General features: G+C 38.0%; 1 protein-coding gene across 1 annotated transcript; it reads right to left on the reverse strand.

The window, feature by feature from the left end:
• Nucleotides 1-8,929: 8,929 nt before the first annotated feature.
• fancc (FA complementation group C) lies at nucleotides 8,930-78,289 on the reverse strand. Its single transcript, XM_012971558.3, has 14 exons — nucleotides 78,046-78,289; nucleotides 72,917-73,001; nucleotides 69,941-70,035; nucleotides 43,177-43,290; nucleotides 41,110-41,168; nucleotides 40,695-40,859; nucleotides 39,757-39,913; nucleotides 23,985-24,037; nucleotides 21,448-21,547; nucleotides 20,745-20,820; nucleotides 18,989-19,064; nucleotides 16,043-16,214; nucleotides 11,231-11,434; nucleotides 8,930-9,619 (listed from the first exon to the last, which is right to left on the reverse strand). The coding sequence occupies exons 1-14, from the start codon at nucleotides 78,202-78,204 to the stop codon at nucleotides 9,488-9,490; spliced, it is 1,647 nt and encodes a 548-aa protein (XP_012827012.1). The 5' UTR covers nucleotides 78,205-78,289; the 3' UTR covers nucleotides 8,930-9,487.
• Between the last annotated feature and the right edge of the window lie 47,045 nt (nucleotides 78,290-125,334).

The raw sequence follows: 125,334 nt of genomic DNA on the forward strand, positions 1-125,334 counted from the left end.
TGTGGGATGAAGCAGTGACAAACCAATGCAAAACTAAGTACTCAATCATCAATATTGCGATTTTTCCAGATTCAAGGTTTTCATGGTTTTGGTCTCCAGTGCTCAAAGGAGACATTACTAAAACAGACAAAGCTAAGAAAAGACTAACGTATGTAATAAAGTGTTTGGGTGGTCTTAATTATGACCTTAGTTATGTAGTTATAACGAAAAACTGGACAATTGTTTCAACATTTTTATGAGCATATAGGCCTCTTGTTGGGGTATTCATAGATTAATTATAGGGGCCCCCTCCAAAATGGTCTCTGCACTTGGTAAGACCGGCCCTGTATGTTCTGTACCAAGTACTAAACTAAGTACTAGGGAGTTTATTACTCATTCATCAATATTTTTCCATGATTCAAGGTTTTCATGCCAAAAAAGTGATGCCAATTATATTCGAATCTGAGTCCAATGTTCAAGATTTCCTTAAATAAAAAAAATCCCAAAAATTGAATTTGCCATCTAAAAGCTGTAGCTTGTGTAGAATTCACAGAAATAATATTGAATTTAATAATATTTATTTTTTACAGAACCACTAGAAATGACTAGCAGTAGACTAGTAGCAAGTGATTTTAGTTTGATTGAGTTCTTACTGTATAAAGCAGGATATTATACTCATCAGTCTGATCATTTTAATCAGAGTGTTTTACTTTTATGATCAACAAAACAGTTACAAAGAATTTACTGTTTATTTGCAAAGTGAGAATTCTAAATAAGCAATGGCTATTTAACATTTTGTTAAATGTATCACAAATCCCAAAGGAAGATATCATTTACAGGAAAGCCTTTAGCCATTGAACAAGGAACTGGCAAACTGATATCTAAAATGTACATGCCAAACCCAAAAATTCAACAGGAATTGATATGAAATATTAGAGGGCAAAAGGGGAACAAAAGTTCTACAAATATGAATAGACATAGGTGATAAACTAATTCTGAGTGAAGTCCTAGACATGGAGCAATGGGTGTGTCTATATGGTGGATATGGCCCTGGTAATTCTTTCCCCTTGAGCAACACTGGTATATATAGACTATGTAATGTGGTTTCCCCGCACTCTTTGCTGCTTCCTCTGGCTCCCCCATGCGTCCTCCGGCTCCCCCATGCGTCCTGCGGCTTCCTCCGCTCACTCCTCCTGCTCCCTCCCTGCATCCTCCCATTCCCCCGGCTCCTCCCTGCGTTCTCCCGCTCCCTGCTGCATCCTCCCATTTCCCCGGCTCCTCCCTGCGTTCTCCCGCTCCCTGCTGCATCCTCCCATTCCCCCGGCTCCTCCCTGCGTTCTCCCGCTCCCTGCTGCATCCTCCCATTCCCCCGGCTCCTCCCTGCGTTCTCCCGCTCCCTGCTGCATCCTCATGTCAAATCATAGTGGGGGCCGGGTATCCGGCCCGCGGGCCATAGTTTGAGGGTGCCTGGTTTAGGTCGTCTTATTTATAACCTTAGTTATGTAGTTATAGGAAAAGGTCGAACAATTTTTTTCTAAATTTTTGAGCATATGAGCCTTTTATTGGGTTATTCATTGATTAATCATAGGGGCCCCACCAAAATGGTCTCTGCACTTGGTAAGACCGTTCCTGTATGTTTATGTTCTGTACCAAATAGATGTGGACAGTTTCCTCCAAGTGGGAAGCATCCCCTACATGGGTACTTTTATAGCCAAGCAAAGGCACTGCAGTGTCTAAAAAAATCAGGGAAATACATTATAAACTGGTGAGACCACAATAAAAACTGTATAAAATATGGTAAAACGTGGGTATAAGAAAACTACTGGATTTATCAGGTTATGACTAACAGCAAAGTAAACTGTTTCTGATATAAAATTACATAGTACAACTACATTAAGATAAGATTTTTGCGTTGAATTTGAAATGAGTACTGTTACACCCTTCAGCGACGTACAGGCTATTTATACTTTCCGGAAAGAGAACTTTAATCAATGAGTGTAACTTTCCAGGACTCTGTCGTGAAGCCTGTATAAATCATACTGGATATGGGAAACACCAGAGTGAGCAAATACCCTGTCAACCCCCCTCTCCTTGTGTAGAAACAATACATCTGCTCTATTTTAGTCCTGCACCTAACATAACAAAAACACATATTTATCACGGCAACGCTTGGTCGCCATGGGTGAAAAAAGATTGCTGATCTGTATCTGACAGGCAGAGGTTTTCCCACAGGAATGCTCTGGACTTGTACCCAGTACTTCATTGATGGAGACATTATGGGACCCAATTAAATCAGCAGCTAGCATTCTAAATCAAAACACATCTTTCTACATTGCCAACTGGTAGATTTCCATTAATAGGGGAGTGTGTACTTTTTAAGCATTTCATAGCCAAATAAAATGATTTAAAGGTGTTGTTCACTTTTATTACAATGTAGAGAGTAATATAATGAGACAATTTGCAATTGGTCTTCATTTTTTATTTCTAGTTTTTTTTAATTATATCAGTTTTTGTTCAGCAGCTCTCCCCTGGACTTGAATAGAAGAAAGCACTAAAATAACAAAGTAACAATAACAATTAAACTGTCGTTTTTTGGCTGTGGGGGTCAGTGACCCCTGTTTGAAAGCTGCAAAGAGTTAGAAGAAGTAGGCAAACAATTCAAAAAGTATAAATAAGACCAATTGAAAAGTTGCTTAGAAAGTTGCTTAGAATTTGCCATTTTATAACATACTAGAAGTTAACTTAAAGGTGAAGCACCCCTTTATTTCCAATACTATTTGGATCCCTCAGTAATGGAGAAAATGCTAGACCTCCCAATAAAGCACCATTTTAATTTACTGACACAAAGCCACAATGCATAGGTAAATCAAACAAATCCACCTATTTTACCAATTAGTGTAACCCGGTGATCCCCAACCAATGGCTTGTGAGTAACATGTTGCTTACCAACCCCTTTTTAAAATCTTTGGCTTGGAGACAAGGTTTGGAAGCACAGAGACACAGTTTTAGTCCAAGCAGAGCCTCCTGCAGGCTAACAAGCCACACTAGGCTACAAAATAACCAATCACAGCCCTTATTTGGCATCTCCAAAGACCTTTTTCATGCTTGTCTGGTTCAACAACACTTTTTAAACCTGAGTGTGGTTCATGAGTAACAAAATGTTGAGGATCCTTTGTTAAGACTGCCTTGTTAACCCTTAGTTCATTTAACATAGGAAGAAAAAAATGTTGCTAGGCTCCGCCTAGTTTGTGTATACAATGCAACCAAACAAAAAGCTTCAAGGTTTCCCTCAAGTGTATCCTCATCCAATGGACTCTTAAATCACTACCAGGAAATGGGTTGATATGTTACCATCTACAGACTGTTCTCTAATATCTTTAATAAAATGGACCAAGCAAGATGTTTATGATCATACAATTGCTATCCACCGTACCACTTCTAGGTAAAACCCCATATGGTGACCTCAGCCTATGAAAAATGATACTATATGCTTTTTACTTTGACGTGGTATGGTGGCTTGGTAATTTCATGATCATACACTTGTAATAGAATGAATTACTTAGAAAACATGGGGAGAGGAATAGTGCATTGATCAATACTCTCTTTTTTTGTATGTTTGAAGCAAATGTGCCAGGTCAGTTGCACACATTATAGTTACATTATACTTTAACAATTATTTATAAAGCACTGTACAATAGGTTTTAGGAATTAGCTTCTGACCCTTCTGTATTACCCTTCAGATCTCAGGTAATCTTCTGTTTTTTATAATTTTTTCATTAAAGGGGCTTAGACCAAAAATAAATAAGAATGTCATTTAGGAAAGTTGCATTTGTAAAGGTGGTTGTGGGTTGGCATTAAAAATGTTCAGTTTGGAAATGACAAAGACTTAAGTCTTTAAATCTTATTACTTCCTCATACACGCCAAGACTTGCGCCATGCTGCTCCTCCATCTACGCATGGATGCCAGGCCATCCTGTGAACCTTCTGGGTTGTAGGTAATTTGGTCTGTTTGAAATCGAATCTGTTCACCCACCTTGTTGGCAGGTACATGGCGCATTGTTAGTGGAGGAAGTAAAAAGAAGCTGTAGTTCCTCTTCAGTTCCTGCAGTTCCAATTATTTTGGTTGCTGGCCTGAACACATGGAACAGCAGAAGATGGCCATGCCCAAGTATGACTACTTTATAGTATATCTTTGGTTATATATATTGGTTAGATACTGTTCAGGAAATTTAGAAAAGGGTTTAAAAAAAGAGTTGATTGTTCTTAAGCATAGGCCATTTTTGGAAGCTTTGAGCAACAAGTTTTTAAAAAGACCAAACATGTGACACCAAAATCAGGCAGTAGTTGCCTGAAAATTTCAGTGCTCTAGTTAATAACCCCAAGCTGGAAAATCCATGCAATAACTTCTTATTAGCAGAAAGCAAAAGCAAGAGAGGTTAGGACCCATTAGCAACACAATGGGGTCAATAGCAGGATCTATATGCCTTAATTTCTTGGGTTTTTTTTTCTTGAGCATCCAGCAGTATCCCAGCAAATACAGCTGAATCCTCCTTAAAAGACAAAGCTGGAATTATTTAGATAGCAGGGGATACTCCAACCAACTTTAGTTTATATATAATAAATACATGTAGGCACTTCCATTATTTGCACACCCCCTTCCCTTAAAATATACACTTGAATCAGTAGAATAATTCCGTTTTTCCCCTAATAATAATGCTCTGCTTTCAGTAAATGCAAGTTGGGTGCACAAAGCCTTGACTCAAGCATCAGCAGTAAATGTTTTATGTGCCTTCTGAGAAGTGATGATGTGAAAGACTTTTGTTGACTAAATTGCTCATTATTCACAGAGAACAGGGGTTGACAGATTTTTTAATTTACATCTTAGCTTGGCTCTTTTATTTATTTCTCCCAGGTTGTGAAACTATGCAATTTTAACCAAAGCAAGAGATTTATTGGAGGAAAAGCTAATGTAACATGTCATTTGACCTCCACTGAGGCAGTGCAATGCAATACGGTGTAACTCCCAGTGTCACCAACCCACCATGGCTATTTGATATCGCTGGTTGGGACAAACGTTTATTAACAATTTACTGAAAGACAAGGTAAATGAGCACGTATATATAGCAGAGATAAAGTTCTATTTTTTAAATTTTAATTAAAAATATTAAATTCATTCTTTAGGCTATGCAGAAGTCACAGCTATAAAATATTGGTCTATTCAAGCAACTATTAATCAGTAGAAAAAATTCTATTAGTGTACTAGTAAACCCTACACAATGTAACCATTTAATTGTGGCTTTGACCATTTGTTTAGATAACTAAGTAAACACCCTTTGAATTATGCTCAAAGACAGAGCTTTTTTAGTTTCAGCTTTCCTTTGAGGTCCAATATTTGGTCACGGAACCTCTAATATAGTCAGGGTGCCGTGACCAAACTCTATTAAATAGAGATATAAACACAGGAAAATATTATTGCATCAGAAATTAAGTCACAGTCACATTAGCTAATCCTTAGGCTTGGCTTGCAGGTATATCTAGGAGCAAACACGTATTCTCCACAAATCCATCAGCCATGCAAATTGGGAACCCCTGCCCTAGGTCATGGAGGAGATCTACACAAGCAGAGTCATTCTCAGGGTGGGACATGGATAGCTATCTAACCAAAAAGTCTAAAATTAGAGATTTACTCCATACAAATATATTTTGCCAGGTTTATGTTGTTATAAAGGGATGTTTTCCAAGGTTCACTATGGTTTCTTAAGTCCATAGATGCATGCATGCTTTAAAAATAAGTCTGCAGCGGCGCTGTAATTAGTCTAGACTGGATTTCATACCTGTTGTCCATATTGGTTCCTAGTTGTTATTTGATGAGCAGTCTACTTCATCCAATTATGTCAGACCTGTCCAAAAGGCTTTTTTAAGTGCATAATCTTTAGCATACAAAGCATTATTATTCTTTATTAATATAGCTCCAACATTTTCCACAGCTTGTAATTTTAAATGGAAGCTTAATAAAAGCTTGGAACTGTTTTAGGTCTTATTACTGGATGCTTCTGTAAAGTTTCAGGTCATTACACTTTAGATGATATGTCCTTCTTTGGAAAATAACATTCTAGCACTATTCCACCCAGAAAGGTTATATAAAGTCATTATTCTGCTGAAAGTAAAATTGTTGGGAAGTAACAGAGGCACACATTATGTGTTTGGGCGGAGAGGCAAGAGTAAATGTAATTTTGAAAATTCTAAATAAACATTTGAACAGATTAAATGTGATTAGGGAGTTTACGTTAACATTTTTAGGCACTATTTGGAGCTGTATAGTAAAACCACATGTGCAATAACCCTTTTTATATACACGAAAATTGGCAATAGCAGTGAATGAGCATAACCTTGTCTTTTTCTATAGAAGAACCAGCACAAAAAATATTACACACTTTGCAATCCATGCCAAAGCTGCACCCATTATATATATACTCCACCCTACAGGAAGTTTCATTATCAGATTATTGATACAATAGTAGTGTGGTATTTCTGTGTAATGTTGTCAGTTCTATTATGATAGTGTCCTGATATTAACCTATTCGTATAAGTGATTCATTCATTTCTAAAAATTATGCCAAGGCACAGATTTACTATAAATAAAACTGGGAAACAGTTATCGATTCCAAACTGCATTGTATATCATCATAACAAGTTTCAGAGAGTCGTGTGACACAAATTACATCACAAAGCATCGTTTATGAGGATACTCTTTACAGGATACTGATGGCGTATTTCATTGTGCATTATATAAATAAAGCATATATGTATATATTATTTCATACGGAGATGCTTAAATGGTATATTATTTGGGAGTGATCATTCCTAGCAGAAATAGTTTTGCATCAGTAATATCCATTCACTTTTAGAATAGAATATATGTATACAATACAATATATATATATATATATATATATATATAATACAACAGCCATTTCTAACAGAGCGTACTGCATGTAACTGGGAGATAATTGTGCTTCTGCTTAACTATGCTAGGGTCTAAAATACCAAGGCCAATGTGTAATGTAATGTAATATAATAATAGCAGGGATCTGCATGTAATTGTCTCTTGACAACTAATCTATTTTTCTTTGTCTCCTATAATTTATGTGTTTTATTTGGGGCAATCTAACTTGTCAAACATCATTATTTTTGCTAAATGTTGTTAGCACTATTTCTGGCTCTTTTTTTGTCCAGATATTACAAGTGTCCTTCTGATAATGAATTTGTTTGTTGTCTGGGATTTAGGGTCCCTTTCTGTCATACAGTATGGTGTTATTCCCTTGGGTATCTAAATAGAGAGATTTTTTTATGTCACAAAACTGGCCAGTCTTGTATAAGTTTTAATCTTTGTAATAATATATTTAATATTCAAATAAGAAGTTACATATTTAGTATTCAGAAGAATACAAAAACTATAGGTAGGAGGCAATAACAAACACAAATTAGGCTTTGGCAGTATACAACTGCAAGCCAAATAAATAAATGGTGAAAGGTGGTATAGTTAAAAAAGATTTAAATAAATATAATCTGCAATGTCTTTATGTGCATTTTCAAAGAAGATAAACTCTGCACTAAGATACATGTGTATTATGACTTCATACTTAAATAATTAAATAATAAAAGATACGGAAACACGCATGCAGTCAGCATGTATACAAATTGCAAACATTTTTTAGAAGAGTCTATAGTGGAAATAAGCACTGAAGCAAGTGTTTACTCTTTTCTTGCAACAGGAAAGTTGCATTCCTTGGACGGGATAGAACATTCCTCACTATGTTCCCACTGGATGGAACAATCAGTTTTGAAACACGCAGACAGCATCCTCTTTTAGATTTCATAGGAATGCTGAAAAGCATACACAGACTATTTCCCCTTCTGCTCCAGTCTGCCAAATATATCAATAGCTAGGTGGCAAGTAAAGTTTTCTTACTAGGGAAAAACAGGTAAACGCTGCACTCCCTTCTATTTGAACCATCTGAAACATTTGAATAATAAACTGATTCTGATCCTTGTATGCCAAAAATATCAGTTTGATAACAGAAGCATGATGGCGCAGTGGTTAGCATTGCTGTGCAGCACTGGAGTCCTGGCTTTATTATTCCAACCAAGGATACTGGTAGGAAGTGTGTCCTATGTCTGTGTGGATTTCTTGCTGTTACTCTCTCAGTATGTTCCAGAGTTTGTAGAACTGAGGGATAAACACATGCAACTGAAAAGGCAGAAAATACATTGTAGTTATTACAAGTGTTGACCAATATAAAATACTGAAATTTCAGCAAGATCTTCATGTATAATCAGAACAGCAGTCAAATGTGGTTCTGTATGCTCACTCTCATGATTCCTTATTCTGCACTGCCTTTACCTAGTCAGCATGCTTTCTTATCTGTAATACTGCTTTGGAGTAATTATTTACTAACATGGCAGAATCTGTGGAAAATTCATTTTAAGTTTCATACTATACTAAACTATTTTTTATTTAGTACATCTTCAAAGTTACAACAGCTAGTAGCTACCATTTCTCATTTGTTATTTGCTATCTATCATATGCTTTAACAGGTGTCATAGAACAATGAAATAATAAGTGATCAACAAACGACTGCACAAATAAGAGACTAGTGGAATGGTGCTTATTAAATGCTTATTATGGAGTTATTAAATGGACACGTAGTACTATAATTTAAACACTAGACTGCCCTATAATGGTCTCAAAACAAAACACATCTTAACTAACAAGTAGAGCTAAGTGAACACCAATTTTCTGTTTTACAAGGATACAGATGAACAAAGGTATGAAACATTATTGGCTAATCTCTATAGAAACTGTGATTAAAGGAAATACTTGCAAGGTGAAAGCATTTTGCATTTATGTAGCTGTATGAAAAAAGAAAAAAAAAAATAGGGAAAACTATTTAATAATAATATAAGAATTTATTTGTCACTGCTGTGAGCTTTCTGAAAATGCTTGTCGTTGTGCTGTCAGGACTTGGCTGTGTGGGTGAAGCATTTCTTGAGGAACAGTGTGGCAAACAATGCATGCCTCCAATTTGTACAAACGTGAGAAAGAATTTGTTTCCCATATGGTGTGCCTGATCCTTCACATTCATTTTGTGTTCTCCAGCCTGGCGGATCCTAATGCAAGTGATTCAGTGATTGCTTCTGCTTGCCTTTCGCTCCTTCGGTGCCCACTTCACAAGCAGTGGAAGCTACTGAGCATTCCAAATCACTCATTAATAATGCTCTGGCCAATGTCACCAACAATTTCCTGACATCTGTATTCTAAATAAGCTAATCCCTTGAGTGACTGTTGTGAATAAATAGCTTCATTTTCGTGCAGGGGGGAAACAGTGTTCGCTCATGGATAATGCTCGTTGCCAAGATATACCGATCCTGCTCTGGACAGCAGCACAAACTATAAACTGTACATATTGTTGTAGAAACACACTTGGTCCTTGTTTTCCTGTTTCAATTAAAAGTCATGAAGCAGCTCGTGCACTATCGTGATTAACTTTGGAGTTTTCATTCCAGGAATACTAAGTCTCCATACAGTTCTAGCCAGTATGTCAGAAACTTCCCTGGCAGCTTCCTGAGTCTGAGTCATCTGAGAGAAAGGAAACAAGTAACATTATCCTCAAATGCCTTTTCATATTTCACAAACAAATATGCTCCATTAGATCCAAACAAACAAATATTTTTAATATTTTCCTCTCACGCTGGGAAATTTAGTTCCTCAGCTTTTGATCACACTGTTGCTTCTGATTATTTGCCTTTATTCGCAGTTAAACGAAAAAGCTTCCAAAGAAGATTAAAAAAATATATATGTACATCCAACATTTGTATTGTTATAGAAATATGCATAATATATTAAGCCAGTAATTAACCATATCAGTACTAACTGTTAGGAAGCAGTATTGATTCCTTGCTTAGCGATGTGCAGAGCTTTGAGTAACATGTTTATTGTTATAAGTCATGTTGTTTCAAATAGATGGAAAATTGGGGAAGTCTATGAAAGAAGAGAATAGCTGAAATGTTAGAGAAGATTGCCACAATTATGTGATTAAGTGCTATATGTCTGGTGTTTACCGATTATGAGTACCTATTTCCATCCATGTTTTTTTCTTAGAGGGTGTGATTAATGACACTAGAGGTGCCTCTGAAAAATGAAATTATAACATTTGAAATTAAGTCCACTGCTGCTAGTTATGTTCTTAGAAATAAATTATTCTCCACATTCTACCCAAATGTGGGTAGCCTTCCCCAGCAAAAAAATGTACCAATTTCACAGATGACAAATCAAGGCTGCAAATACCTGTTTTTGTGTTGGAGGATATCAGCTGACCATTTACTTTGTTTGAGGATAGAACAAGTGAATCAAGGGAAACAGCCTGGGTATGACCAGCTGAAAGAGCTAGAGCTTAAGACTAAGGGCATATTAATGCAACCTTGGATAATATCTGCCTGCATGTTCTCTCCATGTAGACACACAAAGTGGAAATTGGCATGAAAATGCATAGTTTCCTGTTTTCTTAATGATATCCACTTTGTGTGTCTGCACAAAGGCCGGCACCCACCGTGCCATTCAGTGCAGACACATGAGGGAGCAGAGGGTAGCACATCGGCTTCTATCCACCTGCAGAGAAAGCCCAAGCAGAGAGAAGTTGAGGATTTACCGCGTGTTAACTAAGAAGAGGAATACTGAAAATTATGTTGAGGGTTCTGAACCAGCCTATAACAACCACAGCGCTTTAGAAATGACGATCTGTGCCTATGAATATTCCCCCAATAGCTCCCCATCTTCTTTTCTGCTGATTCACTGCACATGCTCTGTGCTGCTGTTGGTTACTGACCTCGAGGACCAGCTCAAAATATACTGTATTTATAGAATATAACATATCGCAATACAAGGCTGATTAGTCTTATTCAATGGCAGGTTAGAAACCAGGGCAATTTGTATCAGAATTAGTGTATGACAGTTGTGGTTGTTACACAGAGAGGACAATAAAAACATGGCTTTGGGCACACAAAAACATATTACATTGTTTTAAAGACAATAACAATTAGTAATTGCTGTGCATTACAAGTGAAACAGAAACGGATACCTATTTATCCATTTTCATCTTTAACCATTCAAAAATTCTATATGCTGCACATAATAGCAGGTGTTGCATTCCTTATACAAAGTATTGGTATAAATATTTAATATAACACTTACATGAGCTATAAACTCTTTGGCAGTGACATGCCAGTCTGGAGAGAATAGAAGGAAGAAGATAAAGAGATGCCTATAAAGCTGCAATGTACAGGGATGACAAGCAGATCTTTTTTCTTCTTCCAGTAGGGTTTGTAATTTTGATGCACAGACCGAAGCACTGCTGCGAAGCGGTAACAAGCGTTCATAAACACTTCTTGAAGCAGCCTGAAACATAAGCAGTAGTGATAATAATTGGGAATGATGTAATTCTGATTCGTTTGGACAGCCTGCAATGAAAAAATTATTTTAAGAGCTACATCTGAAGTACATGTTAGAAAGTCAGTAGGCCATTCATTTTGGAAAGGGGGGACAAGTTTTGGGCATTGGTGCACTCGATTAGAAAGAGGCAACAATGAAATACCCTGTCTATAATTGAGCTGTTAGGGCATTTAGCCAAACTGTGACCTTTGGGAGTGAAATAAAATGGAGTAAGTCCCAATAAGCTCTTGTTATTTAGTAAGAGAACAAAAGTCGACAGCAAAATGTGAATGTCTCCTACATTACTGCCATGAACAGGTTCTGGGCAGCACACAAACACACTTTTCTTTGATTATGTGCTAAGGCTTGCAAACTGTCTTGCTATTATTACAGGATAAGAACATGCAACTGAAATACAAAATTCACAATATTATTATTTCCAAAACTGTGTGCTGCTAATCTTGCCTGGTGATCTGATAAGGTTACAATTCAGGGTGTTAATCTCTTTACCATTCCTGTGACTCTCAAGGGAACAAAACAGATGTAAAAACAGGAATAGATGAATATTTTGAGCATGCAAACTCCTGGTATTCCATAAGCAGGGACTTTAGTGGACACAGATAATGGGAAAATGAACAAGGAGGTACTATAAGCATGCATCTGGTATAGAAATACATAATTACTGAATACACTGGTTTGAGTCTAGAATACCCTCTAATAATAGAATAATGCAAATGTGAAATACCCACAATAATGAATGAAAACAAGAAGTGCATTAATTATAATATAGTAAATGCATAAATACAGGAACTAGTACAGGTATGGGATTCCTTATCTGGAAACCCATTATACAGAAAGTTCTGTATTCTCCATTAAGACTCCATTATAAGCAAATAATTCCAATTTTTAAAAATGATTTCCTTTTTCTCTGTTATAATAAAAAAGTACCTTGTACTTGTTCCCAAGTAAGATATAATTAATCCTTATTGGAGGCAAAACAATCCTATTGGGTTTATTCAATATTTAAATGATTTTTAGCAGACTTAAGTTATGGAGATCCAAATCATAGAAAGATCCCTTATCCAGAAAACCCCAGGTCCCGTGCATTCTGGATAACAGGTCCCATACCTGTACTGGGTAATGTAAACTCTTCCAAACAAATATTTCAAAAACTAATAGGAAAGGGCACAATTGTAAATTATTAATTTGCCTTTGACAAAACCACTTGTACAACTCATCTCAGGGAAATTGTTGAGACCGATTGGGTTTAATTGTTTTTAAATCCTTTTTATATTCCAAGATAACCACAGGACAGTAGGCATATGTATGTTCTGGCCACACTTTAGCAAATTAATTTGTTCTAAATTCTTTCTATCTTCGTCCTTCATCAGTTATAGGGGAGGTAAAAATTGAGCTCCTGCCTTTCTCTACTTACACATAGCACATGAGCCTTTATATATATATATATATACTGTATATATATTGGGAATTTACTGGAACCACAAGGAGATGATCTATTTCTCACTGCGATTATAGCTATTTATGCACAACTGCAGTGGAGGTTTAAAGGGGTAGTTCCCCTTTAAGTTAAGTTTTAGTATGTTATACAATGGCCAGTTCTAAGCAACTTTTCAATTGGTCTTCATTACTTATTTTTTATAGCCTTTTTCTGACTCTTCCCAGCTTTCAAATGGGAGTCACTGAACCCAGCAGCCAAAAATTATTGCTCTGTGAGGCTCCAGTTTTATTGTTACTTTGTATAGCTATTTTTTCTATTCAGCCCCTCTCCTATTCATAAACCAGTCTCTCATTTAAACCACATCCTGGTTACTAAGGTAACGTTGACCCTAGCAACCAGATAGCTGCTGAAACTCCAAACTGAAGAGCTGCTGAATAAAAAGTGAAATAATTCAAAAACACTACAAATAAAAAAAGGAAGACCTATATATTATACTCTATATCAGTGCTGTCCAACACTGTGTGGCCCCCCACCTGTCTGGCTGCTTTGATGGCTTACTCTTGTGTAAGCTTTAAATGGTATCAGTACTGTGATTAACTGGCCCCCTGCATGGTTCTCACCTCAGATTCAGGCTGTAATCAGGCTGTATTGTTTAAATATGTAATCCCCTGTGTTGTTCACAGTTGCTCAGGCTGTAATCACCCATATTGTTCCCCTGTTCACACCTCAGGAGCAGTAGAAACCCACAAATAATCCCTGCACACTACAAAAAGAACATATACTGAGGTGGTACTGCAATTAAAAAGTTTTTTAATATATAGTTATTGTGCAGACTGTAGGAGCAGTGCCAGCATTGTGTCACTGTAGGCTGCCTGTGTGTGCCATACACACAGGCATCATAGGGCAAGCAGAGTATGGCACACACAGGCAGGGTAGGGAAGGCAGAGTATGGCACACACAGGCAGGGTAGGGAAGGCAGAGTATGGCACACACAGGCCAAGTATGGCACAAACCAGCCAAGAATGGCAAACACAGTGAAAGTATGGCACATGCAGGCAGGGTAGGGAAGGCAGAATATGGCACACACAGGCAGGGTAGGGCAGGTAGAGTATGGCACACACAGGCCAAGTATGGCACAAACCAGCCAAGTATGGCACACAGGCAGGGTAGGGAAGGCAGAGTATGGCACAGACAGGCAGGGTAGGGCAGGTAGAGTATGGCACACACAGGCAGGGTAGGGCAGGTAGAGTATGGCACACACAGGCCAAGTATGGCACAAACCAGCCAAGTATGGCACACAGGCAGGGTAGGGAAGGCAGAGTATGGCACACACAGGCAGGGTAGGGAAGGCAGAGTATGGCACACACAGGCAGAGTATGGCACACACAGGCAGGGTAGGGAAGGCAGAGTATGACACACACAGGCAGGGTAGGGAAGGCAGAGTATGGCACACACAGGCAGGGTAGGGCAGGCAGAGTATGGCAAGTTTTTGCTGTACTACAACCATTAATATGGGTATGGTCATGTGATAACATGGGTGTGGTTTCAAGTGGGTGCGGTTTCAAAAAGGGGAGTAGTCAAAACTGGCTTCCATTATCGGCCCTCCACCACGTAGGTCGGAAAAATTCCGGCCCTCGGTACCACAGAAGTTGGACAGCACTGCTCTATATTATACTAAAAGTTAACTCAAAGGTGAAAACCCCTTTAATAAGTTTCACAAACAAAGTAAACCAATCTTTCTCACAGGGTTTTTACAGGATTTTTAATCAGCAGTTCATTTTGATCAGTCTGCTACACTGATCAAAATGAAACCAATGATCTGATCAGTTGATGTGGTCAAGAACATGTATAAGGAAATCTGCCACATGGTTTGTGTGTGTGTGTCTATCCTTTTTAACTAGTTACACAATGGCCCTCATCTGCTTTTACTTTCTTGCAGAAAATATATTTAGCAACTTACAGATATCCCAAATCTCGCCCACACTTCCAAAAGTAAAAATGGTCAGCATTTCATGAGAAAAGAAGAGCCATCTGCCCTAACACCAGTAATCCCCAACCAACTTGTTGCTCCCAGGGCCTCAAACTAGGTGTCTATATTTAAATTTCTGGCTCGGAGACAAGTTTTAGAAGCACAGAGACAGTTTTACTCCAAGCAGAGCCTCCTGCTGACTAGCAGGATCTGGCTCACAAGTTAAACAGGTTGGGGTGCCCTGCCTGACTTCTGACATTCTATATTTATTTATTTATATATATATATTTAGTTAATGATAGGAATTTTTTTAGGAAAATATATATTACCATTTTTACAACTTATTCTATAAGGTATTTCTATTCTTAAAATAGAAATGAAAGGGACATATTCATAGTTTATCCTGCAAACATGCACAATTTCTTGCTGCTGAGCAAACAATATTGGCCATGCTGAAAGTAAGCAAGTGTATTGTATTACACTGTAAACTGCTTACTTGCAACTGGATAATGTTACAAAGGGTATGTCTTGGGAAAGACTGGTAAGGGAAAAGCTGTTTTTCTGTTCAGATATGTCACATAGTGCAGTGGGGTTGGTGGCCACCATTGTCTGGGCTTTGTCACATCCAGCGGGCAGACTCCCAGCCACCAGGCCACCAACCCTACTGGGACAGCCAACGTGGAAGCATCTAATTCACTTGTTGAGGGGGGAAAGGTCACCCTTTGCAGGGGCCACTTTTTATAAAGGGCTGCGAGTGTAAGGGGGAGCTTAGTACTATCTGTCTACATGTAAGTCAGATGAATACTGGAGGGCCTGAATGAAATGATGATGATAAGACATAAAAGATAAGTATAAAAGAGACTGAAAGGGAAGGCTAATAATTTGAAAACCTTAAAGAATAAGGTTTACTTAGGATATATCCATCTATAACATCCTAAATGTTTTCTTTTATCACATAAATGTGAACATCACCTATAAAATCTTTTCGGCGGCTGCAAAAAAAAATGCACCAAGTATATAATTTTTTTTATATATTAATATATGTGCTATATCTGTGCAAAAAAGCTCATTACAATCCTTGCATTTCACAGACAATGCTAATGCCTGCACAGAGTTCCCAGCTCACACTGCACTTAACACAACGCACCATTGTTCTATTTGTTTCTTCATTCTCATTCCATGGATTATAGTAAAATGCCAAAAGCCATAGCAGGTCATCTGCACTTTCACTTTCTGACGTCATCAGCAATTCTGCTGCTATATCCACCCAGTCTCCAAAATGAATTAGTAAAAACCACTCAAAGACACTTCCGCGGGATCTGTAAGAAAATGAGATGAGTCACAGTAAGGGGGTGGGGGAACAAATTAGATCAATTATTTTTTCATTTATTGTTACTCTTCAGGAAGTGTATGACAAAATGTATAGAAATATGCTATAGCGTGTTTCAACTTTGTTTGGTACTGTCATATTCTCGGTGCTAGGGAGAATGGTACATGCAGCATTCTAAAATACCTTCATAGGGTTAAATGTGCAAAGCAAGACAGAAATGGTCATTACATTGACTTATATAGTACCAGAATCTTCACCTATTATTCTAGACAGAACTTGCTAATAATTTTTATTACATTACTCAAAAACTATTTTCACATTCCGATTTTTAAGAGCTTGTTCCTTACCTAGTTGCCTCAGCATGTACTGACTGGTGTTAAAACTCCTGATGCACAGCAGTAAATTCTTACCAACCAGAAGATATCTTGACAACAGCATTAATCATATAATGCTATTATATGGTAATATTGAATCCTCTGTTAAGTATTAAAGCTTAGCTTTATATGTTCTTTCAGATGGAGTGTGCAGATGAGGAGTGTGCCACAACAACTTTTGCTCTTGCAAGCAAGGACTTGCTTTATACTGTAACCATTGTTTGTTGACATATTGTAAAACCCCTATTATATTTTATAGATTTATTGTAAAGTGCTGTATAACCTGCTGCTGTGGTAGAAAGAGATGATGATGATGATGATATACAAATAATTCAGCAACAGATGGTTAGACATTTAGCAGCCATATCAACTAATGTGCTTGCCTCAAGTAGGAAAGTTACAGCTAAAACAAACATGCTACCATATTGGCATCTCACAGCAGCAATAAAATGGCAAGAAATGAGCCAATAACCTATCAAAGAGGATGACATAAACATCAGTCTATGTAATAGGGCACTGATTCTGAAAGAGAGGAATAGTGACAGTGTGTGAAAATGTGCTGCTTTGACTTTCTCTGGAAAAGAAAGATATTTAGAAGATCTTTATCCAAGCTGTATGGAAAGAACTTAAATGAATGTTGAGCCAAAGGTGGCCAGAAATAGAAACAAACATGAAAGCAAACAGTAAAATCCTTATCAAAACAGCACCATTCGGTGATGTCCTACACAACACTGTACCAAGGGGTTCTCAAGGGGTTTGAACATTTTACTTGAATCCAAAAAACCTAAGAAGGTGGCATTCATTCTTACATTTTTCATATTTATTTTTCAGTGCCTACACTGAAGGAACTCTAATTATTATTGTTTTAATTATTATTATGGAGGGGGTACAGCTGCACAAACACACATGTATTCAAATTTTTTGGGCTGCTTGTCTTTTCAATGAACCCCAAATGTTCTGGGTTCATACAAAGACAACTGGCTGCCTGTCTTGAGTTATTTTTAATCATTGTTTACTTATAAATGTACTTACAACAATGTACTTGTACAATACATTCCTTTAAGTTTGGGTTTTATTTTAACTGAATAAGTTGGTATGTAAGGCATTTCTGAATGTAAGCACATATTACAAGTATACAGTTGACAAATACAGGTCTTTTACTCTTGACTACACTACTGTGGTCTGAAAAGCCATTTAGAAACAAAAAAAAACGTATGCTGTTTGCGTAAGTATTCAATCCCTGCACTTTAATATTTTATAGAGCGACCACCATAGTAGGTGCATTTGTGCCAAAAATATCGCTTTGAACCTTAGCCAAAAAGCTCTATCTTGGATTCATCTGACCACAGAATCATTTCCCACATCACAACTGGATCACTTTCATGCTTTTTAGCAAACTCCAGATATGCATTCACATGGTTCTTGTTGACTAATGGCTTCATTTGTGCCATCCTCCCATATAACCAAGGTTAATTAAAAAACCAAAAACACAAAATAAAGTTTTACAGTTTCAGTGCTTTGATATAAAAATACCACACATTTCAGCACAGCATTTATTTATTCAGTGAAATGAGAGAACTGGTCAAGGGCCTGAATACTTTTGCATAGCACTGTGTGTGTATCAGTTGATGTCATTTTTTAGTTGGGAGAATTCATTTTCTACCATGCAAGGAAGAGCTTATTTTTGACTATTAAATACATTTTACCTAAAAATTCTGCTTTATACACAATATAGATGTGATGAAACAAACCTACACACTTAGATATGTTCAGATACAGACAACACAGGTGCTACTATATGGTACTATATAAAGCTCAGCAAGTGCAGTGTTTTTCTTGCACCTAATCATTAAAATTTATGACATAAAACAACATAGTCTGTAAAACCGCAGTACTGCTTTGCCTGCAAATCTGTCAGAAGGTATTTCTCATGCCAATGCTGGAATCTACATTTCTTGAGGAATACGTAGGTGTTACACCAGCCTAGTTATGCTCAATTATCAGTTCTCGCCTTTAAACACAGTTAACAACAGTTCTCTTTGATGTAAAGAGTGCTTACACATAAATATTTTATAAAGCAGAAATAAAATAAAGCTGAGTCACATCATGCTTTACATAATGATAATATATATGAGTCCCTCTGTCATATTTTTGAAATGAAGACAAGGAACACACCTATGAAATTGTGCTTATTAGAATAGCGATAGATTTTGATAACAAACTATAAAATCACATTTCATACATGTAAACTTTTTATTTCAAAACTAGAGCTGCAATGTAACATAACTACAATCATGAGAGTCATGAGAGGTCATATTACTGTTGTTAAAAAAAGCCTATCTCAACAAAGAAGCCCAACTCCCTAGATATGAATAAGAAAAGAACAAACCTTGTCTCTTTGGCCACAGGGCTTAGCATTCTAATAATACTCTGCAGGTGTGCAAGGCAGACGTCTGGAGGCAGCCCTATGAAATACAAGTGAAGGTCAGCAAAAATAACTCTCAGGAAGTGAAGTGATGTTTCAGCTAACTAAGTAATATTATTTAAAGAGAACATACTTACGGCTATGAACCTCACGCTATTATTTACTGACACATAAAATATATCTAAGGCAGGGTTTTACAGGTTTGAGTCCTACATAGTAAGGTATGATGTAGCAACCCTGCACAAACTACAGATATCCCTTCTTCAACCAGTTACACGCTATTATAAGATAATTCTGTGTGCAGGCTCCTATACCCCAAAGCCCATTCTTGGAAAGCAACACTGGGTTTGCAATTTGAAAAGATCGATCTGACCTTGAACTTCCTCTAAAATATAACACTGAAAAATGTTTTCTCCTACTAAACACACTTCCCCTCTTAGAAAACAGGTTAATTTCTTTGTAAATTTGCAGAAAGTATGGGTCTAAATTTATTCTTGGGTCAGACTGGGATGAGAGGTTCCTTTCACAGAAGTGCCAACCAGGAGTAATTAAATAGCTAGTTGGGTAAATGACAAGGACACTTCACAGGCCACCAAGAATCGGATTTTAAGGGCCCATGTCCCGCCCATAGATGTTGTCTATGCTGAGGTTGGTTATTAGATGTGTGATTTTGTTTTTATGGCTGAATTAAGGTAATGTTTTAGCTAACGCCCTCCAATGAGTTTAAGAATTGGGGAATTGGCCTAAACTGGTCTACTTGTTGGGAGTAACTCCTGGAGGGCTGATGTCTTTGGCAGTAGTGATTAATTACTACTACTTTCTATTCTTTGCATTTATTAGTGTCTAATTAGTGTCTAGACTTGCAGGGCTAAAGATTCAGTGTTAAAATTAAGTACCAACTTCATGGTCTTGAGCCACCTTGCCAGAATATTGAGTGTTCAGTGACAGGCCCCATAATCTACTGAGTAGATAAGTCAATCAATATAAATAGAATATAATATTAACAAAGTATAACCAATACTGAAATTTAAACAACCCTGTGGCCACTAAGCAGTACTAAGGGCACTAAGTGGCATCTTGTATAAATGGTTAGTGTGTGAGAGATTGTGTGCACTGGTCACTGGTCATTTTCTTTGAGAAAGTAACAAGTAACTATTAACCACACAAGAATCCCACATGCTAAGGAAAGGCTTGACAGACAATGAATGCCCCTGCAGTAACAAACTCAATTTGCACTAGTTAACTGCAACAACTGATAGCATTTTCATTTCCTATCTGCTTACATGTGCAACCTAGTTACTCATTTACTGAAGCTATATTTCTTCTCTTTTGGAAACTCCCAAGCATAGTGAGAGAAATGTTAAGAGAAAGATTTATTTTTTGTTGCCTGACCTCAGAATTCTGTAACTTGCTGAAATGAGAGGTAACGACATTCAGCTGCAGAGTGATGTAAAATCACCCGATATCCTTGAGAATCAGAGAATTGCATGCATTTCTTGTTAACATGACAATAAAGCACATGAGAGATGAGAAACTGGTTCTGTGGTGGGAAACTGAATGAGGTTTCCTTTGTACTTTTGAAAATGACCTGATATACTCTTAATGGGGTATTTTGGTGCATTTCTCTATTTTGGCTGAAGAAAAAAAGAAACCAGTATAGTTAATCTAATTTAAACATATGGTTAAAGCTTTTCCTTTGTTTCAATAGCAAATATCTTACCTACTGGCCGCCTGATCAATGCCATCACTAGGGAACGGTTGCTGTGTGGAAAGTAAGCCTTCAATGGAAACCTAACCTATAGTAATAATTATATTAACAATAATAAATAAATACAAAGTATATCAATTAGGCAATATCATTTTAAAAATGATATTCATATTACAGTTATGACATATCTAAAGTACCTTGGAAGGAAAGAGGTATATTTCGATAAACTATGCAATATGCTAATGGATTCTCTGTCCTTTTTTAATTTTTAGTGGTTTTTCAGTGGACTACATATTAGAGACATTTGACTGGATTCCCAAAGAGCAGTCAGACTGGCTGGTGTGGCATAATCATGGGCATCACTGGGGCAGATGACTGTACCTAAAACTGCACATTTCAGAGTTCAGTGTCACATGTAAAGAAAACCAAAAGAAGCCCAAATAATTGTTTTTGAAAGGCTATGGAGGTTTTGATTGATATTATATAAAAGCATGTTCACTTTGCAGGTGTAAAGCTAATCAAACCCTAATTGAACAAGTAAATGCCAGTAAATATAAATCCACTTGAAGTATTTTTGAAGTGTTTTCCCTTTAGAATAATCATTTCTGCCCTGGACTAAGTGGAGTTGTCCCCATTCACAAAGCAAAAGTGGTAAATGATGAGCAAGAAAAACATGTACAACAGACAGCATGGGCACCCATAACTATAATATTACCTGTGTGTTATTCTTCTGATAAAGTTGGAGGAATACATGAGTAAATAACCGCACAACTGTGATTATTTTGATGTTCCCATCACTCTCCAGAATAGCATTCCTGGGTAAAGAGAAATATCATTTAATCGACCAGCAAGGTGAAACATTATAATTTCCCAGAGTCACTGCAATGAAGTCCCATAATTCAAAGCTTTCTGGATAGCGCACACATGCACTCTTTTGTATATATCTGAAGTCATAGGCCATGGAAGGTCTGATTATTATGATTATATTTGCACAGAAATGTGTAGAAAGAAAAGGCTATAATAATTTTTCAAAATGAATTAAAATGTGTTTTCCCATCTCAGCATTATAATCCAAAAATGACTTTAAATAATTCTACATCTTTCTATGAAGGAGTTTTAATTTTAACAGTGAGCTGGTTGACTTCCTAACTCTGCTAACTCTAGCATGAGAACTGACTGCAAAAACTGCAGGATGACAATATTCTCAGACCCTGAAACACTGCAAGACATTTCCTGACTGGTTGATTCTCACACTTTCAGCAATGATTTACCATAAAAATAAGAATATTTAGCAGACAATCCAATTAAAGATTTGTCAAAAGGTTTATGTGTATATAAAGTTTATATAACATTCAAAAAAGCTGCCTAACATGAGCTTTCATTTGCACTTTTTCCTACATCCGGACTAGGCCATCTACAAAGTAGCCACCTAGTGGAAAATAATTGGCATTGCTAGTCCTTCGTATTCCAAGTACACTAATCATAACTTTAGGAATGTACAGATTTACAAACCATAATGTATGTTACTTGCAAAAAGTTAATCATAAAGGGGAACTATAACTGTTATAGAAATTCACTTAACTGTAGTGGGTGTTTGATTAATCTGTAGCACCAGTAGTCTTTACTGTTATATCTGTATTTACAATATTGAACAATTTATTTTTGAGCTTCTAAATTTAGCATTTATTCCCTGGCTGCAGCCAATATACTCATGATGTGAGTCCCTGACAGGTTTCATCTGCTCTAATTGGTTAAGAAAACTCATGGTTAAGATGTTAGCAGTAGGTGTTAGACAGAGGAAGCACTTGATTGGCACTGGGGAATGAAGATTTGGATGCTCAGCACTGCCACATAGCAATACCGACTATTACTGCCCACCTGAACATAATGGCATTTGACTGCTCCAAGCAGTTGAAAGGTATTCTGCCAAATCGACAGAGGTATAAGCTTTGATAAATGAGGTGAAATGAAAATGCTGGGAATTCAGAAAGCCCCAGTTTGATATTTGCTAAATATGTCCCTGTATTGTTGTAAAATACACATTATGATATTGACCTGGGTCTTTGGAGTGATCGCACCCTCAGTACTTATTACCTAGGGCAGGCAAATGAGCGGGGAGCACTCCTGGGACAGGAGTAATCATAGATTTTATGAGCTGTGACACTTCAGGGATTATTGGCCTTTCCTTAAATTACATTTAAATGTATTTAAAAACAAGTGGAAAAGCAAAGCAGACAGCTGTTATGTTAAATTATTTCTTGTAATTTCTATTACATTATTTACTTTCAGCCACATTTATCAAAGTACAATTTTTGTATTAAATACGATTTTTTTGTACCGTGCTTTTTAAAGTACGAAAAATTTGTCGCGCATTTTGTCACAAAGTACGAAAAAGTCTCGCAAATGTACGAAAATATCACAGAAAATACGCGAAAGTTGTATACTTTACAAAAAATACAAAATTTTTGTATTCGGACCTGTCATACTTTGATGAATTAGCGCTTATGTATTGCTATTACATGGATTAAATGCCTCCTTTGCAGACATTTACCCGCTGTACCATACTGTATCCGTGTTTGTGTCTATTGCCTTGTAAAGCACTAAATACTCAAACCAAATTCCTAAATAAGTCATCAGCTGTTCATAAATATAAGATTTTTATGGAATTTTATTTCAATGCCTAATAAAATAAATAACTCACAGCAGAAATGAAATTGCATCAGTAGTCAGTGTAATATAAAAGTACATTTATTTCATGGTCATTTGGTTTGAATCTTAAGGTTTTTTAAGCCACCAGAATGTGTAGGCAGCCATCTCAGTGCATTGTGCCTGAGTCTGAGCTTTCAGAAGGAGCCAGCGCTACACATTAGAACTGCTTTCAGGTAACCTATTGTTTCTCCTACTTCCATGTAACTGGAGGAGTCCCAAGCCAGACCTGGATTTCTTACAATTGAGTGCTATTCTGATATATACTGGGAGCTGCTATATTGCTCCCTTCCTATTGTTCTGCTGATTGGCTGCTGGGAGAGGGGTGATATCACTCCATCTTGCAGCTCAGCAGTAAAGTGTGACTGAAGTTTATCAGAGCACAGGTCACATGGCTGCGGCACCCTGGGAAATTTTAAAATTAAATATAAAAAAATTTGTTTGTGTTTTTGAAAAATGGATTTCAATGCAGGATTCTGCTGGAGAAGCTCTAACCTGTTGATGAAAATAAATACATACATACCTAAGTATAAATAAGTATAATACCTGAAAATGTTGTCAATAATCCTGAAGATGGATGGGTACTGGGCAGCTTGAACCTACAATGAAAAACACAAACATAAGAGAATATGAGTACATATTAGAAACTAATTTGCCTAGTGTGAAAACTCCCAGCACATAAGGCTAGACTTTAGTGAGATTTCTGAGCTGTGACATTACCAAAGACAAACACAACGTCTTGCTGCTAATAACAGGATGCAGCTCACATGGCTCCCAAAGGCTATAGAACAAGACATTTAAACAAGTTTGTGCTCCTGGAGGGCTGAAGATACTCTATCCAGCCATGGCAATGAAATATGCATCAATGTCATGAATGTCAACTGGAAGAGTTTTTAGGAAGAGTTAGTGCAGTGTCCCAGCACACCTGAGGGACTGTATTGCATGCTTTTTTTTACTATTTATAAATAACGCACCTTAAAGTTCCTCTGTACCTGATATGGAAACTAAGGCAAAACTAGCTTGTAATACAGTAGAACTACAAATAACTGCCCCTGTTCTAAGAGCACATATATTGGGAGTGATGTATATTGTAGTGTCACCCACTGTGACCTACAGCACTTATATTTGCCTATTTGTGTCTGTAAGTTACCCTCCCATATAGATTGTAAGCTCTACGGGGCAGGGACCTCCATCCTCTTGAGTCTTATTGCAACTGTAACTGTATCTTGTATTTATTTGTATTTATTGTTATACTTTGTATTTATCTATTATCTTATTAACCCCCTGTTTATATTAATGTACTCTACTGTACAGCGCTGCGTACATAAGTAGCGCTTTATAAATAAAAATATACAAAAATATATGTGTAGCATGAATTAATGAATGGACTTTTAGAAAATGGTGAGCCTGCGTCCTGTGGTTAAGTAGTCCACTGGGAATAAAGCAACATGTAATAATTTATGTTAGGCAATAAACCAACCTAATGCAGTTTCAATAGGGTTTCTGCAAAGCTAGAACAAAATCGTAATTTGGAGATGCTCAATGAAAGTAGAACTACAGCTGTCTGTCCTTGGTTTCAGTGTTGATGCATAAATTAGGTATTACAAGTCCACATAAAACCTATAAGGCCCTATGCCCTTTTGCAAAGCAGTTTGACCGCCCATCTAGAGCCAACCAAAAAAATTTTACCATATAGTTGGTGAACCAAAATGAGGAAGTAATAAGTGTACATCAACTGTAGGCCCCCAGATGCAGTCATTTAGCACTGCCACACTGCCTAGTACGTGAGAAAACCTGGCCATAGGAGATGAAATATATATTTATACACACAGATCATGGGTGGCCCACTGCTACACTTGTTTCAGATGCATGGTAAGTGATATTACAAACAAGACCAGCTCTACTAAGTTTCTTTTTGGAAAAACAATTGTGTTTTAGAAAAAGAACCTTGAACACTATTGTACCTGGCCATAGGAGTTGTAATAACAGGTCATTTTGGGTCATACCCAATGTGTGGTTCCATTCATGAGCAGAAGAGCAAATTATGTATGTATATATTTATATATATATACAGATCATGGGTGGTACACCGCTAACATACTTGTTTCAGGTGCACAGTAAGTGATCCAAATATTACAAACAAGACCAGTAACACTAAGTTTGTTTGTGGAAATACAATTGTGTATTAAAAAAAAAAAAAATAATCACGAACCACTACTGATTTTGTTTTTACACAAGAAAATCAGTGTTGCTGGTCTTGTTTGTAATAAATATATGTAATTTGATAACTTGCTTTGGAACATGAGATGTATGAGCAGGGTGGAAACAAAATAAACACTAAATAAACTGCAATTCTTTCAAATGCTGCCACCTAGTGTTCAGAAAACTAAGTTTCTCAGCACATGCATATTTGATCTTTTTGGAAGAGAAAGAAATGAGCAAGCATTACGTAGGCTAACTTTACTTACTTTACACACAAAATTCAAACCCACTTAACATATTTTTGTAAACTGTTAGCAATTATTTTGCTTAGTGACAGCACTACAAAATGTATCAAAATGGCTTCCTATCAAACAAAGAATTTCTTACAAACTTCTTCTCCTAACCTTCAAAGCCCTCCATTCCTCTGCTCCTCACCACATCTCGTCCCGTATGTTCCTGGCCGACTCCTTCGTTCCTCGCAGAGCAATCGTTTGGTTGCGCCCCCCACTACTACTGCGGTTTCCCGCCTTAAACCTTTCTGCCTGGCTGCCCCCTACATTTGGAATGCCCTCCCTGATTTCCTCCGGAGAGAATCCTCCCCCAGTCTTTTTAAAACTAAGGTTAAAGACTACCTTTTGGAGCACTCGCCCAGCACCTAATCTGGGAACTGGCACTTATATTGTAGTGTCACCCACTGTGGCCTACAGCACTTATATTTGCCTATTTGTGTCTGTTAGTTACCCTCCCATATAGACTGTAAGCTCTACGGGGCAGGGACCTCCTTCCTCTTGTGTCCTCGACTCTTAACTTATTGCTGCTGTATTTATCTGTATTTATTATTATACTTTGTATTTATCTATTATCTTATTAACACCCTGTTTGTATTAATGTATTCTACTGTACAGCGCTGCGTACATAAGTAGCGCTTTATAAATAAAAATATACATACATACATACAAAGATGTAAAATTTTTTAGCAACAGAAAAACATTCCAAATATTTTCAACACTCTGCCCTGAAGCAAGATAGAAAGTTACAGATGTTTCAGTGCATATGTGTATATATCTATAAAATAAAACACCAGCCAAGGATGCCGGCACTCGTGGATGATGTCATCAGGTCATCTATGGGGGGGCACTCCAACCTTACACATAATATTGTAAATTATTATTATTATTCCGCAGCGCTGTACAATAAGTGGGTTTCATACATTGGACATACAGAGTAACATATAAAGCAATCAGTAACTGATACAAGAGGTATAGAGGGCCCTGCCCAAAAGAGCTTACAGATTACAAACTAAAAAACAAAATACTACATGTAACAAGCTAAGGAGATCAGGTATCAATCTTTCAAATGTAGACATCTTGTTCACTGGCATACGTAGCAATCACAAATAGTAAAAGTAATAGTAATGTACCAAATAGCAAAATGTCTGAAGCAGCAAGGAAACATGACAAAGGGGGCCATGGAACTGTACTGACTAGGCTGAATATAAGGAATATAATAAATTATTTTACCAGGTTACTTGGCAAATTTCCCCATCTAGATTAGATTCTCCCAACCAAGCATCTACAGTGGTGTGAAAAACTATTTGCCCCCTTCCTGATTTCTTATTCTTTTGCATGTTTGTCACACAAAATGTTTCTGATCATCAAACACATTTAACTATTAGTCAAAGATAACACAAGTAAACACAAAATGCAGTTTTTAAATGAGGGTTTTTATTATTTAGGGAGAAAAAAAATCCAAACCTACATGGCCCTGTGTGAAAAAGTAATTGCCCCCTGAACCTAATAACTGGTTGGGCCACCCTTAGCAGCAATAACTGCAATCAAGCGTTTGCGATAACTTGCAACGAGTCTTTTACAGCGCTCTGGAGGAATTTTGGCCCACTCATCTTTGCAGAATTGTTGTAATTCAGCTTTATTTGAGGGTTTTCTAGCATGAACCGCCTTTTTAAGGTCATGCCACAACATCTCAATAGGATTCAGGTCAGGACTTTGACTAGGCCACTCCAAAGTCTTCATTTTGTTTTTCTTCAGCCATTCAGAGGTGGATTTGCTGGTGTGTTTTGGGTCATTGTCCTGCTGCAGCACCCAAGATCGCTTCAGCTTGAGTTGATGAACAGATGGCCGGACATTCTCCTTCAGGATTTTTGGGTAGACAGTAGAATTCATGGTTCCATCTATCACAGCAAGCCTTCCAGGTCCTGAAGCAGCAAAACAACCCCAGACCATCACACTACCACCACCATATTTTACTGTTGGTATGATGTTCTTTTTCTGAAATGCTGTGTTACTTTTACGCCAGATGTAACAGGACACGCACCTTCCAAAAAGTTCAACTTTTGTCTCGTCGGTCCACAAGGTATTTTCCCAAAAGTCTTGGCAATCATTGAGATGTTTTTTAGCAAAATTGAGACGAGCCTTAATGTTCTTTTTGCTTAAAAGTGGTTTGCGCCTTGGAAATCTGCCATGCAGGCTGTTTTTGCCCAGTCTCTTTCTTATGGTGGAGTCGTGAACACTGACCTTAATTGAGGCAAGTGAGGCCTGCAGTTCTTTAGATGTTGTCCTGGGGTCTTTTGTGGCCTCTCGGATGAGTTGTCTCTGCGCTCTTGGGGTAATTTTGGTCGGCCGGCCACTCCTGGGAAGGTTCACCACTGTTCCATGTTTTTGCCATTTGTGGATAATGGCTCTCACTGTGGTTCGCTGGAGTCCCAAAGCTTTAGAAATGGCTTTATAACCTTTACCAGACTGATAGATCTCAATTACTTTTGTTCTCATTTGTTCCTGAATTTCTTTGGATCTTGGCATGATGTCTAGCTTTTGAGGTGCTTTTGGTCTACTTCTCTGTGTCAGGTAGCTCCTATTTAAGTGATTTCTTGATTGAAACAGGTGTGGCAGTAATCAGGCCTGGGGGTGACTACAGAAATTGATATTGAAATTGAAAATTGAAATTGATAAACCACAGTTAAGTTATTTTTTAACAAGGGGGGCAATCACTTTTTCACACAGGGCCATGTAGATTTGGAGTTTTTTTTCTCCCTTAATAACGTAAACCTTCATTTAAAAACTGCATTTTGTGTTCAATTATGTTATCTTTGACTAATAGTTAACGGTTTTTGATGAGCAGAAACATTTAAGTGTGATAAACATGCAAACGAATAAGAAATCAGGAAGGGGGCAAATAGTTTTTCACACCACTGTATTTGAAACAAGATATGGAGATCAGGAGTCAGCTCCCCCTGCAGATAAAACCTTTGGTTAAATAAGAAGTCTCCCTAGATCTCTAACTGCCTATAACCTGCCACTACAGACCCACATTTTGGGAACCAAAAATCAAGTATTGGGCTCGCCATTCTGCAACATCATTTGATCATTTATATGACCTCCTATAACTGATCAGCTTTGGGCAATGTAATACATATAACATGATGAAGAGAACAACTTGGTGTACATGATACACTTGGTTGCTATGATTGGCTATTTGGTAGCCCAAAGTGGACTGTTAGCTTGCAGGTGCTCTGATTGGAATAAAACTGTGTCTCTATGGTTACAAAACTTAAAACTTAACTTAAAAAGGGCAATTTCTGTGAGGTCATTGGGAGAAACACCAAAAAGGAAGGTGACCCTGGGAATCAGTGATATAGATAAACACCAGGAGAACTTGCTCCATTACGAGAGCTTGTGTAGAGACAAATTACATAATTGAATATCTTCAGACCATGGCAAACTCATACAACCCACAGTAATTGCAACTATGGGAATACTGGGCAATAAGTTTCAGTGCATTTACTCACTCATCTGGTAAAACATAAACAGTTAAACCACCAGACACATGCATGACATTCAAAAGGTTGGGGGTCACTTATAGAATACAATTTAATTTGAAGTTCTAGAACTTATTGAGTGTAAATTAAATGCATCCTTCAAACATAGAACAGTGAGTTACAGTAGTGATTGAAAGTTTGTGAACTACTTTTTCTATGAATGTGACCTAACACATCTGATTTTCAAACAAATCCTAAATGCAGATGAAGAAAACTTTAAATTTGGTGTGACCTCCATGTGCAGCAATAACTGCAACTAAACATTTCCAGTAAATGTTGGTCAGTCCTGCACATTTTAGCCTATTCCTCCATACAGAACAACTCCAGGTCTTGGATGTTGGTGGGTTTCCTCATATGAATCACTCACTTTAGTTCTTTCTACGATGTTTCAATTGGATTAAGGTCAGGACTATGACTTGGCCATTCTAGGATGTTTCTTTAACCATTCTTAAACTTACAGCTTGTGTTTAGGATCACTGTCTTGCTATATGACCCACTGTATATCTTTAGCAAACTGTAGATGATCAGAAATATTTTGGGGAGAGCAGTGGCTTTCTTCTTGCTACCCTGCGATACACACCATTGCTGTTTAGTGTTCTACTGATGGTGGACTCATGAACATCAACATTTGCCAATGTAAGACAGACCTTCAGTTTCTTAGAACTACCCTGGGTTCCTTTGTAACCTCTCGGACTATTAGATGGCTTGCAGTTGGAGTTATCTTTGATGGGAGATCACTTCTGTGTAGGGTAACAGTGGTTTTGAATTTCCTCCATTTGTAAACAATTTGTCTGACTGTTGATTGGTGGAGCCCAAACTCTATAGAGATAGTCGTGTAACCTTCTTCAGCTTTATGCGCATCAACAACTTTTTCTGTGGTTCTTGGATACCTCCTTTGTTTGAGTCATGATACACATCCACAAATGTGTATGTGTGATCAGACTTCCTGGATCCCATTCTTTAAATAAAACCAGGTCATCCCATTGACTGAAAACACCAAACTCTGATTTAACCTTCAAATTATATGATAATCTTAAGGATTCACTTACTTTTGTCACATGCGGATATGCTATTGGATACATTTTTTCAATAAATACATTACTAAATATAATAATTTTTGTTTTGTTTGTCTAACTAGGTTTTCTTCATATATTTTTAGGACTTGTTTGAAAATCAGATGATGTTTTAGGTCATTTAACACTATATATGATTATAAAGGGTTCATAAACTTTTGAGAATCACTGTATATGGGAGGAGCTGACAAATATAGAGTAAGCTGGGAAAAATGCTGTATTCTAACATAACCAATTTGGTATAATTGTCCTCAGCAGGCAACTTAGTAAAAATACCCTCAAAAAAGTATTACTAAATTAAGAGGTTCACTAGAATGTGGCTAATCACAGACAGACAGTAAGTAAAATGGTTGGTAATGTATTAGTAATGGTGCCTCCAATGACCTGGCCTGAATATAAATCTGTGCCACAGAAGAAGGGTGTGGATTATCTGTATAATTGAACTGTATGGGCTATAACAGCTATTAACATGAATCTTTATATGGTATGAAATGCAGACTCCAGATTACCATAAAATCCATAAGAATGTGATCTGCTAAAAGATCTGATCTTCTCAAGAACTTACCAATGATCTGGTGTTTTATTACAGAAGAAACTATTTTATGACTGAAATAAAGTAGCCTATTAGACAGGAATTCTAACATATCAACGCAATCCTGCCAGTCTATTAATCAAATGGACTATCTAGTACATTTACCCATATAAGGAAACTGACTAATGCACAACCTAGTCCAAAGGTTATTAAAAATAACTAATTTATTATGAGCCACCAAATCATGGCAAACATAAAAGGTACAGAATAGACTAATATATGTGCTAATGACATTCATGCATAAATCAATGCAAAATTGCATTAAAAAATAGCTTGCTAATGGCATGAAAAAATAAAATAACACAAAACACAATGCTTTTATGTATAACAGTTTACATAGGGGCACTATATTCTCTCTGTTTCTCTGTCTCTGTTTCTCAACATTTTGGAGATATAAGAGTCCAAGGGGGCAGCAAGCTCATTAAAAGTTGAAAAAGTAAGAAAATGCGGTTGGTTCACGAAAGGAGACTTGCAGGATCATTAAAGGGATTCTGTCATGATTTTGTATGGTGTACTTTTTATTTCTAATTTACACAGCAAATAATTCACTCTATTTAAAATTGAACCAACAAATGTATTTTTTTTAGTTGTAATATTGGTGTGTAGGTGCCATCTCAGTGCATTGTGCCTGATTCTGAGCTTTCAGAAAGAGCCAACGTTACACATTAGAACTGTTTTAAGATAACCTATTGTTTCTCCTACTCCCATGTAACTGGAGGACTTGGAACAGCTCATCCAAAAAAGAGCTCTCAAGGCTGCAAGAGGTACGGAATGACCTCAATAATATGGCAGAGCAGAAAACAGAACTCGAGCAAGTCAATAGTAAAACACTGGAACTGGTGGAACAACTGCAACAAATGGTGCATAGACAATCCCAACAGATCCAGGCACTAAAAAATATAATGGGGGATCTAGAAAACCATCAAAGATGGAATAACATTTGACTGGTTAGACGTAGAAGGAGATGGATAAAGACTCCATAGGAACCTACCACTCTACCACTTACTCACGCACCCCTGCGCAAGGTACCCCCCAGGGCTCCATATCAAAAACTCTTTAATGATAACAGTTGATACCCCCCTACACCCCACTGGGAAACCTAATGCCCTTCATTATAAGAGCACCCTATCATGGATGTGGAAATCGAGTAGAACCTCCAGAAAGCAGAACAAAAACTATATAAAAAACCCTCTGTCACAAGACTGGCCAGGGTCACCCACTATAGGAATATACTGCAAAATTTAGCACTCAACTAATATAAATTTTATAAATATGGACACAAAGGACATATACTGTTAGATGAAAAACTCAGAGATCAACAAATGACCAAAAGTATAGCAGCAATAAATAATAAACAAGGTGTTTATTGGAGTACACAGTAGTGGGCATCTCAGATGTATTCTTCCAGTACTATTAAAACCTATACAACCTAGATCCTACAAAAAGTATAACAGGACATCACCCCACACTGAATTGCCAGAGATTGGCTCCTTAAATGGATACCTGAAAAGTACTTCCTACCCTCACACTGGAGGAAGCAGAAATGGGTTTCTCAAAGGGGAACATATTCCACCATCAATGACCATGTTACTCATCACCCTCATACCTAAACTGTGAAAGGACCACATGGACTGTACAAACTATAAGTCCATTTTACTAATAAACACTGACCTGAAAATATTCAGTAAGATTCTAGCAAATAGACTCTCTGACCTAATGCCTAGTCATTAAATGAAATTCATTAAATTCCACCAGATAGGGGACAACGCCAGAAGAACAACTGATATAATTGACCTGATTAACAACAACCCTACCCCAACCTTACTCCTGAGTCTGGACACGGAGAAGGCTTTTGATCACCTTGTTTGGAATTTCATGCTTTCCATGCTAGATATCATGGGGGGGGGGGTCTCAAGGCAATCGAGGACCTTTATACCGCACCCTCAGCAGCAGTTGAAACTTAACAGCACCCTCTCTGCACTTTTTTGGGGTGACCAGTGACACCTGACAAGGATACCCTTTGTCACCTGTGCGTTGAACCACTCACCATTGCCATTCGCTCCAACCCAGACATAACCAAGGTGCAACAGGGTTACTATAAACCCTGCCTATTCTCAGACAATGTGCTGGAAAATATATACCTGGAAAGCAGGCCTCATCAAATACCTGGGAATTTATTTTTACACATCATGATACACTATACACCTCAAACTAGGCAGTTTATAAACACATTAAGGTAGATCTCAAAAAATTGAATTTGGGCACCCTATCATGTGGAAAATCAACACAGTCAAAATGAACATACTACCCCAGCTGCTGTACTAATTTAAAAAACACTACCAATTCCCATCCCCCCAAAACTGGACTAAATTAAGTTATGTATTAATGTCTGAATGTATTTTATACACAGACCCAGAATTACCAAAGATACAATGCAGAAAAAAATCACTTAAGGTGGGCTAGCAGTCCCTGACACTGCTAAATACTAACTGGCATGCCAGCTACAACAGATCCCTCACTGGAGTACTTTCAATACCATTAGCAAATGGACCCTAATAGAAGCAAACGTAGCCAAGGAAAAAGCCAAGAGACTCTGCACTCTAAACTCCATGCACCTAACCAGAATTTCATATGGGACAGACCCTGGACTTTAAACAGACATGGCGCCACCCAGAAATCTTAATATTTGGGAACTTATGGACCCTAAAATAGGCAAACTTAAAACACTGGAACAGCTGAAAACTAAAAAATGTCAAAATTCCAGTATACCAATATCTCTAGGTAAAACACTACATTACAACCCAAACTAGAGCCTGCAACAACACAGCCTTTTGTCGCCTAGGACCCGGGAAAAAAGGACTAATTTCCCAAATTTATGATATATTAATATCACTCCCCACTGAAAATTTCACAAAATTCCCATGTATGACATAGTAGGAAGGAGAGTTCCCAGCTGACCATCTTGTAAAAGATTGGAAAAAAAATATGGGATAACGCAAAGAGGTCCTTCTATTTGTGTCAGATATAAAGATTGTATTTATAATATTCTATTAAAATGGTATTACACCCTAGATTGGCTTTACAACATGCTTCCACTCATGTTAGACAGGTGCCAAATATAGTAATTTAAGTGGGCCCAGTGGCATTACATACTGTAAGGTTGATGCCACACGTGGCGTAGGGCTGATTTTTTCGGCAAGCGGAAAAACGCTTGCCGAAAATTCAGCCCTATGCCTGCTACTTGTGCCTGCACCCGAATGAATGGAATATGCTCGTGTGCAGGCACATGTAGCCGATATACGCATGAAAACGCGTGAGAATGCAAAGTCTCGCGTTTTCATGCGTATATCGGCTATATGTGCCTGCACCCGAGCGTATTCCATTCATTCGGGTGCAGGCACAAGTAGCAGGCGTAGGGCTGAATTTTCGCCAAGCGTTTTTACGCTTGCCGAAAATATCAGCCCTATGCCTCGTGTGGCATCAGCCTAAAAGACAACTGCCAGTTCTACTCAAAGGCAAGACTACATAGCTGCAAAGCAGCAATGCAAATCACTGTGGTGTCCATTATTTTCTACTTCCATGTAGATACTTCCCTTACAGACTGGTATATACCAAGTACAGTTGAACTGTATAAGAACACCAATTAATTAAATAGTGGAGTTTATCAAGAACTTCCATTTGAACACAGTTTTGTCAGCAACACTCCCTTCTTCCTTCAACAAAGTACACACAGAATCTCCACTCTTCTTTTTTAAAAACTAAAGAGTTGGGTATTTGAGTGGAAACAAAAACATGCTCTATTTTATAGCTTCCTAACTCACTACAGAATTTCTAGAACTAATTCTATTTCATTCTCAAGGGGTGGAAAAAGCAAATTAACAGCACACCATATAAAACAGAAGTAACTAGACCATCACACTGAAATTACTCCCACATACCAGGTGTAATGCAGGGAATATCAAGTTTCCTCTTCATGAATGAACAAAGTTCATCCAGTTTTTGTGTTGTGCAGTTGCTACATGTAAACTCACTAGATCTGAAAAAGATATCTAGCGGCCAGTTCTGACTTCCTCTCTAGTTGACTAATCATAGCTAAATGTACAAAGACTGATAAATATAAGATTGCTTGTTAACAGAAATGTGGGGCATAACAAAGATACACTGCAAATGGCTAAGAGCACAATTAATCATTATACACAGACACAGAGATACAAACTACCCACCTAATAGATGCTTCACGTAAAGGCTTGTTACAAAGTCATATCAATTCACTAATGCAGCATCCCAGAAAGAATGGCTTGTGAATAAACTATTCTGTCAATGCAATCACTAATTAGTTATTAAGGCAGTGTTATTACAAGCATCAGATTGATTTTCTGTCTTATGCCTAATTAATCATGTAGCTTGTAGAACTGTAATGTATCCAATTAAAGAGCTGTAACTTACTTCTGTAGTATTCTAATGTATGTTACGCAGGTAAGCTAAATTGCCAAAGAGATCTGATGTATTATTGTGTATATAGTATATAAAGGTGCAAAATCACCTATATGCCTCCAACAGCCCACCCCTAATGAATACTGCACTGCCAAACGCATCCATAACAGTATTCATAGAGGGGACTGCAGGTATTTGCATTAAAATCTAAAGCAAAAAGTGCAGAGCAAGGTGCAATATGCAATGTGTGCCTGGTTATGCACTAGGCACCCTTCCACAACTATTTATGTAACTCCTAGGAAGAAGTACCTAACCATACTAAAATGTTTTGTGTTGTGGAAAATTAAAAATTGCAGATTTCCTACAGACAGGGGGTTGGATGTAGAAGTAATTTTACCCTTTGTCCCTCTTAGTGATACAGTATGTTACAGATATTTTTTTTTAACATTTCTTGATTTTTCTGAAAATATTTTGGTACCTTACTATATTGACAAATGTATCATAGCTGATAGATGTACCAATGTGTTGCTTTAAGCAGTCAATATAATTCATTTTCAATAGGTAACAGTATTCTTTGGAGGTATTTAAGTATCTCTATCTTTTTGGCCCAAAAATGCCACCATACTGACCCCAGCTGGCCCTGCTGTTTGCAAAGGGTAAAGTGAATTCAAGAGGCCACTCGCTTAATAAAAGCTAGGATCGTATGGTCGAAAGAGGTATAGTTAGGATTGGTGTACTTAGTAAGGATCAAGTTCAAGGTACTGTGTTATTATTACAAAAAAAGGAAATCATTTTAAAAATGTGAAATATTTGATTAAAATAGAGTCTATGGGGGATGGTCCATACCAGTGCTGGCTACCACTACTCTGTTTGCAGTATACCAATTGGGGTGATTTTTTTCTGTGGAGCGTTTTCTTTTGAACTATGATTCTTTTGAACTTGATCAATAAGTGAAGAATTTACTCTTTGGCAAAAATCTTTTTGAATTCCCTGTAATTAAGTTCCTAATATAAGTTATTTGCGTGCCTTGTGCGTTACTGACTTTATCTTGTGGATTTCTATGGTCTTTTATTGTATCCTTAATAAAGGAACTGATGGTTAAGGCTTCCGGTCTAGTGTCCATTCATTGTGTCCATGTCCATGTATTGTGTCCATGTTGATGTATCCTGTTATTGTATCCAGTTTGAGGCCTTTGACAACATTTAAGGTCAGTGCATGTCTTTCAGCCAGTTATCCCATATTTTATTTCATATTTTTCCGGGCATCCCCTGACCAGGTATGTTAACTTTTGGCTGGGGAGGGTGTCAGTACCATTTTTTTCCAAAAAACCAAGGTTGGGGGTGCCGTTGCCTGGAGGGAAACTCCTTAAAGGGATACTGTCAAGATTTATATGGTATACTTATTTCTAAATTACGGTGTTTACATAGCAACTAATTCACTCTACCATTTAAAATGTTATTCTTGAACCAACAAATGTTCTTTAAGTTGTAATATTGTTGAGTAGGCAGCCATCTCAGTGCATTGTGCCCGAGTCTGAGCTTTCAGAAGAGCCAGCGCTACACATAAGAACTGCTTTCAGATAACCTATTGTTTCTCCTACTCCCGTGTAACTGAAGGAGTAGCAAGCCAGACTTGGATTTCGTACCAATGAGTGCTATTCTGATATATACTGGGAGCTGCTATCTTGCTACCTTCCCTTTGTTCTACTGATCGGCTGCTGGGAAGGGGTTATATCACTCCAACTTGCAGCTCAGCAGTAAAGTGTGTCTAAAGTTTATCAGAGCACAGGTCACATGGCTGTGGCAAAAATGAAGAATATGGCTACCCCCATGTGAAATTTCAAAATTAAATATAAAAAAATGCAGGATTCTATTAACTCTATTAACTGATGTGTTTTGAAAAAAACATGTTTTCCCCTGACAGTATCCTTTAAAGGGATATCGCTGTGTTTTTATGCATTAGCTTTTTTTTTTTTTATCTTGGCTAGCAAAAGTGTCTCAATAAATACTGTTTTGCATTCATTGTAACAATCTATTATGAAACATTGTTTTAGTCTCTTCTGTCATGGTGTTTGTGATAAATTCATTATTGAGACACCCAGGTGGTAATAAAATATAATATTGGTATGGGATCCCTTATCCAGACAGCTTTGTATTATGGGAAGGCCATCTCCCATAAAATGCTTTTTAAGCAAAAAATTCGAATTTTTCAAAATGATATCCCTTTTACAGTAATAAAATCTTAATTCTTATTGGAGGCAAAACAATCCTATTGGATGTATTTAACATTTAAATAATTTTTTTAGAAGTATGGTTATAAAAAAAATCCCAGGTCCAGAGCATTCTATATTACAGGTCTCATACCTGCAGTTGTTGTTGTTGGATCCTAATTCTAGTGTATGTCTGGGCCAGTTACATGGGGCTGAGGGCAGTTAAATCTCTTGTATTGGATGATTAATAATGAAAACACCATTCTAGTCTATTAAAGCTAAAAAATGCCTCCAGCCCAGCATGACTGACACAATTGGACAGGATACTTAAGCTATGTGAGAGTGTCAGCTGAGATGAGTAATGCTGGGCTGCGGGTACTTTTGGCCTGAAACATGTTTGTGCCCCAAAAGGATCCCTGGCAGCCAACAATTAATATGCGTTGCACCTACAATGGGATTTTTTTCTGTCTTTCTATGTGCAAAATGTACTAATCCAAGGATGGACTGTGTTTAATCTGCAGGAATGATCCTTGCAAATGGCAAATTTGGGATGGACTTCTCTTTTATTGAATACATACAGAATGCATAACAGAAAGGGCAATAAACAATAACAGAGCTGGAACAACATGAATGAGTGCAAACAACAGAATGCTTAACATAAAGTACAATAGGCAGTGACAGACCTGGAGCAACATATCCAAAAAATACCTCAGTCCCTTATATCTGTATGCATCTCACCAACAGTCATGTTACCCTGAACTATTTATGTGATGTATAAATAGAAAACAAGATCGGAACAATTGGTACTCAACTATGATTCAAATTTCCTCTAATTTAAGTGCAATGCAGCAGAGAAAGATTGGGTCATCAACACAGTTTTTTTCCAATATAATTTATATTCTGATTCCTTCCAAGGTGTGTATTAAAGGATTACTTACTGCTAGATAAAAAAAAGTAATGGGGAATGTAGTGTAAGGGTTCCTACATTTTTTATTAAGGGAACCAGATTAATGATTGGTTTAGATCTAATAATTCCCCAATTTTAATTATTATTGTCTATTGATGCAAGACATTTCAGGTTATGGGGGATTATGGAGACCCTCCCTAAACAGCATTGGGACACAATGTTGGGTCTTGCCCCATAGGTTAAGAAGCACTGTATTAGTGGAATCTGTTACAGAGATTTACATAATTGAATTTGCTTCACCTCAACAGGAATTATGAGGCACTGCCAAAACTATGTACTGCTAAGTTAAAGTGTGTCCTTAGACTAAGAAGTACAAGGAATGAAGGTGTATTGATAAAACAACCAGGAGAGCACACAATGAAAATACTGTTATCATGGTTGATTACCATTTAAGGAACAAAAGGAAAAATATTTTGAGGGAGCAAAAAGCAGCAGTTTGCAGACCTTTCTGAGATGTATGAAAAAGATGTCCAGCAACAAATAGCGAGATGTAATTTATCTGACTGCGATTGATAGATAAATAGATGTAGAAGTGATTCAATTTTATGTATATAGTTTTACTACAGCAGTGAGTGGAAAATAACAGAAGCACAGCTAAGCAAATACAATGCACATGGTTTGTAGGAGAGGAGGAGGGCAGTTCTATAATAAAATTAAAAATAAAGTGCTGTATTAATTCCCTTCAGTGTATGTAGTATAGGAGTAGTGGGTCTATAATTTGAACCTGAAGAGAAAGAGCACAAGAATAACAATTGTTTCCAAGAGAATAATAAAAAAATTACTTTTAAAGATATTAGTTTTAATTTAACTGAAAAGGATGTTCCTAAAGAATCAGGACATTACAAAACACATTTCACATTTTTCAGAGGTATAGGTTTGGTGAATTCAGAGAAAACTTGGATAATCCAACTGCTTTACGGTACTTTGTACATCTGAGACAACCATGAAACTCTCTTATTCTTTACAGGAAAAGATAAACTGCTTGGCTCTTTGAGGCTGAAGCACTTACCAAGAATGAATCATTTATAATCTGTTCCATTTCTTTCAATGATTTGCTTTGGATGGCAATTAATCTCTGAAATAGATCCAGCACAGCTTTTTCAAGGCTCTGCAAATGACGAAGCCACAAGCTAAGTACTGCTGATTCACTTAGCAATATCTTCTTCCTTTATTTATAAGAGATAAAAATATTCACATCTACATTTTACTGGCAAAAAAATATATGTGGGTGTATGTTTGTGTGAAAATGTTGCAATGTTAAATGAAAGACAGCAAATTGACCTTATTTTGATGATGTGTTGGGCCTATTGTTTTAAAATAGACAGCTCACATAATGCAATGCAATGTATAAATACACTGTACAAAACACAATGCCATCTTTAAATTAATCTAAAGTAAATTATAGAGGAGAGATCATTTATGGAGCAAGCAGAACATAGTGTGCAAAGTACAAAAACAAAGCCTGCAATCTGCCTTATATTGTGCTTTGCACACTGCGTTCTGTCTATTCTTTATTGCCTCAGATCTCCAGCTTGGGCTTCCCCCATGAAAACTGCACTGCCTGTGATAGTCAGCGCTGTATTGGTGTGGGCGGATAGGGAGACAACCCCCTCACGCCCCTAACTTGAGTGTGAATTGGATGTGCAAGTTACAGTGGCATGAGGTGTAGCCCACAAAAAGTTGCAGATACTAGATGTTTACATATTTTCTGGTGTGACATGGGTCTTAAACTGGCCAAATATAAGTAGATTCATTAGTCTGGCCTGACAGGCAAATGAGTTGATCACTGATCAGTCTCTCAAAATATGTGGTGCCTCACACTACTCAATAAAGGTTCATGCTCTTGGCACTCTGGCTCAATAACGGTCTAAATAAGCTCTGCTAGAATAATACCTAAATTGTAGTGTTGCTCTTATTAGCAAATATACTCAAAGCTACCAAGCTTACCTCAGTATTGCATCATTTACACGATCTAAAAACTCATCATCCAGAACCTCCTTTGGTTCAGAACCATGATACAAGAGGAGTGCTTCGAGCAAAGGTATTAGGTCAGGCAACGTGAGAATTGGGATGCACCTAATAGATAATGCACGTATATTATCCCCTGAAAGCCTGCGAAAAAAAAATAGTGTGTTGAAATATGTCTAAAATCATATGACTTTTTGTCAGGTGCTCTATTGTGTTTAATTTATAATATGCTATTGTGTTCTTTCGTTGCAGACACTCTCTTACGTGAAAACGTAATAAATAGTTTGCTCCAGTTTACTCCCACAGTGGGCAATAGTACATTAGCAATAAGTGCTCTGATCTATGTAACAAACAAAGCTAATACAAAAGAGGAAGAGCAGGGCAAGACACATACTTATTTTCACTGTTACTGTTCTCTGGCTTGGTGAGCTGTTTAATCCAGGATGTGATTGTCTAGAAAATAAAAATGAACACAACTTAATCTCAATAAATATTTGTGAATGCAAACTATATTCCTTTGCACTATAAACACTGAAATCACATGTATTCCTCACAATTTGAGGCATACTGGGGGCGCAGATCCACTGCTAAAGGGCTGTTCTGTTCTTGTTACAGAAGCTTGAAACATATGGTGTAAAATGTAATCAGTGAACAGTAAGGCTGTAGTATTCACTTAATTAATTCCTATTCCTTCGACCTCCTCTCTCAGGAATTTGCTTTGGCTGTTGGCTACCAGCATGCTCAGTTTACTAAACACACCCATCAGTCTAGCAGCCAGTTAAGAGATGGCATTGCTGGTTCCCAGCTGTGAGCTCAGCTTAACCATTACAGTGCTCAATCCAATCAGGACTTTTTATCAAAGTAAACTCTGCCTGTGTAAGCCTACATTCTTGGTTGCACAAATTTTACAGCGCACATGTGGTGTTTGCAGATGTAAATGTCACTTGTGAAAGCTTCTATTTGTTTTAGGAAAATGTGATGGTGCTGGTGAATGGAGGGAATATATCCAGCACAAATGATACGGTTTGGGTTGGGGAGATGTGCCCAACATATATACATGGTAGGTAAATGTGTAATCTTCCAAAAACAGATTTTACAATCTTCCAAAAACAGAGTTGGCAGAGGATATGCCATTGGTGTTTCCCGCTGATTTACACACCGATATCAGTATTTCCTCCCTCTACCTGCTGTTTAGTTTAACCTGACCCAAATGCTTGAGTGCACCAGCTCACATTACTGAAAAATGGTTTAAAGAAACCCTGGTTACAGTCAACCATTTTGCTGATATTTTGTCTTCTGCTCATTAAGAACATATAAACCCTGCGCTTATAATCATCTGCGCTTCTCTACCTGTGACTTTTGCTTGGCCTTGGCTGTTCAAGCACATGGGTTGCACATCCCTGTTTTGGGCATATTTTTACAACCTGTCACATTTTGTGTATTTCTTCATTCTAGACTGGCAAACGATCAGTGAAAGTATATACCCTGATTTTAATTAGTATCACAAGTAAGAAGATATTCAGTTGGAAAACATTTTTTATTAATACATTATGCAATATAGTAGAATTCTATTACTTTTCCCTTAAAGGAGAAGGAAAGGCTAGGCACCCCCAAGTGACTTAAATCGCTTACCTTGTACCCCGGGCTGGTGCCCCTGTTAGGAGGAAACTGCACCAGCCCGGGGTACTTTGAGCGATCGCTTCCTTCTTCCGGCAAATCCCTGGGCCGGTGAATGCGCAGTAGAGTGAAAAGCCGACTTTCTTGTTAAAGTTCAGCTTTTAACTCTACTGCGCATGTGCGTGCCTGAAACAGGAAGGAGGAAGCGCTCGCTGCTACCCCGGGGTGGTGCGGTTCTCTACTAACAGGGACACCGGCCTGGGGTACAAGGTAAGCGATTTAAGTCACTTGGGGGTGCCTTACATTTTGGCACCCCCAAGTGATTTAGCCTTTCCTTCTTCTTTAAAGCATCACCTCTAGGATATCTGTAGAATTGTTGCGACCTTACATACCAGGATCAGGATCTGATAAATCCAATCTAAAAGCAACTAAACTGCACCAACTGCTTGAATCTGCAATAACTATTACTCAAACCTTTAATAGTTTTTTTCAATTAGTGACAAACAATATTTTTGTGAAACTGCCGCAAAAATTCACTGCACCAAAAGTTTGGTAAGTGATGAAAAAGTAGTGGTTGTGTCTAAAAAGTCATGCGGTAGCCACTTTTGGTAAATTTTCCACCGTTTTACAAACATTTTTGCAAATTGTCCGGGGAAGCAAAACGGGACAGATTCGCTCATGACTAGTTTAAATGTTTTCACATTCAAATGTATCCATACTGATACATCTCTCTCAATTCAATTCAATGATAGGCTAAGCAGATTTATCATCCTTTAAATTCAGTCTTATTTATATACATATAAACATTAAACAGATGCTTTCTTCTAAAAGGAATTAATCTTACATTCTTCAAAAGCTTGCTATGATAATCAACAGTTGTGCATCCAATTTTGTTGATAGACTGATTTTCCTCATGACCAATTGCTTCAGATGAGCAAAACAGATGACAAAGGAGGTTCTGGTGAAAGAAAAGAAGACATTGCTAAGATCTATACATTAGAACAAAATGGATCATTTGCATTACATATCCATATTGATTTCTCTTCAGCAAGCACTTGAACCATTTTCCATCCTTAGTCAATATGAAATGATGTTGATAGAAAATATACAGGTATGGGACATGTTATGCAGAATGTTCTGGACCTGGGGTTTCCAGATAAGGGGTATTTCCATAATTTGCATCACCATACATTAAGAAAAAAAAATAATTTATCATTAAAAAAACCCAATACTATTGTTTTGCCACCAATAAGGATTAATGATATCTTAGCTGGGATCAAGTACAAGGTAATGTTTTATTATTACAGAGAAAAAGGAAATACATTAAAAAAATAAAATTTGAATGATTTCATTAAAATATGTCTATTGGAGACAGCCTTTCCATAATTTACTTGTATACAAAAACAAATATGAAAATACAACCCAACCCAACCCATTACAACCCAATTTTCTGTATGATGCAGCAGCGACATAACTAAAGGGTTTAATACAGAAAAATCAATTTTAAATCTAATGCAAATGATTTACATGATTGCAAACAGATTTGTTAGTGGTAGGGCAGGATTCACTTGGTCTGCAGTTATATGGTTTCTATAAGGTTTTCTCCGCTCTAGGATTTTTGCGATATTTTTGGACTATTCTTTAAATTGTAAAGCATGTAAAATAGAGTAAAGAATTAAGCTGAGAAAATAGATCTTACGTGTGCATTTGGACCCATTATAAGTGTTGTCTTTATCGCCATCTAGTGGAAGATATAGATTTTGTATTGCTTATACTAATTAATTATGGGATTTCTAGTTTTTTTTTACTATAACTATAATTTTTAATGTTATCGTGGAGACAAATATCGCTCGTTAAAGTGATATTGTCATTAATTACTAAAATTTAAATAATGAATATTGAAAGTTGATTAGAATTACATTACTTTTTGGTTTACACAATTTAAATTTTTCATACACACAGCATTTCATTCAAATCTGCAATTTCCACGTCAAATGTATGATCATGATTTAGATTCTGATAAGTCTGCTACATTTGGAAGGTCAGTGGTTGCAAACGGATATATACCGTTGATAGACTGTTCTGAATGTTAGCTAGTCATTTCAGGGTTACCTGCTCACCAGGAAGATGTACCTCTGTGTTTACAATAAATATGAACACACAGGTGTGTCTTTTATATGAATAAACCTACTACATTACAAAGGTAATATACTTATTGATCTGCATAGTGCAAAGTGCAATTGCAACCACCATGTTTTTTTTTACCTACAGTGCAACTTTTTTTTGTCATTATTCCAGCATCATTGTGGCCAGTGTGGTCAAAGTGTTAAAACGAGCGCAGTTATGCGTGCCAGAATCAGCCAGAATTGAGCTGTAAATTTTCAATTGACATTACTTCCACCTTTCACCATGGCTGGAACTAGGGGCAGGCAGAAGAGGCACCTGCCTAGGGCGCCTAAGTACCTCTGTTGCCAATCCCTAGTCTGGGATCTTTTATCCCCACAGCTGATTTCCCGGTGCTCCCCCCCCCTGCATGGCATCTGTGTGCCACCCCCTTCTACAACGTGGGGGGGGGGGGAGGGGGCCAGCCAGGTCACCACTGAAAACACATCTTTGCATGATTCTTTAGCCACACGTTCACAGGGCAGTGTGGGAACCTTGGAGCTACTACCACCACATTAGAGGGTTCCACTACATTAATAAGTGCAAAATTACAATACAAGTTGGCTTAATAGGTGCACTTGCGTATATTGTACATGACTTCAATTGGATATGTGGGTCGTAAATGACTTGTAAGTGTTAATCTTGTATGTGTTTCCTCACAGCTTAAGTGCTGGAGTGCTCTATTTGTATATTGTTTTTCAAATGCGTTATGGGAGATGTGTGAGCTTTGGCCTAGGGATCTGTGGACTTTCTGTTAGTGAGTTGGTAATCCAACAATGACTTATATATACCATACCTCTTTTTCCAGTAGGGTGCCTTTGGTGGAAGCCTAGACACTGGGGCTGCAGTGGATGTGGTAAACTAGAATCTGATACAGTACAACATGGAAAGTTACTGATTCATTTAAGGAATATTGTACATTTTTTAATTGGTGTTGTTAGTGGTGTACCCCGGGGGTCCAACCTTTGCATTATTCCTTGCAAGACACATGTGTTTTTTAGAGAGATTTTAAGATGTTCTTACATTGGAGAACTAGGTAGCTAATTTAAAAATGAGGTTCGATGTTATAAAAATATTTAGCACATATTTTAGATACACTAAATGGAAGTTTGTTGGGGCATTCCTCAATTGAGAAAGATTTAGGGATTAACTTTAGGGATGAGAACATCATTTTTCATTTTTATAGGCCTGTGGTAAGGCCTCATCTTGAGTGTTCAGTTAACTTTTGGTCCATTATCCTTAAGAGGGATAGTAATGAGCTGAAAATGCAGGGATGTGCAACAGGTTACACAAATAAGAAGAACTAAAGATGAAAGACTACCAAAGTTGGGGTTGTTTACTCTAGGAAAAAATGCACTTATGAGGGGACAAGATAATTTTTTACAATTACATTGCAGACAGATAGGGGGGGATCTTGTTCACATAGAAAAAGAAGCCACCCCTTTAGACTCATGGATGAAAATATGCTCCTTTGCTTACAGTGGATATATTTACTGCTTTAATGTGAGTTATTTGTTATGCAACCATACATTACATACATATTTGTTGATGTATATAGTAATTTTACTAATTTTATCGATAGTGCAAGTCAACTATATCAAAGATATGCCAATAAAGCCAAATGAAAAGGACATGTGGAGTAGAGCTTCATGTCTTAACTTCCTTACTGAGTGCACAAGGTAGCAGGAGTTTCCATGGTAATTATCTTGACAGCAGATTATTTTAAAGGATGAAAGACAACTAAAAATGTTCTAGTTACAGAGGCTATTCCTATCTAAACACTGTGCTTCGCCAATGTCATCATGTGATGATGGTTCTGGCCGTATGATGCTGTCGGGTGTGGGGTTATTGCGTCTGCTGGACACAATTCTGAAGATTTCTGCCTGGGTTTTCAGTATGTTTGGACCCAGACAGCCCCTAATCCAGCTTTACTAAATAACAATCGCAAAAAAGTTAATGAATTTGCAGTGAATAGTTGAAATTCTTCTGAATTTGAAATGTGCGAATTACCTTAAATTAAGCCAGATTCAATTCAATGAGAAAAAGGTTTATCAAGTGAAAACTCATGGAAGAGATCCAATTTGAGATGCAATTCACTTCAGAAAACGAATCTCTTTTTTTTACATGAAAACTCTAGTAAAGTCTCTGGGAAAAAACTGGAACTGAATTAGGAGTAAAGTTTTTTCTCCTCAAACTGAATCTGGTCAATGAATTTCATGCGATAAACCATAATATAACTTTTTCTCACTGAATTGAATCTGACCCATTATTTATAATATGTTATGTTATTCCATGGGGTAGCTGTAACTAAACTGAACTATAGAGAAAAAATAAAAAAAAGATTGAAAAGAATATGTTGCACTGGAAATAAATAGAATTTCCACATAAAATTATATCTAGGGGGGGCCTTAAATGGCATAGGACAAACTACTAGTAAGTCATAGACACAGCCCTCCTTTATATAATTAAAGCACTTGTGGCACCATTTTATGTCTATACACCGTAGTAGAAAAATAAAAATATCAGTCTGAATTTGAAAAAGAGTAAAACACTCATAATATGAAACATAAGTGATTTAAGGGAGATTCAGTGACTGATTAAGATATCAATGCATGCTTTCAGAACACAAGAGCTCCTTTAGCTGACAGAGCTTAAATTACAGATAAAACCTGTAGAGGGCAGGGTTGCTTTTCTTGAAAGCTTTCCAACAACTGCTCAAAAGTTGGCTGAGACTGTTGGGAGTCTGTTCTTTACTATAAAGCCAACTCATATTTATCAGTATTAATATATAGATTATATTTCTGATATATAAAGTTTCAATAAAGAGTCAGTCTGCAATGCAAAAAGAGAAGTGTAAACACAAAGAAGTGTCTACCACAAATACAGTGCATAAAACTGCCCATTAACTGGAATCATGACTAATAACATAGAATAAATGGAAATCACTGTAATTAAAATAAATGAATGTCTTTTTCTGGTTTCATTTTAAGGAAACCAATGTTCTGAGAGTCAAATGTTTGTGTGTGTCTTTCAAGTCTTTGGTTAACCACATTCAACTAAGGTTGCAATCGGGAGACAGCCAAAAATACTAGGAGGGGAAGAGAAAAAAAAACACCTCTAGTGTTACCATACTCCAGCTCATTTCCTTGTACCCCTGTGTTACCAGGATAGGAAAACTTATGCTATGCAGCTACTGTGGCTAAGACCACACAAAGTCTTTATGGAAAGGTTCCAAGTCCTAAAGTTCCATCTGTGAGTCATGCTCAGCATTGGTACGTAGCTTCAACTATGCAAGTACGGTATCCATCCGGGTTATAGATTTACATTTGGAAAGGCAAAAAAAAAGTTAACTGTTTAATGCTGAATTTCACTATTTCTATAACAAACAAGGAGAGCAATGTGCTCTTAGAAATTTATAATATCACTAATGGAAAATATGTACTATAGATTACAAAAATGGACTTAGGGAAGATGAAGCCGCCATCTGAGAAAGGTAATTTACATAAACCATAAACTTCCAAACTGAATGCATGCCCATTACCCAACATACAACTGAAGCCTCTGGAGGGGATGCTGCTCAAAACAGCTAGAGGACTACAAGTTGGATATAACTGATGTATATTCAGAAGAAAACTAATATCTAACTTTTATCTATGTTTTTCCCCAAAAGTATCCTCTGATCGTGGGAGATTTGGGCTAATTCCCTTTCTGCCCAACCAGAATACAGCTCTCCACAGACACAAATATACTGACATGTTCCTATCAATGACAGGAACCATAGGAGTCTTATAAACAAGAAAGCTCAATGTTGTTATTGTTTTAGTCCTCCCCACCTCAGCTTTCAACTACTCTATCTCTGAGCTTCCCTTGGGTTTTCTCTTGTGTGGTGAGTCCTACAAAAGGTCGTAACACAGAGAAAGATAACCTGCAATTTTAAATAAAATACAGCATTTCCTTGCTAGTGATAGTGAAATGTCTCCTTTTATTTAAAGGAACCTTCCAATATTCCTTTAACTGAACTAAAATAAAACTCTGGCCTCCTCTGTCTCTGACATTCATACATATTGCTAAAAGTAAAAAAAAAATTCTGCCAGAAAAAATGAAGAAGACAGATTTGTGGTTAAAAACATACATTTGAGATCAGTGCCAAGCATTAACCATACCTCCCAACATTTTAAAAATGAAAAGAGGGACATATAGATTTGGTGCGCGCAGCACTGCAAATTTTTTGACCACGCAAACTTTTGTGGCCACGCCCCAATTACCACACCCTTTTTAAAAAAAAAATACACCTTTTATATAGTTGAAATGGTGGGATCAGACACAAAATGTACTGTACCCTCGTACTGTACTACCTAAGGAAAACAATATAGTAACATATATATATATATATATAAAATACAAATATATATAGAAGGCAGTCAGTTATAAGTGAGTTATAACTATGTACCAGTTTTGCCCCCCCATACAGAGTGCCCCCATAGACAGTACCCCCCTACACAGTGCCCCCATAGTAACTGCCCTCATAGAAAGCGCCCCCAATTGACCCCATAGACAGTAGCCCCATACACAGTGCCCCCAATAGCCCCCATAGACAATGCCTCCATAGTAAGTGCCCCCTTACACAGCCGCTCCTTCTTCTTCTGCGGCTCTGCCTTATGCTGCAACGACAGGCCCTTTTATAAGGTTGTGCCCTATGCGTATGACGTCACACGTACCACGGGGTGCTACCTTATAAAAGGGCCTGTCACCGCCGCACAAGTTGCAGAGCAGGAGAAGCCAATGTCGCGGGTACAGCCGGTGCATCCTGCTGTGCTTGATAGTCCAATGAATGTCCCGGAAATGCGGGACATTCATTGAACTATCCGGGACAGCGGGATGCGCTATAAAAACTGGGACTGTCCCGTGGAAAGCGGGACAGTTGGGGGGTATGCATTAACCACAATATTTGTGACATTTTTTAATGTAAATCATACCACATATATAGAAACATTCACCTTAATATAACATTCCCTGTTTTTAAACAGGCCACTTGACGTTAAACACTGGGAAATGGTGGTCTGGAAATACAAATGTGTAAATCGGCCTGAAACAGTTTCACCAATTACTCAGAAGTTCAATATATGGCTCCTCGTCATATCAGCAGTCAATAAAGCAGCAAAAGGAAATGGAATTTAAACTTTGAAATTAAGACTATGCATTTCATTCCTGGAATATATTAGCAGCTCAGAAATTGCTCAGAATGCTGGGCTCCATAGATCTGAATTTGTGGAAATACCACTAAAGCCATGCTTGGGGAAGAGCTTTTTTGTAACAGAACTAGGGAACTAGGGAAAGATGAGTGTGTTGTGTGTTAAAAGAAGAATAGGGAAGTTTAATTTAATGCTAATAGAATGGGGTGAGATCTAGGACTATGGATCACTAAACGAATTCAATGTTGTGTCACAGAAAAAATTAATTAATACAAATAAAATATTACAAACACAACATAGATTATAAGGGGTCATGAACATCCATTTAATTAACTGACAATGTTGGTAGTGAGCCAGACATTATATACAACTGCAAGTGACAATTTATTATCCAAATACATTTCTTTGGTTCTCAATATACATCTGCAAACATAGCCCAATGCCCTTCACTGGGCTCCCAGCCAGCATTTATGAAGCAACTTTGTTGTATGTATGCCATGCTTCCTATCTTTAGTAAAGCCACATAAACGGCATTGTCAGAGTGAGTTAAGGAAATAAAATATTGTTAGGTACCCCCAGTAGCTTTCATTGCTTACCCCATACAATTTTCTGGTGCTCTGGTATGGGGCATTATAAGGCAGGGTGAGCCGCTACCATCTTTCTCTGCAGCAGGTCAGGCTTTGCAAAAAGGTAGAACTTTTTCAAACAGTACATCAACATTTAAAGGGATTCTGTCATGATTTTTTATGGTATACATTTATTTATAAATTACACTGTTTACACTACAAATAATTCAATCTAGCATTTAAATTTTATTCTTGAACCAACAAATGTATTGTTTTAGTCGTAAAATTAGTGTTTAGGCAGCCATCTTTGTGGGAGGGTAACAGTGGTGTTAAATTCCCTCCATTTGCACATGATCTGCCTGACAGTGGACTTGTGAAGCCCAAAATCTATTCAAATAGTTTTGTAACCTTTTCCAACCTGGTGGTCCTCAGAAAATCTCCTTTGTTCAAGCCTTGAGAAACTTTATTGATATCCATTGTTTATATAATTACATATTTTGCAGCTCCATAAATTATACATGATTCATATCAGTTACCTATTACATTCACACACACTGGGACCATTTTTATCAGAAGCCAATTAACCTTCTTGTATGTTTTTTGGAGTGTCGGAGTAAACCAGAGTACATGGAGGAAACCTAAGCAAGCACAGAGAGAACATACAAATTTCTTGCAGATGGCTGGAATAGAACGCAGGATCCGCACACTTCCACAAACCAGTGCTAAAAATTAGCTTAGAAATTATACTTTTCACACACGCAAACTCTGGATCATTATCCTCAATAAATAATGAAAAAATACAATGTTTTTGCATTTGTTTAATAGGGTTCTCATTAGGGTTAGCTACTTGTCACGGTTACAAAATAGATAAAATACTGATAATTGTCTCTACGTGTGTTTTAGCAATTCTCAATACTGTCTATGGCAGGGTATTTTCTAGCGTTTTGTAGCCACGGCAAGTAGCTGGCTACAAGTAGCTCCCCATTTCATAGCCCTTACATAGTTTATTATCTGAAACACTGATTAGGTGATGAGATGGTTTCAAAAAGTTCCAAGCATGACTGTAAATGTTGATTGGTTGGACATTTTATCTTGAGATTGTTCAGTCTACACAGACAAATCATATATTGTAATTCACCGTTTTAGCAAATCAGTATTTGTGACCCAATCAATTTTGTATGCACGGGCATACTTGTGAGACGTGCCCAGGTCTGGACTGAGACCCAAAATAGGCACTGGCATTTCCAGTACACAAATGCCAAAACAACCCCCACCTAATGTTGCCACCTTTTGCAGAGGCTAACTCTGTGACGTCATGTGGGCTGGACTAAGCCATTGTGGGGGTGGGGCTATGATGTGGCAATAAGCAATTTTCCGATTTCTATGTCAATCTTAAAGAGTCCTGTCCGGTTTTCCAAATTGGGGAAACCAGACAGGCGGTTTTAACCTGGACAGCCCTTCCGAAAACCAGGCTGTCCCATTAAAAACTGGACAGGTGGCAACCCTACCCTGATAAGCCCAATAAACAGTGACTGTCAATGGTATCTTTCAGCAGCCCCGCCGGCATTTGCCCAAATCCACAGTTTGCCAGTCCGGGCCTGGATGTGCTGTGTCATGGTAATTCAACATCAGCAGTCAGTTGTTATTATCCCAAATCCTCAGAAGCCAAAGATTGGAGTTATAAGGCAAAAACATCTTGCTCATAATAAAAGTACCCTTATTGGAAAATATAAGGACACTTGCAGGTGTTTTTTCCCTCTTCCTCTAAGCATCGATGTGATTTTATATGAGAATTACTGCACTGAAAGAGATTACAAAGGCACAGTGCACCCCCATTAATCTCTGAAAAAGCAATTTTGACTTCAATATCCTATGAAGCAGCTGTATCATAAAACTTATACAGTACATTTAATTAACTATGGCAAAATATAAACTTTCACCACAGACCTAATTTTGAAAATATCTACTGTAAATTCAGCTGTATGTATTAGGCAAGACATATCACAGTGAAAATTATATGAAAGATGGGGGCAACAAAAGAATATTAATATAAAATTCTAGAATTCGCTTTAGTCTTCCTTATCAAGGCTGTGCATCCACTTTAGTGATAAAATGTATAGTGGAGAGATGTCTTTTCATCATTTTGGGGGGGGCTTAGTTCTATTTTATACTTTGTATTTATACTTTGTATTTATACTATGTATTAGGATATATGAGGTGCTTTTCATATTCTCATCCTTTATTTACGCTGTTAAATCATGTGATGCACTGAAACAGAATGGCGTGTATGTGGACAAAATATGCTTTTAAGAATATACATTATTTCAATGGGCTTTAAAAGTTTGAGCTTTGCAGCAAAGGCGCACTGACATCATGCCTAAAGTCCCTAAAGCCAGAAGGAGAATGCATGGAGGCAGAATTTATGCAGCAATTTTTTTTATTATTACTGTGTATCACTACCTGTTTTAGGCTTACTGCCCTTTGTCAACTGAACACAATCACCATTAGACAACATTACAATTTAATACCTCCTCCTCAATGGTGCACACTATTGTCGAATAAGAGCCACTGCTCTGGACCATATAATAAGAAATCTTACTAATCTAACTAATACATTTCTTCTTTCAACTACCAAAATTGTGTACCATGTAAAGAGTTAAGCTCCGAAACATTTCACACAATATGCTGCCCAATTACGGTTAACCAAATATTTAGGTACTATTTTACAAAACTTAATAGACTCAGTTCTCTAGGAAAGATTAATCAATCTATTTGTAAAGAGAATAAAGAGTGCATTAGTACTGCATTTAGTTATACTAAGTACCTAACATAAGTATATAAGAGACACTTGATACTCTGTGAATGAATATGTTAAGAAAGCACCATTTTATATACTGAACTTATTGTACTAGCTTACTAGTTTCAGTATCTAGTTCAGTAGTAATGATCCAGATCTTTAAATTTGCAGGGGGGGGGGGTCACCATACTGTATTTTCTTAGGCCTGTCTACAACACTCACATGCTCAGTGTGCACTGAGCAACTGTGCTAAGCTTTATGAACAAAAACATAATCAGCCACATGTAAGTTGGTTGGTATTGGAGGTGATAACTTAAAAATGGGAAGACAAGGGCAAATTGTTCCTGCAAAAAGAATCACTATGGGTTAAAAGACTTAACAGTCTATGCTGTGAGATTCAGCATGTCGGCACTGATGTCATAGAGTAGACCTATGTCAGCGTGTCGGCACTGATGTCATAGAGTAGACCTATGTCGGCTCACTGACGTGCCAAGTACTGAACAGGTGTGTAATATAAGGCTAAGAGAGAGGGGTTTTTTTTGGAGATTTGGGAGACCAATACCAGGCCAATTGATAGGAATCTTACAAGCATATTACCTTTCATTTTCCGTTAAATTATGCTTTTCGTCTTTTCCTCTGTGCTAAATTTACAGGTCAGCACATAGAGATGCTGTTTTTTACTGGTACCAATGGTAATAATTACACTTAAATGAATTAGTATTAATAGGGAACATAACCATGTACACAACACTTATTTATCTGGAAAATAAGTAAGGCTTGATATGTTTTACTAACTGTGTCTATGTATCTGATGTTGCAAATGGGTGAGAGGTAACTATGACTTTTATTAAATATGCAGATGAATTAAATATTTTTTCATGTACTCATACTAAAATAACTTAGTAAAATATCAGCCAACTTTGTGTTTTAGAAACTGGAAAAACAGTTATTTTTCAATTTCCTCAAATAAAGTGCACAAAAACAAAAAGGCAGAATTTTCTTTAAAAAAAAATGAAACAAGAAACAGACTGTGTGGAATGCTGTTGTTCTTTAAAATCACTGTTGCATAAGAAAAAGTGCAAGGCTTTAGACTGTGACCACCCACACTATGGGAAGCAATATGATTAAAGGGAGTTCTGTGTTCCAGTATCTGCCAGCACAGTCTGCTCCATGCTGTAATTATTATATTTGCAGTCTTCTCATAATCTGTTTCATGTGTTGTGGCAAGTCCCATGAAAACCACTAGGCAAGAAAGAGGAACTATTTTTAATGTGCACAAACGGTTGGAAAACTGAAGGCTTGGAATCTTTAGCTGTAATTCATGCTAGATTCAATTCGGTTCCCAAAGTTGATCCAAAAAACTGTAATGGAAATTTACAGAGTAGAGAGTGCGAGCGAAAGAGGGAATGTAAAGCCAGAATTCTCTTCTGTAGTCGTCTTCTAATGAACTGGTCTAGTTCACTGCCCCTCCCTCGCTCCCCATCTAATAATGAGCCAAGTCATTAACTTAGGTCTTAAAAAGCCTGAAACCATGTAAGTTGTGGTTTAAGAATGCACCAGGAGAACAGTAAAAGCCCTCAAATGCGTATGTCACTTTGTTAAAAGATTACGCAAATTGTACAATATTGATTAACCCATGGATTTACAATTTCAATACTTTTTCCTGGAATGGTTTTGGGAAAAAAAAGCAGCAGTTGCTGAACTAATAAAAGAAATTAAGCATACTTGTAATGAAAAACAGCACAAAATAAAAAGGAATATAAATGTCATACAGGTAAACATTAGTGGTTCTGCATTGTTAGAAGTTGGATTCATCTCCTGCCACAAAACCAGACTGGAAAACAGGACACTGTTGCTATGACTAATTTGCCTTGAAATAGATTGCAATATAAACCAATATGAAATCCAGACACAGCATTTTAAAAGAAAAAAAAAATACAGGTATGGGAACTATTATCCACAAATGTGTTATCTTAACAGTTCTGCAACATTGAAAATGCCATTTGCCATAGAATGCTATCTAAACCAACAAGTCTTCATTTTTCCCTTATTTGTTAGCATACATTCATGTTAGTGGCAAAACAATCCTACCGATTTTTTTTTAATGTTAAAAAAGGCATGGTGCTACAAATAACATAAAGATCCCTTATTTGGACCTGTAAAATTAAAATTCTTATCTTGCACCACAGAGAGATCCGAAAATGAACTAGACAAAATGAGTGGGTCCTTTCAGCTGTACTAAATATGTGTATTTCAAGGAGATTGCTTTTAATTTGTAAGTAACCTCACCTGTGACTAGTTACATGTGCCTGCAATATAATAAGCAAACATTCAAAACCAATTTAAATTGTCTGTGTTCATCATCTGAATATAGAAAAAAGTTGAGCCTGCAAGTGATGTGGCCACCCTATCCTTTAGGTGCAAGCATGCTGAGCCTATTGACATAGAGCATTGTGGGAACCCTGAAGCTACCGCCTGGTCAGGAGGTGGCGGTAGCTCAAGTGTTCCCTGCATCAATAGGTATAGCAGCTCCTGACTCAGCATGGTGGCAGGAAAGATTGAGGGGCGCAGATCACAACTATATGGAAGTGATGATGCGCGCACCTTTAAAGGAGAAGGAAAGGTATCTGACTTCCTCTCTCAGAAAAATCCTTCTTTCTTTGGGCCAGAGTCTGTGCAGATTTCTCTTCTCTCATCTCTCCTGCTCCCCCCTCCCATAAGAATTCATAAAACTCATCCCCCCCTCCCTTAGGAATGTGTAATCTGAGCTATAACGGCTAAGATGCAAGCAGGAAGCTATGAAGACCAAGCTAAAATGGCAGCTACAATTATAAACAAACAGAGAAAGATTCTAGGGCTCTTTACTCAGGTATGGTAATGCTTTCTGCAGAATAAATATAGTGTTCTAGGTGACACTAATGTGGCAAATCTATTGACAGTAAAATGCCAAAATTACTTTCCTTTTCCTTTAAAGGAGAAAGAAAGGTAAAAACTGAGTAAGCTTTATCAGAAAGGTCTATGTTAATATGGCCATAAGCACTCACAGAAACGCTGCACTGACTTCTCTGTCAAAAGATTTACTGTGTCTGTAATTCATGTGCCAGAGAAACGCAGCTCTCTGCTCTCTGCTGCCCCCCCCCCCCCCCGCCTCAAAAATGCTAAGAACTCACTCCCCCCCCCTTAGGAATGTGGATCTGAGCCAATCAACAGGAAGCTGACTCATAGTCTTACAAACTGAGCATGTACACTTGGTCTCGGTCTTGGTGCAGGAGTGAGGCATTATGGGAACTCAGCGCTTTTTTTCTTCCTGTTTGGCTTCAGATCATCTGGAACAGGTGAAATATTGGGAGACTTATAGGCACTACTGAGAGTTGGTCCGCGAGTAGCACACGTGGATGAAGCGGTAAGTGCTCCCGTGTAGATATAACTATGTTGCGTTGTGTATTTATCTCCCTATAACACGGTAGACAGCACCCGCTTGTATCATGTTTTGAAACTTTAAAAAAAAAAAAAAAAATTTTTGAATTCTGGATGCTTATTGGATGCGAGTGCACGTGTACGTGATTCCACAGCGTGTAGTAGTTGCTATCATCGCGAGGATTTCATAGCGTTCAATAGTCGCAAAAACCGCGAGGACTCCGTAACGGTTGTTATCCGCAAAACATCGCGAGGGAGATGGATCAGCAACGTATGCGACAAGCGGAGGCTGTTTTTTCAGAGACGGCTGTCGGAGATTACATTATGGAAGATCCTGATATGGATATGACTTACCTCCTTCGTAGTATGGAGCGGAAAATGAAAAGGGAGGTACGTTTATGGTGGGATGTGTGCTCTCTGGATAATTATCTGAAATGTAATCGCATACCCCGGGGTCTTAGGATTAAGAAATTCCCCTCTTTTTCTGATGTGCCACGGGACTTTGTGAAGGCTTGGAATACAGTATTATCAGATTGCTCCGTGAAACTTATGGAGCTTATCTTGTCTTATGACAAGAAGGAATTGGAGAATGTACAAAAAGAGATTGTTGAACTACAACATACTGTCGAGTCACATAGAGGTACTGAGACTCCGGATAATACACTACTTGACAACATTACAGTACAAGTTAAACAATATGAGTTTGTGATTAAAAATGCTAAGAGGGAGAAGTTTCTAAGGGATAAGCGTGACTATGATAATGATACAGTGTATATGTGGAATTCTTTTAATCACGATTCTTCTTTCCCTCAGAGGCATACTGAGAGATTTAATAAGAGACGTAGGGTTCTGCCACGCCCTATTCTAAAATCAAGTAAGTCTGTACACTTTTCGGAGCAAGCTGGGAGAACCTTTGGTCCCCAGGAGTCGCGTTCAGGCTCTCCTTCCTCTTTTTTAATGTCCGATCCAGATTTATCGGGGAAGCGACCCGGACGATTTTCGCGAGCCCGGCATGCGTTCGGTCAAAAGAGGAAAAGCGTCGACACCCAAAAAGGAGCCCATGAGAATCTACAGCTACCGCGGCACCAGAGGCGAGGTGGACGACGCGGTTGGGCAGCAAGGACATGGAAAACGGCCAGTCAGGAACAGGAACCCGCCACGGTGGTGAAATGCATACAGGCAAATAATTTATGTGAGGGGTTATCGAGTCTGGCTTCAGGCTCGTGTGTAGATGATTTAATGGCAACTACATTGGTTTCACACCCCAATTTGACTGTTTCTACAAATGTGACTTTGGATGAAAATGGGGGGGGGTTTGTGCCTTCTAATATTTGTGAACTTAATGATGATGACCCTGTGTCGGTGAGAGGTGAGCATATGGATACGAGGTCATCCTCTAGTGTGATAAATTTGTCATCCAGGCCTCTCTCTTCACATGAATGTAAGTTATTATCTAAGGGTCTTAATTTCATTCCTGATAACAAGCTAGATGCTTTTTCCACTATATTAGATTTGAACAAGTTTGTAAGACTCCTAACTGTGAAACGCCATTTTGCTGGCCAAGCTAATGTTATGGGAGTCTGTGGGGGAACTGAAAATGCTAAGAATACTGATCCATCTCTATTTGTACCTTTATGTGATCGTATGAGTTCTGGGCAAGATCTTTCTGTTGGCATAGACGAACAGATAACTTTGGATGCTTTTCGTGATTTTTGTGCTTTGTCAGATCTACAAGATCTGGAGACTGAGGGTTTAGTATCCCTTGGCGAATATCCCTATAAGATAGTATCTGTACCAGGGATGAAAAAGAAATCAGATTTTTATCCAGTACAATCTAGAAGTCAACAAGTGATATTGTTTCAAAAGCTAGTACAGAATGATATTGAAGCCCTGATTAGTAAATCTAATAAGAAAGGGCCATCTCGGGCTAATTTGACCATAGGAGAATATAGAGCGTTACATACTTTGAGTCATGATGACACTATTATTATCAAAAAGGCAGATAAAGGTGGATCAGTAGTAGTGTTAGATGCCTCTGCTTATGTAGCGGAGGTTATGAGGCAGCTGACTGATATAGAAACGTATACTCTCTTGAAAGGAGATCCCACAGAGAAATTTAAATTGAGTTTGCTAGACCTCTTGTGGCAAGGCCAGTCTGATGGTGTGTTAACTCGGAATGAAGTCGAAATGTTGAAATGTGAGAATCCAGTTATTCCAGTTTTTCATGTTTTGCCTAAGGTTCATAAATCTCTAGATAATGTAAGAGGGCGTCCAATTGTGGCTAGCATAGGGTCTTTGAGTGAGAACCTATCCTGTTATATTGATAAGTCGTTACGTCCACTGGTAGAGTCACTCCCGTCCTATCTTAAAGATACCACGATGTGCATTAATCAAATACAAAAATTAAAATGGGAGCCTAGTTATAGGTGGTTCACTATGGATGTGGTGTCCCTTTATTCTTCTATAGATCACACTATGGGATTACAGGCTATAAGGTTTTGGCTAGATAAAGAGCGTCTTTTTTCTAAAGCACAATCTGATTTTATTTTACGATCTGTAGATTTTTTGTTGAGGTCTAACTATTTTCTTTTTGATGGTAAGTTTTACCTTCAGAGATGTGGGGCCGCGATGGGGGCCTCTTTTGCGCCCACATATGCCAACCTCTTCATGGGGTGGTTTGAATGGCTTTACATCTTTGGGGCTAAAAATCCTTTTCGTTTACATATTTTTTCTTTTTTTCGTTACATTGACGATTGCATTGGTATTTGGGTGGGAGATGAGGATTCACTTACAGATTTTGTCACATATTGTAATGAACAGGCTAGGGGTATTACTTTTACCCATGAGACTAATGACTCTTCTATTTCTTTTCTTGATGTTAAGTTTACTGTTCAGGAGGGGATGATAGGATGTGATCTTTTTAGGAAACCTATTACCCGTAACACATTATTACATTCACGTAGCGCACATCCAGCCAGCTGTCTGAGGGGAATCCCCGTGGGCCAGTTTCTCCGTCTTAGACGGATCTGTTCCACTTGGGATTCCTTCCAGCGGCAGGCGATGGCACTATGGGATCGTTTTTTGGAAAGAGGTTACTCACCAGAGGTGATTAAGGCGGCATATGAAAGGGCTGTGAGTATGGATAGGAATACCCTTCTTAGACCCAAGAGGTCAGGTTTATCAAATGTGCATGAGAAAGAGAATCTCAGAGATACGGGACAAGCTAAAATCCGTTTTTCTATGGTCTATAGTAAGGATGCTCACTTAGTACGTAAGAGTATTTGTAAATATTGGGGTGTTCTTTTACAGGACCCCATTCTAGCAAAGGTACTAGACAAAGTACCATCCTTTGTATATAGGAAAGGGAGAGATGTGGCATCCCGCCTATCTCCAAGTCTTTATACTTCTAAAAAAAGAATTACACCTTGGCTGAAATATATAGGCAACTATTGTTGTGGAAGGAAGAGATGTAAGGCATGTCAGTTTATAAATGTGTCTAAAAGTTTTACTAGTACATATACGGGCAAAGAATATCAGATTAAACAATATTTTAACTGTCTTTCAAAAGAAGTAGTTTATTTAATAACATGCTCATGTGGATCTCAATATGTAGGGAAAACCATACGTAATGTCTCTACAAGAATTTTGGAACATATATCTGCTACAGAGAGAGGAGATGTTAGGTCTGCTGTGTCGAAGCATATGATAGAGAAACATGAAGGGAGGGTGCAATTTACTTTCCAGATTATTGATAAACCTTTTTTTCAGGTCAGGAAGGGTGACTTGGAAAAAAGGTTGTTAAAGAGAGAAGCCTTTTGGATATATAATCTTCACTCCCTGGAGTCTCATAATGGTATGAATAGGGACTGGGAATTGTCCTGTTTCTATTGATACCTGGGGAATTGATAGGCGATTAACGTCTCTCTCTCATGTTTTTGGCTTGAAAAACATATAATCGTACTTTGTCAGTTATTGTGGATATATGACTTGTGTACCTCGATTGGGGGTCTTGGAGTACTTTCCTGTTATTCTAATTTTGATTTTATGTGTATTTGTGGTTTTTCTCTTTGTATATATGTCTAGGGGGGTAATGGGTTAATTACATCTGATGACTTCATGTGCTGTTTTGGGTATAAATAACCCCTCCTATACAGGGACTGTTTTAAGCTTCTGATGAAGTGACGCGAGGTCACGAAACGCGTTAAGCGTAAGTCCTGATGCTGTACATGTGCCATTTTAATATGATTGAATAAAAGACTGATTTTATATACATTTTTCACCACGTGGTGCTCCGCTTTTTCTGGATGTGATTGTGGAGTTCTGTGGCCATTGGGAGTTGGGAGTTGGTAGCACACGTGGATGAAGCGGTAAGTGCTCCCGTGTAGATATAACTATGTTACTACTGAGACAACTGAAGGTATGCCTGCAGCTTGAGATTAACTCTTTATTAGCCTTTCCTTCTCCTTTAATGAGAGTGGTTTTATGCACAGGTTACTGCAGAAAAAAGTTCAGGTTCCTCACTGCACTTGCAGTTGTAACTGAGCCCTAACAAGTCCATCTCCAGAGACTTTAAAGGAACAGTAACACCAAAAAATGAAAGTGTATAAAAGTAATAACAATATAATGTACTGTTGCCCTGCATTGCTACAACTGATGTGTTTGCCTCAGAAAGACTACTATAGTTTATATAAGTAAGCTGCTGTGTAGCCATGGGGGCAGCCATTCAAAGGAGAAAAGGCACAGGCACTTAGCAGATAACAGATAAATCCCCATTATATGGGGTTATCTACTAGTTATCTGCTATGTAACCTGTGCCTTTTCTCTTTTTTTCCAGCTTGAATGGCTGCCCCCATGGCTACACAGCAGCTTATTTATATAGTAGCTTTTCTGTAGCAAAAACACCAGTTTTTTGCAGCGCAACAGCACATTATATTTTAATTACTTTAAAACACTTTAATTTTTTGATGTTACTGTTCCTTTAATATTCCTGTCTCCATTGTCCACTATCTTATGAAGTTTTAGGCAGTAACCACTCTCCATGGACATAGGCACAAAGAGAAAAATTAATCAATATAGCACAGAAGGATGGTTTACTAGGGAAACAACCTTGATCAGATGGCAGACAGATTCAAGCTAACCTTCAGATACCGTAGGTTACTCTAGGCTACTGTAGTGTACACTTCAGTACAGTAGCCTCAATTCACACCATCCATCTCCAACTCAGTGAAAGCTTTATGGTAGGAGACCCAAGAAAACCTCACTGTTGACACAGAAACATGACAAACTGACTGGAATTTGCCAAAACATACCTAAACAAGCAAGAATCCTTCTGGGTGAATATTTAAATATTTATTATACTACAAAAAGTATCAATCAATAAGTTGTGTGACATAACAAAGCACTGTTTATAAATGATAAACATACATACATACAATATTTATATATTCTTATGTATTATATAAATAAAAACCATTTGTTACTTATAAAATGACAGCTGGTAAATATATTGCTTTAAATTGAATATAACTATATTTATAATGCATCCAAGATAAACAGTATGCAGCAGCAGCAGTAATAGTAAATTTAAATTCTTCATAAAATGACCAAGCTCTGCTAAAACAGAGTTGTTCAAGGAAAATGTCAAAGTGATCATAAAAAAGGTAATCTGCAGACCATCACTAAAATCTCCAACATCCTGTTTTTAATTGGCAATAAATGATTTGATCTAGCCTGTTTAAAGGAATAAATCCTCTGCTTATTTTCTACACTAAATGCAATAAAAGACAAACACCAAACACAATTATTAATAAAATGAAGTCATATAATATTTTGTTTTCATAGATATGTTTTTGAATAACATTGCACTTTATGGCATGCAAAATGGAGCCTACAGTGCAAAACCTGTGGCTTCTGAAGCTCTGAAAGCTCAAATTAAAAACCCCCAGGGTGATATCTCTAGCAAACCTATTGAGCGTATTCAAGGAGATATTCTTATAAACTCATCAAGAGAAATCTGAAAATGTGTCTAATCCTTTGTCACTGAATGTGCAAGCCATTTCAATAACTCAATCAGTGATCTTGTTGTTTAAGGTATTATGCCATTACAAGGTAACAAATTATCAGTACATGTATGTTGGACAGAAACCCGACTGATTTCTCTGTACAATGGACATTGGTTAGTTTGTCAATTAGAAATGTCGGCTGATACACCATGACAGTAAAGATAAGAAGCAGCTGCTTTTTAACTACTGCCATGGGCCAGGCCGAACAGAAGTAGCCATAACGCATTTGGTCACTTATTGGTTGTCCACTAGTCAGCCATGGCCACTTAAAGGCTGCTTAATGCTAAAAGTGTGTGCCGTTCTGTGTCTCTGTACACAGGCTCATGCAATGTCTGCCAGTGAAAATACATCAATGATAAGAGGTTTCTCTGCCTGCGAAATAGCCACATGTGACACTAGCCTCAGCCTGATAATATCTTTTCCTCAGACTTCCATACAAACACCTCAAGAGCTACCTTGCCTAGCTAAATATCAGCAAGTTGAGCATTATTTATTTTTTATAGTTTCTGAATTATTTGCCTTCCTATTCCGATTTCAGAGTTGCTGAATAAAATGCTAAATCATTGAAAAACCACGAATAATAAAAAATAAAGACCAATTGCAAATAGTTTCAGAATATCACTCTGTACATCATATTAATAGTTAATTTAAAGGTGAACAACCCCTTTAACAAGCATTTACTAAATTGTCTATTTGAGCAATCAGCAAAGGTAGAAAACACTTGTAGGAACCCATATGGCTAAATCTACTACTTGTTTGGGAAATTCCTGTATCAGGAATCAGGTGTTAGGAACCCTTATACCTGTAACTTGTACACCTGGGCAGAATGTATCCTCTATTGGTTCGGTGGGTGATGTCCACTTTCTGTTAGAGTTTGATATACTATGTGTGAGCAGGTTGCTCCTCCTCTTTGGACTTCCACTTCAGGAGGGAGCAAAAGGTTGCTGGGGAGCCTGGGACTTGGGTCCCAGTAAAGGAAGGGCCCCAAGGGAGTTAGGCCCTTGGTAAAGCTGGGGAACAGGGCCCCATATATTAGGTATTAGATATAGGTGTAGCTCCTGTCATAGTATGCTCTAGAATTGTAAGCCAGATAGGTTGAGCAAGAAAAAGCAGTTCTGAGCTCCAACTTAGGAGTGATAGATTGTAGGTATTTCTCAAAGGTGATAGTGCCTGTTAGTGTAGGGATCACAGTAGACAGGGAATTAGGTTAGAGAATTTCCTGACGGTTCCACCAAAGGTGATCCATATTCACTAAAGGGTGTCACTAAGGTGAAGTGGGATTCTTGCTAAGTCTACCCCAAGGGAGTATCAGTATGTGATACATTCTGTTATTGATGTCTTGAGTCTTCACCTCAGAGAAACTGTGTACTGGGAGTACTGTGTGACTGGTAATAAGTTGTTATTTGGTAGAGAACTACTAGCGTCCAGAAACCCTGCTTTAAGTTTCAAAGAGGTATAGTTCTGCAACACCTCTCCCTTCCTCCACACAAGTATGCAGCAGAGGCTGAGGGCCTTAGTAACTGGTGCTCTAGAGTCTAGACCATTTAAGTTGGAGCTAGTATTGGATAGAAAAACAAAGGTTAAGCACAAAACAGCACTTTCCCATATTTTTTTTCTTTTTTAACCTCTAGCCTTTCATTTGTTTGTATAAAAATAAGCGTATAAGCTACAAAAGCAAACATAGCAAAACATATAGAAATTACTATGTAGTGTGAGTGTGTATATTTAGATTAATTAAATGAAGAACATAGAGTACACTCTATCTGTTTATATCATCCATAATATGTAAAAATCATAAAGGTTTTGACCTAGGTTCTGTGTGTATTTCAGTGTTGTGGGTTATCAGCTCCCTACTCTCAGTTTTAATGTTAAGAGAGAATTTTATCACAGCCCCTGTATGTTGCATGCTTGCTGTTCCTTTGCCTCTACAGAGCAACATAATAAATACCACATAGGTTATGGAGTGCAATGGCAAACTATCACATAAAGGGTAAATGCAATGAAATGACCAAAACTTTGCTTTCCTTCAACACTCTTAAACTTTGCTCAGCACAGACCAGATGTGTGATTAAGTAGTGGCTGAATCACGCTTCTTCTACTCGAGTCTTTCTATTCCAGGTCAAGGGTCATTTCATGGGTGAGAACATAGTAGAAGCATATTAGCTAAGCTGTCTGCACTACATCTGGATGGGGCATAAACAAGGGGATTTTTACCTTTTCTACGATACTGAGAACAGCTATAGATACATTTTTTCAAATAAGAAATACATATGAATGAGAGCTTTATTTTTAAATAAATAAGCATGCATTTGCCAGTACTATGCAGTTACTGCAAAGCAACGTGTTTCCCAAATCTCTAATGTGATTAGAGAAACCAGTTTATCAGCCCACAAAGCTGAACTAACAGATGCACTTTTTATGAGTTTTAATTGCTGAAGGTCCTCAGAGGAAGGAAACTGTTAATCACCTGCAGACCAGGACAAACTAAAGTGGAATTAACCCCACGATGGATCTATACTCCAACTGCTTTTTTACTGTTCTGCCAAGGCAAAACATCTCTACTACTCTATCTTTTAAAAATTTACATGCTTTTGTACAGACAGGTAGAGACCAACAATGCACAATGCTTGTTGCATTTCAAGGATTTGATCAAGGACATTTTGCAGTTCAAATTTGCCTGCCCTTTATTGCATCCCATTAATCAAAAAATACAATTTAATTTTTCATCTGGCTCGGACAGACACTACCAGCTTTAGCTGCAAAAAGGATGTGATAGTGTCCTCAACAATTCTAAATAAAGTGTTCTCCCACTGTACTTTTTCAGAAACAGATGATGAGCTATTTAAATCAGAACCACTAAATGTGCCCACTAGGTAACAATATGCACACAATCAAATCTATAATTTTATGTGGATACAGGGAACCTGCACTTCTGGATGAAGGCGAATAAGGTAGGGTGACACAATGGGCAACCACAAGTAGGTGAGGGGGGGTGACACTGGACTTCACATATAATGTATTTGACAAAAACTTTTGTTGCTACAAAACATTTATTGCAGTTTAGCAATTACCCAAGTGACATGAATAGCAGTCATTTTTTTGGGGGGGTGCTCCACACATTACATGTGTTTTTTGTTAGCTCGCCCTGTTTTCTCCAAGGATTCCTATGAACAGCAGCCTTGTGCAGCTAAAATTTTGACTCCAAGGTTGCCCTAAACATACCCTCCTGTGTTGTATCATCTGGTGTCTTTACAATATGCACATACCGAAATCCTGTAATGCACAATATGTTTTCTATTTAATAAAAACATATGTAATATTGTAACACATTACATAAATAACTAATATGATATGTTTGTATACAAAAGGTATTTTGTTATAATGACACATAATGTGTCTTTAATTCATTAAAATACTGTTAAGTTTCATTTAGTCATGATGAATATAACAGCTACAAACATAAAATAAAGCCACTGTTTATGCTATAATAATATAAGACCTACCATCTACTATTAGGCAATAGTCAGACTGTAATCCCAAACCTCACATCAACTACAACTGTACAATAGAATGCGTTTTAATTAGAACAGTTTGAGAATCCAGCAATGAAAACAAAGCCATTTAATTGTAACTTGCACAATCCCAAAGTTATTTATGCAGACTACTAACTATATTCTAAAAGGACTTTTATATTTCCAAATGCAATATTAAACATTTTAAAAGTGGAGCTATATTAAAAAATACTTGACATGAAACATTTGCAATCAATTGTAAACACTAAGGAGCATGTTAGAAATCAGACGTTTGCAGTTAAGTTCAGGGCTATAAAGCAGCTTTTAGAAGTTGTTCAGTAACTGCTATGAAAACCTGCTCCAATAAAACCTACACACACCTGAAGAAATAAAGCCTTAGACTGTAAAACTAGAAAGAAGGAAGGAGGGGGTGATAGTATCTTCCTACACAATTGGCAAAGACAGAAAAAGTTTGCACAAAAGTACCAGAATTCTGCTTACCTGATGTATTTGGTTTATTTGGCTCTTGACTTTTAAGACATATTACTTTACATATTTTTTTAGGAAAAGTTGTAATATCTAAATATTTTTGATCCTTTTTAACATTTTTAAACAAATAATCTGCATATAATATATACTGCCAATTGCTGTTTTGCTTCGGATCTGCCTTATATGCTGCACCTAATCATGGTGAACAAATCCTTCCCACTAGACTGTGTTATGTTACTGAGCAACTTAATGAATCAGACTCAGCAGTTATGTCACCAATGAGCAGTTTCTAATCTATTATACTTGACAACACTGTCAGCATAGAAAAAAAATTCCAGTTTTTCCTTTCAAGGTTTGCTGTGTAAGGCGCATTAAAATCAGTATTATTTTTATTTTCACAGCTTAAGCCACCACAGTTCATTCAACTTTTTCATTTTTGAGACCTTCCAATGTGAATAAAGAAGTGACGTTCCAGGCCAGTAAAAGCCTTCAAATAATATGGCAAGCCTTTCATCCCTGATAGGGTGAAGTTGAACATGTGGTTATTGCTCACCTTCTTTCTTCCTGTGCCTGCTTACTAAGATCAATTGCACTCAGGACAATTTTCCTCCACTTTGCCTGCTGCATTTTTAGTTTAGAGCAGGTGGTGGCCAAAATGTCTATCGCGGTCTACCAGTCGATCCAACTTAAAGTTCTGGTAGACCACAAGCTATTTTGGCATTCTCCATTAAGAGTGCATTCCTCTTAATCCTTGAGGATGTGCAAAGGAGAATGCATAAGTACGGCACGTCTGAGGGTAATGCACACGTACGTCATCGCATCTAGGGGAATGCATATGTCGCATCTAGAGGGAAAGTGCACTACACACAGTAAGTAGCAGCACACTTTTCATGGCCTACCCCTGCCCTGATGTAAAATGAATTCAGATTTTGATAAACCTGTGTTTATAATGCTAGCTGACCCACAAACACTGAACAGGATAACACTAGCTTGTTGCGACCAGGGCTGTGGAGTCGGAGTTGAGGAGTCAGAGGCAATTTTGGGTACCTGGAGTCGGAAAAAAATGAACCGACTCCGACTCCTACTAAATTTAAATGGGAATAAAAAAATAAAATAAAGCAACTTTAAATGTCCCAATTCACAAACAGTCATAATTAATTACTTCTCTGCTATAAGAATAAAGCCCAATGCACGCAGTGCATAGACGAACACGTTGAGTGACCATGAAGCATGCTTTTCATTGACTGTATGAATGTATAAAATACATTAGCATATTAAAAACAGAGGAGTCGGAGTCGTGGAGTCGGAAGTATCAGAAACTGAGGAGTCGGAGTCGGAGAATTTATCTACCGACTCCACAGCCCTGGTTGCGACGGTGGGAAATTTCCCACCATACTTTTTCTTGTGGCTTGCACCACGTGATAGATTTGGCTATTTTTTATTAGCGTAGATCTCATGGTGGTGGCCAGGTGGCAAGAGTAGATCTCAGGGTGACAATTTCTGGGCACCCCTGGTTAACTCCCTAAAATCACCTGACACTTTTACAAGAGTCTCGTTCACATATCTGGTTGCAAATTTCTAACTATCTATCTGTGGGACAAGTAACAGTGTGCCTATGGCTTGCCTCAGAAATAAAAAAAAAAAAAAAATAAGTCCAAAAAGTAATAGAAAAGAATAGGAAAGTTAAAAAAACAACAGATGTGGATTGTCTCACTAATGCAACTCAGTCTATACGTTTAGGTAATAACCAATAAATTAGTTAAAGAGTGAGAACAATGAAAAAATAATGGCAGCAGTGAAGTGCTTATTGAATAAAAATGATAACCTTTATTAGGACATGTAAAGCCTACAAGGGGGGATCAAGGATAACCACTTTCTTTAGATGTGCACTAGGAACATACTGTAACACAAGGCACATTAATGAGTGATGCCTATACATATTGCCTTAACAATAATTATATTAATAAATAATAAGATACAACTTCAGATATAATTAATTAGTTACCGTATATACTCGAGTATAAGCCGAGTTTTTCAGCACAAAAAATGTGCCCCAAAAGTAAGCCTCGACTTATACTCGAGTACATAGTAAGTCTGCATGTGTCCCAAGTCGCTCTCCTTGCTCGCACCCCCCCCCCCCCGGGACGGACGAGTGGTGTGGACTCGTCCGTGTGGACGCGCTTCTTTTAGGGTATATACGGTAACTCGTCGCCGGCGCGGCATGCGACGTGTGTACGTTCGTCCAGGGGTGACGTGCTGGATCGGCGTGCTGTGGTGGTGCATGGGGTGGGGAATGGCGCACCAATGGGAATGCATGCAGTACAAGGATGCCCCTCTGCCCCAAACAAGGTAAGCGCTGTTTCAGCACGGCGTGCTGTGGTAGCACACAGGGGGGACTGGCATGCCAAAGGGATTGCAGGTAGGACAAGGATGCACCCTCTGCCCCAAACAAGGTAAGCGCTTTACCTCCCACCTATTTATGCTTTGCACCAGCTCTGGAAGCATGAAAGTATTTATTCTGTATTCATTTGGATGCTGCCAGTGATACACCTTCTCTCTATGCAGCCAGTTCCCAGGCTTCCCCCCCAGCCTAAGCCTGCTGAAGCTTCTTACACTTACCCTGGAGCCCCTCACCATGTATAAGTGAAACCTAGGAACATTGTACAGTATACCCCACTGACTACTTTCCCAGCCTGTGCCTTACAGCAGTTTGCCCTAATTGAGTAGCCTACTGCCTCCACAATTTATTTATTGGGGGGGGGCGCCAAAGGGAATTTACACATCACAATTTCAATATGTATGTAAAATTAAATGAGATATTAACCTGTACAACCTTGCATATGGTTATCTTATGTTGGATGCGCCTCATTTTCCAGCCCATACCTTGTGTTTATTAATATGGTAGTCATGTAAGCACTTGTTAGTGTCCTTTTATTAAATAATTTGATTATTGAAACTTAGCAGTAGCTGCTGCATTTCGCACCCTAGGCTTATACTTGAGTCAATAAGTTTTTCCAGTTTTCTTAGGTAAAATTAGGTACCTCGGCTTATACTCGGATCGGCTTATACTCGAGTATATACGGTAATGCAATGTTTTCTTCAATCTACTTAATTATTTTCAGCACTTAGTAGCAATTAGACTTCCATACCAGTGTGGATTACACTCAACACAATTTGGGTCGACACAAAAGGTGTTATATTCTTTAATTTACACCCTATATACTGTGTATATACTGTATATTATACTTGAGTAACATATGGCATATGTGGGGCTAGATGATCAACCTGCCACTGCGTTAGAGCCCAGACCCTTCCTATGAGGAAATGCTCAGGGAATACCCTCACTACACACTATACAAAGGCTGAGTTATTACAGGTGGATTAGGGGATTTTATGTCGAACCAACTTACCTTAACCCAACTATTGGCTGCTAGCTCCACAGCACTTTTTGGTTCACTGCTTTGCAAGCAACACAAACAATGAATTAATGCATTCCTTGTTTCCTCTGTAGATAGAAAAAGAAACATATAAAAACTGAAAAGTAACAGAAAACCTCAGTTACATAACACATATCACAACATACAATCATTTCTAAGACTTCAAATAAAAAACCTTGGAGGGGTAGTTTACCTTTAGGTTAACCTTTAGAATGTTAACGGCTTATTTCTAGCAAATTTTCAATTGGTCTTTATTTTTAGATTTTGAGCTGTTTAATCTAAAGCCACACAAAGGGTGGGTAGTGTATTCTTGGCAAGCCAAAAAACGCTTGCCAAAAATATGCAACGTACGCTTTATAATCCTCCTACCTGTGCCTGCAACCGACTGAATGTTGAAAGGTGTTGCTAAGGGGTATATTTATCATGCTGTGTAAAAACTGGAGTAAAACATCACCGGTGATGTTATTTATAGCAGCCAATCAGATGCTTTGCTTTGATTTTCTAAAAAGTGGAGTGAAGCATTATCGGTGATGTTGCCCAGGGCAACCAATCAGCAATTAGATTTCAACAGTTAGAAAATCAAAGCAAAGCATCTGATTGGCTGCTATAAATAACATCACCGATAATGCTTCACTCCACTTTTTACACAGCATGATAAATATACCCCTAACTGTCTAAGAATATCACTGTATGCATCATGCCAAAAATTAATTATGTGAACTACCCATTTAAATTTTATTCATGAAACAAATTGTGTCAACCTCATCTCCTAATATTATATTCCCCCTTCCTTTAAATGTATAGTTCTGCATGTCTCACACCTTAAAATGTCATTATATAAGAGTGCAGAGAGAGCCTCTCTGCCCAGTGTCCAGCTGAAATATAAAAATATAATGTGCAGCATCTTTTTTTTTTTATATTTTAGTTCTCCTTTAACAAAATATTTTATTTTCCAGAAAGGGTCACCATATATGGTGCTCTAAATTAAAATGAGTTTGAGTCAGTTAAAACGCATACTGGGAAGAGGGGCTGATGCTTCTTATTAGTCCATCTTCAATACAAGATTTCAAACTGATGAACTATTAACTACAATGCAATAACATGGCACAGGCTATCTCCTCCTGGCAAACTCCCTGCTTACCTCCAGCAGTCAAATGTTGCTCTCCTCAGGGAGCAGAAAACATTAAAGGAGAAGGAAAGTCATTTTGGCATTTTACTGCCAATAGATTAGCCACATTAGTTCCACCTAAAATGCTAGGAGAGAGCTGCAGACTCAGGCCCCCAGAATGAAGGATTTTTCTTAGAGAGGAAGTACAATACCTAAGAAGATTTACATAGACCTTTCTAATAAAGTTTACTTTTTTTACCTTTCCTTCTTCCCTGTATTTGGGACATTTAAAAACAAAGTTTAATTTACTAGTTCATACATTCCTGGCCCCATACCTGTTGCCACTGGTAACTGATAAGCTGGGGTTATGCCATTCAATTCAATTTTTTTGCGGGGGTCGGAGGTAAAAAAAACAGTCGACCTACAGTGTCGATATTTATTATTAAGTATTATTAATAAATATCAATAATTATTATTATGTATTTATAAAGCATATATTACATACATATTTCACAGCACTGTACATGAGATTTCGACAATACAATTATGATTTCCCGTAGCACCATGAGATACTAAGCCAGGCACTAAACCACAGTAGTAAAATCATTTTAACTGCTTGCTTGGCTCCCCACATACATACTGCATGATCAGCATTAACAGAGGAGGGAATATGTTAAAAACAGTATAATTAAGGAATGGGGTGGATGGTGGGCTTTCTCAGCTTACTAAAGAATTGAGTATAAAAACAGCTTTGAACAAGAAAAAAAACAATAAAGACCACAAATGTTTATACTATGTTTTTAAGGAATGAAATGATAAATTCCAGCTGTTTTTAAACACTAGCAAAGTAGCTGTAGATTGACACTGTAAAAATAGTACTGTGATGATGTAAAAGGTGACATAAAGAAATGAACCATCTGTCTTAGCAGGGAAAGGATAAATGAGAAATAATTTTAGGGAATGCCTTAAAAACAGAATAGGCTTCAAATTTCCATATGTGTTAACAATCTTTAGTGTAGCTTATGTGACTGGGGGCTGTAATCTAAAGTGTAAGATACAGCACAAACATGAAAAGTGCCAGAAAAATCTGCTTCCTCTTGGCTTTTTAATAACGGCACATGCGGTATCATTTATCTTGGGTTTTACCAAGAAACAGAGTCTATATTTTGAGTCTTAGGTTACAAAATCCCATGTAGCATCACCATTTTGAGTCAGTTAACATTCACATTAAAAAAATGCAGTATCACTTGCATCCTCAAGACCAATTCAGCCCACCTAGTCTAATGGCAACTGGGGAGCAGTGAGAGGTGCAGTGAGATGTGGCCAGGGGCATTTTTTCTGCTGCTGAGAGCTGCTGTTTTCCACTGGATAGCATCAATGAACAAAACACCCCTCATGCCATTTGCCTTGTCCTCTGGAAGGGGATCACTAGTCAATCTAGTACAGACAAGATCTCTTATCAAGAAACCCATTATTCAGAAAGCACAGAATTAGGGGCATTCAAGTCAATTTTAAGCACATAAATCTAATTTTTTATATATAATAATAATAAAACAGTACCTTGTAGTAAGCTGTATAAATCTATTGGTATTGAAACTTTCCTACTGGGTTATTTAATGTTTAAATGTTTTAAGTAGAATTAAGTCAGGGTAATCAGAATTACGGAAAGATCCCTTATCCACAGAGCCCGAGTATTTTGGATAGTAGATTTATTACCAGTACACTTAACTGCAGCTGATGTTCACAAAAAGAGAGTCTGCTTGTTTGACATCACAACCCTACAATAGAAGGACACACAGTAACAGGCAACTGGTACAATACAGATGATAAACAGTCCTTACCATGCCCCACAACAAATTTATTTTCGCACAGCCTTCCAAGAAGCTGACCGATTGGAGGAAATTGCTCAACTGCTGCACTTGGACTCTAGAAGAAATAAAACATATTGCAATGCAAACTTAATTTAAATTGCTTCAGCGATATAAATGTAAATCTGTTTTCCAATAAACACAACCTGTTAAACCTTAAACGTATCCAAGACCTAGGATGTTTATGCCAGAAAAGGTTAAAAAGGATTAATGAAAGCAGGCCTTTCAAGGGAGGGTTGTAATTTTATCCAACAGCAGGTTTAGCTTAGATATGTGTCCTTAGGGTAACATTTAATTATATTACAAACTTTTCTTTTCTCCTTGTGTTTAGAAGCTTGGCCACTTACATGTTTCTTGACATCAAGCAGATTTCAGCATCAATCATGCAGAATAGTGTTAAACTGGCTACCATGTACCGAACTATTGGTCTATAATGTGAAAATTGTTCCACTCATGCTACTTCCATGGTCTCTGGTTAATGTTCTCAGATACCTGGCATTTTTAAAAGTCCCCACCTAAAAACATTACTTACTGACCCTAAGGCATTGGCCTGGCACAAAGGACTAATAAGAAGGTCTGGATATGTCCTAAAATAACATGAGCCCTGCTAACACTTACTGTACCATTTGGCTATAAGAATTTCTGTGTTGCAAATCATGTGATGTATAGTTAAACAGACCTACAAGGCAAAAAACTGTACACAAAGACTTTCAAAAATAAGTATACTTGTAAGAGATGTTTCTAATCTAGAAAAATAGGTAAATATAACAAATAAGTGGAATGGAGTACTGTGACTAGTTGTTAAAAATAAACCTCCCCAGTGCTTAATATGCTGCTTTACGCTATTAGGTACATAAATACAAACAGACACTGAGAATATGTGCCAGCACCAGGGGGCAGTGTGCTTTTGTTTTGCATGGGCCCTACTATAACTGATGCTAGCAGGGTTAGTTTTTTATGTTAAAAGCCCAAAGCTACAATGTGCATAGGGCCTGAATTACTGGACCTGCACTGTACAAGCTGTTCAAAACACAAGCTGACCCTTTACCTGTCACCTGCGCTAAAATACATAAGTGCACCCTCAAAGGGGCTAAAGTAATGGAGGTGGCGGGGTTGTTATTGTGCAATAACAGCTAGACAGATGAGAGATGAATATTATTTGTGACTGTTTATCCCTCCATAAATCTTAATAATATTGTATATAAATGGACAATACAATGCCTACTATTAACATTATTTATTTTAAAAAAATTTAGCCACTGGGCCATGACACCTAAACTAGAATGACAGGCTCTGTCTCAGAACGTAAACCATTTTTTTGTTTGTTTCACCTTTTAAAAGGCAGGAGGAGGTAATTGGTATGTATTACTGCAGTAGACCTGGGGCACGAGTTGTCAGCCCACCCACACAGACAAAGGGCTTAAAGTTTGGCCTAGCAACCAACATGAGGATAGCCAAAGAGGTTTGTTTTGGTCAGTGGTCTGAATCAGTGGCTTTTTGTCTTACCAGTATAAAGATAGAGGATCCAGTCCTCTCTGTTGACTCAGACAGCCCTACTTACACTTCTCAAGAAGTCTGGGCTGTCTCAGGTTGTGGGAGCCAATCTGAAAAGAATATATAAGGAGTGCCTAAAAGTGACATCAGGCTTAGGAACTATGTTTACACACTTGCTATTGGCTGCTACCACATAGAGGGTGGTGGTTTTCTGTGGATGCATGGGCATTATATTCTTCCATTCAACATTATCTAGGTATAGATCTTGTAAGGTTTTCAGAATTGGAGAATAGTTTTGTATTCATTATTAGATGTTGGACACTAATTAGTTTATGTTTCATGGGGGGTTCTATCCCCAAAAGTGTGGAGCTGCAATGGGAGTTTCTTTTGCTCCCACATATGCTAACTTATTTATGGGTTGGTGGGAGTAGCTCTATGTCTTTGGAGATGGTAACCCATTAGATCAAGGCTAGCTAAATTTTACAGATACATCGATGATTGTTTAGGTATCTGCGATGAAGATGAGGAGTTGTTACAAGTCTTTGTAGACTATTGCAACAGGACTACTAGAGGCATAGAATTTACACATGAAACAGATACGAGGCTACTGAAATTAGTTTGTATCATAAGCCCATTACATGGAACACCTTTTGCATGCAGGTAATGGACATTCGTCTACAGTACTGAGCGCCATTCCAGTTGGACAGTTTTTGCTTCTTATTAATAATACATCCTTTCAGGAACAAACCATGCGTCTGTGGGTTAAAACCATGCCAAAAGCGGGGAGCTGCTTTTTAGAACACTTGTCAGTCATTAATAGAGGCCATAAAAAATCAGCCATTTCAAAATATGTTTTAGAAGCCAAAGATGGATCTGCAAGCATTAGTTTTTAGATGACTAATAAACCAAGACACCAAGTTAGGAAAGTTGATTTTGAATTGAGATGAACAAGAAGTCTTTTTCATTTTCCTATTGGAAACCACGGCCTGCTAATATCAATCTATTTACATGCTTTTTAATCTATTTGGTTACACTTGCTTATAAGGTAAAAACTTATAGATATTTATGTGGATATTGAGGGGCTAATGTTTTTAAAGGCTAGTAGGTGTGTATCAGGAAGTGTTTACAAATGGTATTAGGACCTATGGCAGGGGTGGGCAAACTACGGCCCGCGGGCAACATCCGGCCCGTCAGCCCTTTCAATCCGGCCCGCCGTCTCCGGCCCCCTTAAAAGAATGACGGGCCCTGATTGGTTGCGCCCCGTGCGTGCACACAGCGTCAGCACGCACGGGGCGCAACCATATAAAAGAATGCACTGAGGAGCCGGGGAACAGAAGGACGGGACGGAGGAAGCAGCGGGTCGCTGGGGGGGAGCTGAGAGGCCCCATAATTTTTGATGGCAGCCCCGGGTGTAATGCTGTCCCGGCCCGGTCCGGCCCGTCTATTAGTTAATGTGGCCCCTGAGCCAAAAAGTTTGCCCACCCCTGACCTATGGGATCAGACTGATTTGGAGGAAGTAGCCTGGTGCTACGAAACGCAAAAAGCATGTGATCTCCTCTGTAAAGTCTTTTTGTGTGATGAGTTATGTTTTTAAACTAAAATAATAAAGTGATGGAATTTTACATTTTAAATCCATGGCCTTACAATAAAGGGCAGTGCAGCCTGGGACCAACTGTCCAACTGAGACTAAAACTTTGTAAGCAGGGCTCTCAGAGGCAGTGGAGCGAACATCTATGGGACTACCTTTATATGGAATGTATTGTTACAAGTAAAGTGGGAGTTGGAAAATAGCTGACTTGTGCTGGCATTAGCTTGTTGGACTATAGAACCTGAGTGGAGTGAGTTGTTTGCGTTAGGTTAAGAATTCTCAAATAAAACATGTAATCATAATAATAATAATTATTATTATTAACATGTCCTTATAGTGCCAACATATTCTGAAGTGCTGTACAATAAATGGCTATATGCACTGAGCATACAGATTTACATACAAAAACAACCAATAAGTAAAACAAGAGGTGAACATTGCCCTGCCCAAAAGAGATACAATCTAAAAGATGCAATAAAAAGCACAAATATGTGCCAGGTCTACAAACCCATATCAACCAATCTGCATTTATTGGGCACCTGGTTGAAAGCACACGTGAAAGCACAAATCTCATTTGGCTACTAGACCTTGTACAAACTTTAACTACATTATACTAAAAATATCCAAACAGTGAGCAAAGCTTATATGTACTTTACCCAAAAAGACTCCCATTTGTAATTACAGGTGGTTTCCCTAAATATCAGGAGATAAATACTTATTAAACTAACAAATGTTCTTGTTTGAATTAACTTATGGAGAGTAATAAAATATATTTTGCATGTTTAAAGTCAATATGTTGTGTAGGTAAATGATAATCCTAATGAAATCTATTTTAATTCCTGGGAAGGTGCAGGGGTTGAATAATTACGCAAGGCACAGTATGCAAGCAGATGTTATGTTTCAAAATAACTTTACTTGATGATACAAACACATTTGCCAGGGCACTTTTGAAGGGTAATAAAAGCAGAGGACTGATGTTAGAAAACCTGACTGATGAATCTCTTTGCCCTTATTTAAAGAACTAGCCACTATAGAACTAATTGAACAACACTACATTAAGGGGATTGTGAAATGCAATAAAAACCTAACAGACCACCAATGAAATTCTTCTCTGTTTAGGAACTTGTTTGTCCTTTCCCCGCAGTAGCTTACTTGAGCTATTCTCTACCTGCTCATAAGATTTATAGCTTAAATATAAGCTTTTACAGTTGCTGTTGAACAGGAATAATGTATATCTAAAATAAATAAATAAATAAAACGATAACCATTTCCTGCTGGTGCAATAAACATAACATCTTTGGTTTTACATGCAAGGCCAACTCTAGACTTACTGGGGCCATGCACAGAGACAGTCCATCGAGAGCCAACCTAATAACTGTACCAACATAAGAACACAAATAGCAAAACAGTATAGCTGGCTCATTACAGCCAGTGATAAATCATTATTATTAGCCTTCTGAAGCAGTTATAGCTAGCAAGCCAGATATTCTGTTGTTTACTATGACTATTTACAAGCCACATTAATCTTAAGTACATGGACCTGGTATTTGCCAGTAATTTGACATAAAAAATGATAATAAGGCTTGCACTAATTGAGTGAGCAAAGGATAGTTTAATTATATATATATATATATATATAAAAGAAATCCATTTCACATAGATAAACACATGCATGTAAGACAAATCTAGCATTTAACCCCTTTTGTGTAAAATATACAGAGCTGACTCTTAGCAGCCAAACAGCCAGAAGGATATACTTGACACTTCCAAGACTTCAATGGGTGACAGTTTACTGCCAAGTTAATTTTAAATGTGATATTTAGGTAATTAAACTAAAACAGAATTGATGCGTATATATATTAGATAACAATGAAATAGTTTTTGTTTTGGGAAACACTACTAGGTTAATACAAAAATCCTTGTAATGAAGAGAGACTGAAGAACTGACAACATTTTGGGTATTAGCTGTTTTCAATCAGTCTTGAAGAAAAGCCAGTTTAGTTTAATAAAAAAAACTTACCATATGTTTTAGAGTTTCATAAACTTGTTGCAAAAACTCCTGTAATTTAGGCAAGTGAAGGCAGACATCTTTCTGGGATTCCAATATGACTGTTTGATCCCACTCTTGAGCTTTCTTGAGCCAGAATTCTAAACCCAACACTGGAATAGCCTGGGCCATGACCAAGAATAAGAACAGAAGTATCAGCTGGCCCAGGCTACCTGGTGTTTAGATGGTGCAATAATGAAAGAAGTGAAGTGATTCCAAATCTAAAATTACAAAAGAACAAATCACTATAGCTGCCAATGTGGTAAAATAATCTTGGTAGGCTAACATAAAAATCTTGCATTTTATCTTTAATGATGCAATCCATTTTCAACTAGCAATGGGATAAGAAGTGAAACATTGTTAAGAGCAATATAATTTGATCTCCAGTTAAAAGGCTGGGTAGACACACATATTGAAATCTAGACCGTGGAACCATCCCTGTTATAATCAGTCCAATAGACTGCACTTTTTTTTAATATATTTTACAGTCTTTTTTCCAAACAATGCTAGTACCAAATAATGCTAAATGTGATCTCTGTTATTCTTTGCTGGAAAAGTATTGATAATGAAGTAAACGGCTGCTAATTTCCCCATGTTAAACTGTCGACTGGAAGTAAGCCAAAACAGCCTGCCTTGTATCCAAACAGCTAGACAAGGGATGCCCCAGCATAAATATATTATGGGCTGACTTGATTGAAGGACACTTGTAAATGAAATATATTCGAGTGTGTAACAGAGATGATGCAGTTTAAATACATGTATCATGCATTCTTACTGTACACTGCATTGTAAATAAACATCAGTTTGCATTGGAATATTATATCCTACTTTTTTTTAACAAATTCTGAACCCCTGCAACCACAACCTCTCAACATTTCTCTCTTGCTCTTTCTTCTTTAAAAGAACCAGGGGTTGGAAAGGAAAGCATATTTTGTTAACATTTGCCTCACTGTAAATTATCCTTTAGATGCCAGTACCTATAAATATCAATAGTACTCTACCAGTACTGGTTTCTCTCCCTTTACAATTTCATAAAGATGCCACTAATTACTTGGATGCCTGTACCTATTGCTTTCTCTGTAAAATACTTTATAAAGGGAGAACCACCAGAACTGACAACTATAATGTGCTTCTCATACTGATGAATGGTGCTTTTAATGTATAATGTTCTACGTATGCCAATACCTGTCGTCCAAGCTATATAATACTCTATTGATTTTAGCACAAGTTGGTCTCCCTCTATACTGTTCTATAGATGCCAATAGCATTTGCTTTCAATAAATACTCTATAGATGCCAGTACCAGTTGTTCTGCGATATCTGAGATTTTTGCAGTTTTAGATGACTGCTAATATTAGGCTTTTTCTGCAACCGAAGAGTTAAAGGGATGCTGTCATAATTTTTCTGGATTTTTTTTAATTCTGTGTAACTACTGTAATACTGATGCAAAGTAAAACTGCATGACACATCAGCCATTGTCCTCAAAACATGCATTAAAGCAATTTAATAACTGAAATTTTATTGTGGAGTCCAAATAATTTGAACCATGTATTTGTGAGAAAATGCCTTCTTCTACACAATTACATAATTCAAATTCCTCGGGTAAGTGTTATGAAATAGTATTTGCAGTTGTTTTATCACTTGTGGGGAATTCCCACAGGCAGAAAAACTCTCCATTTATGTTTACCATAAGGGCTACAGTATGTGTGTGTGGGGAGGATGACTGCTGCTGTTGTCATGGAAAACCACCAGTGGTCAAAATGTCCCTATCTGTCACACCTTCTTAAAATATCAAAAGAATGAGCCATGGCAAGCACACAAGATGTGGTGACAGGGCATTTTAGCTGCCACTGACTTCCAAGGGATAAAATGTCCTGTGTGTCAAAGAACAATGGAAATACTGCTAGTACAGGCGGTTATTAAAATATTCTAATGAGTATTATGATGATAAGAATTGAAAAGCTGAAACAATTGCTGCCTGAAAGCTGGTTCGGAATGAGATTCAAAATAGGGCCTGGCATTTCGAGTACACAGAGGCTCATCAGCCTCCCACAGTGCCCATAAAGAGTGCAAGTCATCTTACAATAGTCCCTCTGGCATTTGTCACAATCTACCGACTGACAGACTGCTAGTTGTTTTTGCACAGGATCATGCTTAATTAACAGAGATAGCTGCCTGCACAACATTTTTAAAACTTTAATTACAAAAACATCCATTAGTTTAAAAATACATTTTGGTGGAAAGATGTTATTTGGTGGAATGGTGGAAAGAGCTATTTTGCAAGGCATACAGTACAATGTGGTAATGAAAATTCGACACCATAAAATTAATGACAGCATCCCTTTAACCGCATTGTTTAATTGTATAAAAAAAGTACAGGTATGGGATGCGTTATCCGGAAACCTGTTATGTAGAAAGTTCTCGAATTACGGAAAGGCCACAGACTCCATTATAAGCAAATAATTCTAATTTTTAAAGATGCTTTCCTTTTTCTCTGTAATTATAAAACAGAGCCTTGTACTCGATCCCAGCTAAGATAGAATGAATCCTTATTGGAGGCAAAATAATCCTATTGGGTTTATTAATGTTTAAATAATCTATTAGTAGACTAAACGTATGGAGATCCAAATTACGGAAGCATCCCTTATCCGGAAACCCCCAGGTCTCGAGCATTCTGGATAATGGGTCCCATACCTGTAGTAAACTCCAAAATAGGCACATGAGCTTTTAAGTCATTTTTTCTATAGCTTGGCACCCAACTACAGGACACCCTAACTATACTTTTAGCAACAAGAAACTTTCACATACTCTTCATAATTTATAGCTTATCTATGTTGGTGAGAATTACTGGCAGATACTGCAGGACTCTACATGGGGACTGCAGGAACATACACTGTGCTCAGCGGTATGAATGGAAGTTGTGAGACTGAATACCCACGCCAGATGATCCCTTCTCATAAAGGCCACTCGCACCCGAGCTATTCAGAGAAAACTATTACAACAGGGGACTCAATATTTGCCCCTGAATCGCTTGCCTTGAAGTAGTTCCCATAAGTTCACTTTCTCCTTCTTAGCTGTAGGGCTCCTGTCACAGCCCTGGTGGGTCTCCGCTCCTGGGCGCATTCTGATGACGTCAATCAGATACACTGCATGTGCTGTAGGTACACTGTGCGGGCTGAGCGCTGTAAACTTGTGGGGTGCCGGCAGAGGCTCGGGGTTAGGAAAGGGAATGCTGCCTGCCTGGGTGCAGCAAGTATCTGTGTCCCTTTATGATCGTATGCTTAAATAAGTGGATTAGGTGTGTTTCGCAACGGGGTTACAGGCATGTGTGTTCAAGTAAGTCAGGGAATATGTGCGTTCATGTGTGAGAGTTTGCGTGTGTGAATGCGTGGGTACATTAGGTTTGCCTCACAGTGACAGTGTACATTGTCAGACGCTTTAGGCATCTTTTGGTACATACATTTGTTGGTAACTTGGTTTGTGCATGTAGAACAGTAGTTCACCCCCTTACATGTCTATAAATTCAGTTGGATGTTTTAAAAAAAAATTATTTGGGTGGAGAGGTTGACTTTTTAAAGAAGATATATCTTATAAAATTATGAATGTACCAGTGAATTATACACTTCTAGATATAGAAGGATTGTGCTTAAAAAATGTATGTTTTGGATTTATTGAGAAATTCCACCAAAACCACTAGTCCCGCCCACCTGTTTCTCTTCCTGCTGGCTGAGCCCTTGGCTCTCAGTACAGGCAACTGTAGGATAGGAACCAATCAGCAGCTAGGCTGACCTGTGGGGAACTGAAGCCTGTATTTGCTTGTGTGCAAAGCTGTGATTGGCTCTCCCCCTCCTACTGTGCTTCTGGCAGGGTCTTTTAGGACACGCCCACCCTTCACTTCAAACACAGACAGAGAGCTGATAGGATCTATAGGAAGCTCCATTAAGGGCTCTGGCACACGGGGAGATTAGTCGCCCGTGACAAAACTCCCTGTTCGCCGGCGACTAATCTCTTTTGGGAAATCGCACCGCCGCGTGTGCCATCCCGCCGGCAACTTACATGCTCGCCGGTGGGATGGCGGGTCATGGCAACTCGGGGAGATTAGTTGCCCGCGAACAGGGAGTTTTGTCGCGGGCGACTAATCTCCCCGTGTGCCAGAGCCCTTAATGGGCCATTTTTATAGATAGGATTAATTTTTAGCACAAAGTGAAACCAGCACCATATATATTCATTACTGCCTACAGTTTCCCATTTATCCAATATGTCTCCTTTAAATTTTGTAAAATCATTTCTGCCTTGGAAATGAAACATTTTTTTTATCATCTTAAAATTCTTCACTGAGTCACTTTTGGATCTAATCAATCCATGTATCAGTATATTAGTATGCATATTTGGTATCTGCGCATGTTTAGAGATAGGGTCCATTGGGTCTTGTCCCAGTTCTCAACCCAATACTGGTTGTTTCCGTGCCCAGTAATTTTCCCCTTGCCCTAAATCAAAGCCTAAAATGTCTATTTCTCTGCCCTTGATGGCTGGTGGGGGAAAAAGAGCAAGTAGTGAATTAGGTTTGGCATTTACAGACACTTTTTTACTGGCTGCAAAGATACATTGTTTTTTTCTAGGGTTTATCTGTTCACAAGGTTATAATCTTACTTGGTGATTGCCACAAAATGGCCACCCTTACATGAATATTTTAGACTAGAAAGATGACTTCTTAGTCCTTTTGATTAGAAGTCCCGTTATTGATGTGGTTTTTACACACTGCTTCTCATGACACGTTACATATATTTTTTTCATTTTTGTAGCTGTAGTATGCTAGTAGTTGTGGCACAAAAAATCAATCTCTTTCCTTCATATATCTGCAATGTAGCTTTAGAAGCTAAGAATACTTCTATTGCAGAAATAAATATTGGCAGTTTTTACTAAAGCTTGTTGTATATATTTTATTACGGCAATGAGGACTGTATCATATTGTGCTATATTACAGAAATGCATAATTGAGACCAGGTCTGTCTCTTTGTCATACTAAAAGCCATACTACGGTAAATTTCACTGGAATTTAATGAACTAGTACCCCTGCCATTGTAAGCATAATCCAGCATATTATAAAGTGAACATCCAACCTTCAGCCTTATAGCTGTTGCAGTCTTATTCTCTTATAAGTTAAGTAGAGTGAAACCTCAACAAATATTGAGTATATATCATATAAAATGTGTAGTGCATGACAGCAGAGAAACAAACAAATTTCAGTATGATTTAGAGGTGAATCATAATTAATTGTAAAACTTGATATTGTACAAGTATTTGTCCCAGTTTAAGCCAAAAGGCAGATATTTCTTCTGTATGATTGTGTTAGATCTCAAACTCTCAGCTGTCTGTTAGGCTTTCAGATAAGAAACTTATTATACAGAGGGGTTCTCAGTGGACTGTTGATTTGTTTTGATTGTGCTTATTTGTTTCTTTTTAAGAGCCCTCAATAGATATCCTACCTAAACTGATGCATTATTTTGCCTAAATGTGCTATCTATGTTAATTGTTGTATCTACTAACATTCTCCGTGCTTCTTTAGCATGCATTTTCATTTGTCATGGTGTCACATCCACATTGTGTTTTATCAGTCTGCACATGCACCAACTTTTTCAGCCACTTGACCTTAATAACACACTGCTTGCTGTTCTCTGCAGTCTATATGAAGAGCTGAACGGAGAGTGCACTAGAACCAAGCATCTCAGTGGCTAGCATACTTTCATAGGTGAAATTTTTGGGGTCAGTGATGACATGTGGAATGGTTATGTGACCAATACATTGTCAGTTATTCAGAGGAGCTAGTGAAATTTGTGAGAAGGCGCAGGGGATTAAAGCAGAGATTCAGTGCATGCCATGCCATGCCCCCTTTGCCATGGGGGGTTACGGTTGGTCTCAAGGAGGAAATCCAGTTACATCACTAATGTCGAAGACATTAAGCTGCATGGGGGAAAATATCATAGTCGAATAAAATTACAGCACTGTGCAGTAAGTTCTATGGATATATTAAAACCTTTAGTCTAGGCTATGCATCCTCGGGACCTTTCCAAAAAAGTATGTTCAGTACAAGCTGTATTCATTGAAATGGTGTTAAAACACTGCCCCGTTAAATGATGATGATGTAAACTGTAGTGGAAAAAAATTGGTGTTGTGACAACTTTGTAATGTGTTTTATAATCTTTTCTGCTTCACTGACTATTGATGTAGTTTCCCTACATCAATCGGCACAACAGCACTCAATTTGGAACACAATACTGGAAGGCTGATTGCAACTGTATGGAAGTGCAAAGAGTATCCTTTGACTCAAGTGCCTTTAATGAATGGGGTTTACACACAACTTTCTGCGGTGAAATTTGTGCAGCCTCAACTACTTCAGTCAGAGGTGTACATAAATTACCCCTATTATATATATATATATATATATATATATATATATATATAATTTCCTTCATGCTAATATCCCACATATGTCCTTTCTTATGCTCTTATGCTCCACAAAAGTAAAACCGCAGGATAACCACTGCAGTGTGGTTACATTATGTGTAAGTTTGCAATGAGTGGCCCTGAAAATAGGTCATTTATAATGTTTTGCACATATGTGCAGTATTTCTTTTTCATTCAGTTCAGGTTTCCCTTCATAAGTGAATGCAATAATTACTTATTTCTCTTTAATGACTATATTCTTTCCAAACATGTCTTTGTTAACTATTTTTACATCTTCCACTGCTAACAAATTAAAAGCTTTGTCCCATTAAAACTGATGAAAACAATTGAATGTCTTTATCATCTCCATAGAGATCCTCTCCTACTGAAGAAAAATGGGCCTCTTTGGAAGAAAGCCGTGCCATAAAACATGGCATTACTGCGGTTACTCAAACAGAAGGAAGCAAAACAGGTCCAATAATTACATACAATGCGTTCAAAGGAAAACAAAACAGACAACTTAAAAAGAAGTGAATTCAATATGTTTTCACAAGATTACTTAATACTTTCTTAAATGCTACTCTAGGATTACAGATGCAAAAGAAATTTGTTTCATTTTAGACATTGGAACCAAATAATGTAATGCCCAAGATCACAAATAAAATAAAAAAAGAAGCATTTATTAGGAACACAGTAACTGTCTTCAGAAACTAAATTGGTGTGCCTCCTTAGAAGCATTATAACAGTTAAAAAAGATTCCCTTTTTGACAACTCGTATGAGTCTTTGAGGCAGGGGCTCAGAATTCCACATACCACACTTAACATCTCTTACAATGGTCTATTCAAGGTTCAAATACAGTATGTAGTAATGAAGGCATGGACCATTTTAAGGTGGAAGGAGAACATTCAGTTTGGCTGGAACTGGCCATACTGGTCAATCTTCTCAACTTAAAGTCTTAGTTTATGGACTTACAGCAGATACTAATGGAGTAGCTGTCAGTATTGTTATTTTCCATAAAAATAATTCTATGCGACCAGCCGGAATTTTACATGCAATAGACTATGGTTAGTAATGTGCCAAATTAAATACAACTTTATCTACAGTAATTCAAAAATCAGTCATGGATATTTCCTCCAAGAAACCTTGTATTTTCTGTAGCTACTAGGGTTTATATAATAATATTAATAGCTTATAAAAACCATGATAAAAAAAGTGTTTTAGTGTATGCTTATGATACACCATATATAATACACTTAAATTCATAATGCTAATATAGGACAGAGTTGAAAAAATAAAAGCCTGAATAAACAGAACACCCATAGTGTGTTCAGTACTTCTCAAAAATCTTTGGGGTTTTTTTCTCCTTCCTTGACCCCCACCCATATAAGACTTTTATATAAATTACTGGAGAAAGCCTTGATATAAAATAAATATATATATATATATATTGTCTTTCTACAGTGCATTTTCTGGAACAAAAATTATACTAGGCCTGCAGGTGCTCAGTAGGCAGGATTTAAAGGAAAGCTATACCCCCTGAACAATGTACAGTTGATCTATATAAAAATGTATTGCATAAAACTACACATGTAAAACCCTGCTTGACCTAAATAAACAATTTTCATAAAAATTTACTTTTTTAGTAATATGTGCCATTGAGTGCTCCTAAATACAAAACTGACAGGGCCGCCTCCTGGGATCATAAAATTCAAGGTGCACACATACATGTTAGGTCACTTTGTCACATTAATGGACATAGTTTGACTTAAGAGCTGCATTATTTCCTGTCAGATGATCTCTGAGGGAGCACACAGACCAACAGAAAGTGGTAGCTCAAGGGAAAGAGATGTAAAAGGGTAATACTGAAATATATATTCCAATTGGTCACACAAATTCATATTGCATCAAATTTTCAAAAGTGATTTCAGTGATTAGTTACTCAGAATATCCAAAAGCTTTTTCTCAGTCTCTTTTTATTACATCTGTTTTATTGACTGAGGAATATTCCTGGAAACTTGGCCTCTTTAACTGCACTTTTTATGGTGTCATCCTCTAGTGGTATCTCCTCTTGCTAAGCAACACAATTGCATTTTATGGATGTCCATTGTGTTAGACCTCCTCCACATCTTACATTCTTTCTAGCAAGACTCTCTGTCGTTGGGTACCAGTGTAGGTGTCTGATAAAATATGGAAGGTGATCATACTTAAGTAAAAGAGCTTTTTTTCTTGCACAGGGGTGCATCAGTAGTCCCTGTCACTATAGGACCTTTCTGTATTCCACAGGTAAACAAAAAACAACAGTCATTGGTTCTTCAACTGCAGTTTCCATGGTTTTTAGTGAAACAGTGCAAGTCCATTGTTAGAAAAATATAAGAGAAGAAGTCAGAAATGTATGAACATCTCAAACATTTACTTTACCCCACTTAGGGAGGGAAGATTTTCTAGATTCACTTTTCAAAAGTGTTACAGTACAAATTATTTATAATATTATTTCATTTTATTTTATTTTTACACTACATCTTTTTTTGTAAAAAACATGAACAGCGTGCACATGTTTAATTTAGTAAGATGAATGTGCAGACAATGCTTTCATGGGGTAACATTAAAGAATCTTAAATCCAGTTTTTACGGCTACTGTCATGGCACTCATTTTTAAATCCTAATAAAATTTGTCTTGTTAAAGCCCTTCCATTAATGTAGTCTTTAATTATCCTTCCTTCTAGACCAGATGAGCTGGTTTATTTGTGCTTTCTTTCTGAAAATCAAAGGAAACCATAATGCTATTGCCAGATACACACTCTCTTCATTGAGTGGTATCCAATTTCCCTAAAAATGGTAAAATCCCTCTCTAGTCTTTATGTCCTGCCTGAAAATTGAACATTTTAATCAGAAATTTGGCTTCATCTGGTATACATCACAGGTTCCTGAAACACAACATTTATGAAACAGCTACCTTTCAGCATCTTGATATTCCTCAGTAAAAAGCATACAAAATAAATTGAACAAAAATGCTTCCTGCCCTATAAAATGTATACCACCTACAGTTTTTTTCAATGTGTTTCAGACTCTGGAAATAGTGAAATAGATTTCTTACTACAAAACAAAATGAATGTATGTTATAGCCAACCCTTAAGGGGCAGTGCATGCACATTATCTTGCAACAGGACAGATAAACTGCTGCCTGATTTCACATTTGTTTCTCCAGCTACCATTGTTCTATTGTCTTTTTTTTTTACTTATATATTGACTTGATCAAGTGGTTAAAACAGTGTAGTTTTGAAAAACAAAATACAAGTCCAGCTTTCTTGACTGTTAGGAAAGTTTTGATAAATGGGGATTCCCTAGTTTGATAGCTGATAAATCAACCCTTAAATCTATAACAAACATTAAAACGTATAAATGTACCCATTGCAACCTCAGAAAGGCTAAGGTTTGGTCACCAATCTCTATGACAAAAGGCATTTCATCTTGTTTTGTTTGCCATAATATCTTATATTTGATTGGCATTGCAAAACATGAATGGATTTTACAATACAAGCTTATTCGTGAAGGACATACTGTATACTCTCACCCTAAAACATAATTTACCTGCAAATCATTAAAGAGCCTTAGACAGAAGATGGAAACTTCAACCTCCACCAATATATTACATTAAGAACAACACCCTTGACTAATAAGTAGGTTTTTGCATGGACAACACATGTTTTTCAGGGGCTTGCAAAGTACTCAATCAGAATGTTGCATTAAATGGAAATCATTGGAGACATATCAACCAAAATTTGACCTTGTTTTCTTCCCATTTATTTTGGTCGTAAAAAAAACACTAAAACTTGGCAAATGTGTGCTTACTTATTAAAAAAAAAAAAACCTAAAAGCTCTGAAACTCAATCAATTAAAAACGTGAAAAAACAAATGCAGGAAAATTGCATTCTACTCATCATTTTTAATGGATCTGCAAACTTTCAAAACAATTAAAAAAAAAATTAGAATTGAAAAAATCTCTTAAATTTTGACTAGGAAAAATCTTCATCAACTTGGCAGCTTTAGATGATTGAATTTTTACATTCAATTTTTTTGTGCTTAATAAATCTTCAGCATTCGAAGTTGGATACTATAATTCGAGTGTATGAGTTTTTGCACAAATAATTTCAATTGTGGTAAATACTAAGGGGCTGATTTACTAATCCCAGAATCCGAATGAGAAAAATTCGGATTGGAAAACGAACATTTTGCGACTTTTTCGTATTTTTTGCGATTTTTTTCGTCACTGTTACGACTTTTTTTCGGAAATTGTCGCGACTTTTTCGTAAGCGCTACGACTTGCGCGAATTGTCGCGACTTTTTTATAGCCATTACAAATTTCGTGAATTGTCGCGACTTTTCCATAGCCATTATGACTTTCGTGAATTGCCGCGACTGTTTCATAGCCTTTATGACTTTCGTGAATTGTCACGACTTTTTCATAGCCATTATGACTTTCGTGAATTGTCGCGACTTTTTCATAGCCATTATGACTTTCGTGAATTGTTGCGACTTTTTCATAGCCATTACGAAATATTCGCGACAATTCGCAAAAAAGTCGCAAAATACCGATCATTACGAAAAAAACGTATTCGGGAGCTTTTAGGATGTTCGTGGATTAGTAAATGTGCCCCTAAAAGTCGAACATTGATTAATCTGCCCCATAATATTTATTTCATTTTAAAAAAAAAAAAAAAAAAAAAAAATATATATATATATATATATATATATATATATACAGGTCCTTTTCAAAAAATTAGCATATTGTGATAAAGTTCATTATTTTCTGTAATGTACTGATAAACATTAGACTTTCATATATTTTAGATTCATTACACACAACTGAAGTAGTTCAAGCCTTTTCTTGTTTTAATATTGATGATTGTGGCATACAGCTCATGAAAACCCAAAATTCCTATCTCAAAAAATTAGCATATTTCATCCGCCCAATAAAAGAAAAGTGTTTTTAATACAAAAAAAGTCAACCTTCAAATAATTATGTTCAGTTATGCATTCAATACTTGGTCGGGAATCCTTTTGCAGAAATGACTGCTTCAATGTGGCGTGGCATGGAGGCAATCAGCCTGTGGCACTGCTCAGGTGTTATGGAGGCCCAGGATGCTTCAATAGCGGCCTTAAGCTCATCCAGAGTGTTGGGTCTTGTGTCTCTCAACTTTCTCTTCACAATATCCCACAGATTCTCTATGGGGTTCAGGTCAGGAGAGTTGGCAGGCCAATTGAGCACAGTAATACCATGGTCAGTAAACCATTTACCAGTGGTTTTGGCACTGTGAGCAGGTGCCAGGTCATGCTGAAAAATGAAATCTTCATCTCCATAAAGCTTTTCAGCAGATGGAAGCATGAAGTGCTCCAAAATCTCCTGATAGCTAGCTGCATTGACCCTGCCCTTGATAAAACACAGTGGACCAACACCAGCAGCTGACATGGCACCCCAGACCATCACTGACTGTGGGTACTTGACACTGGACTTCAGGCATTTTGGCATTTCCCTCTCCCCAGTCTTCCTCCAGACTCTGGCACCTTGATTTCCGAATGACATACTTTGGACCACTGAGCAACAGTCCAGTGCTGCTTCTCTGTAGCCCAGGTCAGGCGCTTCTGCCGCTGTTTCTGGCTCAAAAGTGGCTTGACCTGGGGAATGCAGCACCTGTAGCCCATTTCCTGCACGCGCCTGTACACGGTGGCTCTGGATGTTTCTACTCCAGACTCAGTCCACTGCTTCCGCAGGTCCCCCAAGGTCAGGAATCGGTCCTTCTCCACAATCTTCCTCAGGGCCCGGTCACCTCTTCTCGTTGTGCAGCGTTTTCTGCCACACTTTTTCCTTCCCACAGACTTCCCACTGAGGTGCCTTGATACAGCACTCTGGGAACAGCCTATTTGTTCAGAAATTTCTTTTTGTGTCTTACCCTCTTGCTTGAGGGTGTCAATGATGGCCTTCTGGACAGCAGTCAGGTCGGCAGTCTTACCCATGATTGCGGTTTTGAGTAATGAACCAGGCTGGGAGTTTTTAAAAGCCTCAGGAATCTTTTGCAGGTTTTTAGAGTTAATTTGTTGATTCAGATGATTAGGTTAATAGCTCGTTTAGAGAACCTTTTCATGATATGCTAATTTTTTGAGATAGGAATTTTGGGTTTTCATGAGCTGTATGCCACAATCATCAATATTAAAACAAGAAAAGGCTTGAACTACTTCAGTTGTGTGTAATGAATCTAAAATATATGAAAGTCTAATGTTTATCAGTACATTACAGAAAATAATGAACTTTATCACAATATGCTAATTTTTTGAAAAGGACCTGTATATATATATATATATATATATATATACACACAGTTCAAAGGTAGGCACTCATGAAAATTAAGTCATCCGATGCCTGGGTGCAGTCCTCCAGTGTCAACAGCCTTTCTCAAAGTAACAAATCAAAGGAACAAACAAACCTAAATATCCTAATTTCCCACCTCACTGTTGACACAGCCAAAACGTCAGTCATGTTGTACCTTTAATAAATCATGTTTATTCTAAGTGAAGTGGCCTGTTTGTGCATTTATATATATATATATATATAAAAATCCAGATGATTTCAGCACTCCTAAGCAAATTGCTGATCAACCAGGCTGCTACCAAATGAGCATTAAGATACAAGTTCATGTGTAGACTGGTGCACACCAGGAACCATTTAAAAAAGTAGCTTTTATTAAATTAATACATTACATCTCAGGTCAACATTTCAGTCTCCTTCTATGGCCATTATCAAGATCACATCCACATTAAAACCAACACATGTATAAATAGATAAAAGAACAGAACCCTGCACCCTGGAGAATAAATACCACAAACCAAATCACAGAGAACCACAGAATATTCTACCCATAACACTAAAATATAGGTTAAACAAATTACGGAGGTACAGATTAGTGAGATGTGGGTGTGTTTTGTGGCTATGGGCTACCTAGCAATGGTATTATCGCAGGCTTTGACCGTGTTAGAAATGTTATTGGGAACAATTGGAATATTCTTCAAGCTGATCATAAACTTAAAAGAGTGCTGCCAGAGTCTCCTTTGGTCAGCTATAAGAGGGGTACGAATTTAAGGGATCTTTTAGTACAGAGTGACCCTATTGGGATTGTGGTTACGCAGTGATAAACCAGTATGTTTTAAATGCCGTAGTTGTACCTCTTGTAAATATATGACACCAGGAGAGACCTTTTTACAACCTCAGACGGGTAAACGTCTCTCAATTAGGCATCATATCACTTGCACCACGTCGCATGTGATCTATTTGATAACCTGCCCTTGTGGTCTTTCCTATGTAGGCCAGACTGACCAAAATTTAAGGTTACGGATGGATGGTCATCGTTCAGCAATTAGTACAGCTTTTAGGGATGGGGTGACAAATAAACAAGTGGCGAAACACTTTCTGGAATGCGGACATAGGTTACCTACTTTCCATTACATTGTGATTGACCATGTCCCTCATATCAAGGGGACTCATTTTACAAAGGAAAGTGTTTTGGATAAAAACTCTTAGTACATTATCCCTATTTGGATTAAATGAATACTGTTCATATTTAGGCTTTCTCAATTAATGGTAAGGGGTATTTGATACTCTAAGGGGCACATTTACTAATCCACGAACGTCTGAATGCGTTTTTTCCGTAATCGGTATTGGAGGTTGGAGCTGCAGAGTGCCATTGAGTCCTATGGGAGGCTTCCAAAATCATGCAAAGTTGGAAAGGTTTGCCCAACGTTTACGGGCGTTCAATACGAAAAAGTCGCGACAATTCGCGAAAAAGTCACGATGTCGACGAAAAAATCGCAAAAAATATGAAAAAGTCGCTAAATGTTCGTTTCCAATCCGATTTTTTCCCATTCAGGATTTGGATTCGTAGTAAATGTGCCCCTAAGGGTAGTATCCTTGACATGTTTTTTTAATATGATCTATGTTACATGCTCTGCTGCTAAGTTTGTATAATCTATATTTTAGTGTTATGGTTAAAATATTCTCTGTGATTTGGTTTGTGGTGTTTTTTTTCTGCTGGGTGCAGAGTTCTTTCTGGTGTTTGAATCACTCACATGACTAGGATGAAACACGCTGTTGGATGTGGGCCTGTTCTTTTATCTATTTATACATGTGTTGGTTTTAATGTGGATGTGATCTTGATAAAGATCTTAGAAGGAGACTGAAACGTTGACCTGTTCTGTAATGTATTAATTTAATAAAAGCTACTTTTTAAAATGGTTCCCGGTGTGCACCAGTCTACACATGAACTTGTGTGTATATATATATATATATATATATATATACACACACACACACACAGGTATGGGATCCCTTATCCAGAAACCTGTTATACAGAGAGTTCCGAATTACGGAAAGCCCATCTCCCATAGACTCCATTATAAGCAAATAATTCTAATTTTTAAAAATGATTTCCTTTTTCTCTGTAATAATAAAACTGTACCTTGTACTTGATCCCAACTAAGATATAAATAATCCTTATTGGAGACAAAACAAGTCTATTGGGTTTATTTCATATTTAAATGATTTTTGTCAGATTTTTATGGAGATCCAAACTACGGAAAGATCCCTTATCCGGAAAACCCCTGGTCCCGAACATTCTGGATAACAGGTCCCATGCCTGTATATATATTTATTTCCATTCCATCACACTACATATGTAAGTAAAAACATGTATTGGAAGGAAGTACATATGTGCAGTGAAATGGAAGGGAAACAAACATAAGGCACAAATATAAGAACATTTTCAGTCCTCTTTGGTGGTGCATGGTTATTAATACTTATTTTTCTAAAAACTGGCTGAAATTCTCACACCTACTTATGTAATGCACCCTTGTGCTTCTGGCAGTCCTATTACAATGACTTCACATTTATAGAAGCTGATGTAAAGTTACAATGGGATAGTACTCATGTTCTTCCAACAGTGCATGGCTGAATTTCATTAGCACTTTCTGACATAGCATCTGCATAAGCCACAAACCCAGCTTGCTTTTATTAAATGCCCCAGGCAGGAGCTCTGTTTATTCCAGTTTTATTGCATCGGCACATGGTTTTTATCCATATATGGGTGGCTATATTTCACTACCCACAAGGATGCCCTTCTTCCATAGACCTTTCTGGTCATTGGTACTAATTCTAAAATGCACTACATTTCATCTTGAAATTATTTTTTAAAGGAGCAATACAATAGTGATTTACATATAACGGTTTACCTTGGGGTTATTGACCTCACCTTCTTTCAGTGCATTAGGATTTGCAAATTAATGTCAGTAGATAAGTTTATTGCAAGCAATTGTGAAAAAATATTCCTGAAAGCAAAATACTTAATTTGGGCATGGAGCATTACAATGAACATATATATATGTAGAATTAACCTCCACGCTTCACATTCTTTCTCTTCATCCTGTGAATATATGGATTACTTTCACTACATACCTATTTTAATATGTCAGGGCCGGAACTTGGGGTAGGCAAAGGAAGCACGTTCCTAGGGCAAAACTGTGGGGGCGCTAGGGGGGTACCTTTTCTGTTTGCCTACCCAGAGGTCCTGCCCTTCTGAAGAATCTTCTCATCCTGGCCGCTCCTCTCCCGAGCCGTTTGTCACTGCTTTCTCTCCTTCCTCAACCTGCCAAGCTCCTTGTGTATCGCAGGGTAGTGGTGGAGAGAGGAGGTGTGGAGGGTGGGAAGAGCAGGAGGGAGGGGTGATGAGCAGTGCAACCTGCCTTGGGTGCAGTCGACCCAAGGCCTAGCACTGTGAAAGGTATCAGGATCAATTATATGGTAAGGTAATAAAAGTTTCAATAATTGCACCATGGCTAGTAAACTTCTACAATCAATCAAAAGTTTGCATTGAAACAGGTGAACAGCAAGAGGAAGATTTATCAACGTTTGAGTTTGTTTTTTACACAATTCGAGTTTTTGTTGCTCTAAGAAACTCGAATTCAAATTGAATGTCTGGTATTTAGTAACTGCAAAAAACCCAAAAACTAAAATGAAAAAAAATTCACCATCCAAAAGCTAAAGTTTCTAGAAGTCAATGGGAGTTGTCCTAGGCAAAGTCAAGCCATATATTCAAACTCATTTTTTTTTTTTTTTTTTAAGTTTTCCAGGTTTGTGAACTAATTAATAAATAAGGAGGCATTCAATTTAGAAAAACAAACTTGAAATTCACAAATTGAAAAATAAGCCGTTAAATGTTTGTTTTTGGTATTATAGTTTACTGGACTTAGGGAGAATATTGTGACTTTTGTTAAATTACTCTCATTTGCTCTAGCCATGGTTTATATTTAAACATAAACATAAATTTGACTTTCAAAATAGTGAAAACCAGCCATCAATTTTTATTTTCATCCCCAAGGTAATGTCACAGCTATTCAATGCAACCTTGCATAAGTCTTATTGGTGGTGGTTGGTTACATTACCCCCAATTGTTCTAGACATGGTTCATATTTGCCCTAAAACATAGACCTAAATTTGACAGTGCAAACCAGGCGATGTGTATGTAAGTTTCTGTCGTGTTTGGGGGTCATGTTTTGCACCTGTGCATTTTTGACAAATTCTCTAGTGGCCATTACATCACAGAGTGCATGTGTTTTTTCAGTCATTTAGAAAAAAACAGATGCTTTTTTTATGTGCCAGCCGGCAGTGCAGTAAATGTGTTCTGCACAATATGTTGCACAATAATGGGTGCTGCAGCTGTGTACCTAGGTGGTCTGATCTAATCCTTAAAAAAAGGATACTTACTATGAATTACAAAGCCCGGAAAGAATGTTAATTTTGCTAACTTGTAAAATCAATGAAACCATGTTGGCACAGCAGGTGCTCTACCTTCCAAAATCATCAGTTCTCATTGTTGACGATTTGCTTTCAGAACCGCTGAGAATTTTCAGAAAGCAACACATTCTTGCAAACAGCAAACTTATAATAAATAAAATAAATAAACTAAAAAAAAAATAGTAATAATGTTTAAAGTCAGTGACATTGCTTTCAGCTGGGAAGTTCTGTACCTACCTGTTGTGCAATAATAGTCCATTAAGGTACTGATCACCAACAGATCCCTAGCAGAGGTCAATTTTAAGTGCCGCATTTTAAATTACTGCTTGTTGTGACTCGTGAACATCCATAGTTGGCAGGTACATCAAGGCTATGCTAATGTAGCATTTAATGATGTACCAGTATTTTGAACCTGATTAAGCAACTGAAATGATGACTTCATTTTTAGACTTGGAAGGGACTTCGCAGTTATGCTGTAACCAATTATTTCTCACTGGAATCCAAAAAGAGGTTGAGTGCCAGAGAAAATATGAAGAAGTGTATATCGTAGCAGAATATATAAATGAAAAAGAAATATATTGTAAGCACAAAGTAATAGGGTATTAAGCACAGCAAAAGTGGAGTTTTTTTCTGCATAGGTGTTAGTAGAGGGAGAAAATTGGCATTGTTATCAATTTAATAAAACCGTTTTCTCTGTAATAATAAAACAATACCTTGTACTTGATCCCAAGATATAATTAATCCTTATTGGAGGCAGAACAATCCTTTTGGGTTTATTTAATATTTAAATGATTTTTTTAGTAGACTTACAGTATGGAGATCCAAATTATGGAAAGACCTCTTATCTGGAAACCCCAGGTCCCGAGCATTCTGGATAACAGATTCCATACCAGTACAAACATGGTGGTTTCATTCACAGAAACACCAATGTGTCATTTTGATCCTTTGCAGTATTTCCTTCTGTCAAAACCTTGCACCCTATATCTGCACTGGATTCAGGGAAAAGTCGCTACACCCAAACCCCACCTTCCCCGCCAAAATGAAAGACTTTGGGGAAAAAAACTGACAATAAACCCTCGAGGGGTTGGAATTACAGAATATTAAGTAGAGATTCACTAAAAAGTTACTAAGCCCTTAATTTCTCAACTGAGTCCTGTTTAAATTAGTCTATGATTTGTTCTGTACTGATTCAGCAAACTATGTCTAAAAGTACATTTGATACAACCAGCAAGAAATGGCTCATAAGTGAATTTCAGTTCCCCATACATATGATGAGTATCATGATAAACAAGTTGTCATCTTTCTGTTTGTTTAAATACCATATCTTAGAACATCTCATGCTATCTAAAATGTGATGTCACTTAAAGTTGTTTGCTACCACCTGCTAAAGTACTTCTGTGAAGCTGTGTACATTATTTTTATTGGTTAAAATATCAGTATACGGTTGTGCCACATTATAGGTTTCACTCACTTTCATGTCTTTACCCCACCCAAGGAAATCCTATTAACTTATGTATTGTGGATTAAAAAAAACATCTTTTTATTGATATACAAGCACATCTGACATATGAATTCTGCTTTTGGTTATAATACTTTGTATTTGATGAGACATGGTTGGGGTGTGGTCATACAGTTATACCCCTGTGATTTGTGTGTGATTTTAATACTGCAAATAACAGTTGTCTTGCGTAAAGGATTGTCTTACTCCAGGGGTCCCCAACCTTTCTTACTCATGAGCCACAGTCAAATGTAAAAAGATTTGGGGAGCAACACAAGCATTATAAAAGTTCATGGAGGTGCCCAATAAGAGCTAAGATTGGCTATTAGGGAGCCTCTATGTACACTATCAGCTTACAGTAGGCTTTATTTGGCAGTAAATATTGTTTTTATTCAACGAAATTCTGCCACCAAGTCAGGAACTCAAAAATAACTCCCTGGTTTGGGGACACTGAGAGCAACATCCAAGGGGTTGGTGAGCAACATGTTGCTCGTTAGCTGCTGGTTGAGGATCACTGCCTTAATCTATATTCTGCTTTTCTGTCTATATTCTGCTCTTCCGTCAGGGGCAGGTTGGTGCCAGACACTGATAAACAGCTCTGGTACAAGAGCTTTATGTAGTAGTAGTAGTGTCAGAAATCATTTATATTGTATGTGTGGCCAGCCTAAGGCTTGTGAAACACAGGCTACTTTTTAATAGTTTTCGTTTGTAGATCTCTTATGTAAAATGCACACAAAAAAATGACACCTAAGTGGTATAGGATTATATCCTAATATACTGTAGATCAAAAGCACCAAAAAAATGCAATGCTAATAGTCTGTGAAGCCTTCTCTACCTTTAGCAACTATATAACCAACAGGGGTGCAGGTTAAAGTACTAGTGTTTTCATCACTTATGTTATGGAGACCACGCATTATTCTGTTATTATTACTACCATTATTACTACCATTACCACATTCAAATTTAACCCTTTAAGTGCCAAGGGACGTAGATTCTACGTCCCAGGTACCAAGGGACCAAAGTGCCATGGGACGTAGAATCTACGTCCAATGGCACTGTCGGGTTTACAAGCGCTGCGCTCGCTTTTAAAGCAGCGCAGCGCTTGTAAACCCCTCAGATCCCCCTAGGCAACGAGCAGAGTAAGACATACTCACCGATCCGGGTCCCCGAGCCGCACCGATCGCGTCGCCAGCCAATGACAGCAGTGGACACGCGTTGATGACGTGTCCACTGCTGTCCCTTTAAATAGCGCCGCCTACTGTCGGCTCCCTCACTCCTGCTGCGCACTTCGGACGAGATGGAGCTCCCCTGCTGCCTTCCTGCTGGATTGATCGCCCCTGATCGCCCCTGATCGTCTGCCTGCCTTGGGTAAGCTGAACTACAACTCTCTACCACTGTTTATTTTGCTTATTTCTATCTCAACTGTCTAAAAAATTTTTTTTTTTTTTTTTTGCATTTTTTCTTCTATCTTTGTCATTATTACACTTTTGTACACATACACACTGATTTACAACTTTCCCAAGCACACACAGACACTTACACACACACTTACACTTACACTTTTTTTTTTTTTTTTTTTTTTTTTTTCTTTCTTTCTTTTCTTTTCTTTCTGTCTTTGCTTTCTTTGGCAGTCTTTTTTTTTACTAAAACTTTATTTCTGATCTTGCTCTATAATTATCTGATTTATTTGGTTGCATTTTAGTGTTTTTTTGGCATTTTCATAATTGATTTCTGTTTTTGAATTATTCTATTGCACTGTAACTTTTTGTATTGCTATTGGGTGCTGAATTTGCAGTGACGTTGGTGGATCCAGGGCTCTGACCACCGATTTCATTGCAATTATTGTTCTTCTGTTGGTTTAGGTGGTTTTATTGGATTTTACGGTGTTTTATCTTTGCATTGTTCTTTATTGTGTGTTTAGTGCCCCCAAAAAGGTTGCTTTTGCAGTGACATTGGTGGATCCAGGGCTCTTACCGATTTCATTGCAACTATTGTTCTTTGATTGCTTTTAGTGGTTTTATTCCATTTGATTTCAGTTGTTCTAGAAAGGTCCAGAGGTGCTAAGATTGTTCTGGTAGTTTCTATTGCCAAGGGTTAGGCTGATGCCACACGAGGCGTAGGGCTGATTTTTTCAGCAAGTGGAAAAACGCTTGCCGAAAATTCAGCCCTACGCTTGCTACTTGTTCCTGCACCCGAATGAATGGGATACGCTCGGGTGCAGGCACGTGTAGCCGATATACGCATGAAACGCGAGACTTTGCATTCTCACGCGTTTTCATGCGTATATCGGCTACATGTGCCTGCACCCGAGCGTATCCCATTCATTCGGGTGCAGGCAAAAAAAAAGGGGTGCATAGAGTGCAGCCCCAATATTATGCATTTTCAGGTTTGGCGGCCATGTACTTATGTGCAACCAGACATAGGTATCGTTTTATTCAGGGGAACTTGCAGATTGATGGTTAGTAAGTTTTTGGTAGTTGCCATGGAGATTTTGGGGAGAAATCTAGGTTTTTTATCTGGTTTTTCCTTGATTTCTGACCAAAATCTAGGTTTGTATCTGGTTTTTCCTTGATTTCTGACCAAAGCGCTAACTTCTGCAAGGGACTGCGGCCACAATTTTCCATGTAGAAAGAGGAGAGTGGCGTCTCTGAATAGCTGAAGGTGTGCACTTTTCAGAAATATATAGTTTGCGGGGGTTATTTCACAGGTATGGGGGTGTTTAGACTAAATAACTGCAGATAGAGCACAGCCCCCCCTTATGCATTGCCCCTGTTTGGGGGCATTTGGTGGCCACGTCTTTATGTGCACCCATACATATGGGGTATCGTTTTATTCAGGGGAACTTGCAAATTGAGGTTTAGTAAGTTTTTGGTAGTTGCCATGGAGATTTTGGGGAGAAATCTAGGTTTTTATCTGGTTTTTCCTTGATTTCTGACCAAAATCTAGTGTTGTATCTGGTTTTTCCTTGATTTCTGACCAAAGCGCTGACTTCTGCAAGGGACTGCGGCCACAATTTTCCATGTAGAAAGAGAAGAGTGGTGTCTCTGAATAGCTGAAGGTGTGCACTTTTCGTAAATATATAGATTGTGGGGGTATCTCACAGGTAGGGGGGGTTATCACTGAAAAACTGCAGGTAGTGCACATAGAGCGCAGCCCCCAAAATTTCAACTGAAATTCCCCTTATGCATTGCCCCTGTTTTGGGGCATTTGGTGGCCACGTCTTTATGTGCACCCATACATATGGGGTATCGTTTTATTCAGGGGAACTTGCAGATTGATGGTTAGTAAGTTTTTGGTAGTTGCCATGGAGATTTTGGGGAGAAATCTAGGTTTGTATCTGGTTTTTCCTTGATTTCTGACCAAAGCGCTAACTTCTGCAAGGGACTGCGGCCACAATTTTCCATGTAGAAAGAGGAGAGTGGCGTCTCTGAATAGCTGAAGGTGTGCACTTTTCAGAAATATATAGTTTGAGGGGGTTATTTCACAGGTATGGGGGTGTTTAGACTAAATAACTGCAGATAGAGCACAGCCCCCCCTTATGCATTGCCCCTGTTTGGGGGCATTTGGTGGCCACGTCTTTATGTGCACCCATACATATGGGGTATCGTTTTATTCAGGGGAACTTGCAAATTGAGGTTTAGTAAGTTTTTGGTAGTTGCCATGGAGATTTTGGGGAGAAATCTAGGTTTTTATCTGGTTTTTCCTTGATTTCTGACCAAAATCTAGTGTTGTATCTGGTTTTTCCTTGATTTCTGACCAAAGCGCTGACTTCTGCAAGGGACTGCGGCCACAATTTTCCATGTAGAAAGAGAAGAGTGGTGTCTCTGAATAGCTGAAGGTGTGCACTTTTCGTAAATATATAGATTGTGGGGGTATCTCACAGGTAGGGGGGTTATCACTGAAAAACTGCAGGTAGTGCACATAGAGCACAGCCCCCAAAATTTCAACTGAAATTGCCCTTATGCATTGCCCCTGTTTTGGGGCATTTGGTGGCCACGTCTTTATGTGCACCCATACATATGGGGTATCGTTTTATTCAGGGGAACTTGCAGATTGATGGTTAGTAAGTTTTTGGTAGTTGCCATGGAGATTTTGCGGAGAAATCTAGGTTTGTATCTAGTTTTTCCTTGATTTCTGACCAAAGCGCTGACTTCTGCAAGGGACTGCGGCCACAATTTTCCATGTAGAAAGAGAAGAGTGGTGTCTCTGAATAGCTGAAGGTTTGCACTTTTCGTAAATATATAGATTGTGGGGGTTATCTCACAGGTAGGGGGGGTTAACACTGAAAAACTGCAGGTAGTGCACATAGAGCGCAGCCCCCAAAATTTCAACTGAAATTGCCCTTATGCATTGCCCCTGTTTTGGGGCATTTGGTGGCCACGTCTTTATGTGCACCCATACATATGGGGTATCGTTTTATTCAGGGGAACTTGCAGATTGATGGTTAGTAAGTTTTTGGTAGTTGCCATGGAGATTTTGGGGAGAAATCTAGGTTTTTTATCTGGTTTTTCCTTGATTTCTGACCAAAATCTAGTGTTGTATCTGGTTTTTCCTTGATTTCTGACCAAAGCGCTGACTTCTGCAAGGGACTGCGGCCACAATTTTCCATGTAGAAAGAGAAGAGTGGTGTCTCTGAATAGCTGAAGGTGTGCACTTTTCGTAAATATATAGATTGTGGGGGTATCTCACAGGTAGGGGGGGTTATCACTGAAAAACTGCAGGTAGTGCACATAGAGCGCAGCCCCCAAAATTTCAACTGAAATTCCCCTTATGCATTGCCCCTGTTTTGGGGCATTTGGTGGCCACGTCTTTATGTGCACCCATACATATGGGGTATCGTTTTATTCAGGGGAACTTGCAGATTGATGGTTAGTAAGTTTTTGGTAGTTGCCATGGAGATTTTGGGGAGAAATCTAGGTTTGTATCTGGTTTTTTCTTGATTTCTGACCAAAGCGCTAACTTCTGCAAGGGACTGCGGCCACAATTTTCCATGTAGAAAGAGGAGAGTGGCGTCTCTGAATAGCTGAAGGTGTGCACTTTTCAGAAATATATAGTTTGCGGGGGTTATTTCACAGGTAGGGGGGGTTAACACTGAAAAACTGCAGGTAGTGCACATAGAGCGCAGCCCCCAAAATTTCAACTGAAATTGCCCTTATGCATTGCCCCTGTTTTGGGGCATTTGGTGGCCACGTCTTTATGTGCACCCATACATATGGGGTATCGTTTTATTCAGGGGAACTTGCAGATTGATGGTTAGTAAGTTTTTGGTAGTTGCCATGGAGATTTTGGGGAGAAATCTAGGTTTTTTATCTGGTTTTTCCTTGATTTCTGACCAAAGCGCTGACTTCTGCAAGGGACTGCGGCCACAATTTTCCATGTAGAAAGAAAAGAGTGGTGTCTCTGAATAGCTGAAGGTGTGCACTTTTCAGAAATATATAGTTTGTGGGGGTTATTTCACAGGTAGGGGGGGTTAACACTGAAAAACTGCAGGAAGTGCACATAGAGCGCAGCCCCCACATTTTTAGCTGTAATTGCCCTTGTGCATTGCCCCTGCTTTGGAGTGTTTGGTGCCCATGTCTTTATGTGCACCCATACATATGGGGCATCATTTTATTCAGGAGAAGTTTGTCTTTCAAATATGCCTTTGTTAGAAAATTTTTATGATATTTTTTTTTGTCAAATCCACATTTGATCATGCGTCCAAGTTTACGTTTTAGAAAAAAAAAAAAAATGTCATAAAAAGTTCCAAATTTCACAATGCACTGACAAAAGGTATTTGGCTTTTGAGTGAAAACTACATTGCACCTAGAAACCTGAAGGTCTGTAGTTTCTAAAGATACCAAACATGAGGGGATATTTTAGATTTACATATAAGTTATGCTGCATTAACTGTTACAAGCGCTTTTCTGCTTTGTTCTGGTGTGATATTGTACTAAGTATTGCCTTAGTTTGGGGGTTACTTCTGGACAGGAACTGTGGGGTACCACCACATATTTGGTATCGTTGGACTTGGGAGTATCAGGGCTTTTACAAACAATAAAAAAAAGTGAGTAAAATTAACTTTTCTATGGAAAAAAACCTCAAAATATACAGAAATTTTTCATAATTTTATTTTTTTTTTACATATTTCACCCAAAATACACATCATATCTCCAGAAAAGTTATAAAATTTGGTATGTATGTCGAAGCCCAATTAGTGACGAAAAAAACGATATATAATTTCCCTAGTTTCGTGGAGGTTTTCCTACCAAAAAACATTGTTAAAGTGAATGAGTACAAAATGCTTAAAAAACGTCTGGCACTGGGGGGAACCGAAATGACGAATTCGGCTGGCACTTAAAGGGTTAAATACATTTTTTGAATTATGATATATTAGAAGCCTTTCTGATTACTTCTTGTAATTCTTGCACAAGCAGAATGCCCTGTATGTTATTGACCCTAGGCAGGCCCTGGTGCTTCAAAATGAAGTGTAAAGAGTTGCATCTGTCTCTTTGTGCTTGTTCCTGGCAGTGCTAGACACCTGAGAGCAACACATGACATACTTTAGTCCCATTGATGGTAGAGATGCGGCTCATGCAATTGACACCAATTCACATAGTTGCAAATGTGAAATGTAAGTTTGTTGTGTACATTGGCACAGGACGCAGTGTTCATTTTGTGTGACAGAAACTAGCGGTGGTAAATAAGCCCTGTATTCTACTATGACCTAGCATCTGTGTACTCCCAAGTTCTCAACAAATTTTATTACTGAATCTTACACATTTTAATATAAACTATGAAATGATGGAAAATTAAAAAAAAACAAAACAGAAATTGCCCATATGACCTCAGTTTAAAGGAGAAAAGTAGTACAAATATCCAAACTGTTTGTGGAAAGGAAATGAGGCCCTGTACATTATTGTACATGATGACAGACAATTTGTTTATGCAAAACATTCCAGCCGCATGACTCAGTTAGCAAATTAGCAGAGATTTTTAAAGCAATATTACAAACAAAAGCATTATTATTTGCATTACCTGTGTCCTCTAGCTGTTATTGAACTGCATCTTTCAGTGGCTCATAAAGGATACTGGGAATTGTAACCATTTAAACATTAGGCAGGGGTGCAATGAGGTTGTGACCACAAAATACATATAGACAACAACAAGAGATCCTCTGCACTCACCCATTATTAATATTTATAGAACATTAAGACATTCTGTGCATTAAGCTACCAAGAAATGCCCTTCCCTTTAAAGGAGAAAGAAAGGTAAAAACTAAGTAAGATTTATCAGAAAGGTCTATGTAAATACAGCCATAAGCACTCACAGAAACGCTGCACTGAGTTCTCTGTCAAAAGATTTGTTGGGTCTGTTGTCCTCTGCCAGAGACACGCAGCTCTCTTCTCTCCCCCTTTTCCTGCTCCCCCTCCCTCAAGAATGCTAAGAACTCACTCCCCTTTACACAGCTCAGCGTTTTTTCTTCCTGTTTGGCTTCTGATCATCTGAACAGGTGAAATATGGGGAGACTTAAGGGCACTATTGAGAGAACTGAAGGTATGCCTGCAGCTTGAGATTAACTCTTTACTAGCCTTTCCTTCTCCTTTAAGCAAAACAGGGATTGTTTGTCCATATATTGCAATATACTTCAAGTTGGCCAACTACGTCAAAGTCTATCCAGTCCTACACTTACTTTTATGTCATTCATTAATTCTACTGCTATTTTACAAAGGGACTGCGTTTTACCTGCATATTGCTTGCTTTCAAGGTTAAAACCCCCAAATGGGGCCCATTGGGATCACCTGACTGTAGCTGGGAGGTGGGAGCTACATCTTGGAGCTGGCCACTGCTCCTGTATACAGTAAACTATAGCTATAGTATATACTGACACTTGACCTGGTACTAACTACAAGTAAAAAACAGAGATCGTTCCTGCACACCCGAACTCTCCAAAAGTTCAACGCCCGGTGCTCACTGCAAAAAGGATCGGCACCCTCTAGAAATCCAGCGTAACAACAAAAAGCAAGTGGCACTCAGAGCTGCAAAAAGGGAACAAGACCAACGTTTCGGGGCAAGACGACCCCTTTCTCAAGCATCAGATCATACAGATACTGATCTGTTTGCTTGAGAAAGGGGTCATCTTGCCTCGAAACGTTGCACTTCCGCAATAAAAATTTAAAGGGCTTGTTCCCTTTTTGCAGCTCTGAGTGCCACTTGCTTTTTGTTGTTACTAACTACAAGTAAGCATGTATAACACTTTAAAGGGATAGTTCACGTTAAAGTTAATTCTTATTGTGTTATAGAACCGCCTGTTCTTTAGGCTGGAGAACAGCAGTCAGTATGGCACCCATGGAGAAGCAGTATGCAAGCTGTCAATTTCTCAGCGCATGTTTTAAGGTGACTGTAACTTTTGTGCAATATTTCTGGTTGTAGTGGGTTACATGTGTAGCGCATACTTTGCCTGGGTTTGTGCATAGCTATGAGAAAGAATTAGCAGAACAAATTCATAACAGGTAAGGATCTACTGACATCAAACTAACATTTCTAAATCAAATCATTATTTTAATATTCCTTTCTGTTTCAAAGGAGACCAAATACTTGGGTGGTCTTTTACATTTCAGTGACTGTTTTTATTTAAAGCCAGCCACACAGAAGCAGATAAGAGTTTGGCACTCACAGCCCGTTTTTATCAGATTATTCTACTCTGCTTTTATTGCATTCACCAGTCATTCATTCCAATCCTTCTCAGTGGGCAGAGGGAACATATTCTTTCTCCTTCGGAGTTCTTCTCTATAGATCTACTGTTCAGCCTTTGCAAATCAGCTCAATGCATTGCCTGAAACTATGTTACACACATGCACATAATGAGCAAGCCAGGGCACTTAGTTATTATGCACATGTGTATGCCCCAACATGCCTGCCTGCACTGGGAACTCCCATTCAGTTTTCTTCAAAGAATACTATTGTTTGCACCATACAGTGTGGGCTCTGTTAGCCTGCAACCATTTTTATGTAATAGTGAACTTTAACTTTTCATCCATGGATTTGAAGTGCATGCAGTAATATTTATTAACCATTGGCACACCTTTGTGTTCTGCATAAATAGTTTTGTGTGCTGGCATTAACTATCGGGGTCAGTAGCTAATACTACCTCCAGAGCCCTTACGCTTATGTCTGAGGGGGGGGATTAGTCACCCACAATAAATCTCTGCTACTAATCTCCCTGAAATGCCTTCCCACCAGCAGTAATGTGAATTGCTGGTGGGAAGGCATATCCATCGCTAAGTTGCCCAAAGTTTCTGTTGGAAAGGTATTTCAGGGAGATCAGTCGCACGTGGTAGCAGAGATTTATCATAGGTTTCTAATATACCCATCGGACACTCTTAAGGGTAGTGCTCAAGGCAGAGAGAGCTGCACGGTCACCCATGCTTTAAAATTCCATAATGTTTGAGCTGTGACCCATATTATTACTGGTGATATTGTTGATCCAGCACCTTGATTAGGCATGCAACTGCTGATTCCATTAGGTGCACACCTCAGCATTATTATCCAAGAATATACTAAAAATATTGTAGTGACTTCACTTTCCCATTAGATGTCATGCAACGTTCTTTGGATGATAAATCCAGAATAAATAAGCAGCAGAGTCAGCAGAAGAGGATAAAGTGCCAATCTAGGGCACAGCTTGTTGTCTCAGTAATTGAAGAATAAAAGGTTTGTTTATCTTGGTTTATTGTGAGTGTGATATTTGTTGTATTTGATAAGCATAGTAAGGTACATCTGGGGTGAATGTTAATCGGTGAATGTCTTTTGTACAGATGAAGATGATAGAGTTACTGTATAGCCAATCATTAACAGCCTCCAGTAATCATATCAATAGGCTCATTGTAGCCAACTATGTGTTATAGCAACGAACAAGGTTATTTTTTCCCCCTGTAACCTAGGCTTTTGATCATGGGTCATTTATGACTATCGACCATTAACCTTGTTATGAACAAATTCTGCACTGCAAACGGCTTTTGAACACAAAAAGTCGGAAAAACACTCTTCACAACCTCCTGTCCTTGAATCTCTTGCTGTATTTTCTGCCTACTATTTTCCCAACTAATAAAAACAATAATTCAGTCTGTTGTTAAAGCATTTAGACACATAAAGCCACTAATTCATTTTTAAACTAAGATTCATTTAGAATTGGGTTTAATGTGGCAGACCACCCAAACAGCACATGACAAAGTAACGGCAGTCTGCCAGATTATAGAGATCAAACATTTCCAATGCAACAAAAAATAAGGTATAATTAAAGCTACAAACATGCACACAATTTGGTCTCTGTCATTCAGACCCAGCTAAATATAAAACAAAGAACATAACATTAGAATAACAGCACTGCTCACAACATAAATATATTGGATCTGGCATTGCTGGAGTTATATTGTTTTCATGTTAAATTCCTCAAAGTTGGTACATTAAATTTTCTGCTATTTAAGAATTAAGTTTATCATGTATAAAAATGAAATATTGCAGAGTTATCCAGTTAAAAAGCCTTTGGACTGTTTTGGACTATTATGCAGATAAAATCATCACTATGAGATTCAACAAAGACACATTCAACAAGACACATTGCTTTATTATATAGTTATTATGCCATATATATATATATATATATTGCAAAGATAGGCCGGCACTCTCGTTAAATAAGAGAGTGCCTGGGTGCAGTATATATAAAGTATGTACAGAAAAAATGAGAGATGCCGCACTCACAGGTCTTAGTGAAAAATCAAAAAAAATTTTTTATTCAAGCAGACTAACGTTTCGGCTGATTCCCCAGCCTTATATATATACAGTGGCTTGCAAAAGTATTCGGCCCCCTTGAACTTTTCCACATTTTGTCACATTACAGCCACATACATGAATCAATTTTATTGGAATTCCACATGGAAGACCAATACAAAGTGGTGTACACGTGAGAAGTGGAACGAAAATCATACATGATTCCAAACATTTTTTACAAATAAATAACTGCAAAGTGTGGTGTGCGTAATTATTCAGCCCCCTTTGGTCTGAGTGCAGTCAGTTGCCCATAGACATTGCCTGATGAGTGCTAATGACTAAATAGAGTGCACCTGTGTGTAATCTAATGTCAGTACAAATACAGCTGCTCTGTGACGGCCTCAGAGGTTGTCTAAGAGAATATTGGGAGCAACAACACCATGAAGTCCAAAGAACACACCAGACAGGTCAGGGATAAAGTTATTGAGAAATTTAAAGCAGGCTTAGGCTATATATGTTTATGCAAGTTTGTGAGTGTCCCCCGTGGGTACATTGCAATTCTATTGTGTATTATGTACCACTACCGCCACTAAATCCAGCCTCTTGCCAGTCCCAAGGCTGTACATTTAGACATCATTGGTTGGGGGGGGATTTCTGATTTCTTATAGGCTGGAATAAAATTGTGTTGAATGTGCAATGCTTACTCACCCATTGTCCCACTGTCTTAAAATCAACCCTAGATGCTATTGAAACCATGTCCTAATCAGGAGAATGTCCCACTTCTTAAATATATATATACCCGGAGTGAGGCAGGGAGGCAGAGCTGCGCTACAAAAATTACTCTTTCTTTATTGATATAACATGCTTCAGGCCCATTGGCTGCTTTCAGGTGTACAGTAATTTGGTTAGAATGAGAAACAACAGGGAGTATTTTAAAACAAGCCCTGATATCCACTGGCGAACAAAGTCTCGAGTCATTGCTCCTGTTCTGGGCACAATTAAAAAACAAGCCCATGATTTATTATTCCAGAAAATAAGAAATTTGGCTTTTCATACGTTTTTAAGACATAAGTCATATAGCAGAATAAAAACACAAACTACTGAAAGTTACCAGCATCCCATACCCAGTCTTGTACCGGATCATGCAGTGACACAGGTCCTCTCATGCGCTTGTGTCCATACAACAATGTTTGTCTTTAGTAATTGTGGATGGGTTAAACCAGGATGTTCATGCTGCACAATCCCATCCTTCCAACAGAAGCCATTGGGCTGGGAAGAAAGAAATGCTGCACTGTGAAAGGGATGTGCAGATACAACTGTGCTAGAGTGAAAACTAGCAAGCTATAGCAAACCTGCTGTACATTTGGGGGCAAACTTATCAAAATGTGAGTTAGAGCTTAATACATAAAAACTCACCCATGTTCTATTGATTCTTTTCAATTATTTAATTCATTTCTAGAAGCATATTTATCAACAGGTAAAACGTAGAACTAGAGATGCACTGAATTCGGGATTTGGCAAAATATTTGTAATGTAGTTAGTTAGGCAAAAATGTGATCTCTAAAGGCTGGAATGAGTGAATGTCTAACATAATAGCCAAAACTCTACTTCCTGCTTTCAGCTCTCTAACCTCTTAGTCAGTGACTTAAGGAGGGGCCACATGGGACATAACTGTTCAGTTAGTTTGTGAGCACACAGGTCAAATTCAAATGCAAACTAACTGAATAGTTATGTCCCATTTGCCCCCCCCTTCAAGTCACTGATTGGTTACTGACTGCTAACAGCTTAGAGAACTGTAAAGGAGGAAGTAGAGTTCTGGCTATTATGTTAGACATCTGCTCACTCCAGCCTTTATAGATTACATTTTAGCCTAACTAACTATATTGAAAACATTTTTTATTTTGCGCAGTCTATCTATTTTGCCCATGTTCATTTTAACACTGAACTGTTCCTTTAATAAAAACATAAGCAGTTTTGTGAGACAGCTGCAGTCGAACAGGTGATAACAGAGACTAAAAAGGAAAATGATTCTCTATTGAGTATTTTAATAGTCAGTCCAATCATCCTTTACCATATGTTCCATGTCTAATACAGAGCCAGAAAGATAGCTAAACAGATATGACATTACTTGCTGTGAGCAGGTGAAATCCCTGGGTACAAAAATGTGCACAAGTTTCACTCATTCAGCCTGAAGAAAGGCTATTTTGATGTTGGTGTCATTGGGGCTTATTTATCAATGCATTGCAGCACACAAACTGATGCAGTTATGAGTATGTGCCATTTTGTGCGCACACACAATTGCATATGCGTTACATTGCGTCTGGTTCATTTATTTTTCCGCCAGTTCTTTTTATGCACATGTCGCAAATACTGGGCAATAATGTCACTAGCAAAGCTTTGCGCCTATATATGTGCTATTTGCGCATATATATGGAAAGATTTGCGCAGGCGCGGCTGCATTGAAATCTTTACGCCTGTTCATTTGTGCTGTATTTCTGACTGCGCGTTCTTCACCATTTGCACTAGTACATTCACAGATTTGCTCTACAATAAACTAATTTAGGTATGTCACTAATAAAACCATGTTAATGTTTTTCAAATTTAGTATATGTTAATTGGCATTATTATAAAAATATAATTGTTAATTTGTTTACAATGTTTTAATAACATTTACCCTTTTTTAACTTTGTTCTTATCTATAAAGGCAATTTCCCTTGTTAATGTGATGGAGTCTTTCAAATCTTTTTTCCATTTAAACACCAACTGACTAGGTTGTTAAGTTAGGAAGCATGTAGTTGGTACGGGTTTATAAGAGCATTAGCTTGCGCCATCTATGCACATAATTTATGACAAGTTTTGTGTCATCATATGTGTAGTTTTGCAACATCATATGTGCATGTTTGTATGGTGCAGCAGTTTGCATCAAAACTAGCGCATGAAACTTTAAGCGACTGTGTTTGCGCTATACTGTTAAATATGCTTATGCGCAGGGCAAAAGTTTTGTCTCTGTGACTATTACAGCGCTGCGATGCGTTGGTAAATGAGCCCCATTGTGGGCCCCAAACATTCTGCCGGTACAGGGCCACACAGAACCAAGTGACTTTATAAGGCAGCTCGGGGGATTTTATTTCATAGGGCAAAGAGAATTTCTGCTCAGTATAAAGAAATGGTTTTACCTTGTGGTGGTTTAAGCTAGTCTTGTTCTTACAAGTTACTTGCTTATTGTTTTCTTATAGACACAACAGAGCACGCATTCCTTTGTCTCCGATTCTGTCTGTTTCGGTGGGCCCTCAGAAGAAGTGTGGGAGTAATGGTTTCCATAGTAATCTTCACACTGGTTTACTAAGAATGGAGATAAATATCACCGGTGATGTTGCCTGTAGCAGCCAATTAGGTCTTTGCTTTGATTTCTAACTTGTTGATGACTGTTTAAATCTTATTGCTGATTGGTTGCTATGGGCAACATCACCGGAGATATTTATCTCCATTCTTAGTAAACACGCCCTCAAATGCTTACAATAAGTATGGCACTAGTGGATATCTGTTATCCCCCCCCCCCCGCCCTTTTTTTTTGCTGGAACTGATTTTAACAACTGACTCTTATCAACGAGTTACAGTAAATAATTTCTCAGTCTAAGGCTCCTCAGATGCTACTGACACAGGCAGGGTAGTATTTATAGCCAACAGTAATAATCACACAACAGGTGTCCAGCCCCAGAATACAAGGACCTCACAGTGGTGCTCCTTTCAGATCTCTTTCCATCCCTGAGCCTATTCCTAGGTCACACCTAGGTCTCTAATCCTTCTGCTGTCCTCATTAAGCGCTGGTCTTCTCTGCTACCCCCCTAAACCAGACTCACTTGCAGTGAACTATAATAGGATTTAGCTCTCACTCTAGTTGGTCTTCATTATCTCCACCTTCTTTGAGGAGTTCTTTTACCTAAGGCCATTTATTCCTTCTAGTTTGCCTCTTTAGGCTTCTAGTACTATAAATCCTCCTCCAATAAATGGATTCCAAAGAGACAGAAAGCCTAGGATTTTTTCCTTCTTAGAATCTAGGAAACCACCTGACTGACACCCACAGCCAGTAAGGAACGCTCTCCTCCTCAAGGACATGCCTCACCCGGATGTGGAACATCTCCCCCGCCCAATTCTGTGGTACATCTCACCCCTTTCACTTGTGGTATATTGCTGAGCTTTTCCTCTCACAGAGTCAGTCCACAGCTGGAGTTAACCATAAATGGAGATCTCCCAAGTAAGTTATAGGCAACTCCCTGCTTCCCTACGCATATAATTATGAAGAATAAAAATCATTAAAGTCTACATATGCAAATTCTAACTGTAAGTTACATAATTACGTAGTGAGTGTGGCATACACACAATATATGTAAAAGTGTATTTGCTTTTATCGTAAACAGCAACCTACTATCCCCTTGTCCAGTAAAAATTATTTCTTCAAAAATCCTGGAAAAAAACCCGTATACAAAGCCATACATGTTAATCTCCAAAAATACAGACTGCTATATACATATATTGTTTCTAATGACTAGAAGTAGGTCAGCAGGTGGGTATGTGATTATACAATCTTTCCAAGGGAGCAAGAAGAGCCAAAATACAAATGTTGCATTGCATTCCCTAGGCAATGGTGGACTTGTAGGTTTACTGGATATGATAAGCAGCATGTGTTTATACGAAAAAACACATGTATTTAGAGATTGCTCACCGGCCTTCCATCTATTACAAATAGCCTTTATGTAGAGTGTCACATTTACTTTAAAAAAACTGACTTACTATTATGATTTTTCCTATGTTTTCTGGGGCCTATCTTTGCCTCCTGTAAAATTAGCATGTGTTTGGCTTATGTCCAGGGACTGCAGAAGGTTCACACAAAGATTCACAAAATGATAGGAAGAGTTATGTACAAAAGCATATGTGCACTAGAGCCTGACACAGCTTTCAGAAAGGTGAAAGTCTTGTTAAGCGAAATGATTAAGAGCTGAGTAAGGGCCATTCAACAGAATGGTAACTGAAAGTCGTAGCTTAAAACAATCTTTTCGCTACTTTAAATACAGCAGAAGCAGACTGGTTAAATAATATCAGGACGTGTCATGGACAAAAACAGCTTTTGCAAGGACTCTTTTTATATCTTTCACTACCTCATTTCACAAAAGCATTTGGATATGTGTGGGGCGTTGTACTTCAACAAAAAGTAAAGTCTGCAGGTTTGGCAACACTAATAAAAAGTTTGCTGCTTCCATCTTCCTTGCTTGCACAGGTATGGGATCCATTATCTGGAAACCCATTATTCAAAAAGTTTTAAATTATGGGAAGGCCATCTCCCATAGACTCCATTATAAGCAAATAATTACAATTTGTAAAAATGATTTCCTTTTTCTCTGTGATAATAAAACAGTACCTTGTACTTGATCCCAGCTAAGATACAATGAATCCTTATTGGAAGTAAAACAATCCTATTGGGTTTATTTAATGTTTAAATAATCTTTTATTAGACTTAAGGTATGGAGATCCAAATTACGGAAAGATCTCTTTCCGCATTCCGCTTTCTGGATAATGGGTCCCATAGCTGTACTGTGTTGACTTAATTTAACTGCTATAGTATAGTCTCTTCATAAAGACCGTTATCCCATTGCTACTGCTTGAGCTGTTTGTGCAGTCAGTTGATGCCTCTGTGGTACATTGCTGAGCTTTCCATGCTCTTATTACCAACTACTGCTGCTCTAAGCAGCTCAGGGCCATTACTCTAGGTTGGACCTCTGTAAGACAGCTCTAAGAAATATAACTAACTTTTGCAAATGGCTGATATCTCCAAACTAAATAAAGGGATGTGCAGCCTAATGTAGGACAGGTCCTGTCAGCATAATAATTCTGTTCTGAGCATTTTGTAAAAATCTTCTTGTGTAAACAATAAAACAGTGCTAGGGTCACACTTGTTGCAGTATATAAGTGCAATCTTGTGTCTTGTGTATAGCAGTTATGTATCATAGAAATGGGGCATAATAGGTCAGCCATGTCTGCAATGATTCTATTCTTTGCATGCTTCTATCTGGTCAAGAAGGAGCAAAGCACCTCTTCCCTACAACCATGTTTCTATCTACTGAATGGTAGTGTGTTGGGGGTTTCCTTAATGGAGAAGGATCTAGGGGTTTTTGTTGATAACAAGTTATCTAATGCCAGGCAGTGTCATTCTGTGGCTACTAAAGCAAATAAAGTGCTGTCTTGTATAAAAAAGGGCATTGACTCAAGGGATGAGAACATAATTTTGCCCCTTTATAGGTCCCTGGTAAGGCCTCACCTTGAGTATGGGGTGCAGTTTTGGGCTCCAGTCCTTAAGAAGGATATTAATGAGCTGGAGAGAGTGCAGAGACGTGCAACTAAACTGGTTAAGGGGATGGAAGATTTAAACTATGAGGTGAGACTGTCACGGTTGGGGTTGTTTTCTCTGGAAAAGAGGCGCTTGCGAGGGGACATGATTACTCTGTACAAGTACATTAGAGGGGATTATAGGCAGTTGGGGGATGTTCTTTTTTCCCATAAAAACAATCAGCGCACCAGAGGTCACCCCTTTAGATTAGAGGAAAGGAGCTTCCATTTGAAGCAACGTAGGTGGTTTTTCACGGTGAGGGCAGTGAGGTTATGGAATGCCCTTCCTAGTGATGTGGTAATGGCAGATTCTGTTAATGCCTTTAAGAGGGGCCTGGATGAGTTCTTGATCAATCAGAATATCCAAGGCTATTGTGATACTAATATCTACAGTTAGTACTAGTGGTTGTATTTATAGTTTATGTATGTGAGTGTATAGATTGGTAGGTGTGGGTTAAGTGTGCTGGGTTTACTTGGATGGGTTGAACTTGATGGACACTGGTCTTTTTTCAACCCTATGTAACTATGTAACTAACTATGTAACTATGTTTGGCTGTAGGTTTAATACATTGTTGTTATTTAATCTCTCGTGTGGTTGGCTCCTCGTCAAAACCTCTCCAACTGTAATTGTAAAGTTTATATGTTTTTAATTGGTATCAAGACTTTCTCCAAGTTGTCAGCGAAATTACAATATTGTTTGTTCAATTCAAAATGTTTACATTTGTTTTGTTGTTAAACAATTGGTTTGAAAACTGCTACCCTCCAATGCAAATCCAATCAAAATTGCCTATTAATTCTTTAGGCAATCTGGGAGTCTTGGGTACAGATGTTGTTTTGTCTTGTAATGATGTTAGCTTGTTAGCTTCATATATCTGTTTTCGGGTGCTGTGGTATCCAAAGTTCCTTTGACATTAGTACAAACAACTGGACCATACTAATGTAATAACATTCCAATATTAGTTGTTAAAGGGGCTGTTTACCATGTAGTTTGATCTAGAAAGTGCTATTCTGAGATATTTTTCAATTGGTCTTCATTTTTTTATTGATGGTTTTTGAATTACAGTGGAGGAAATAATTATTTGACCCCTCACTGATTTTGTAAGTTTGTCCAATGACAAAGAAATGAAAAGTCTCAGAACAGTATCATTTCAATCGAAAAAATAACTTTAAATAAAAGATAGCAACTGATTTGCATTTCATTGAGTGAAATAAGTTTTTGAACCCTCTAACAAAAAAAGACTTAATACTTAGTGGAAAAACCCTTGTTTGCAAGCACAGAGGTCAAACATTTCTTGTAATTGATGACCAAGTTTGCGCACATTTTAGGAGGAATGTTGGTCCACTCCTCTTTGCAGATCATCTCTAAATCCCTAAGGTTTCGAGGCTGTCTCTGTGCAACTCTGAGCTTGAGCTCCCTCCATAGGTTTTCTATTGGATTAAGGTCCGGAGACTGACTAGGCCACTCCATGACCTTAATGTGCTTCTTCTTGAGCCACTCCTTTGTTGCCTTTGCTGTATGTTTTGGGTCATTGTCATGCTGGAACACCCATCCACGACCCATTTTCAGTTTCCTGGCAGAGGGAAGGAGGTTGTCGTTCAGGATGTCACGATACATGGCTCCGTCCATTTTCCCGTTAATGCGAATAAGTTGTCCTGTGCCCTTAGCAGAAAAACACCCCCAAAGCAAAATGTTTCCACCCCCATGCTTGACGGTGGGGACGGTGTTTTGGGGGTCATAGGCAGCATTTTTCTTCCTCCAAACACAGCGAGTTGAGTTAATGCCAAAGAGCTCTATTTTGGTCTCATCAGACCACAGCACCTTCTCCCAGTCACTCACAGAATCATTCAGGTGTTCATTGGCAAACTTCAGACGGGCCTGCACATGTGCCTTCTTGAGCAGGGGGACCTTGCGAGCCCTGCAGGATTTTAATCCATTGCGGTGTAATGTGTTTCCAATGGTTTTCTTGGTGACTGTGGTCCCTGCTAATTTGAGGTCATTAACTAACTCCTCCCGTGTAGTTCTAGGATGCTTTTTCACCTTTCTCAGAATCATTGACACCCCACGAGGTGAGATCTTGCGTGGAGCCCCAGAGCGAGGTCGATTGATGGTCATTTTGTGCTCCTTCCATTTTCGAACAATCGCACCAACAGTTGTCACCTTCTCTCCCAGCTTCTTGCTAATGGTTTTGTAGCCCATTCCAGCCTTGTGCAGGTCTACAATTTTGTCTCTGACATCCTTGGACAGCTCTTTGGTCTTTCCCATGTTGGAGAGTTTAGAGTCTGCTTGATTGATTGATTCTGTGGACAGGTGTCTTTTATACAGGTGACTAGTTAAGACAGGTGTCCTTAATGAGGTTGACTAATTGAGTAGAAGTGTCTAACCACTCTGTGGGAGCCAGAACTCTTAATGGTTGGTAGGGGTTCAAAAACTTATTTCACTCAATGAAATGCAAATCAGTTGCTATCTTTTATTTAAAGTTATTTTTTCGATTTTCCTTTTGATGTGCTATCTGCCACTGTTAAAATAAACCTACCATTGAAATGATACTGTTCTGAGACTTTTCATTTCTTTGTCATTGGACAAACTTACAAAATCAGTGAGGGGTCAAATAATTGTTTCTTCCACTGTATCTAGCTTTTTGTACAGCACCTCTCCAGTTTGGAATTTCAGCAGGTATCTGGTTGCTAGGGTCCAATTTATCCTAGCAGCCAGGAAGTGGTTTAAAAGAGAGGCAGGAATATGAATAGAGGAGGGCCTAAATAAAAAGGAAAAAAAATAGAAGTAACAACAGCGAAAGTGTAGCCTCACAGAGCAATAGCTTGAAAGCTGGAAAGAAGCAGAAGAAGAAGACAAATAATTCAAAATCTAAAACAAATGAAGACCAATTGAAAAGTTGCTAAGAAAAGGCTATTCTATAACATACTACAAGTGAACCTAAAGGCAAACTACCCCTTTAAATGATTTCAATTATTAGAAGGGAACTTTATTACATAAACCAATATTTGAAACACTTTAACAAAATATATATTAACAAGGAAGTCTGGGAAATTCCGTTTTATACAACAATTGCTCAAAGTGCTAAAACTTTCAATTACTGCCATGTAAAAACAACTATTCTCGATTTTGAATAAATGCGTGCTATGCTTTTTTTTTTTTTTTTTAGAAATGATTATATAACTGCAGTTCTTAGTGGTGATCCCTTGGATTCTTTGAGACTGCATTCTGATTGCATATATGTGTGTGTGTGTCCATCTATCATCTTTGTGTGTAAATGTTCCTGTGTAAAATTCTAAGAATGTGCCCTGTTCACTTCCTCCCTGTCACAGTAAACCATTTCTTTAATCAGTTTCCCTACAAAACTTTTACAATGATCCCAGCTAACTTCTTTCCAGATGTACACACATTATTTCGTTTAACAGGTGCTATTTGGCTTCTCCCCAAATAACTGTCACCTACTGGAATAAAAAAAGACTTAAAAGAAAATAAATGTTCTTTAAAAGATTGTTTCTAAGAGTCACAGCACTTGGATTATTAGACAACACAACTCAAACCCACCAAGACAAATTGCCTCTGCTGTTCCCACACACACGTTGCATCTGTAAAAACAGGGAATTTAGATTGTTCTGTAATCAATGTCAGATGAAGAAGAGTAGGATCCAGGATGGGTTTAGCAAATACAAAATATCTTTCCCTTTTAACAAAGGATGCACTAAATTCCCAGATCCTGGATTTGCTTTGGGATTTGGGTCAAGTTCTAGCATTTTTGCAAGAATCAGATAAATGAAAATCAGTAGGCCGTAAGCTAACCAAACTAAAACCTCTGTCTTCGTGAGACTTTACATTACACAATATTTGAAAGTGCGTTATGTTTGCTCATAGAAACTAAGGGGGCCATTTACTAACGCTCGCAATTTTATTTTTTTTCCAATTCGGATTTTTTAGCACTAAAACTAAAAAATCTGTGAATTATTCAAGATTTACTATGCATAGAAATGGTTAAAAATCCAAATCCAACAATTTGCTGCATAAAAGTTGCCAAGATCATGTAGAAGTCAATGGCAGATGTCTCTTCCCTTCCCTGGAGGATCCTTCTTTTGCTTCGAAACTTTAGGGGTTTCGGAACTTTTCTACAACTTTTTCCCGTGTGGACTTTTTCAGTTCAGACTTTTTATTAAATGTAAGATATTCAGGGAAAAGAGTTTATATGAATTTAAAATTTAAAAAAAGATAGAAAGCTAAAGTTAGAGTTTTAGTAAATCTGCCTCTAAACTAGACTGCATCAGTACTCATTTACTTTACTAAATTACATATCACACGCTTTTGTAAATGAAGAACATAAAGCATATTACAAAAACATTATGGATGATCTGAATATACTTGACCCTGGCATCCTGGATTTCACATAAACATTATTGGTGAGTAGAAATCTAGAAGAGCCTCAGAGATGGAAACACACAAGAAGGAAAGTCTTCAAGCAGGAACCTTTAATAATGAAAATCATAAAAAAAAACAGACTGGTTACTTGGAAATAGGCCAGATTATGTAACAGCAGATAGAAGAGCTATTGAAATAGACTTGTAGACAATAGCTATAGAATGCAAGGTACAGCACACCTGGAAAAGCAGAATGCACAGGGTCCTGGCAGAAGCAATGCAAGTCTCCCAGTTACTAATTAGTACCTAGTGGGACATGAACAAGGAATTGTATATCTAGGAAAACCAGACAGAACTGGAAGACATCTTTGTGATTTACTATGCAAACTGTTTTGTAAAATGCATTAGGCTGCCAACTGGGCTGCAGATTAGGCTGGTAAGATATAAACAGCAATACAGTGTATTCTTGCGTATACAGTGAAACCCTAACGTTGTATCCCCTGATTTTATCTTTTTCCTCATTTTAAACTATTATTGTGGTCCCACCAATATATAATGCATTTCCCAGATTTTGCATGTTCCTGGACTTGTTCCTGGTCCCCTGAAAAATGTAAAATAGGGGTTCTATAGCATTACATAGAGAGCTCTCATTTGCTACCTAAGGTTTGCTATAAGGCTAATGGCACATAAGGCTCAGCCTCATCAGATTGGAATGAGTTTCATGGCCAATAGTAATATGGCTGGGTTCCTGCACTGACAAGTAAGCTTGGGTCTGCAGCCTTCCCATCCTCCAAAGTATTTTAGTACAGAGTGAAAAACCAAGTTAAAATACAGGCCCATAATAAGACTGGGGAAATCTCTGAGCTCTGCCATGGTTGGTGATAACTGGGATTATGTGTTCCTCTCTATCCCATGTTGATGGGATCATGTTGATTTACCTTAATAAACTATGCATGTGTGGTTTTCTAGTGACCCACTCAGATGTAGCTTTACCAACCCAAGTGGAACATGCTGCAGTAAACTCAGTATTTATATTCTGTAATATATGAATGGTCAGTAAGGAGCTTTTAGCTGTCTGTGGGTATCCTTCCATTAAGGAAACCTGCCCTAATACACTTTGGAATTCTTGGCACTTGTGGGTCTTATTATGTGCGAATTTTGGAATTTGGTTTTATACTATACAACATCCTTGGCCTTATATAGGATCTGTCATCCGGAAACCTGTTATCCAGAATGCTCTGAATTATGGGAAGGCCATCTCCCATAGACTCCATTTTAATCAAATAATTCACATTTTTAAAAACGATTTTTTTTAAATAAGAAAACAGTACCTTGTACTTGATCCCAACTAAGATATGATTAATACTTATTGGTCGTAAAACAATCCTATTGGGTTCATTTAAAGGAGAAGAAAAGGCTAAGTCACTTGGGGGTGCCAAAATGTTAGGCACCCCCAAGTGACTTAGATCGCTTACCTTTTACCCTGGGCTGGTGCCCCTGTTAGGAGAAAAAAGCACCAGCCCGGGGTACCTGGAGGAAGCGCTTCCTCCTTCCTTTCTCTTCTGCCAGCGAAATCCGTGGGCCGGCGCATGTGCAGTAGAGTGAAAAGCCGACTTTCTTGTTTAAGTTCCACTATTTACTCTACTGCGCATGCGCGCGCAAGCGAAAAGGAAGGAGGAAGTGCTCGCTGCTACCCCGGGCTGGTGCTGTTCTCTCCGTACAGGGGCACCAGCCCGGGGTAAAAGGTAAGCGATCTAAGTCACTTGGGGGTGCCTAACATTTTGGCACCCCCAAGTGACTTAGCCTTTCCTTCCCCTTTAATGTTACAGAAAACCCCCAGGTCCGGAGCATTCTGTATAACAGATCCCATACCTGTACTCTTTTAAACAGGCCCCTTTATTCACATAACCAATTTAGCTGAGGGTTACCCTGAGGTTAATCCCACCCCTTGCAACTGGGTGCACAATTGATTTGCTGCTTCTGTTAACAGGACCTGACGCCCGTCTGTATTGCGACTGCATGGAGTCAGCACATGAACAGTCTGGAAAAATATTTCAATGAATACTTACTATTTCACTGAGCACAATTAAATCCTGCCTCTAATTAACATTTCATCTCAGCCCCTATAATTGATGATTGCCAATGAAATCTTCAGGCTTCAGTTTCACCTGATGTTTAAAGGTCAACTCAGTTTCAGGAGTTCTGGTAAATTTCAGGCAGTTTTTTTTCTTCACCAGAAGCAAATATTTTCTTTTACGTTTTGGCTCCGTCCTTGACAAGCAGTTAAATACCTGCTAGTGGAAATGTTTTTGGAACTGATTCCCCATCATGATCAGAACCAGAATGGGTAGTGAAACCATTTATTAAGGGATGCTCATATTGTAGGAAAGTGTCGTTAAGTGGACAAATTGCACAGGTCTGCTAGGGAATTTTTCCAAATCTAAACTACTGTATTTAGCTTAAATTGCCTTGCGTTTTTTTTTTTTCTTTCACAAACACCAAATGTTTTACATTCACCGAGGCAGCTCATTAATTATTTCTTTCTTAAATATTGTGAGGACAAAGCCTATGAGCTTTATTTAAATTTAAGGAATTTCTTGACATTTTTACATAAATAATTGACATACTTGATTTATATACCTTAAAAACATCCATACCCAAGGCTGAATTTATAAACAAACTAAAGTAATTTATGGGCATAGAATGTTAAAGGAGCACTATGTATTTAAATGTAAAGGTTGAAGTTAAACAATACAAGTGAGGGTTTCATTTTACTTTGATTTTACACTTCCTCCCCCTAGAGCTTGCTGACTTTAGATTGGTGGGAAGGCAAGTCCTGGAGGCATGAGAGTAGTAAATTAAACCATTCTTCCATTGTACTTTATTAGAACAATTTAATATAATAAATACATGTACGATGCAAGTCCTGTGTGATATCTGTAAAAATATAAGTAAAAATATATTCTTACTAAATAAAATGGAAGATGTACAAGGTGTGTTATAAATCCATGCTCTAAACTTTTGGTACCATTGGCAACAGAGACATGTTTGTTGGAGGAATATTGGTCTGGAACATTATATTTGTACTTGTATATAGGACTGGCTGAAGGATAGATTACAAAGAATGGTGGTAAATGGAACATTTTCTAATTGACCCAGCGTTAGTAGAGTACCGCAAGGGTCAGTCCTTGGTCCTTTGTTTATTATTGGCCTGGAGGTGGGCATTGTAAGTACTTTTTCTATTTTTGCGGCTACTTCCCCATCCAACTTACAATCTAAGAATATGGCCTTCAAGTTCAGGCAGCTATACAAACCGTATATATACCGTATACATATATATCAACCATATGTTGCACCTCTGCCTAATGGTTTAAAATAAATAAATAAATATATATATCGAACCAAGGGTGGCACACCGCTTCAATCCTTGTCCCAGGTGCACGGTAAGAGAGTTTAAATATTGAAAAAAAGACCAGCAACACCGGATCTATTGCAAACAATCAATTATATATTGAAAAATACATGAACAGCCAACGTTACGTTTCGGTCCCCGTCGGGACCTTTCTCAAGGCTTAGTTTTTGTAACAAAAACCTAACGTTTCGGCTGGAACCTCAGCCTTTTTCAAAGTGCACTTTGAAAAAGGCTGAGGTTCCAGCCGAAACGTTAGGTTTTTGTTTGAATAAACTACTCTATTTTTCTACACTAAGCCCTGTGAGTGCGGCATTCTTCCAATTTTGCTCTCTAAACTACAACTCTAATACTGCACCCAGGCGATCTGTGATTCCTTCAGACGTGAGTGCCTGTTGCTTGGACTTCTATTTACTTATATATATATATATATATATATATATATATATATATATATATATATATATACACACAAATAATCATAGAAGGAGCAGTAATCTCTTTAAGTGAAAACAATGTGTATTTATTATTACATGGTGAAATCCAAAAAACTCCAATGTTTCAGCCCCTCATCAAGGATAATAAATACACGTTGTTTTCACTTCAAGAGAGTTTTTATCCTCCTATGGTTATTCATATATTATCGTGCATCTCACAAAAATGATGGTATGAGTTCTGGCAAATTGGAACTATAATTATATATATAATCTATATGAATATATAAGAGACCCTGAGATAAACTGTTTTACTTTCTAGGCTATTTTGTACTTAACATAATATGCTTAACGAGAATTCAAGTAGACTATAAAGTTTCTGTACCAGACTAAGGGGATATATTCAGTAGTGAGTATTATCTCTTTCTGCCCCTTTTTTACAATTTTTTTTGCCCCTGATGAAGACCCTTTATGGGTTGAAACGCGTTGGGCTGATGTATTCTTTTGTAATGTGATTTTGTATTTAATAAACTCTTTATTTTTATTTTTACTTTTTGAGTGGGCGGATACTTTTTGTTTTTTCTTTGATTGTCTATGGCAGTGCTGTCCAACTGGTAGCACTGGCCCCCCTCTGTGTGGCCCCCCACCTGTCTGGCTGCTTTGATGGCTTACTCTTGTGTAAGATTTAAATGGTATCAGTACTGTGATTAACTGCCCCCCCCTGCATGGTTCTCACCTCAGATTCAGGCTGTAATCAGGCTGTATTGTTTAAATATGTAATCCCCTGTACTGTTCACACCTTTTAATCTCTGTATTGTTCACCCCCTGCAGTGTTCACACCTCAGGTTCAGGCTGTAATCACCCCCATTGTTCCCCTGTTCACACCTCAAGAGCAGTAGAAACCCCCAAATAATCCCTGCACACTACAAAAAGAACATATACTGAGGTGGTACTGCAATTAAAAGGTTTTTTAATATATAGTTATTGTGCAGACTGTAGGAGCAGTGCCAGCATTGTGTCACTGTATGCTGCCTGTGTGTGCCATACACATAGGCAGCATAGGGCAAGCAGAGTATGGCACACACAGGCAGGGTAGGGAAGGCAGAGTATGGCACACACAGGCAGAGTAGGGCAAGCAGAGTATGGCACACACAGGCCAAGTTTGGCACAAACCAGCCAAGAATGGCACACACAGTGAAAGTATGGCACACACAGGCAGGGTAGGGAAGGCAGAGTATGGCACACACAGGCAGGGTATGGCAGGCAGAGTATGGCACACACAGGCCAAGTATGGCACAAACCAGCCAAGAATGGCACACACAGTGAAAGTATGGCACACAGGCAGGGTAGGGCAGGCAGAGTATGGCACACTCAGGCAGGGTAGGGAAGGCAGAGTATGGCACACACAAAGGCAGGGTAGGACAGGCAGAGTATGGCACACACAAAGGCAGGGTAGGGTAGGCAGAGTATGGCACACAGGCAGGGTAGGGCAGGCAGAGTATGGAAGGTTTTTGCTGTACTACAACCATTAATATGGGTATGGTCATGTGATAACATGGGTGTGGTTTCAAGTGGGTGCGGTTTCAAAAAGGGGAGTGGTCAAAACTGGCTTCCATTATCGGCCCTCCACCACGTAGGTCGGAAAAATTCCGGCCCTCGGTACAACAGAAGTTGGACAGCACTGGTCTATGGAGTAACTAAATGGGTTTTCTCCTGTGTTCCTGCACCTCTATTCTTCTCCTTTTCCCTTTGCTTTTGCATTGGGTGTGCGCTTTGGCATCTTGCAATATTTTAGCAGTGAAGATCTGTGCCTCCAGAGATTTCCCCCTGTAGCTTCCTATAGCTTATTGTGGATTCACAACATATGGTCTAATACCAGTTACCTAAGAGACATGTAAGCAGACCTGTAGCATCAGTTTTTATGTTCAAGTTTTTATGATTTCCAAAAATCCCTAAACATAGCCCAGCAGATGGCATAACAAGATCCAAGATGAGGCGCTGCTGTGACCTGCTGTGAATACTTTGAAGGCATGGATCATCACTGTTAATAGGACTGCTGTACCTCTGGTCTGGTACAGAAAACTCAGTATATCAAATACAGTACAGATTTCAAGTAGTAGTACTGAGTGTATTAAAGGGATTCTGTCATGATTTTTATGGTGTACGTTTTATTTCTAAATAACACTGTTTACATAGCAAATAATTTACCATTTAAACATTTATTCTTGACTCAACAAATGTACATTTGAATTGTAATATTGGAGCACAGGTCACATGGCTATGGAACCCTGGGAAATAAAGAATAGGGCTAGCCCCATGTGAAATTTCAAAATTAAATATTAAAAAATCTGTTTGCTCTTTTAAAAAAAAGGAATTTATTGCAGGATTCTGCGGGAGAAGCTCTATTAACTGATGCATTTAAAAAAAAAAAACATGTTTTCCCATGACATTAAGGAACTCTGTGTTCATGCTAATAAGTAAATGCTCATTTCTTTTAAAGAAGGACAACAAATGAATCTCTTTGTATATGGCAGTGCCTTTAGGTGAGTTTTTTTTTCAATATTTAGAAAGGGATGCTGGGAAATTTAGAGGTTTAAAGCAAGCGCCATTAATTGAGCTAAAGTAGTCTTTGCACTTATGCATGGCATTTGCTATTTTTTCCATATTATACCTAAGGGATGTCTGTCTGCATAGTTTCAAGCATAACTTAAAAAGCAGTTTTTTTAACTAGATGCTTTAAATACCATAAGAAATGTTTATTTGCTATTCCATTTATTATTTTTGCATCTTTTTATGATTTACTTTAACACCTTAATCGTAACTGAAATGAAATCTCAGACTTCCTCTCTTTAAAGACCAATAGGGAACAGTACAGAGACTGTCTGGCTCTCATGAAACATATAAATAAATGAAACACAGTGTTTCTAAACCTAATTCATAACAAACCTCTGGTTTACACCTTTATTGCCAAGCAGTAGATCTGCGGTGCCTAACGCCTGTCCTACAATTAGGATAGGTGATAGCGAGAGAGAGTTTCCATTACATAAATGCATGGCCCGTACTGTTCTCTTACAGGTTTGTGCAAAAAACCAGTCTTCCCTGGGGCAGTAGCCCAAAACAGCCATTCAGATTTTCTTTT

The sequence above is a fragment of the Xenopus tropicalis genome, chromosome 1 (assembly GCF_000004195.4).
Source record: "Xenopus tropicalis strain Nigerian chromosome 1, UCB_Xtro_10.0, whole genome shotgun sequence".
Classification (NCBI taxonomy): domain Eukaryota; kingdom Metazoa; phylum Chordata; class Amphibia; order Anura; family Pipidae; genus Xenopus; species Xenopus tropicalis.

Bases quoted from the DNA above. Each gene is read 5' to 3' on its own strand.
- fancc (XM_012971558.3), bottom strand. From the start codon at position 78,204: ATGGCCCAGGCTATTCCAGTGTTGGGTTTAGAATTCTGGCTCAAGAAA. The intron at 73,002-78,045 runs GTAAGTTTTTTT...TATTTCTTCTAG, and splicing joins ATGAAACTCTAAAACATATG to AGTCCAAGTGCAGCAGTTGA. The intron at 16,215-18,988 runs GTTTGTTCTTTT...ATTTTCTTACAG, and splicing joins CCTGTGGCCAAAGAGACAAG to ATCCCGCGGAAGTGTCTTTG.